Raw genomic sequence first — 118520 nt, forward strand, 5'->3', positions numbered from 1 at the left:
AGAAAACCTGAGTTCAATTAAGAATATTAATTATGGTATGGACAAATTGGGTAAGACTCATCTCCCCTAACTTTGTAGAAACCTACATTTAATCTGGTTGCCTAGCCTTCTTTAAATAGGTCTAAATCCAGGTAAGAGGAAATCCTCACCGTGAACCTGAACTACAGCTGATGTCCAAGCTAAAGCCAATAGTATGCACTCAAAAAGCAGATGGATATTGCCTCAACTGAGGCATATAAAAGTTTTGTGTAGTTGAAACCAGTCCCCTCAAACTTCCCTCATGGGCAAGGGAGTGAAGTAAGAATCTTCAGAGGGTAATTCATCCCATCACTAAAATTTCCTGTTCTTGACTCTGTCAGAGGTTTCCTTCAAGATCTTAGGCAAGTCCTTTTCAACACAGTTCCTAGTCTAGAAAGAAGGGAAAAGTAGAATACTGTCTGCCTCCTAATCTAGTAGGACTTTTGAAAACCTCACTTCACTGAACTTTTAGAAAATGCTGTAAAGTGTCATTTCTATTCTGCATGCCTAAAAGCGTCTGATCTCTTAAGCACTACTTGGTTCAGACTGACCATCCAAGAATTAAAACTAGGGGAAACCTCAAAGATACCCTAATAGATTAGGAGGGATTATTCTCTCCAGCTGCTGCTGATGGCCACCAGCTTGCTTCCACTTTGTCTCTTCCCTTAAAATAATAAGGTTTGGGGGAAATAGTTTAAAATATAAATTAAAAAAAATTGTTTTTCAGCTGTGATACTGATTTTCTGTCACAGCATAGGAAAATGTTTTGTGTCATCAGCTTCAGTGGATTTTCCTCCATATACACAGCACAGCAGACTTAGGTTAATTTGGTTTGAGATTGTGTTGGAAATTATGAGCAAATATTTAAAATATACTTGTAACGGAAATAGGTGCACACAGAAACTGTTGTGTCTTATTACTGTATTAGCAGGGGGAATAGGAACTGTAGAAAAGGGAGCCTCATCAGTGACTATTTAAACCTACTGAGATATTCCCAGCCCTGCCTTGCTGTAGAAATAAAATCTAACACCAGTGTTCCATATCGTTTAAAACAAGGGCCTGGATTTTTTTTCAAACTAGAGCTGCCTGTGTTCAGCACACTTGAAAAATGCAGCTCACAAGATATCTCCCATGAAAAATATCTCCAAATTGTGTTACACCCTCCAAGCCACACAGGGACTGGATATTTTTCCTAGTAAGTGTGCTATGTGATGATCTTATAAACCCAGGAATATATGTGCAAAAGGTAACCTGGCAGAGGTAAGAGAGAAATAAATAAATAAGTAAATAAGGTCTTTTCTTTAGCATTCTCTTGCTGACTTAACACTTGGCTTCGGCTATTTGAAAGGCATTAGTTGCTTTCAAAACATTTTCAAGAAGAGAACAGTGGTTACCTAGAAGCAGACCAGTGTTCTGTGTGCTACAGAGCTTGAATTTTATGGCTGTGATGTGTTTTTGCCAGCAGTTTCTTTTATGGAGGTTTAAATAACAAATGCAATGTCCTGCCTAAGCAAAACAAAAACAACACTGTGATACTCAGTGAAAATTAGTAACTTTCTTTGACAGACGTCAAAGACTCCTGACATTTCCTCGGGAGGCAGACAAAGAGGTTTTGAATGGGGTGTTACCTGATCACTATTGCTTTTAGAGTTATCTGTCCATGTATCAGCATATTAAACTCGCAAGAAGCACATCATCTGCTCTTGGCTTTCCTTTCTGTTCCCTTTCTTTTGCTGCCTTTCTCTCTCCCACTTAGTCTGCAGCCTTAGTTTGTATCTTCTTGGCAAATTCCAAACTGTCCTGCTTACCTGAGATTACTCCCTATTTTCACGTCCACACTTCTATCCTCTGGACTTTTCTTCTCACTGGATGTGGTTCTCTTCCCATGGGAATGGTCAATACATAGGTATAGAAATTAGTACACCTTTGATAGGAGATACTTTACGATTTCCAGAACATTTAACACCTGAAGACCTTCTCTTTTAATATATGGTTTAGAGAAATTACAAAATTACAATTAGAAAACAATTAGAATTACAAAACAAGATCAATGTCCTGCAAACACTTTGATGTTGCTAATAACCCCACTGCACAACTCAGAAGCTGCTTCCCAAAGCCTTTCTTGATGTACCCAGGCCCACAGAAATCCTCCCAGGGTTGCCCTCCGAGTCCTCCTTTTCTGTAGCAGGAAGCTCTTGTGGCTCAGCCTGGAGAAGCAGCAGCAGCACTCGTCGCACAGAGATTTACAGCAACTTCTATAAGCTGCAACTGGTGCAGGTGGTCTCCATGCATAGCCAGGAATACAGCAGCCTTCTTGTGCAGACGACACTGGCCCCTCAGAGCCAGGGTTGCCCAGGAGCACAAGGTGGCAGTGTGCACCACGGCACCTCAGCACTGCTCACCTTGCTGGCAGTTCACCTATGGCAGTGCCAGCTGTTAACAGTTCCAGGTACTTCTCCTACAAAACTCAGGCTTCAGGAAATAAGCAACTGCTTGGGACCCGCTACTTTCACTTACTAAAAGGGGAGTATGTCCATAGCCTGAATGGTATGAAAAGCAGTCTGGAAAGATGACCTTGAATGGGTAAATCTCATCTGCCTGTGAATCTCTGTGAATCTCATCCACCCTCGCAGCGAGGCCTGGCTGAAGCAGCTCCAAGCACACTGCCCACCAGTCCTGCAATGTTTCCACAGAGACAGGGGCGAGATGCAGCGCTGCCAGAGGAGCAGCCTGGCTGGGCTGTCCACATTGCTCTCTATGCTAAGCGGCAGTTCAGGCTCAAGTTTTTAGCTCTGGAGTTCTCCAAAGGTCACATCAAACATGGGCATAGCAACAAAATGAGGGTGTAAGACTGGTCTTAAATGCTCACCCATATATACCTGTGCTTATCCTTTAAACACTTCCAGGATTTGATGGCAGCTAAATATGGGAATGGGTTTTAGAGTTAGGGGCTAAAATGGCTCCAATCTGTTTCTGTGAGTCTAGCCTCAGCTGACAAAGAAAGAAAAAGAGTAGCCTGTAAAAAAAAGAATCCGCTGTCAGATTGCCAGAATAATCGGTATGTTTTATTTCACTTTATAATTCTTTTTACAATTGGTTTTAACTGTAACAGTAGTAATTTACTGAGCTGCCTACTTGCTTTAGGGCTTTTTAAAATATTTTGGGCCTTACTGAGGTTAATGTGGACTCCATTCGTCCGTCAAGACTTTCAGCACAGTTGCTACATAATGGTCATCTGGAGGAGGTTTCCTTGGGCTGCCAGGCTGCAGAAATTTCTTAATTGCAGGCATGTTGCTCATTCTTGTTTTAAAAGCCTGAAAAATAGAAACAGAGTAAAGGATAAGTTCCAACTACTCCAGAAATAAGCACAGCTGCTTGTGCAGAACAATGACTTCCCCTGGCTGACAGAAGAGAGATCCCAACATTGATAACTTGCGTTATCTGTGCACTTTCCTCTGTTCATCAGGAGAAGGACCCAGCTCCTGCATAAAGTCTGCTCGTATCAGTGAAAGCAGTATTGGAGAATAATATCTTAATCTCTTGTTACCTGAAAAAACTGAAGGTGAGAATTCAATATCTGAGAGCGGGCGGGATTATACTTTAATGCTACATGTACACTAACCAAGCTCATGACCTTCTTTTTCCATTGCTGGTTCTAATAGTGCCAGCTACATTGTCGGCAAACCACAAGACATGTTAACAACATCATTTCCATTTTTACCACTCTATGTAAGTATCTGAGCTCTGTTTACATTTAGCATGCCCACTGTCATTGCACTGTCCCAGCACTTCCAGGATTGCATGGGTGAGGGTGGAATGTCTGGAGGCATCCTAGGTTCAAATTTGTTGTCCAGTAGAGGCTTCTAGTGCTATTTGTTATACATTTGGGTAGCCAGTGATCTGCATGGAGTTGGCAGATATAACACAGGACTTCTGTCCCCTCCTGAAGCAGCGGCTGGAGGCCAGAACTAGGACAAGAGCAAGCTTGGTCATCTCAAGTGGCAAGAGATACTTATTTTAAGACAACTGAGTCAAGCTTCCTGAGACCTCTCACTATATGGACAGCGTGAGAGGACACGCTGATGTAGATTTTGGGCAGCTAGAGACCCCATGGGTAGCTAAGCAAACATATACATCAGGACCTCCGCTAACAATGTGACTAAGGGGATGAGCTTCCAAAAATGACAGCCAGTTCTTGGTGGTAGATGTATGAACGTAATTTCCTCTTCCTTACAGGCACTGGAAGGATAAGGGGGAAATACAAGAAGGAGCAAGAAAATTAAAAACTGTGAAATAAGTAAGCACCAATTTCAGAAACTGTTTCTCTACTGGTAGTGAAAGACATCATCCCTAGATCAATGGCTTCATGGCTTCATGGCTTCAGCAGAGGAGTGGCCATGCCTGGTGGTTAACACAGGAGATGGGAGCTGGAGGCTAGAATTCTCTGAGACTTCAAAACTGTAAATGGATTACAGTCTGCCAGCAACTGCTGCCTGCTTTGTGGCTGAAGTACCTAATTTTGTCACATTAAATTCAGGCTTAAACTGTTAGCATTGAGATTAAAAACAAACAAACAAACAAAATGAAACCCAACCATTTTCTCACCAGTTCCAAGTAGAAAATGTAGCTATAATCTAGTGCTGATTTGTTTCTTTTGTTAATGGGATTAAAGCCAAAGTCTCTGAGTGCACCACTCAAGTTAACAGTTTGTAAATACAAAGATGCATGACCTTAAGTCTTGCACCCTCAAACAAAATTTGCATTGCTTGGGCTGCTTTATTACCATGACCACAGGCACAAGGGAGGATTAGTGAACACTATCTATCTGCTTCTTTTCATCAGAGAATATTTGGGTTCACTTTGGCTCTCGACTCTTTATGACCCCTGCAGCTCATGCCTCAGGCCCACCCATGCAGTGCTCCATACCCTGCTGCATATCTGGAGCACTTCTGATTCTTGGCCAAATCTCACAGCAGAAATGCCTCATCTCTGCTTACTCTCAGACTTTGAGCATGGTACAAAGACAGAGAATTCGTCCTTAATTGTATTAAGAATTGATTATCAAAAGAAAATTGTGGGTAAATGCTAGGACTCGATTCTCTAGTCACACTACTTAAGTCAGAAGTGAAGTGAGGTTAATGAGATCCCAAAATTGTAATACCAGGCAGTGGAGAAAAAGACACACTGTAGCTAATTCTAACACTTCAACCTATATCACACACTTAATCTGTTATCTAGCATTGGATAGCGTCCACTGACAGGAAGTAGGAAAACGAGAACAGGGCAGCTTAGATCATTCCCTTGGGATGGATTCATTCCTACTGAGGAAGTATATATCTAATTTGTTTCTACTGAGGAGGTATATACCACTCAGTGGGATGGATATGCCTGAGCAAGATTAGGAGCACAGCGTCTTACATGAAACCAATCGAATCCGGCCCCCATTGTGTTTCATGTTGAACAAACATCTGGATGATGATAGTTCCCCAGAGACCCCACAGTCTTGATTTGTATAGCATGGAGACATGATAATCTCTTCACAATTTCTCTCACATGAAATCCTTGAGGTCTTTGTACTGCATAGTTCCTGGATGTTCAATGACAAAATTACCTGCAACTGGGCAAACCCCAACAGCACAGCAGGGATTTTCTCCTCCACTGCTAAAATGGCTTCTATCAGCTGAACATCTGCCCAGCTGACTCGGTTGCCAACAAGAAAGTCTTGGCCATGCTGTTTCAAAGTCTGTAGAATATAAGGCAAAGTGGGTTACCGATGAGGATGACATTTGGTGACTGGCAACTAAGCCTCACAGCACAGCTTTAGAGCAGAACGTAAATTATGTCTGAAATTTCAGGGAGGAGTTTTTAGCTGGAAGACTGTCAGCCTAAACCACTTCAGAACTGTTAAACTGAACTGAAGGAAAATCTGAACTCCTGTAATAAACAGACTACAAACTTTAGTCACTTGGTAATGATAAATAATGGTAGGCACTGGGAACAGGGACAAAAATGCCTCTTTAAGTAGACAATATATCAACAATTGTAGAATTAGAACTAGGTATAATGGCAAAATTAAAGAGTAACACAAAGAATTTGTAAAATTATCATTTATGTATGTCATTTAAAGTTATGTTCAATATTGAACCAGAAAGCAAACTTAGAAATGCAAAATTATGATAGTTAGCCAAACAGGATCCCTGCATTTGGGAATTATTTTATTGTATTTATAAGAATTTCCAAGATGTTCAACCTTTATTATTGCTTCCCATCAAAACTAGATGAATGTTACGAAAGTGAGAAATGTTGCCAGTTCAGAATTGTAACTGCCTGAATCATATGGGTTTGGTTTGTTATTTTTGAAAGCAAGACACACAGAACTGTTGTTTTACTAAAGCAGCAAATTCAGATTTTATTTCTGATTTATTTTCAAGGGATTTTTGCATTCTGCTAATGAAAATGTCCAAACTAAAATTAAGTATGGCAGAAAAATGTGCTCTGAACAAGAATAAGTGTGGAAATTTTTTCTCAAGGAAAAGAAAATACCAGAGATGCCTGTTTTTACCTCAGTGAAAAGATCTGCAGTATAAGCTGAGAATATGTTATTTTGTTTGCTTTGTAGGTGTTCAAGTACCACAGACCTGACAACACAAGCCAGCAAATAGAGAAAACTTCCTGCAGTATTTCCCCTTCTTTGAGAGAGCTGAGAAAGCTGAGGACTTGGAACTAACCTGCACTATCGACATGTCCTTATTATGGAGAAACGCTTTGATATTTGTAAGAACACGTGTTTATAGGCTCAGCCTCACTTGCACTTACCTTTTCAAAGACTGGGAAATACCTGTGTGTTGCCCTCTCCATAATTAAGGCCAGATTTTTCTCCTTTGCCTCAGGTGGAGAGAAAGGAAACATCATAATCATGTGCATCAGATCTGTTATTCCCTCCACATACATGTCAATGCTATTGGTGGGAGAAGACAAGAGGAAAGAAAAGGTGAGTTATTTCATCTGTTATCCAACAATTGACTAGAGCAACTGTGTAGGACCTGTATACCACCACCGTAGTACTGATTTGCACAGCCAAAACTAAATATAAACTGAAGGTAAATATTTTTTAAAAGGACTAAAGGCTGTTTTCTGTTTAACAGCATTTCAGAAGCAGTGGTTAAAACCTAAGCAAAGGCTAGGGAGCTTGCTCTTTATTGTGTTAGCCTTTCTCACTCATTTTGCTGAATTTACAGGACTGATTTTGTTGCATGTATATTACATGTAATTCAGATGTCAAATAATAGATTGGTTATTAAGTGAAAGGATATGTTACAGTACAAGGCTCTCTCCTTCAAGTCCTTCCCGTAGAGATTGTATTTCCCGGCTATGTAGCTGAGGATGGCTCTGGTCTGCACCATCTTCATCCCATCGATCTCCACCAGTGGCAGTTGCTGAAACATCAGGGATCCATCTAGGATGGAAAGTTGAAGGGTGCTAATTAGTCCCTCCCAGACTTCTGGCTTTACAGGAGAGTAAGTGAATGAGCGCCTTTCTTTTTGCAGCAGAGATTGCTGATGTCATGCCCTAACTCTTAAACTCTATGCAGTAAACTAACATTGTGGGAAAGATCCAGTACTGACTAGTCTGCATCACACTTTTGTAGCTAGGTCGTCACAGTGCAGATGGGTCCCTTACTTTGTAAGCCTGCCCCTATTCCAGACCTCCCCTGGCTGATGGGAATGGGCACTGCCCCCACGCTAGCTGCTCACCGGGCTTCTAGATCCTATCTTGTGCTGGCAGAAGAGGATTAAACAGTAGTTTCAAACCCAATCACCAGATGTGAGTAAGGATCTGGGTTAAAACTGAACCAGAAAAAAACAATTCTAATTACTTTGAATGCAGATCATTTCCCTGGCAGGCACATAAACACATGTGTGGAAATACTAAAAGGGGTAGCACTGGAGCAAGACTGAGCTATTGGGATAAAGGAAGAGATCAGGCCACTTGAAGCAGCTTCTTCATGGAGCTACAGCCCTAGAGGCAGTGAGCATGATAATGGATGTTGTTAAAGTTTCACACAGTCGCTGCAGGGGTAGGCATGTGAGTTACTCCATAGATTTCCATCACAGGCCTCTCCTCAGTGTTACTCCACAACAGCTGAAGCCTATTTAGATTATGCACCCAAGCCCATGCCCTTACAGTCTCATTTTCTCCTGGTGCTGGCAGGAACATTTGTCTGATCCTTCAGTGATGCAGCTCAGGGAGATATGCTGGTATGCAGACTCAGCATAGCAAAGTAAGTCTTTTCTGGACCAGTTTTCTGCTGGGCTATAGTTTGCTACCCTTGGAGATATTCCCACCTCCTTTTACACATTGAGGGCATCCAAGGAACAATCCTGCCCTGTTAAAGTCACAACAAAAACTCTAAATCCAAATAGGCAGCTGCCACTTTGCATTGCTCAAAGGTAATAATTTAACTGCTCAGTTATAATCCATTCATTGCATCCTTTTTCTAGGTATAACAGTTCATTTTAACAGGCACTTTTTCCTGCTCTCTTCTCCACAGAGCTATTAAAATACTTTGCTAACCTAGAATTAACAAAGGTCCTTCAGTCATTCAACATTATTAATTTGCAGCTTTAATTCAAAGATTAATCCACTCTGTGGCAATTAGTAACCTGTGTTTGTTTCTGGTAAATATTTGTAGAAAGGTCATATGTCCTCATGTCTTTCCAAGAAAATATAGCTCTGCAGATTGAGGAAAAAATATCATTTGGTAAAAAGATCCCTGTCTATGAGAAACACTGTGGAATAGGAAGAATAATGGGTATTCAGGGACCAGATATTTTTCAGCAGAAAGATGCACTAAATGAAAAATGGAATTTGACTTCCTAGCTCTTGACAAAAGAATGTAATGCAGCAAACAGAAAACATGGTTTGTTTCTCATCTACAGAAAAGAGGAATTTCACTTATGACTGGTAGTACATAAACAACTGTTCCTCCTGGCTTTGCTATGAGAATCACTTCACAAAACCAGGCATGCTCCATATAACGAAGGCAGACCAGCAGATTTGTATCTGCTAATTTCTCTGCACTGCAAATCATTGTCTTTGGTTCAGAAAAATCTCATTCATTCTGACACAAAAGATGTCTCCGCTAGCGACATGTGGCTGTCACACATGCTGCCTCCCAGAGCACACGAACGCTGGGTGGGAGCCACCAGCCATACCACTTTCACACATGGGCAACCTGTGGATGCACAGGTTGAGTTCGGCTACTTGGCTCTCGGGCTGACGGATGCAGGTCTGGCCATACTGACGCTATGAAACTCTTTTGGCCTCCAGACTAGCTGGCCATATGCAAACTGCCAGCTGGGAACAGTTCCTGGCCCAGGCTTAATCTTGGACAGTGCTGGGGAATTGCTTAGAAGATCACTAGTTGGCATGGGCCAAAATCATGTCTGGGACTATTCTAACAATGCAGTGGTGTCTGAAAATAGGCCATCCTAAACCCAGGCATATAGGCAAGAGGGTGGAGAAAAACAAAGGCGGGGGGGGGAGGGAGAGAGAGAGAGGGAGAGAGAGAAAGAAAGAAAGGTAATATGGGGTTATTCTTGCTCAGTGCTGCTGAACACAGCTGGCAATGTTCCACAGTTCTCTTTGTCATGATGACTAACAAGTTTGTCCTTTTGAAAGCCACTAGATTAAAACCTGCCTTTTCTCTCTGTGTTCTCAGCCTCTTAATCTCTCTCTATGTATGTATTAAAAAAAAATAATAAAAAAAAAAAGCCTTCAATCTTCTTTATAAAACTCTATTACCCTTTTCATCACCATATAATTCTGCTCTCTGGATATGGTTTGGATACAGTATATGGGATTGCACCACTTCGTCCGGATTAATTAGCTCCAAAAAGCAAATTCAGCTTTGAGCTTCCAAAACGTAAGCTATCTTGTGCAGGGCTATATCTGGTGTCTTTAAACTGCACATAACATCCCATGACATGAGATTTTTGTTAATTTAAAATTCACCTTTAGAATTTCCTTAAACACAGCTTTGCCTCTCTGACCAGGCAGCCAAAACACAGCCAAGTCTTTCTTCAAGTGTCCCGGTATGCCTTGTCAAGCCCAGCCTGCTTTCTTTTTGGCCGGCTGAGCAGGTTCTGTTCAGCACCTTGGGTTGCAGGTCAAGCAAGGGGCTGGTGCCCTCAGCAGTGCTCCTGCAGCCTCCTCCTTCCTCACCCAGGCAACAGGGTGATCTCCTACTCGGGAGACTGGGGATGCGTTCACAACTGAGTTTCCTCTGGACAAAAATTAAGAGCAATGGCTGGGGGTATGCAGCCATTGGGAACTGGTCTCATCCCCTTCGTTGAGATGAAGCCTTTGTGGCTTGCTGCTTTGACCATGTCAGACTTTCCACAGGTCTCTCTGCTGGCCACCTCTATCTTTCTATCTGGGAGAAGCTTCATAGCTCAGGCTCATCCTGCTTAGCTAACCTCATACCTTATTGTCATGTCAACCCCTGCCTAAAACTTGCTAAAAATTCCTGGACTTTAGCACCCCCCAGTCATCTCAACCGATACTTTCATGTAGTAAAAACTCCCTTATAACATCTGAGCAAGTACTACCATATCTTCCTTCAAATCTACCTCTGCTATGACTTGGGAATTGAGCAGCTGACTATTCCTCCCACCCTTCCTTCCTTTAGCAGCTGTCTTGTCTCTAATTGCAACTAAAAACATATACTGTATTAGTAACTAAATCTCTGAAAATTCTTTTTTACATGTGTCCACTTTTCTGTCACTTGTGTGTACAGCGCTAGCTTATTACATGTTCCTGTAAGTGTCTGCAACATAAAGAAAAGGCTTGTCACTGGTGTATTCAGACAGCACCTGGCACAATGGAAAACAGACTTTCCTGGGAATTTTGGTGTTATTAGGACACAGGCCATTAATTCAGAGACTTATCTCTGCGAGGCTTAGGATACTCTAGTCACACTGATGACAATGGGGTACGTACATCTGCACTAGGGAACTCAACAGTGCATCCAGGCTACTGGTACCGGCTGGCCTCATTCAGTCTAGTCTACACTCTCTGTCTACAGAGCATGGTGGCCACGTCTAAGTGACATCTTGGAAATGGGCCCTGCCCGGGCCTACTCCCAAATCACACCTAGGAATTGCTTGGAAGAGTGCTATTTGCCCTGGAGCCAAGGTGTGCCAGGGACCATGCTAACCATTCAACGGCACAGATAATGAAGTTTCACTGAACAGGAGTGTTCCCTGGCCCTGTTTAATTTACTCCTATGGACATAGTCATGAAAGCTATGGCTCCTAGCCTATAGGAGTTATTTGGCACCACAGAGAACAGGATGCTCAAGACTAGGATTTAGGTTATTTTTCAAATGAAAACAACTGCTACAAGATGCAAGCTGAGTTAAGTGTATTTGCCTGGAGGTTTGCACTGGCTTAAATCAAATAATTTTAACCACAAATTTAGCTAAACTGCAGCAACTCTGATGGGGAAGGCTTCAGGCCTTAGATCCTTACCTTTGATTAACTTCACATACTGCTCTCTTGTATCCAGAAAAACTTCCTCAAACTGAAAAACAACAAAGAAAAGTGTTGCATGGCTTTATTTCAAACTTTTCTGTCTGTAAGTGACTGCACGTCACCACAAGCAGAACGACCTAGTGAAGTGAAAGATAATGAGCTGATCTCCAACAGCACTATTTGGCTGCAGATGTCTCGAGGATCACAGCTGAGGAGGAGCAGAGGGCTTGACCACTTCTGCCTCAGTGAACTGATTCACAAATAACCTACATGCAGGTAGAAACAGAGTACACATATCTGCAGGAAGACGACAGTGCTAAGGGAAGCACAAGCCAAATCAGCTATTTTCAACACCACCCCTAGAACTCATAAGCCAACAACATCCTTTCCTTTGTACACAGTAACTATAAACTAAATATGAGTTAAGGTGGTTCTGCACAGCTGGCAAACTCAGATTATTTAGGAGCCTTTAAAAAAATTCTCCATTTTGACCTTTATGACTACTGCAGATGGCTGATAATAGCTGTATAAAATTCTTCACTCTGCAGAGCTTGTATCCCAAACATTAGTCATTAAACAGGGTAGTGTCAAACATGCAGGCCAGTTCTACTGTGCAAATGAATCTAGCCAGCATCTTACAGCCATTTAGCCTCTGTGTGCATGTTAAGTTGTTCACTGCTGAGTCCGGTGAGAACATTAGTCTGGAGCAGCATGCTCAATGTTGACTCACCTCCACCCCGGCTGCCACCAGCAGCCATCGGACCGGCTCCATTCGTCCTCTTCCATTGAAGTAGATGAGCTTGGGCTTCCCAGACATGTTTCTAAGTTCCTGGTTCTCTGAAAAATATTAAGCAGAAAAGAGCATCTTATAAAGCTGGTGTAAATACCATTATTTTGAAATAAAACCCCTCTACTCTCACTTTGCCTCACTTCAGCTGGTTTAAAAGATAACATGAGATGGACCAGTGACACCACACAGCCTGTGCTGGGAAAGGAAAGATATGCAGATCTGTAGAGTCTTTCCTAGTTCTAGTAAGAAGCTTTTTTATGGTTATAAGCAAACACACATGTGTTTAAACAAGTAATATGAGTGCAGAGTTACAGGTGGAACCTTGCTGCATTTTAAGACAATTATACAAAGTCACTAAAAAGCCTTCTACATCCTCAGAGAAGTTATTTCAGTTACCCTCATTGCAATCATCCTCACTGCTAGGCTGAAGTTTGTCTAGCTTTGGTTGGCAGATACTGGAGTGTATTGTGCAGCTTCAACCATCATCCAATTCTTTCCCCAAGTAGGAACAAACAAATTGTTAATCTTTCTTTTTATTCCCTGAAACACGCTGAGCTGCTTTGACAGTCCTATTGACTGTCTATAGTGTGTGCTTAAGGGCAGCCCTGAGGCCTCCCTTAAAACCAGACCTGGAAGCTGGCCATATGGTTTCAGGTGGCCCCCACAAGTGTCCCCAGAGCTGTGGATGCCCTGCATGCCCAGGGACATTGGTAGGCACTCTCAGGGAGGCTGTCCAAAGCTTGCCGTCAGAGCATACCTCTCCCTACACCATGTGCAATAGCAGGTGTGCAGCCCTGATTTTAAAAAAATGGGACTAGCATTCCCCCTTCACAAAGATGTTACTATCATACACTCAGGACTGAGAGAAAAAAAACCCTCAAAAACAAGTATCCTAATCATGTCCTAATGGCTCAGAAGCCAATGAGTAGAATACCTAACTGAAAAAAAAATGTATATACTCTTCAAACAATCCCGATTTTCTTAGAGCTAAAAACCAAAGCTGGCAATGCTGAGCCTGTTGCATGGTCATGATTCCATCTACATTGCATTTTCCATTCAAATTAGTTTCAGTGCGCTTTAGTGATGTGTTTTCTTCACGTAACAGTGCTTTTTAAATGTATTTAAAACAAAGAATATATAAAAAGTACTTTGCAAAAACTTGATTTTAAAGAATAATCAGATTGAGAATTCTTCCTTCAGTAATTTCGGCAAGAAGCAAGTTGTGTTACTACAATAACTAAGGATATTTTTGGCAATTTAGACAATATAATCCAAATATACATAAAAGTGAAATTATTACTACCAGTTCTAAAATGCAGATAATTACAGTGTTTTGCCTGTAAGACGGTGGCTGTTTTAGATTCTGTATATGTTATGTGAATAGTCTTCACTGTATGAGTGCAGCTTATCTATGTAGTTTACAACAGCTAAATATTGCCTCTTACATTATCATATTTTTCAAACATGTTACATCCATATCATTTCAACACACATTGCCCGAAATTGTAAAGTGCAGAAACTTTTAGCAAATAAGACTTTGGCTTTCATAGTTGGAGAAAAAAAATCCTGCAATACCAAATATATGAAATGCAATCCATGTATTGTTTACATAACAAAAGCTGAGGGACTGAAAAGCTTTAGGAATCATTTTACACATACAAGAAATTCTATCTAGCATTGAACTACGGGAAAAGAATAATGACAAATAGAGAATCAAAATCTGCCATCAGTTACATTTTTTTCAATTGAAGGATAACTCCATCACCCCTAAGCTTCTGATACAGAGAAAGGCTTAGTTTTGGTAGTCTTCTCAATCTCTAGATCCACTGAATATCTCCATGGGCTATAAAGGGACCTGACAGATATAGCTCCCCTATGGACACCTGTAGGCAGGCGTCCAAGTCTGGAGCTGTGTCTCACCCCTACCGCTCAGTTCAGTTGCTCCCTTCTGCCTGTCTGGTACCGCTTGAGATTCGCAAGGAGGGCAGATCTGGCTCAGGACTTGGTGGAGCCCTACGCCCATCAGCAAAGGCAGCCTCGGGCTCGGTGGCAAACACGAAGGTATTTCACACTGCCTGGCTGCAGTCACACACTCACAGCATCACAGCTCCAAAGCAAAACCACAAATCAGTGTTACTTCCAGTCTGAATGGAAAGAGATGTGCCTATGTACAAGTGTTTTTACTGCTTTTGCCTAAACTCTGTATTTCCATCCTATTTCCTAGTAAGCTTTAATGACATGCTTCTCCTGAATTTCTTTGAAGAAGCTTCTCTGCTATGTAAGAGTCATTTAATAAAGGATGGACTTTCAAGAACAGCATTATCCACATTCAGCGTAAAGAGCCCTTTAATCCTGGAGTTGAGAGCAGAATACAGCATACCGAAAGGACCGTCTTTCACGCTCAGACACAGAAGACAGCACTCTTGCATTTGGGGCTTTCATTCCACTCTCCCACTCACTTTGACTTTCCCACACCTCCCCTTCCCCTGTAAACAGTGGTTTACAGCCACCCTTTTTCAGGTCTGAGTTACACTGCAGGATTCACTTCCTAATTAAAAAAAGGTTATTTCTTCCTCCTCTCTCTCCCCTACAACTTCCAAATAGTAAGTAAAAATCAAGTCATGCTTAACCTACCTTGTACACAAACTAAAGACAACAGAGGATCTACATTACCTCAACAGATGTCTTAATATGTCTGGTATAAACAGTAGCTCCAACATTTTAACAAGAAGGAATTATGAAAAGCTAGTACTTACCTTCTGGCTTGGACTGTGCCTCTGCTAAATAGAGACAGGCTCCCTTGGCTTTTTAAACTTTGGGGCTGCTCCTACAGCCGTGGGAGTTTCCATCCACAGCCAATAAGAGAAAAAAAATGTCCATTGCTAATTAACTGGCACTACCAAACTTAAAGACACACATCTGAGGCTTGCCATCCAAGACAGAGACCATCTCTCTTGTTCAGTTCGTCGATTTGACTATACCATGCTGGTATTCTCGTAGTTTCTGTAGTAGCCATCTATCCAAGTTCTTCTGTTGGAATTACAGGGGCTTTCACCCAACTACAAGGGTGAGATAGTTTAAAACACTGAGAAAATTACAGACTTTTCTGGGTTATATTCAGGGTAATAGCAACTATTTAAAGACTGATCACCAAAATTTCTAGCCCTAACTTTTTAACAGCAACCTAGGTTTTTCTTTCCAGTGCTATGCTGTATATCAAAGATATGCAAAGTATGGAATAGCAGTGCCCTATTACTTTGAAATACAATTCACCTGCAACAAACATATACATACAGTTTGTGATAACTTGGCATAAAAAATAGATGTGCGGTTTATTACACAATTGAACCTGTGTCTTCAGTTAATAGTATTACTTTTGCAAATTGGGTGTACGTAGCTAATGCTCAGAGATGGAAAAAATACATGATTTTTCCTACCCTGTTTTCATGAAATGTAACTGCTTCAGCTTTGATACCTATATTTCAGATGCAATTATCAAAACTGAAAGTGGATGTAAACAGACACAAAAGGGGCTTGCAGATAGGAAATAGGTTTTGGGATGTTAGTAAAGCTAATCTGAAAATCTGTTCACGGAACCCAGACTGTTATCAAAATTGTATTCATCAGTCTCAAGCCATGGATATACTAGCACAGTGTCTCAAGATGGGAATCTCAGGACAAAAGTCTCCAGGAAATGATCTTGAGGAAATTCCAGACGATCTCTCCTTTGCCTCCAACTCTTGCTCCTGAAAGGATAGGGGAAGCTTGGGAGGGGCCCAGCCCTGCAGAAGGCATGCCAGTTTCCTTGTTGGACCTGCGCTGCCTTGCTGTTCCAGGAGTAGTTGCTTTGTTCCTGGCGTGGTCTGTACTAGGAGGCTGAAAATCTCCATGACTCATGCCCAGGAATTAACTGCAAACTGTCCCATCACTGCCTGTTGAACTTCCCTGGAAGAGAGATGGATGTTGTTAGAAAGTCAGCAACGTGAACAAGTCACATCTCACCTTTCGGGGGGGGGGGGGGACACTTAGGTCACCTGAGGCTGACTTTTCTGCCTGCAAACATTTCCTTGTTCTCAAAGCAGGCAATGCCCTCAACTGATAAAGCGAGCACTTTCACAGAGCGCTCTCCACTGCTGTCCCACCACAACTCTTTCAGGCAGCACAGAGGTGCCACATCTAAGCATGTGTACATATATAAAATATATGAATATATATGTATGTGTGTGTGTGCATATTTACGTGTGTATATATATAACAGCAGCAGCAAGCACTTCATGGTTTCCCAGGTGTGCTACTGCAAAGTGAGGAGGAGCTGGTTCACAAACATGTATTTTGGCTTTAACTTTCCCTCAGTTTGGTGGCTGAGTGAGGACAAGCTGAGGTGCTTTGATAGACAGTCTCACCTTGAAGGACATCTAATTTTTCTGTAGTTAAAATAATAACAAAAAAAAGTGCTTTAGCTTTCTGTGGTACACACACAGCTACTGTTCACTAACACAGTGGGTTGCTAAAGTCCTCCGTGCACTACTGCGCAGTACAACCACTTTGAAAGCTGGCAGTAAAGCAGTGCTGCTTTGCAAGGGCTTAGGTTTATGTGCTCTCTACCTGAAACTCTGTAGGGCTTTCTGGGCTACACGTGCTTCTCTGCAGTGATTGTTGGTGTGATGTTTTGCTGTTGTTCCCTTCCCGCACACACAGCTGTGGTTTTGTAATTGTTTGTAGGGCTTGGCAATTGCTGGCAGTCCCTTCCAGAGGATGCAGGTTTACTAAAGGCTTCTTGGAAATTAGTAATTTCTGTGCTTCAAAGATTGATGGTCTTGGCAAAAAACAACAGTGTGATGCTTTTTTAGACTTTGCCTATGCCAAAAATCTCTCTATTCACTGAATGATGAACCTGAAAACACAGCATTAACTATACGCTTCTGCATTCTGTGTCAAATTCAGTTAGTGCCTTCCAGAAAGTTCCCAAGTAGGGGTCAGAAGCTCAGCACAGGCCCAGAACTGTTCCCAAAAGGCAGCGTGGGTATGGCACCCCATTTTGGAAAGTAAGAACAGAGTGTGTGTACATGCCGCTCCATGCCAGTTGGCTGCAGTGCCAGGGAATACTCCCAAGCATGCCTAAACCATTAATGTAGATGTAGCTACAACTGGAGTGTGGTTTATGCAGGTAGGGAGGGCTGAATGAGAAGGGAGTATTTGTTCATACCTGTCCATGACGGCAGCATTCAATCAAGAGGAATTTATTCCGGCTTTTGAGGTTTCCAACATCAGCACATACCTGAGTGCCAGGATTGGTTCAGGAACAGCGACCACAGACAACAGACAAGTAACTGTTGTCCTCCTTGTCCTTCCTGCAGTCTAAATTGCTGTTGAGGGCAGCAAGCAGGCCTGATGGCAAAGGCAGGGGAGAAGTCTCTGATTTGAGGCTCAGGGATGAGTTGTCAGGCAAACTGTTCTGATGCTCTTTGGATCTGCTGAACACGGTCACATCCAACTTGGACTGCTGTTCTCCTTCCACACATTCCTGTTTGCCAGGAAGATTTTTTCCTTTGTTCTACATTTATTGTTTTCCAGCACATGTAATTTATAAGACTATTTGACAACCAAATGCACTGTATCCCTGAGGTTACTTTTATCTATAACTTTACTAGCTGTTCTATAAACCTCTGGAGTAGAAAAGAAAATGAGTTTCTTTTATAAAACATTTGAAAAACCACACCCTTGAGCATTCAGACAGCTGGCATGGAGCCCAGGTACCACATCAGTGATCTTGGGTTGGGCACAGGCAGATTTAAATAATGCATATACCATTTACTACCCCTTTCGACAAGAATCAGGGGGTACAATTCTGGCAAGTCAAGTTCCCACCATGCTTCACAGACACCATTCTCTTTGCTGTATCTTGTAGAAGACCAGAGACATCCCCAAATTTATCTGCCTGTGATGCTCACAAACCACTAAGCAGCTGGCTTGGGAGCTCTGTACCTCATCCCAGCTACCAGTGGTGTCATCTCAGAGCTGGGGACAGCCTATATAACTAAATGCCCCTACAGAATTAAACCAGGGTGGAAAGATTCTCCTCATGCTTCTTATCAAGCTTTTAAACTAAAGTGCAACAGTGCTGTGATAAGAGGTTAAAGTCCACATGAATAGTTAGAACAAATGTGCGTCACTCAAGCCCAGGCTTGTTGCCTTTTCATTCTGTAAATCGCCAGTGATTGCTCTAGTTCTGTCCTGGAAGCTCTCCTGAGCTCCTGAGCACAAAGTTAACCAAGCTTCTATTCACCCTCCTGCATATCTCTACAAGCTGTTTGGCACTTATCCAGACACCAGCAGTCTGAAAACAGTAATCCCAATCCTGATTTACACCCATTGTGCTGCCTCCAAGTAGAAAGGAGCTTAAATGGAGAGCCACAGAAAAATTTATGCTAGTAATCCAAAAAAAAAGCCAGTGTGCACAGATGCTAGCACTGGCACGTGACTCTCTGTGTAGGTAAAGTTTTAGTGGCATTCCTAACAGTTCTGGCCTGTGCCAACTAGCCGTGTCCTAGATGGTGCTCAGACACTGCGTTTGGGGAAGGGATCATTCCCAATAAGTAATTCAGATGTGGCGCCCTGTCTTGGGGAGTAAGTTTGGCTGCTTAGAGCTTCACCATACCAATTGGCTGCCAGGCCAGAGAACAATCCCAGGCCAATTTTACTTCCTAGCACAGACATTGCTGAACGGTCCACAGACTTATTCCTAGAGGGGCTGGAGACAGAACCTCAAATGCCTTTTAGTGATGTGCTCAGGACATGAGAAATACAGTAACAGCCGCCATGTAGGCTACAAGCTAGCCCACAGGCAGGGAAGGATGTCTTACATGACTCATACTAATTCAGAATGATGTCAAGGAAAAACCTAAATATCAGTATGGACATGCCCAAAAGGAGCATAATCTACATAGAGATCTACCCTCCAATCTGCAATACTTTAAAATAAGTATAAGGCACTTGTCAGTATACAGAACCTTATTATTTAGATCCTTTAGCCTTTATTGAACTAAATAGTGCAGCATGGTCAAAAAGATGATTTACATAAGCATGAGATATGCAAGATCAAGTCTTCAAGGCCAACCAAAAAATAGTTTTCATCCATATTATGAAAAATTTATTTTAAGTAACTCATGTATTCTAACAACTTTCTGTATTTTGATAGTAACTTGTACGAGTGTATGTTTCCTCTATTTGGTTTGTGGTGTGTGCTATGGAACCTTCTAAGTTTATGAGCACTGCTACAACTAAGGCTGATGAAGAATCTTTAAATCTGAAGTTAGCTTATTATATTTTCAAAAGGGGATGTAATGAAGGAAAACAGAACTTTCAGTCCTATTTTAATCTGATTTGGACTGACAGTAGTTTGGTAGGGGGCAGTTTGCAATAAAAGAGTAAAATTGATCACTTGAAAAATATTTAAAATAAACATATGTTTAAAAATAAAATCCCATGAGACTTTTTTGTCACTGTTTTTATAATACCAGATCTATCTATACTTCCATATAAGGAGAAGTAGTTTTTTCTGACTATAAGTCCATTTCCTGTCTTATAAAACAGTTCTGTTCTCCCAGAAGTTAGTGTTTCCCTGGAGATCATCAGAATTTTCATAACACGTAGTTTCCTTAATACAGATTTTAACATCAGTTTTAACAAGCAAATATTCTATCCTTCTCTTAAATCATCTTACACACAACTGTCAGTGTAAAAAGATTCAACAAAACAAGGGTAATGTAATATTATTTATACAATCTGGAAATACCACATTTTAAGATACTCTTTTTATTTTGTAGCATGTTCAAAATACTTTACACAATTTATGGTTTCTAATGATATTTACGAGTAAAGGTCTAACTCTTCATTTACCTTCTTTGCCTGTATACATAACAGTTCATGAAACAACTTGGTTTGCACTCTACTGAGGTTTTCTGAATGAGACTGATTTATGCCTATTTTATTTGCAAGACTGTAAAATTCAGAAGGATTAAATTTTTATTTTATCTATCTATATATCAAGGAAAGTTCGGCTGGGAAAAGGAGTTGAAAAAAATCACAGCAGATGGAACCTGGCTTTATCTCCTGTTGAAAATTCTGTTTGTGAATGCTACAGGGGGAAAGCGGGGGGGGGGGGGGGGGGGGGACACCGCGAAAAAACACCGCGAGAAAACAGAAAGAACAAAAAAACCAAAAAACAGAAAGAACAAAAAACCCAAAAAACAGAGAGAGAAAAAAGCACATTTTTATTTTGGCAAGTATTAAAACTTAGACACTAAACAATCACAAACCTGGTATAATTCCCATCTCCCCTTCACATCTCTGTTCTTCTCTGGTTTCTAAATAAAATGAAATGACTCTTCATGCATATGCCCATAGCACGTGGGGTAACAAAAAAACCCTTCATATCAAGCATAAAGTATCCTCTAGGAGAAGTAAAAATAAAGTTTACAAGCTACAACTTCCATTCATAAGCTGAAGTCAACATGACCACATAAGAATATGAAGTTTATTGATTAGAAAGGTCCTCTAAATACAGCAATTACAGCATTACACAGCAATGATATTTGTCAGTCAGATTTTGTACTTTTTTTCTGCTGAATTAAGAATCAACTTAATTTTGAAGGCACAATGCAGATATTTCAGGCAAGTCATTAGTGTCCAAAGAGAAGCATCTCCCTCCTTTCCTTAAAAGCTAGTTGTCTCATTTTCCTACAGTTATATCCAAAAATTCAGTAAAGGCCTGAAACAGAACCCATCTTCTTATTGTAATCTGATCTGGACCTCAGAATAAAGTCCTCATATATATCAGAACGTGCTGAAGCTGTCAGACAGCAACTCACACTTCTTTCTCTTTTGCTTTTCCCCTCGCTTCCAGAAAGTTCCTAGGAAGACAGTATACTTGCTGCCATTTCCGTCTCTTAAAATTACTAGAAAACACTCAAGAAGAATGAAGGAAAAAACAGACTAACAGTAAAGTATTATGAAAAATACTTGCATATTGTATTTTGTGTGAGAGAACATGAGATACTGTTAGTTTAACCTCTTTCTGAATGTCCCTACACCTTCCCTGTGGAGTTTAATTACACACGTACAATCTTGATAGTTTTCTTAAGCCAAGCAGAGTTGTTGTTTTAGACAGCCATACTAATTTTCTTTCAGATCAGTACTTCCGGAGAACTCTTCCCACGGTCTCCACATATTTTTCATCAGGAACAGGTTTTCTCTGGCTTCCTGGTTGTAGAAATTTCTTGATTGTGGGGATGCTGCTTATATTTGCTTTAAATGCCTAAAAAGTAAACAAGTACATGGTATTTAAAGATCAGAATGTAACACAAGAGAAAAAAAAAAAAGACTGATTTGTGTAAGCAGAGGATTTAACTGAAGAGGGCACTATTTAGTTGCAATACAATCCGAGGACTGTCTTATGCTTAAGGCTTGTGCGAGCCAGTTCAAAACTGACATAGTGGTACTTTTCCCCTCAACTTGTGCATCTTTGTGCTTGTGAAATGACTTCCTTAGCTGGCTTCAGATCATGCCAAGCAGAAGGGGACTGCTCTCAAAGTGAACAAAAAGGAAAAAGTCAATATGGTTATACTGGAAGAGACACCATCTATGCACTATTTGCCTTGCTCATGCAGGTAAGTGCTTACTCAAAGCACGATAACTGTGGGGATGCTATGAAGGAACATACTTCAAGTGTTAGCACTGCCGTAAGTGATTGAAGTGATTGCAAAGGAAGAAGTAGGAAATACCAAGGCTTAACCACACTGCTGCAAGTAAAGTTACATGTATTTAAATGCAGTCTAAGTGTTGCATGTTTAAAAAGCATTGCTTGATGGAGTCTGATTGTACCATTTACCCAAATGATTTTGGAGGTGGGTTTTTTTGTTTTTTCTTTTTATACTTCTAGGTAAATAAGACACATTGTGTGGACACTGAATGTTTATGTTAGCATCCTCACCTACGCAGAATGCTTCAGAAAAACTTCAGTTCCACTCCTATGGCAAGAACACTAGGGAAGAAGAATGGGCTGCCAGCTTTCTGTGTTTCATTGTGCTAATATTCTTTCCAAGGATCCATATCCTTAGGGTGGTATCAGTAGTGCCGAATAGGTTAGCAGCAGCAGAATCTCTTCCCCAAAGTGTGATTAATTTGGTTCTGGTCTTAGCACTATTTCCTCTCCTGATCAAGAAGTTCGAGAGGGATATCATTAGTAGTTTCCCCAGTAACAGCAGAGACTCTTAATGATTTCTGTAAATGATGCTTCTATACTCATTTCAGCCTTCCTAACCACCTTTTCATTACACATTCATTAACAAATTGCTTGTTGAAATAAGACACAAAATAGTTTTAGCCATGGAGGAAGTTTACTCCTCTTCACCCCAACCTCATTATTTTAAAAAGTAATAAAACAGCCCTCTTCTCTCTTGTACTGATATTGGATGAAGTGGAAACAGTTATCTGCTGTTTCAGTGTACTTTATACAAATCACATCTTGTGATCTGAAAAATATTTTCTACTGAAAGGCATCACAGAACTAGTGATGGGATAGAAGTCAGCACGGTAGATTTCTTCAGATCTATACAGGAATTATTCTACAAAAGAATGCATTCTCCAGATGAAGCCTATTAGGAAGCTCTTCCTAATGGCGGCAGAACAGTACTAGAAAGAAAGAAGTGACAAACATTTTTGTTTTATGGAATTATTCACACATGACAGACTTTGAAAGACCATTTGTTACGTTTCCAGCCATGTAAGTGTGTTGTTAGCGTAGCTACCTGTAATCGAGGAAATGCTGACAGAACATCCGACTTCTTCTCTTCTACCATTAAAATGGCTTCAAGAAGATGAACATCTGCCCAGCTAAGACGGTTGCCAGCAAGAAAGTCCTGTCCATGATCTTTCAAAACCTACAAGTATTACAAATGAAAGTGTTTAGATGTGGATAGTCTCAGCCCTGGCTGATGTTTTCAGAATGCTCAGGTACACTTTCCTTCACAATACTTCCTATGCCTACTCTTCTTCTGACCTTTTTCTCTCTCATACAACTAGGGATATTAGTCTTGGAGATGTGGGTTCAGTTCCTGCACTCACTGGTCATTTTATAGAATATTTATGAGCAATTCTCATAGCAGTGATCTAGAACCTCAACGTTTCTCTTACCCAGCCTTCCTTCCTCCAACAGCCATAGGTAACCCTAAGTGCTGAACTATGGGGTTAGATACCTCCTTGGTTTTCTCTCCTTTTCAGACTAATAAATCCTGAATTTTCTGTATATAGTTACAACTTCAATGGGAAAATAAATAACGTAAAAAGAGATGTGATCAATCTAAAGCTTTTTGGCTAGGACACAGTGGAATGCAGAGGAGAACTGAACTCCAGCAACCATATTTAGGACTAGTGTTTTAACCAACAAGCTAGCATTTAAGTGGGAAACCGCCCTCCCTTCAATCTTTAAAACAGTGGAACAGTATTTCTGCCAGATCACCCTGTCTGTATATGCTAAGCTTGCACTGAGAGAACCTGTTGGGTCCACTCTCTCAGAGGATCTGTCAGAGAGACACCAAGATCCCAGTATGGCCTATGCAGCAGACAGTTCTGGGTAGAACACTTCAGTGCCAGAAGCTGCTCCTCCAGCTACCTGGGGAACTTAAAACACTGAGAATCTCTGAGACTTGGTAACTTTGCAATGGCAAGTTATCCAGTTTTTCTTAAAAAACAGGAGGTTGCCATTTAGACTTTATACAGACATACTCATATACTTGTTATATCAAACTTTTAAGTCTAAAGGGATATTTGGATCCTTCAGCCTGAACGCTGATATTGCTCAGCCCACAGATTCTTACTCAGGAATTTCTGCATTTAACCTACAACCTCTTCTCTCATACTGCTTTGACCTCCCACTCATCTCTCCAGCCTGGTGACAATATGACATCCTGAGCTAAGGTACTGTACTGATTCTTTTCTGTTTCCTTTGCTTTTGGTAAAATAGCTAGCATTCCCATTGTCATCCTTCCAGCGCAATGGACGGAAATGATGCTCCTACATACCTTTTCATAGGCTGGGAAATATCTGCTTGTGGCCTCTTGAATTACATGGGCATGTTCCTTCTCTTTATCTTCAGCTGATAAGAAGTAAAATCTCATAATAAAGGCCATAAGGTCCTCTGTTCCTCCTACATACATATCAATTCTAAAACAAACAAACACACACCACCAACTTCAATAAGAAGGCACCTTTATAGGCAAAGCACTTTCTTAGTCAGATTTGTGTTGTGGTAGTAAAAGTTGAATTTTTTTTCCCACAGGGAAAGTTATTTTTTTCCAGTTAAAAAGTAAACAACAAAAAAAAAACCACAATCTCAGTCTCACTCATACCTGTAGCATTGCTGATGCTTCACTTGCCCTACTGTCCAGGATTAATTCTCAACAGGATTGTACAGGCTTTAAAAGTCTTTAACTTCACATAGCACATACTGATATAGATCCCTTCAGAATCACTAAAGGGAAGCACATAGCACCATAAGATGATTCATCCTTGTGGCGGACAGATGAGTGAACTTTTACCTTAAACATTTCTTGGTACATAAGGTGCAAGCAAACCATAACCCCGAACAAGCCATCTGTTCCCGGCGGAAACAGGACTGAGCTGCTGCGACCCCCAAAGTGGTCTCCCTGCGACGACCTGGGACACACCGAGCCTGCGCCAAACCAGGGCATGATCGGGCAGAAACTTTGGGACCTGGACTGTAAATTATTGCCGCTTAGCACAACTTTTATAAAACTTGCTTAGCACGAGTAGCTAAATTTGCTGAAGCCTTAGGCCACACTCCCTAGTTCAGTGAGAAAGGGCCCCAGTGCTGGTGCAGACTGGAAAGATAAGGGAGTTACAAGCAGTCTGCATTCCTGTGCTTCACACTCCGGGAGGGAGGATGTGAAGGCTTTGAAGTGAGGCCTGCTTGGGTGCCAGGACCCTGGGAAACAAAGCCTCCCCTCACTGCTGAAACAGTGTTAATTAGGGGAGTCTGGATTATATCCTCTTCTTCAGGACCTTGGAGGATAACACCTACTGTCACTGCTGGGGCAGTGCTAATTGCTGGAACAACACCTCTTTGCGTTTGTGCCTTGAGAGACAAGGGTGGGACCCAAGGAATCAAAACACATCTGTCAGCAGAAACCGCAACAGTAAAGATAAGGGAGAAAAGCAGCCTGCCTAGGAACAACGATGAGACCCAATAGGGAGCAGGAGACCCCAGACCCCAAAATTACTATTGGTCTGAACTACCGCATGAGGGGTGGGAAACTTAATTTGAAAAAGCTATAATTGCCCAGGGATTTCTTTGTTCAGGGTCCCTCTTCGGAGGCACCCAACTCGAGCTGCAATTACTGTAATGACAAGCGTGCAATTTATTTATTTAAATTGCCTTGATTTGGCTCCGAAATTTTCAGCGGGAACCTAGGGTCGGAGCCTGTTTGAGTTGTAATTACTGCACGCGCATCGCTAAAATTTACACCCAGGGTGAAGAGGATCAACGGGACGCCGCTGGATCCACGGGTGGTGATATCTTTCTCTCTCCCCCTTTCTCTCTCTCTCCTCCCTTTCGCCTTTCCCCACCTTTTCTCCCCACTCCGTGGAAAATAAAGTTAAAAGGTTGTACGATATTTGACCGGTTTTAGCGTCTTAATCTCGTCCTTGGGATCATAACGCAACCCCCCCGATACTGGATCGGGACAATCCTGAACTAGTTTAGTCATCTAGATGAATCTCACCTTCAGGGTTTTATCCCACGTCCAAGTGGTGCCAAATAAACTACAGGCTGATGTTTTATTACAGCACTGCAAACCACTCAATCAAATATCTTTACATAAAAATAATCTAATTGGAACAGATCAGTTGGCTTGCCTCCAATGGTAGCCTGTCACTCTCACTAGAAGTTGTGTGTGTCACTGAGGCATACAGGTGATTCCCTGGGTGTGCTAGTTAACAATTAATTCTAGATATATCCAAGCTGCTATAATAAATTCAAGAGTAGTACTGTTACGGTACAGGGTTCTCTCCTTCAGGTCCTTCCCATAGAGGTTGTACTTTGCTGCTATGTAGCTGAGGATGGCTCTAGTCTGCACCATCTTCATCCCATCAATCTCCACCATTGGCACTTGCTGAAAAAGCAGGGCTCCATCTCGAGAAACAGAAAGTCACACATTATTGTGCTGGATCCAATAACTCCATATCAGATTTCCTGTCACTTTCAGGAAAAGGTGTTTACTTTTCTGGTGAATTTGCTGTGAGTAGTCCTTATGCTATACTGGGGAAGAAGCTTTTTTTAAAACAAGCAAACAATAAATTACAATGGTGCAAGACGAATTAAACTGAAGAGCAGAATTACTGTGGATTAACAAGCTCTCTTAGAAAAAGTTCACTAAGTTGCAGTCTGGACTGCGTACAACAGCTTTCATATGGATATTGAAATACTGTGGAGATAATGACTCTAAAACATAAATAAAGAACATCTAATTCTAAATAAATACATAAAAATATATTTCTGTTCTATTATTTGAAACACACTTGAAGTAAATGTCAGATTCACAAATGTCTCCCTTAAAACAATTATCTAAAGATAAATTAGGACATTCAATGAAGTTTTAGGATAAGCTGTTGCAAGTTGCTGAAATCCACGGTAAATGCGTGGGACCAGGTGGGACACACAGAAGGGAACAAAATTCACGTGGTAACTGTATGACACTGCCTTCCTCATCAGTGAGGATCCAATGAATTCTGACAAAAGAATTTCGAATACCGCTTGGTAAATGCTCAGGGACCATGACATTTAACCAGTCATTTTACATCTAAGTCAGAAAAACATATGCTGTGGCCCATTTTTCAGAAGTAATCACATGTTCTTAAATCACCTGAAGTGAATTTTCAACAACAGGAGGGGCATCAGTGGACAAAGCAAGAACAGAACAACTGGAAGGCCTGGGAAACGCATTTAATCTTCAGTTGTGCCTGTCCACACTGGGGAAAACAAAACAAACCACCAGCCCCCTGTTCTGGGCTCTCAGTTTTACTTCCCTCTCTGCTCTGGAAGTCCCGAATACAATAGCAAACACACCTTATCTGAGGCTAGAGTAAAGCCTGCTCACACTTTTCTTGAGGTTTCATCTGGACTCACCTTGCAGGAGCTTCTCGTACTGTTCTCGTGTTTTCAGAAACACTTCTTCAAACTGACAGAAGAGAATAGGGAAGAAAAGGAAATAAGCATCTTGTCACATTTCAAAGAACAGACAAACCTGCTAAGCATTATACAAGGCAGAGAATATACAGCATGGTTCCTTCCATTTCAGGTATTGGCTCTGAAGGAGAGCATACAAGGGGTGGAAGCACTGGCAAAACCTCTTGGTCTGTTGCGTTTGGAAGCTGCTGCTACAGGCAATTCTAGAAAAAAAACTGGCAATAAGAACTGGAGTAAGCATGGTTTAATTGGTATTGGACAGACAATTTAACCCAACGCAGTTGACCAAAAGTAGCAATATTGAATCATATCGCACAGGAGGGCTAGGCAATACTGTTTACTATGCCATTTTGAATAATTTTTCTCTGTTGGCTACTAACCTAAGTGATCTGCCTCAATGACAAGCTTGCAGATTAAAATGAAAAATGCTAAAACAAACCTCAACCCCAGCTGCAGCTAACAACCAGCGAACTGACTCCATTTTGCCTCTTCCATCAAAATAGTAAAGTTTAGGTTTTCCAGCCATGTCTTCAAACTTCTTGTCACCTATAATATTTATATGGAGATAACAATTTAATAATAATTATGAAAATCTGACAGAAGTTGAAGTAGTAGCTCACAGAAATTTAAGTTAATTTTAGACAAAACATTTCAGTAAAGTTTTGGTCCAAACTGATTTTGTTTTATTGTTGCACAGTCGAATCACAGTAATCGTGTTTCATAATTCTTTTCATACCCCCAAAACATAGAAAGAGCAAATATCAAGTTGCTACATAGGAGATAACTGAGAAAATAAAGTCACCACTAAAGAAATCGTTAAAATCCTTCGGGAGGAAAAAAAAAAAAAAGTTCTAGTGCTAGAGTTTCTAAAACAATCACTGCTAAAAGCCATGTTTCAATCAAAGAGGGGAAAAGGGACTAGACAGGTTTTTCAAGTCTGACAGTCTTATATCAAAGAATGCAGAAGTATCTAAAGACTAATACTACACATAATTAGATGAAGTATGGGAACGTGTTTTCAAAAGCTCTCACTTTTGTTTCTAGCTCTGGTGATCCAGGATAAGCAGGTGCTCTGGGATAAGTAAGAATTTCAAAAGAGTGACCAATTTCTTCTGTAAGAATCCTGATTAAAATACAAACATTCAGATTGCTGTACAGTTTACCCTTCTACTGGTCTTATTTCTTTTTATTAATAATCTTTATTGCTAAGCATAACTTTATAGACTTTTAAGTTGCTGAAGTCTACAATACTGCTTTGAGAGAGGAATTATAGTTCTTGAAAGACTTCATAAAGCAGGCTTTCTTTTTTTTTTTTTTTTTTTTTTTTATTTCCTCCATACAGACTAGTGTTTTGGTCTCGGCACGAGTTGGATTCCATTGTAGAGCCATAAGCCAAGGGAACATCAAATTTCATCATACTGGTATGTCATATACAGAACTGCACAACAGTAGCTCCTCACTGCAATTGAGAATGTTTTTCCTCTGCAGGGACATTCTTTGTTCCTCTAATCAAGAATTTAACCCTGGGAAAGGGTCTGTTGGCATTTGAATAATAGCCTCCAGTTCACAACGCTGTAAGAGTTCCTTCATACGCAGAGGGGAAAAAAAAAGTAACCTTTGAAAGACCTTGAACACAGAAGTAGCACTAGGCAATGCATCTGCTTGTTAGTTAATAGGCACAAAAATAAAGACACAAAGACTTCAGTTGACCACAGGAATTCAAAAGAGCAAGGCTGGTCAGCCCTTCTAGCCAGCTTAGAGGCCTCCTCTTCTCAGGTAAGTCTTTGGGAACACGAGCATTGCCAAGTAGCATCTGCACCACTAAAAAATAAAAAATTGCTTGGGGGGGGAGGGGAGGAAGACTGAAAAAAAAGGTATCAGAATGAACTACCTAAGCTGCATGAAAAAACAAAATGAAATAGTAAAAATAAGAAACAATGTAAAATATGTTTTCAAAATGCAAGTTGCATGTAATACAGGCAAATTCACAAAGGGAGGGGGAAGCCCACTGTGGTTTTTAACTTAAAGTTAAAAAAAAGGAATGAGACAGAAGAGTCGCAGTACTTCACTCCACCTTTCTGAGATGCACACAAGGCAGACCAACATGCACTTCACAGATGATAGGCAACTCACTGTTTGCCAGGCCCACAATTAAGACAGCAATACAGCAAAGAGCAAACAGAAGGTAAAGACCTGATGGATGCTTATCCTTTAAATATGTGGGGATCAACAGGCTTTGAAGCAAGCTGTGGCCCTTTGGTTCCTAAGGGTGCATCTGCCGTGCAGCACTGGAAGAGGAAGGAAGTCCAAGTGTGCACTGAAACCTGATGGAAGGCAGCACCCTGGGGGTAGAGAAGACAGAGCTTCCCCCCCCCCGCCCCCCGCCCCCCGCACAGTGGATGGAAAGTCCCCTGCTGAACATGGGCGTGGTAACAGCCTCCCGGGCCACCGGCTCCAACCGCTTCCACTGGCGACGACTCCTCCACAGGTACAATATAAACAGTAACTGTGTAATCAAGCAAACCATCACGTTGATTGTCTATGGTGGAGCAAAAAGCAGGACAAGAGACGCCGCCACACGAGAGAGCAGGAACGCTGGCGCAGGCAGGGCTTTTCCAGAGCCGAAATAAGGAGCCCTCGCCTCGAGTCGGCAACGCCGCTTCCAGGCAAGATGCTCTGTCAGCGAGCAAAACGCAGCGCGGCCTTCAACTTACTCCTCCGGGCGACGAAGGGAAACGAGAACCCGCCGCCGCCCGCCCGAAGGCGTCGCAGCCGCAGGCCTGGCCGGGCCGCGGCGGCCGCCCGAGGCGCCACCCGCTTCCCGCCGCCGCGGCCGGGCCGGGCCGCGCCCACCCGCCCGCCGCGCGCGAGGGCCCCGGAGCGCGACGCGCGCGCACCCACCGGCCTCACTGCCAGCACGCATCACCGCGCCCTCACCACCCACTTCCTCACTTACAGCGGGGGGGGCGGTGACGAGTCGGCAGCCGCCAATAGGGAGCCTGAAATTTGCATGTTCCGCAGAGGCTTCTGGAAGAAAAACATAACTAAAAAGATAGATAATATTTTTCGTAGATTTGATATACTTTTCAAAAGATCATGTTTTTTGGGCAGAGAAAGAAGATCTTATTGTAAATTTAATCGCGTTTCTAGGTAGGGAGGAATAACCCTAACAAAAAGGTAAACAATATTATGATCCTTATATACCGCTGCGACCGATGAGTTTCTCGGATGTGAGGGCGATCTGGCTGCGACATCTGTCACCCCATTGATCGCCAGGGTTGATTCGGCTGATCTGGCTGGCTAGGCGGGTGTCCCCTTCCTCCCTCACCGCTCCATGTGCGTCCCTCCCGAAGCTGCGCGCTCGGTCGAAGAGGACGACCTTCCCCGATAGAGGCGTACCGTTCATCGGTCAAGGGTATACGGTAGCTGCGCTCCCCTGCTAGAACCTCCAAACAAGCTCAAGGTCCATTTGTAGGAGAACGTAGGGTAGTCAAGCTTCCAAGACTGCAGACACATCCAAGTGAGGCGCTGCACGTGGCAGTCTGCCATTCTTTTCAGGCTCTGCCCCGGCAAGGATTAAGCCATGTAAGCCTGCACAATGCTGGTTATCGAAGGAAAGTTAATCGTAAACTAATAATAAAAATCTTATTTTTATCATTCATTATTTTATTAATTAAATTTACATTGATTGAAAGTACAAGAGGGACATTAAATAAGAACTTCTTGATTATCAGAAATCCCTCCTTGCATAGTACTTGTTTACACTGTTTATTTTGCATTATATCATTTTTTTTGGAGGTGGGGGTGTAACATTCTAATTAATTTTAATTAACATTCTTCCAGTCACTGCCAGTCTGTTTACCCCTTCTCCCTTCTTCCATCTGTGAATGCTTGAGTCCCCCACTGTACAGACAAGACAGTTATAATCTAGAATACTTACATTTTTAATGTATTTTTTCATATAGTACTCTTGTCTTAAATTAACTAACACCTAGTTCTTCCCCTGCACAATTCATTTCAAGGCTGCTTAAACAGATAGTGAAAGGGCGGGATGTGTTGGTTACCAGCTGTCTTCAGCTTCTACTGTGTTGAAAGCAGGAGGAGAACGTTGAGGAGAGATGACACTTGCAAGACATTATGGACAATTATGTCCTTCTTCCGAGGTGTTACACATCTTCTATTTTAATTCAGTGTTTCTCTTAACTTCAGAGAAGTTACCATCCAAGGACTAATCTACTAGCAGTATAGAAAGTTCACAACGCACTGCATAAGTTACATGTTAGATTCAAACCACATGGCCAACGACCTTGCAAAAAGGCAAGTCTCGAGCACAGCTTACAAAGAGGTACTAAACATCTGAGAAGGCACCAAATGTCCAAACTACAGTACTGTTTTTAAAACACGAATAAAAGTTCAACACTCTAGTCAGTATTTCTTCAAGAGTAACTTTATTCTGGGCAGGAGACTTGACACAGAAGTACTGAAACAAACATTTATAACATTTTTGAACAAAAACAGTGAATAAACAAGAACTGTCATTTCTTTAAGATCTTTTTTGCCATGATAATTTCATCCTCTCTTTCCACATAAGCTCAGAGATGTTCTTTCAATAAATATTTTCCTCCGCACTTTACGGATCATCCTTTTCACAACAGCCTTACTAGATATGGAAATACCACGGAAATGGGCTTTCTAGGGTTTTTTCTTGGCTAACATCATGGCACTTACAAAAGACTTAAGAAAACCTGGGTTATAGAGGTGCATGAGTCCCCTATCAGGCTCCTTCATTTCCAACAGTCATTATTAAATGCTATGCATAAGCCTGAGAAAATGTGAACAACAGATTTCTAAAAACATTCTGCATAAAGATGCTGCTGAACCTTAAGACAAAGTAGTACCTTACATACAATAAATTCTCAGATATGCTGCTTTTGTCCACATTTCAGTAAAGACTAACGCCTTTTCCACCTATATTGCACACTGAGAAAGCACATTAAAATGTGTAGTCAAATTAGTCCTTATTCAAACAGAACTTTCTCCAATTTCATCAGGAATTTGCTTGAGCAAAAAGAGTACAGAGAGTATTGTCATTGCACTTCCTACTTAGCAATTTTTCCCTCCCACCAAATCCAAGTTAAAACTAGAATAGGTGATTTTGAATGTCAAGGTTATTAGCTTTTTTCCCAAAATAAAGGTTTTAATTTGGGAAAGGAGCAGATATATTAGACAACTTTACTACTATTGTTTTTCTTTGTTTAAATCCTTTTGCTGAACTAACTCAAAACCTGAATGCTATATGCAAGGAAATCACTGCAAGGTTGATCAAGGCTCAGAAAGCTCAGGTCAGGTCCAGATTCATCCTCTATGGCTTTAATGGGAACTATTCCACATATTTAGGAGAAATAAGAAAAATTTAAATAAAAAAAATTAGCAGAAATAATAGCCCTCTGGAGGTGCCTGGGTAAGTTCTCAGGTAAGCTGTACCTCTCATGGGGTGATTCTCACTCACCCTGCCCAGACAGACAGCTCACAACAAACAGGCTTGTGCCTACTAGGATGCAATGCAGTTTTATGACAACTCCTACTAATGGAAGTGGGAGACAAGTGCATGAAACAGACTGACCTAAGCAGGTAATTTAAGCAATGACACGGTCAGGGTTTTCCCTCTTGGGACCAATTCTCCAGTGAGGAAATAAATTAAATGCTATCTAGACATAAATGCAGATATCTCTTTCCAGCCAGGTTCTAACACAAATATACATATTTCCCTTTCCACTTGCCCAAATACACCATTAGCGTGTGCTTTAGAATTCAAAATTGCTGCTTTAGTTTATTGCTACACAGTGGCATCACTGCTTTGGAGGCAGTTACGTGTAGTTTGGAATTAGTATGCGTTATAAACAAATAATTGGAGAAGGTGGACACACAACATATCCTTGGTATGTACAAGTCCTATATGCATGTTCCTTTTAACACAGACCCTTCTGCTCCTTTTCCACCATGTACAGGAGATCACTGTCTTACTGTGGAGTCCATGCAAGCAACCTGCCCCTCATGTTTCCTCCTAGCACTGAGCCAGCAGCCGACTCTGAAGTACAGTCTCCTCTGGACCCACACGTTCTCCATGGAAAGCACCGAAAAGGTCAGGGCACATTACAGGTCTCCAGTCCACAGCAGCTGCCGCTTGCAGATGCGGGCAGATCCCACCAGGAGGACCTCACCAACAGATGTGCCACTTAGCCCCTTCAGAAGAGCCAGATGCAGAGAACCATATCTGCCCAGTCGCATGGATTTTTATTTGTCTGATCTGTTCACAGATAGGAACTCAGACAAGGTTTCCAAAGAGGTGAGCATTTCTGAACGCTTCTGCAGGAAGATGTGTTTTCACAATGCACTTCAGCTTTGCTGTGCTGTTTCAAAACGCAGCTGTACTAGAAGAGGCTCCCCCACAGCACTGTGTCAGTTTTACCCACAGGCTTAATTTTCTGTGGAAGGAGGTGGAAGAACACCCAAACGCTGACTGTGATCTAAATTTACCTTTTGCCAATGGCTGAACTCTGGCACTCCTTTCCAGTGCAGAACTAACTCAGGCTGCAGGACCATTTCCCTTTGTCTATTACCTACTAATTCCTTTTCTCTTTGAAACACAGTCACTTACTTCTTCCTTCAAAGAACTGTATCAGTTTCAGTGAAATCAACTAAACGCAATTTTAGAATGGTTTTTAGTAGGACCAGGGTAAGGTCTCATTTTTTTCCCCAGTAGAAACTGGGGCCTAATTTATGGGAACTGGCATATTCATCTATTGCAAGCAAAGTATTGAAGCAAAAAAATAACTTAAAGTAAGCTTAAGCTTACTCATTTGCAGAGGCAGGGGGTAGGGAGGGGGGATGTTGTGAAAATTAAGTCAACTGCATAGATACTGTTTCCTTAAACTCTGCTGCTGGCTGTCACTAATACTCTGTTACTTTATCTGTGAAACCAGCTTTGTCATAGCCAATACTGTCTTAAATGTGTCTTCAGATCCTATATTCCCTACCAACAAAAAAGCAAGCAAAAAAAAAGCAGAATCTGTTTTTTTTCCTTAGAAATCATTAGGAAATGTTAAAATAAATTTCACTGAAGTAGATCCACATTCTATTTCATGGTGAACAATGCCAAGAAACAACTTTGAAACAGGACAAATAAACACTATGTCAGAAAACAGATCTATTGAATACCCATCACCAAACAGAAGATTTCCCCCAAATCTGACAAAAGCAAAACGCAGGCTGAATGCAGCCAATCTAACAGTCGAGTCTGTTTCTGCTGCTCTCTTTCAGGCCAAATTCCCATTAGCCCTCAATGGGAACTGAGAATGGGGCTGGAAAGCTAAACAGCAGCCCAACAAAAGCCTTGTAAAGGCAAAAATAAATACCAAAAAAAGTCTCCCATTGACTTGGGACTTTCACCAGTCCCCCACTGACTGCAAAGGAAAGTACCTTCAGTCATTCCTTTGATGTCAATATGAAGCAAATGAGTAGATGACAACAGCAGCATGGCATCAAGATGAGGCTGTAATAATTTCAGTAATACCACACTCAGCACATAATCTTCAGAAAATGTCTGATGAATGCCCCTTCCTCAACACTGTTCTTTCACTGCAGTATTGCACCGCTTTGCTTTTTCTACCCACTTTCATTAAAAAAAGTTGAATCTAATAAAGGAAACAGTTAAAATTTTAAAAAGTTCATTATAAAAGTTTATCATATAAAAATGCCAACCCCCTTAAGCCATATATACAAAATGTATCAGATTTATGAAAATAATTGGACCCAATTATATAACAATTTTATACAAAAAGGTACAAGACTGCATTCAAATTACTACAAATAAAAATAAAAAACTTCAAAGTGTTTCACTCATAGAGGATCTGTTTCTTTTAAATTTACAGGTTTACAAAATGATATCAAATTATTTTACGTTAGTCACCATTTCATGGGAAACGCACTGGTTCAAAGAGTATTTCCATGTGTCACCGGTGAGCACCATACTTTGAAGACCAGTCAATACGCCCATGGATTGGCTGAGCTGGTGGTGGAAGAGGCATTAACCTTGGTGTGCTTTTAGAAGGTGAATTAAATGATGGTCGTCCAAGATGGGGTCCTACTGACTTCAAAGAACCATAATCTACAAGACAAACAAAAATATCAGGATATAAAGGTTCAGAGTAAGTATCTATCCACATGAAAAAAAAAAAATGGATGCAGGTCTACAACCTCATTTCTTCATAGAAGAAGCCTCCTTTTTGAGTGAATTTGCTGATGTGAAACAATAGTGGATCCAACCTCTAAAACCTTCTCAGACTAAGTGGCAACAGACAAGTTAGTGTACATCCTTTGACATCTGCTGTGAATTCGGTGCCAGCTCTCACACCAGCCTCCAGGTTCCATTGAAATATACTCATCAGATTAGAGCTGTGTATAAATTTACACAATTCATTAATCAAAGTAAAACTAAACCTACTCCTTCTCCATAACAGTTCTGAAAGGTCACAATGCGCAGCCCTAGTCACTCAAGTATTTACAGATAATATAAATCAAAGGTATGTAGTTTAGTGCTGCATATATACAACATTATTAGAGAAATGAGGAAGAGACCAAGATGACTTTAGTACAATACTTACTAGAAGATGGATCCACAATTGGTGCTAACTGAACCCTCTGCCCAGCAGAGCCTACTTCCTTCTTCAGAAACGAAGGGACATAACCACTAGTTAGACCACTTGATCCTAGGGGCCCTGAAAGGAACAGCAAGGAACACTTGAGGTCAACACAATGGATCTCTCACACTATCAAAGCTTGTTATAGGTCTACTGACAAGAGCTGACAAATGCGTGCATTGGTGGGTCATATTCAAGACCAAGCCAGATTATACATTTACAGAAACAAGAACTCCACTGAAGTCACTAGAAATCTGTTGATCCTTTATGCCAGTGTTCAGGAGACTGGCAATATCAGACTATCATAAAGACGAATGGAAAACAGGTATAAATTGCACTCGTAGAAGGGTCATTTCTGCTTCTCCCCAACATCTTAACCTTAGAAATACACTAGCACCTTTTTTCAGGTTTCTTAGAACTTTCAAGACTTGGCATTCAGCTGGAATTTTTTTGTCTGACTTTCAGCAACTGGGTTCTGTGAGTGCAGTCACCCTTGGTGTCTAAGCTGGATGCAGTGGGACCGGGGCTCTGATGTTAGACGAAGCTCTTACCGAAGCCAGAATCTATTTACTTCAAATCAAATAATAGGCATTAAATACCTGAAATACCAAATGCCAAAAAAAGAAGAAAAACTGAAAAGTTTTGTTTCTGTCTGAAATTTTTAAAGCTACAGTTATTCCGCTGTTGTAAACAGTAACTAATTAAAAGACATCTGATAATAGTTTCTATTTTTTCAAATGGCAAGAGTCACGCGCACAGCTAGTTTGGTTCTTTTTCAATCCAGACCAGCTTTCCCCTTTTGTGACAGTAATTTATGCAGCAGCTGGGTTAAAATAATTTGGAAACCTGAAAATATGACTTACAAAAACTGACAAAGGAAGTTAGAGGCTACTGGAAGTATTTCAAGTTGAACAGACTTAAGCTGTCCATCCTTCTATGCATGTGGTACTTCAGACTTTTTGGAAGTCATTAGACAAAATGACTGTATGTCAATTTAAGTTAATCCCCAAATCCAAGGAACATTGCTCTTTACTGGTTTTGATGGAAAGAACAGATACAGTAGCAAATATGTTCGGACATATCAATGTGTTAGAAATGGGTGACCCAAAATACAGCTGACTGGAATTACACAGTCACCACCTATTAGCTTTTCTCAGTGTTAAGCACAGCTTCATACCTGAATTCATCCTGTTGATACTTCCTCCCAAACCTGAAGCTTTCCCAGGCAAACCAGAACTAGGCCAGGGATTAGATGGAACAGACTCTTTGCTCGAAGTGGAGATTACGCTATTCCTTGTGCTTATTCCTACGGGAAAAATGAAGAAGTGAGTTTATCATCTGAAATCTGTTGTTACACAGGCTTGCATGCATTCAATCTGATGCACAATCTTAGAGCAGTTGCTCAGTTCAGTGAACCTACCTAAAAATTTTTCACTCTATCATGCTGCCTCTGCATTACTACCTATTCTCTCATACATACTGCTGCGACTATCCATAAGCCCTGTTCCTGCAAGGATACTAGTGCAAAGAGTTCCACTAGCCTCAATAGCTGTTTGTGTCAAGAGCAGGATCCTTACATCAGGACATCTACACTCAGAAATACTCTGAAGTCACAGAAGGTGAAGCTTGCTACATAAGTGAAAATTATGTTTCCTGTTAAGCTCACTGTGTCACAAATTTTAACCTAACAGTGACAAAATATGCTGAGATTAAATAACGGTAACTACGTTTCTCGTAATTTTCATATTTTTCTTTGGTACCTCTACTGAAGCCAAGGAAAGTTTTTCACAGATTTTGCAAGCAGTTTGCAGGAGAGTTCGTATGTCACATATTATCTGTATTTAATATATATATACACTATACTTAAGTAGAGTATCTAGCATGGAAGAACGTGCTCACAGTTAGTGGTAAAGCAAAAGCAGACTTGGGATCATTGGGTTTTACAACCTTCTTCAGTGACACAAGTATTAGCTACCAAAACTCTACTTCAATGGTCCACTTTTGAAAGTGTCTGAAATGGTAAATGTTATAGCTACACACCACCCGCGTTTCAGGAAAAAAGACTAAGACTCAGTCCGTCATCATATTCCCTTCCCATTAACTTAATTTCAGAGTATTTACACAGCAAGTTAATGAATGGCAAACAGTGGCTTTACGAACAAAAATTATGAAAGAGGATACATTTTTAGACAGCTCATCTTCAATACACAGAACTATGCTCCCCACCTCCTGTACTAGATTCTGCCCCAGTGCTGGTGTCAGTACAGCAGAGGTTAACAGGAGGACAGGCGTGTGATTCCTCTACAGAGGGACAGAGTTCTGTTTAATTCCAAGCCACAGCAAAGTGTATTCCCACTAGCTACCACATAACATTGGCTGTTCACAGTATTATATAATCTATGAGGTAAACTGAGGGCATTTTTTTCCTTTTCCAGTATAGAAGACCAGCAAATAACTTGGCTCATTAATGGACGTTTTCTAACACACTTTAAGTATAAAACAGCATCTGGCAGAAGGAAGAAATGCCAACAATCCTATCTTTTTCTTGTAAGTGGGATTTACTTCAGTTTCTAGCCTGCTAAAGTGTACTTTGTATTATGGCCATTTACACTAGCAGGAAAGTTCTTGCTTCCCTCATTTTCCTTAAGCAGTAGTCCTCCTCTACAAGTTCAAACGATAAAGCTTAACGTATTAATGACCATTTCATTCTACTATTGGAATTACAGGAAGAAAAAGAAATATATTTTTACTAACCAGGTAGATACCTAGAATGTCTCAAGTAGTGCTGCTTTGCTGCAGAAACTCGCAATGTGGGAGTGTCCTGCCTTGGAAAGGTAGCATGCGAAGGTGCACTGTTGCCAGAACCTACAGCATCCGAAGGCTTCAGGTCCAAAATGCTTTCAAATCTATAACCCAAAAATTGCTACGCTTAGTCCAACACTTATAGCATATGTTTATCCACAGTCGGCCTTCTCTCCTCCATCCCATCTCCAGGAATCATTTCCTCATATTGTTTGCTACAGCATAAACACAGACAACAGGAAATATTTTCAGGACTGAAGCCATTTGAGTGCTCCTGAAAACCAGATTTGAGTCTCTAGTCCCTCTATAAATTACTTTGTAAGTTTTTAATCTACTATGTCTGATCCAGTGAAAGTGCAGCCTAGTCTAATCCAAAACAGTTTAAATGTGTGGAATAGGTTAAACTAGTTCATACATGAACTAGAAAATTTATATTCAGACATTAATTTGGGAAGACTTAAGCTAAGCATGATTTTCAGAGGGGAAAATGAATACGAAATTGTATAGAAAGATGCTTAGGCTATGAAAAAATACGTTGCTATCAGAAGGGTCAGCATGAAAGCAACAAGAAACCAAAAAAAAAAGTAGAAGAGAGAAAAGCTGTGTGTCCATTACTAGGCTGGATATATGTTTCTAGATATGTAGAGATCATAAAGAGCAAGAACTATGAAAAATAGAGGTGAAGCTTAAAGAAATGAGACCAAACAGCATGCCAGCATATAAGACGACTTACCTACAAAGAGTTTCATCACTCTGCCTCTTCTTGTTTTTCAAGTCAGCTCTTGTGAGGGAAGAGCTGAAATCAAGATCTTCCAAGTCATCCCAGGCTTCGGAACTCTTCACTGTTCTAGCAAAATGCCCCCATCTTCGCCTAGTTTTTGGCTGAAGTTCACTATTTATGTTTTCAGCTCCACCAGATATTTTCTGTTGTAATGATTAAAAAGAAACAAACCCACACACTTACACCACAGACATAAGGATATATGATAGGAGTAAAGAAAGGGCTTTCTTTATCTCAAAGAATAAGAGTGATAGAGTTGTAATGACAGAAATCTAACCTTTGACTTCACATACTAAGAACACGATCTATAGCCGGTAGATTATCTTCTGCATTTCATCCTATATTGAAGTAGCTTGCATCGACAGGAGGATAAGTTTCTTATGTCTTATTTCCAATTCTATTTGTCTTTCACTATAGCACTTCCAAAAAATTACCTCATACTTGATTTTTATTTCTTGACCCATCTTGTGAGTGCACAACTGCATGCATGCTCACATTTCCACAAACCTGAGCCTAGGCATTTTTAAAATGCTTTTTTTCCTATAGGACATTGCAGGTGCAAATATGGGTCTCTTTAGCCATTTAAGTGCATTTGTACACTTCAACTTTGTGCAATTTGGTACATGTCCAGCACACACCCTACTTAAAACCTGTCTCTTAGCAGAAGCATTTACACTATGTATTTTATTCATCTATTTTAGGAATCCAGTCTCCTTGCATAGTCAACAGAAACAGTAAGTTCTTATTCTGAAGGAAAAATCTATTGCTCTCCATTCCTGTAGAAGAGCCCAAACAGACTAGTCTTCTTAGTCAATCATTTAAACTAGATACCTTAAATGGACTAAGGGAATAGCCTTCACATTTCAAAACTATTTAGCATAATACTTCTCTCCCTGGAAACAATCTCATTAACATTCTGTCCACTTAGCATCATTCTACTCATGTAAAGATCAGTGTCATCCTTTAAGTCTGCTTTACAGTAAAAGGACATGTAAAATGGCTTTGAAATGAGAAATTGTTTTATAGCAATCAGACTGAGATTTCAACAGAATAATTTCCAGTTTGTAGCTATTCTTTATTCCCATTTTCTGTTTATTTCGTAAAGCACAATGACTTATGCAAGAGAACAGGAAAAAAAGAATGCAATTAATGACAGATAGGCAATACTTTCAGAAGTATACCTTATGCTAAATTGACCTTTACCTGCTGAGGGACCTTATCGTGAATTGCAGGCAGCAGCACCTGGTTAGATTTGTCTTCCCGTAAGTGGCTACTGTGATCAGCTCCAGAGATGTCCATCTTATATGGATACACCAAATGCTGAGAAGGCTGGCTGTGCTGAAATGGCCTTGAAGACACGCGCGTGTGGGGTTTCGGAGGGGGTTGCGCTGGAGGGACAGGTTTAATATGATGCAAAGCTGATTTATCATGCAGTTCCTTCTGTTTTCCCAGTTCCTGAATGCCCAGGGAATGTCCAACTTGGAAGTACGGGTATCGAAGCGCCTAAAACATAACGAGGACATCAGGATTCAACTTAGGAAATAAAAGTTTCTACCTTACCCTAGCCCTACGGAACAGTACAATGTAATTTTCCTTTTTCAAGGATAGGAAACAGAGATAACACCAGATTCTAGTGAGCATAATCCACTTCAGAATTAGTCAATAGTGCTGTAATAGTACAAAATTCCCAACAGATACCAAGTTATTGGATTCCCTGATGACTTACAGAAAAGGAAAATGTTCCCCAGAATTGAAGAAACTTAACTATAGGTATGCATCAACTAAAGACACATTTCACTATATGAGATGGGTGAGGGGGGATAGGTGGTATATAAACACATGCACACCTGTCATCACAGCATCAGAAATCAAGACTGGAATGACCCCAGAGATCTCACCTCTTCCATTCTCCAGTCCCAAGACAGTATGAAGTGAAGTGGTCTCTCTCTTTTTTGGAAGACAAGTTGGTAAAAATATCTTTGCCCTGCTTCACAAGTAATTACAAGTAAAGGCAATTCATCTTTGCTTCAGGTGTACTCACTTTGCCTTCCCACAGAGCTTTCATTGTAAAAAGTTCCTTAAAACTCAGATTCACGTCTGTATTTGGACCTTATTGCAAAACAGATGTTAAGTACTGTTTACTAATGGCTCTTAATATTAAGGTAGTTTCACTATTTTTGTTCTTTCTTACCTTTGAAGGTTCTTCTTCTATTTTACCTTTTACCTGCTTTAGTTTTAAAGCTTTTACTACAATTTGTGCTAAAGCTCGGATACAACCACAGAGGTTCAAATGAAGTCAAGTACTGGTACTGTCACAGGTCAGAAGTCAGAGGTACTGAAGTGAAGTCACACTTGAACCCAGTCACAGCTGTTTGCAAAGGGTGCCCTACTTACTTCATTAGTTGGGTACTATTTCTATAGTCCTGATATCTGAAATCGGTAGCTACTGCCACCAACACCAACCAGACCATTATACAGCTGCAATACTGATGACCTGGGATATGTTTATGTATGCGATGTTAGGATACATTTACAGCACAACCAAGTTGAGACTGCCCTACATAAGCTAGCTTTATCCAGGCAACGTATGTATCAATAGCAACGAAAGAACGACATCACAGCATCAACGTGGGCTATTCTCCGCACATTATACCTTTACTCTGTTATTATTCACAAAGACTGGGTTATATGTAATTCAGATGTACTTATACACACTGCAGTCATGCCTTTGATCATTTGATCATTGAGGACACACCCCACACAATTGATGTTGCAGGCAATGGATTGATTATTCCCCTGTAATTACTCCCCTTATCTTGCTAAGTGTTCTTGGCTTCTGCTCATTTCCTAAATTGGCACCTTCTCCTAAGAACTGGGTCCCTGAGCAACCATGAAATGACAGCCTATAAGAAGTGAGTTGTGGTGAAAGGAAGAGTCATATGCAGAAATGAGGAAACAACAACAAAAAAATCTCCAAACCTGACTAGCTGTTGGACGCTTTTTGGGGTCCCATTGCAGCATGTCTCTCATGAGCTGCACTGCTTCACTGCTGGCATTAGGTATGAGGGTTTTTAGGTTGTTAGGTACACACTGAGGCCAGCGAAAATTCATGGAGGATGCAAGTTGGTAGCCTTCAGGCCAGTCATTCTGGAAGAAAGAGGTTACTGATCACAAACCTCAAGTGTAAAACATCATAGCTCCTAAGTACATTGGCATATATTGTCCTATCAATAGTAGATTTCATCTAGCTATCCCAGACTATTTTACAGATTTCACCAAACCTCAAGTCTCTAGTGGGAGGTAACAGTCTTGCTTTACATCTGACCAAGTAAAAGTCACAAATGAGATCAGGAGATAGAAGTCTTGTCACGCTTCTGATTTCTAGCCACTTAAAGCAAAACAAACATCAATTCCAAGAGAAAAAATGAAATTTCACTCTCAAAGCAAATCACACTAATTACTTTTTTTTTTAAAAAACACTGTTCAGGGCTATATTTCTCCTCTCCTTCTCTAACCTTCAGTTTTTAAAGCATAATTGTATAATGCTCATTTCACTGAAAAATAAGTTTTAATATATTTTATCAGATCTGAGATCAGTGCCATACAATAATAGTAAGTGTGAAAATTGATAATCAAAGTGCCATGCTGTATTGTAGAACGGCTCTGCTGTGGCTGCAGTGTGGAATGGGCACTGTAGCTACCTTCTTTGGTGTCCCCAAGACTTGGCAGATCTTGAATACGGTATCAATTTCACTGGCGCCTGGGAAGAGAGGCCTCAATGTGTAAACTTCTGCCATTATACAACCAACAGCCCAGATATCTATTGGAGAACTATAGCTGGTGGATCTCAGAAGGACTTCAGGAGCCCTATACCTGTTAAAAAAAAAAAAAAAACACAAAAAACCCACTACAGTAGAGACAAATCCCAACAACACAATTCAAACAGAGTCCCCTCATACATGAAACCATTCGGATCTTCATTCTTTGCTAAGGAAAAACATCCCTTAAGATGCTCTTCTCTTCTCGTACCCAACATGTAAGACTTTTTTTTTTTTAATTAAGAATTAAAAACTACATAAGCTCTTATAAGCTCTCTTATGAGAGCGCTGACATGCAGCATTCCCAGCCTGTCCCACCTGCCTTGTCAGGTCCCCTCTTCGTTCCTATGCTGCTGCCATTTGTAATCTGTCTTGCACTAACTGAAGCTTTTCAAATTAGCTAAGCTTAAATAAAAGTTTCATAAAAAGGATGTGTCAAAAGTGATAATACACTCAGCACAAACTTAACACATCACTTCTTTAAAGGCTTGATTATGAGACATGCAGTTTCATACAATGTAGCCGAATACCTGCACTTACCATCTTGTGGATACATAATCAGTGTAAGGAGGTCTAGATCGGATTTCTCGGGCTAAGCCAAAGTCTGCTATTTTCACAAGTTCTGGTCCCATGCAAAGGAGGTTTTCAGGTTTCAAGTCTCTGTGAAAGAACCCTAAAATTCAAATAAAATATTGATGCCCATTGCAACATCACATGCAGCTGTAGCCTTAGTTTTCTACCTGGATTCTTTTGCTTTATTTCTTATTGCTAATGTTTGAATAGCATAACACAGAAGTTCGAAGTCTTACATAATCAACAGAGCTAGTCAGTATAACAATTGTTTTGTCAGATCGAAGAAGAGCATACACAAGTTGACCGTTTTATAACAATTCAGAGCATTCGGTCAGGTAGCTTTTTTCTTAAAGGAAAGTTAGATCTACACCATTTTAATGCTAGTCTTATTCTAATTGTGTTGGAAACTGTGCAATAAATCAAAAAAATGTGCCTCAAAGTTCTTTTAAACAAAATAGAAATAAAAATAATTGAGGTAGGGTTTTTTTTTTTTTTGCACTTTAAAGTTTTTTTTTTTTTTTTTTACTAGCTGGAATGCAATGAAAGCTGTTTGTCACTCAGATGTACTATTTTAAATGCATCTTAAAAAGAATGTGCATTTTATACATGTATCTGTGTGTACCTTGAGGGAAAAGAAGAGAATAATTTATTCTTTATTCCTAATCTCTGGGGAGACTAACTCTATCAAGAAATGTGCCCATTAACATCAGACAAGTTTTAGGAAGTGGCCAGCAGCCAGTTTTAGAAAGTAAAAATCTACTGAGTAGGAACTAAGCAAGCATCCAAACTAAAATATCAGGCAGCTAAAAAATGCAGACACTTGCTCTTTAATGACCTGCTCAGTATTTTCCGTAATGTGAATCTCTACTGTAGTACCATTCTTTTGATCCCTCCTTTTAATAAAGGTACTAAAGTACTTGTTAATGCAATCATTTAAAAACTTACACAGATACTACCTTGTTCAAACTGAAAATGTTTACAACCAGAACACCCTACCATGCTTATGAATAAATGCAAGTCCTTGCAGGATCTGATACATAATATTCCTCACTGTAGATTCTGGAAACAGTTTGTTTCTGCAGGAAGAAAAAAAAAGGGGGGGAAATAAATGTTAATGATTAAGTTAACATATCAGCTTATGCAAACTAATTAAGTTAAAGCTAATAATGGTTAAAGCTAATAATGACAATAAAATGGTGACATACATTTTTTATATGCTCTGATACAGTTTATTTCTCCAGCAAAACTTATGTAGTTTGTAGAACTGCCATATTATGTTACATTAGACTATGAGTCACAGTGAGTTAAAAGAAAAAGAAAAAACACACACGTGCGCGCGCGCGCGCACACACACACACACACACACACACACACAACCCCACACAACCACCACCAAGAAAACTGGTGAAACTGAACAAACTTTAAAACGAAACGGGCATCAGGCACATTCCTCAAGACAGCAAGGGATCATGTTAATTGAGTATTTTTCTTGCTGTTTCTTCTGTGCATTTCTTCCTTTCTTCTAAAGACACTTACAGACCACATATTTGACTTTCCTGTGTTATTATCTAACAGCTCTTTCCTCTTCTGCTTTCCGAAAAACAATTTTCCTTGCCCTCAATGACAAGAGGCTCTTCTCCTTGTAATACTTAAACAAGAAGTTCAGTGACAGCAGGAGGTTTTATGACAGCCCCTTTTTCTGGGTTAAACAACCCTGTACCAGATGCCTCTGCACATTCCAGAACACAGCAGAGAGGATTTGGGGGAGATCAGTGACAATTTTAATCAGAAAGAGCCTAATAGTGAATGAAGGAGGAGGCCTGAGCCTTCTTCAATTTCCTGAACTTGATTCCACTCAAAAAACATGATCATCACATATTTTACAAGTGAGATCAGAGACTAGAGTCAGATTTTTGTACTTGCTTTCTTGTTTTTTAAGCTACAGCAGACAAAGAATGAAATTTCCTCTCAGTGCCTTCTAACAAGACAGGCAATTTTAACTATGACTTAAACAAATAAATCACATTTTTAAAGGTTTAAGTTCAAACTAATTAGACATTCTGTAAGTTATCCAAACTGTAACAAATATGATACATAGCATACTTTTACAGGCATCTGCCTTTCTAATTTTTATAAGGAAGTAGAATACATCAAGCATTTCTAAGAAATTTTGTGATAAATCCTAAATATAAACTGGCTCGTATGTTATAAACCGGAATAATTTTCTCAAGTTCATCATTTCATATATTTAACAACAGGCATCTAAATCTATGTGCAGAATTTAGTGAAAGCTGTTCTATACCTGTGTATGTATAGTAAGTATGTATGCCTAAAAAGGCATTTTACAAAGTATTCACAGAGATATACTGTAATAAATCTCGGCTAAACAAAGTAAGATTATTCTCCTCTCCTAGGATTCTGTGGTCCAGAGAAACTAAGTCTTCTTCAGAGAACTCAAAGCAGGGACCTATTTCACCCTTGATAATACATTTGAGGATTCTGTCACAATCCAAAGGCTAAAATTAAGGCTTAAGTAAAATTAAGACTCTATTAATACTCAAGTTAATATCAAAGACCTAGATTTTACTGAGAACGTTGACAAATAAAATAGACTGTCTTTGGACACCTCAGTTCAAATTGCAAGGCAAAAGATAGCCTAGAAACAATTCAGAAATAGGCTCCTCACAAACAGTATTTCAACTTTTTATTTTTCTTTTAAGGCAACAATATAGGAATAGGTAGGGATACCTGCCTCTAGTACAAAAAAGTGCTGGTGGTTTGAGCACTTACCTAGAAATCGAAAGGTCCAATTCCAATGCCTCTGCAGCCTGAGAAGTGTTAAAGCCCAACTCCCAAAAGTGTACCCTGCCTATCTGTCAGGCTAATATGGGAAGAGATACTGGAAACTCTTCTCTAGCATGGTTTTAGTATGGAAGTGGGGAAGATAAGCTCAGAGGAGACAGCCACAGCTCTTACTGTAGCACACAGCTTTAAGCTGTAGCGATCTTAGCCTAAACAGATGACTCAAAGACCTTTGAAAAGTAACATGTATATTAAAAATAAGGAGAATGAATACATTACACAAGTATTAATTTACTGCAGAAATGGGTGATGCTCTTACATACCTTTCTTTCATTAACTGATAAAGGTTTTCCTTCATGTATTCAAACACAAAATAGAGATGATCATTTTCCCTGATTACTTCTTTCAGTTTTACTACATTGGCATGGTTTAATTTCTTCAAAGACTAGAAGTAGAGAATACAAACAGGATTTTACAAGGGTCTTACTCTAACAAAAAAGAAAATACTATTTCACTAATGCAGAAGACTTGCCTTCAAAAATTATTTAATTTTTAAAATAATCAGAAAGCTCTGAGAACAAAGACCAGATTTCCAAATATTTGTAATTATATATACAGTATACATGTAAAATGCGCTGACGGTCTTTCAAAGGCCAACTATCTGGCACCGTAGTAGGAATGGAAACAACTATTTTCTCTCTGTGTAACTTCCCACCAGCAGACTTCACATTCCTCTTGTACTCGCACCGGTGATAGTCAGGTTAGACTTGGGACAAAATACAGCCCTGAAAACTCTTTCCCAGGTCTTCATTCCCCTCCTCTTTTTAGACTTTCAGTGGGTTCTTCGTTCATTCTTGCTGTAGCAATAGAGTAGAAATACATGGCGCTGGAAGAAAAGTGACCTGGACTTTCTGCATCTATTTGCAACAGTAATAGCAAAGACTGGAAATCACGGGAGATCCTTAAAACACATACCTAAAGCTTTTGTGGTGGCAGAACTTCATGCTAAATGTGTTTCCAAACTAACTATCCAGAAACAAAAACAACTGCATATGCAGGGGTTATTGCTGAGCAAAGGGTATGTGTTCTCATGCCCTAAAAAGTGCACACCACAGCAACTCCAGGCTTTGTGATAAGAAAGGCATCATATTTTGTAGTCTGCCAGGAGATACTCTCTCACTACCTACTGCAAGAAGGAAGCAGTTCTCTAAAAACAAATGATTTTTTTTTAAAAAATACAACTACAGAATAGTATCCAATTCAAATGCAAAGCCAGGAAACAACTATTAGTGACATATTCCACAGCTCATTCTGGGGGCACTTCTTGATACAAGGGGTAGAAATGCAGAGTAGGCTTTTTAAATTTATTTTTAAGCCAAACATTGAATGAAACAAGTACCTTAACCTCTCGAAGGTTCATGCATTCCTCCCAGGAGTAAAACTTTCTCTTCATTCTACAATAGCAGAGAGGAGAACAATAATACATGGTCAACACTAGCTACAGTCTGAGATCCACAAGTCTCATTACAGCTTAGTGATTCAGTTTCACCACCCAAACAGGAGTGACGGTACTTCTCTTGTCAGAAAAACTGTACAACTCTAGACAAGGTACATTCTACTAGAATTAAGCAGCATTACTATTATACAGGATTGTATTATTTTGCACATTTTGTAAAAAAGTCAGAACCTTTAACCAGCCAGGATATGCTGTTTTTCATTCCAGTATACAACCTGGTAGGCTAGAGTCTAATCATAAAAAGAACAAGGGTGAAAACAGTTATGAACAAATAAGATTAAGTTTTGAAACACATCTACAGAAGACTAAAGTCAAATTAAACTACTTTAAGTGGTCTCTAATTTCATCATATTCTTCCTGCTCTTCTCCTCTAGATCTTGAATTCTTTGTAATTTCCATAGCTTTCTCCTGTACAGTTGCATTTCTTCAGTTTTCAGTGCTCCCTACACTTCTCTCTCTGTCTTGCTAGTTACACCTATTATGCCTATCGTTTTTCAAATTTTGCCTCTCCTTTCAAGTTATTAAGAAACACTGCTCTAACAGGAACAAACTGTTTGGTGGACAGGGCATCTGTTCTGTTTTTTTTTTTCCCCTAAGCCAGAATGCAACTGTGAACATAGTATTTGCGCATAAAGTGTGGTCATATTTGTTCAAAGACGATTTATTCTGATAGTTCACACACCTCAGTTCTTTCACACACAGTTCTGTGGCTTAGGACAGACAGAACCAGAGCTTGTGTACGTACACACACACGGCAGAAGAGCATTGGCTAGACTTACAAACATACCTGATTACTTAGAGTCTGGATTTCAGTGCGAATTAGGCAACTTCTGAAGATCTGAGTCTTTGCCTAACTTTAGTAAGAAATCAGTGTTACTTTTTATTGCAGGAATTTTCCAATTTGAAATCTGCTCTGACTGAGTAGCTTAAGATGACTGATACTGTCTTTTATTTCATGTAGGGTTTTGGATTTTTTTTGGTTTAAGTTGGCTTCTTTGCAATTACTGTCTTGTGCTTCCAGCCACCATGCCATGTTTGTTCTTAACAATGCATTGACATTGAAATGTAAACTAACCAAGTATCATCTTCCACTGCACTGGTTTGTTCTGAAAGTTTGAGTTTCCACCATGATGCAAAACAAAAATCAAGTGTCTCTAGTAAGGTTTGGAACAAGAAAAATATCCTCAACACAGAGAATTTAGAAAGTCGCTGAAGCCAGCTATTCACTGCTCATACAAAACAACATTGCACTGAACATTCTTTCGACAAGTATGTCCCTGGGTCATAGCCGGTATTTCAGGAAAGTGCCTGCAATACTTTATGGCTGTCTCTTACCATAACAAGGACAAGTTTGCCATGTATAAATTGAGGTCATTGCTGAAGTGGCAGAGAAGGAATGAGAAAATTAAATGGATTTCTCAAGGAATTTAAAGAAAAATTTAACCTGAAGAGAGCAATATGTGTTAGAATATGAAGACGCAGATAATGGACAATAATATCCACCGTGTTATTTATTGCTGCAGTACTGACATCAGATAGGAAATTAGACCATGAAATAAAGTTCCATTTAAGTAGCAGGGAAGGGGTTGTAGATTCCATCACTGCAAAATACAGTATATAATATAGATAATGCACCTTTGACTGCATGTATTAGCTGAATGCTATTATGCCAAGTCTATATACTGCACCTTCTATTTTCTGTGTGGCTTTGGAGGACACAAGAAACTCCTACAGGGGTAGCACAGACAGCTCAACCCCAAACGTGTATGCTGCATGGAATCTGAAGTACACAAACCAGCATGACCAAGAAATGCAGACCACAGAACGGAAAAGTCTGGACTATACCCTGTTGAGCAATTAATGAAGATACTTACTTTTTAATGGCTATTAGCTCCCCAGATTCAATGCTTCTCCCTAGGAGGACAGAGCCGTAGGTCCCATCACCAAGCTGTCTGATAGTTGTGTACCTATTCATGATGAGGAAACTTTAGCTGCAAGCGCATTTCAGTCCTTAGTGTTTCTTGTGTTTCTTCTCCGAGTGTAACCAGTTCTTTCTGTGGCAGCATAAATACAGAGCACTCAGGACAGTGTGAATAGTTGCAGGAATCATGTTTTCAAGACTTAGCCTTTGGTCTGAAAGCACAGAACATAATCCATTTGATTTCTGTATCCTTTTGAGATTGGTGGTTTGCAGTCTCCATTCTCCTTCGAGAGAGAGTTCTTTTAAGCTACACACAAACACTTGTCTCGACTTCCTATCGGAAAGGGACAGCTTATATCTGGATGTAACTGGGCATGTTCCCCACATTTCCCTCTTACACCAAAGGCACTTTACAGGAAGTATATAGGCAGCTCTAATGGGAGATATTGTTACTGGAAGCAGAGGATAAAATCTCACAGCTTAGAAAAAATAGTCTATTATCAGAAAAATGAAGCATTTTAGTAAGATGGCAAAGCATCTGCTCTAGCCAAATTATCAGGCAAAATAAACCAATTTTCCTGACTCTCAAGAGGCCTCTATGCCAGAGACATAGCCATATGTATCCCCTTAAGCGAAAACTCTATATTATATATAAGAATATCATACTCATGTCAGATAAGACAAAAAGTATTTCAGGACAGTATCCTGAAGCTCTCTAGGAATAAGAGATATATCACATTATCTATCAGACCCTTTGTCCTGACACTGCATGAACAACAGAATACTAGACATAAAGCTAGAAAGTTCTTATTCACTCAATCTAATTGCTGCTAATATTTCCTATGCTTTACATTAGTTCTGTTACAAGGAACAAATGTGATCTATGCTGTGTAAATTAATCACACACTTGGAATAAAGCAGAATTCCCCTGTAATTTGGGTTTGGTTCTTGCTTTCTTCTCCAGTACTGCAAGGACAACAATATTCACGGCTAGCGACTTTTTGTCTTTTGTAAATGGTATTTCAGCTACACTTCAACATTTTTCTATAGTAGCCTTAAACCTTTGCCTTTATCATGCCTTATTTGGCAAAGCCAAATTATAATTTTGAAAGTAATGGGACATTACTTGAACATTTTAGTTTACATCAATGCAGAGCCACAATTCTGCTGATGGAAATATCACTGCCAAATGTACTATACCATTAACTGAAGGTACTAGGAGTGCAAGATGTTGCCAAGATCCCTCTTTTTCAGTTTTCTAAGCCTCTTAGTCCCACTAACACTGATACAGGAACAAATAAACAAAAATCTGGAAATACGATGTCAAAACACCATTTGTAAATTTTATACATCATGTATGAAAAAGAATCAGCAAGTCTCTCACATTTAAACACTGGGAAGCATCCTCTAGCAGTATCGATTTCTCTCCACACGCTACAAAGAACCACGGCTGAGTACCTTGAATCAGAGGCCTAATCCTACCTTCTGCACCACTTGCCAAGGAACACCAAGCCTGTCCATACGAATGACACTTTATAGGGCTTTTCATTATCTGTTTCTTTTTGGCTAGTTTTCCAGTTGTGCACTGGCACAGCACAAAGCTATGTTTAGGCAATGATCGTATCCAAGTTAAAATGCTTACTGAATTCTCCTCAGTCTCTGCACAATGACTGGATAGTAACTCAGAAGCCTGCGCTTCCAGACCTTTAGCCAGTCTGAAAATGTAGTATTTATTAATACCCAAAAAGATTATTATATACAGTAATTTTGAATTGAAACAGATGGGGCTTGTGCATATTTCAGCAAATACTCTCCTAATGAAAGTGTTCTGAGATTGTAATCCCAGCAGATACAATGGCTCACAATTCACAGAGCATTGCACTGCTGCTGGCTTACCATTCACATAACCCTTCCCAAGGGACTGTGATTCCGAAATGAAACAGCATCTTTGCCTTAATTTGGGTAACACCACAGCAAACCAAAATATGCATAACACTGTCAGCAGATGACATCGCTAGCTACAGCCAGCAGTGACTATCATGGATAGATCATTTGGCTGATGTCTCTTAAATAGATAAAGGTGTGAACATATAACTGCCTATCACTCACCAGGGATACTAACAGAAGCCCCCCTCCTTTCCCTAGCCACTGATTTTCACAAAACTTGTAAGTTATCTTTTGAGATCCCAGCTCAGCTATCAAATATGACTGGAACAAATTCAAATATTGCTGAGGGATGAAAGAAAAGCAAGGAAACTAGAGAGGAAAAAATAACCTAAAATAATGACAAAAGATACACTCCAGGATGCACAGAAGTTAACAGGACTCCTATGGAAGCACAAACCCACTTGTACAAAAATCCACTGGAGAAAAGCTAAATAACATTTTTTGTTTTGGTTAACTAAATCTGCATCACAAAGCTTAGCTTACCAGTGGAACTGTTCTTAACTAGTAGTTACCTTTGCAACACTTACGCTCTGTCTTTATCATCTTCAGTTATCTCACCGTAAACTATTGAAATAAGCTAAACCTTAATCCTTCAGACTGTTTCACAGCAGTAAAGTCCCCCTGCAGCCACCGAAAAGAGCACATGGGTCTATGACTGGCAGTTTCACACTGTCACGGTCAGCTTCACATTGCTAGATTCACTTTCTGGCTTCCATGATGTAAACACTAACTGAAAAACTGTCTTGGACTGGAAGAAAAGAACACATTAACACTAAATAGAATGAAAAAAAAAAGCGCCTTATTTCCACAATGTTGTAAAACTATTCCCCAAACCCTTCTATCTCACCTGTAAACCGTTTATTCCACACAAGTCAACTAGCAAAGCCCCTTTAAAAGCAAGCCTTTCTTTGTTATCTTAAGGACACCTTCTGAATGTAAGTGCAATTCAGAATCACTATTCTAATTTCTGCGCGCACATGGGCAACCTCTCCAGTGTCCGAAGGGCTGCAGGGCTGAGAACTGAAAGTGAAGCAGCCCCTATCACTGACAAACCTGAGAAACGGAACAGCCAACACCCACGAAGCAGCCTCTGACACCTGTGCTGCGTCCTGGCAGTAACCGGAAGATATTGGCAGCAGCTTGCATAAAGAAAGGTGCGGGTTAAGGAGCTGCTTCAAACTGACCTCTGCCTGGCTGCTGCTGTTTGTCAGTAAAGGGTTTTGAGGTTCCGCATAGCAGGAAGCACCGCGTACGCGCAGCTGCAAGAACCACTCCGCAATGAGGATCCGGAGCGTTTATGAAATTGCGCAGACGTGACTCACAGCTCGGGATGCCTCCCGCGCCCCTCACCCGGCTAGCAACAGCGCAAACACACCTGGGCATGACAGGCTGCCCTTTTAGGTGAAGGCACAGCGACTGATCCGCGGCCTCGGCGCTTACACACGCCAGTAATCCCGCCGACATAATTTACTTAAACCCAAAAAAGCAAAACAACTCCTCTTATGTCTAAATGCCTCCACCCCGCGCAATCACGCACACGGGCAGGCCCTTACAGAGAGCGAGGGAGTTTCACGACGGACCCTCACCGCCCCGAGCTGTACTTACCGCACACGGGTCGCTTTTCCCCCTCAACCACCGCGGTGCGCAGGCAGCGCGCGAGGGGCCTCCAACGGATCCGCGCCGCCGGCAGCCGCCCCGCCGGCCCCGCAGAGCCGCGCAACGGCAACGGCGCCGGCCCGGCCCGCGGGACGCCCAACTCGGCGCGGGGCGAGCCGCCGCCCGGCGCCGCTAGCCCGGCGCCATTGCCCGGCGCCCTCTCCTCACAGGCGGCAGCAGGTCGCGCGAGGCGGGGGGAAAATAGCGCCCCGGCCCCGCGGGCAGCGCAGGCCCCGCCGGCGGGCTTTCCGTCAGGGCGCGGGCCTAAACGCCCCCCCCCCCCCCCAAGAAAACAACAAGAAAAGAAAAACAAGAAGGGAAGGGCGGAAATGGGGGAGGAAAAACAAGAGGCCGGGACGCAGCACGGAGTCACCCCCCCCCCTCCCCGCCCCGCGCGGCCTGGCCTCCCGCTGCAGCAGGGATTAAGGCTGAACGGGATTTCATTGTAATTTAAAAAAAAAAGAAAATCCCCGCATAACTGGCCTCTCTCCCATCTCCGAGAGGGGTTTAAACAACCAAACAATACAGGAATACAGAAATATTATTGTAAATCGTTAACAAGTGGCAAAAGAAAAATAGATGTTTATTGTTACCGCTCAAGCCTCGGTCCTCCAGGAGCTGCAGCCACATAGCTCTGCTTGCGGGCGCTAAGCTTCCTACCGCTGTGAGGAAGGCCTGATCCTTCGCCTCCCGAGGACCACGGCTCTCACTGGCTCTAACAACGTCAAATTAAGTAATGGGGGATGGAAGGGGGAGAGAAAGGCAAAAAGAAAGAAATGAGGAAAAAATTCGGCCCCAAGTAATTAATCATCACATCCCACTGTAATAACAATTCCAGAAGTCTTAGCTTCTTTTTACACTTCCTTTTCATCTAGGTTTTAATGGTAAAACAAAAAGATATTTCCCAGGGCTCTACAAGGCAGAGTGAGTTGGCCTTATAATTCAGGAGCATGCCACAGCTCCTCCTCTTGGGCAATACTTTATGTCAGGGAAAACATACACTTATTTAAAAAGACAGTCCTTCATTTCAAAAGGTTTGATGGAGCTCCAAAAAGGTCTGGGATGTCTGGATCCTCCAGATTGAAATAGAGCCTCATCTTTGGACCATTTACATTTGTTAAATAAAAAAAGAGAATCCATAAAATTAAGAGTTAAATTCCCCACTACAGACAGGTGTGCCTAACTCCCAGTGAAACCAGCTGGAGCAGTGCATATTAACCCAATGGAGAATTCAGCTGTAAGTCATCCCTATAACATCTTATGTGCATATACATGTATTTACACCCAGCCTGATGGCTGTTATAGTACCCTTTTTTTCTGTTTTTAAAGGCAGTGCTTCTTCATTTCCAAAAGAAGAGAGAAACACCAAGGCCTAACAGCTTTGAGTCCGACCCCAGACCAGAAGAACCCTTAGATGTGTCCGGCTGTAGAAGCGCTCATGGTTGCCTCATCTCAAAACTTCTGCCACATACTGTCCTCTCCGCTGTTCGCCCCTGTTGCTCCAGAGCACAAACTGCGTGAGCCTGCCCGGACCCGGGCGCTTCCCAGCCCTGTGGTCCTGGTCACCCCAGAGCAGCCCCCTCCCTCACATCCAGCAGCTCAGCAAGGAGCTCACAGCCTACCCCAGCCCCCTCCTTTTGCTCCTGAAAATATTTAGGGTTGTAGCCATAGATAAGGGGGTTAACAGGAGAGCTGTGTATACACACTGTCTCTTTTTTCCCCCCCAAAATAAGATTGTAATTCAGATTAAGGAAATAATTATTGTAGCCCTCTTTATAAAACCTTATACAGCATTCAGACAGCATGTAATAAATCTTTTCGGTCATTGCTGAACTGGATGGGCAGGACACAGCACCATCAGATTCATTTGACTTTTGCAATGCTACTGCCTGCACAGCCCCAGTACTACGCCCTCCTTTGTGTAGCCAGCTTCTCGTTTATCTGCAGTAACAGCCCCGGCGTGACTGTAATTACATGGGGAACTTCTACACTAACACTAAGCCGCAGCTCCTGCTAACACCGGGCTGAGGGAGTATTCAACATTTTAGAGAAAGGGCCTCTGAGTATTTGTGCTGAGCAAGCGGGGACGTTTCAAGGCACCTGCCCGCACCACAGCTGTGCACGCACTCGCCGGCAACCTGCCGGCAGCGCGCCCCGGAGCCAGGCCTACAGCAGCCCCGCCGCTGCCCTTGGGAACAGCGCTGCCGCGGCGCAGCCAGCGTCGTTACTCCTCGGTTCGTGCCCGGCGGCCTTTAAAGGCCTCTACCACGTGCCCAGGCGCACGAATGGCGGCGGGCGGTAAGGGACAGCTCACGGCCCTGGAGGGACTACACTTCCCAGTAGCCACTGCTCCTTCGCCGGGTTTGATTGGCCTGGAAAAGTGCTGCTGCCCCGCAGGCACCGCTTCAGCCCGGGGCGGAGTGTCGCATGAAGACTACATTCCCCAGCAGGCAATGCGCCGGACTGCTTCCAGCGGGAGACCCGCAGGGACAGCGTGGTGTGTGCTGGGAGGAGTAGTCCGCACGGCCGGCGCTCTGCGCCTCAGAGCGGCCCGTGCGTCAGGCGGCGCTCTGACCTTGCCGGGTTTGTCTGGTCGCGTGTCTCCGCTGCTCCCGGTCCGCCTGCCCCTCACTCGCCGGGAAGATGGCTGCCGTACGCCGGGCCCGCAGTTTCTCCCGCTGCGTGGTGCGCTTCTCCGACCGAGAACTCTGCTAATTCCCCCCCGCGGGGAGGACGCACGGACCGAGCGGGGGGCAGAGGCCCCTGGGACGGCGCAGCGCCGCCCGAGCGTTGGCAGCATGGTGAGCACCGCCCGGCCCGGCGCCGCCGCCGCGGGGAGCGGGGGCGAGGCAGGGGGCGCCCCGCGGGCGGGGCGGCGGCGGCGGACCGGGCGGAGGTGCGGCGGCGGCGAGGAACGGCGGGCTGCCCTGCCCCGCCCCGCCGCCGCGCTCCCGGCAGCGGGGTGGGGGGGGGGGTGGTACGGGGTACGCGCCCGGGGCGGGAGGCGGCGGCCCCGGTGTCAGGCCGTACCGTGTGACAGGCGCTGCGCATCAGGGGCTGCGGTCCTGGCAGTGCCGCCCGACACACTGCGCCGCAAGGAGAGGCCCCCCCCCCCCCCCCCGAAGGATGTTTTGGCTGATGAATTTTGGTCTTTCCATTCGGGACCCATCTGGCTGTCCTCAGAAACACAAATCGTTGCATCTTTGCAGATGCGTGTGTCCAGCCTATCTCTCCCCCCCCCCCCCCCCCCCCGCAAAAAGTGGATGTCATAGTGTTACTGGGTAATTGAAAGGGCTCTGTGGGCCAGGCACTCAGGTTAGATCAGAAACTCTAACAAACAGGGGTATTGTTTGGTTCAGTAGTGCTTTGCTGCCTGTATTTCCAAAAGAAATGTAAGTATCCGTGATGAGAACGGGAATGTTCAAAGTTAAGCCTCTTATATCATTCAGGAGCTCTTAAAACTCCTTACCACAGTGATTAAAACTTTTGTTGGACAGAATATTGCTTCTACCACACTGACAGAAAGCGGAGTTATTTTCTCTTTTCTTACAAATCCGAGAAGAATATTAGCCATCCGTCACTGTTCTGCAACGCTGTCCTTGCTTATCCTTGAGTTCTCTACAGCTCATGTATAGTCCTGTTCAGCTAGCGACAGTCACCTTTGAGCTGTTTCTGATCTTAGCTTTGTTCTGTTGAAACAAAGATCTGAAATTAAACTCAAGTGGCAAGTTCTTTAGTAACTCGTTTGCTGTACTGTGAGGAAAGCAGCATGCTTACCGATTGCCGAATGGCTAAAACTGATCTGTGAAAACAAACTAGGCTTGCTTTTGGCAAATGATCTCTAAAGCTTTGCAAACCAATCAGAATCAAAATGGCTCAGCTGACTTCTTTTGCAGGTCAGAGTCCAACTCAGATGTTTGCTGTTTCCATTTTGCCATCTTGCAGCTGGATTTCCTGCCTCTTTTTTCACAGAAGAATTATTTGCACTGATTGGTATATACTGTAAACGTCTTGTAATTTCAAGCAGAATTAAGTCACTGATGTGTATAATAGCTGTCTTGGGGAAGGCCAGTAGCATAAAGATGAACAGGTTATAGCAGTTACAATGCAATATTCTCTAAATGTTCAGAAACTTTAACTACAGTTTAAATTTTGTCTGAATGTGGGGAAGAAATCAGTTTTTATGAGTTACAATCCACTTTGGATGTAGTCTCTCGAGCTGTCTGCTGGTGGGGATGGGTAGTATAAGTACTACCCCTGTGCTTATTCAGTTGTCCAAACAAGTTGTCAACAGTTTTCCAGTCCAGTTAGTTGTGCAACACCAATGTGAAAGAACTGCTTTACTGGTAAATATAGAGGGATAGATAGTCACTTATGCTGCCACTGGTGCCAGAAGAAAAGCTTTTGATATGAGTGACTTCAGATCACACACGCAGTCAGTATAGAGGAGGCAACGATGAAAATGAAAACTTTGGTTATAATCAACTTTGTGATGTTTTTTGACAGCTTGTAGACTTAGGACTACGTCTTCATAGGTGTAATTTTTGCTTGGATTGAGGGGACAATTAAGTTTTTAACACCACTGAATGACATTTTGGGAGCAGTTGCTCCAGACCATGACCATTTGTGACTCAGGAATGAAGAAGTAGGGCAGTCGACACAGAGACGTGGGGAAGAAATCAAGGCTCTGGAAAAGGTTACTGAAACTGTAAGGTTTTAAACACTAGGGTTCAGGCAGCTTCATAAGCGTCTAAATAATTTTCAGTTTTACCACTGTTTTGCTCTAAAATAGTTTATTCACAAACTTAATGGATTAAGGGTTTTAATGGGTGTGCCCTTATGTCCAGGAAGATAGTGTTTTGAGTTGTTCTGGAATTGACTTTACTAGTCCCTGCATTTTGCAGATAGAACTAGGCTTTCTCTGCCCAGATGAGAGCCCACTGAACATGAACCAGCTGCAAACCAGAAACTTTGTATCTCTGTACCCTGCTCAGGCAGAGGTAGGCCTTATTTGCCGGAGCAGGGTGTTGCAGTAATGCACTTAAAAGGCATGCGTTTCAGAGCTAGCTTGTTCCTCTGCTGTCTCTTTCCAGCATAGACGCAGTCTCTAGATGCTGAAGTATTGTGGTGATAGGACTGCTGCAACACAGAGCATTAATTGCCTGTAATCAAATTCTGGAATCAAAAACTCTGTGAGGCTTTTCATGAAAAGAAATTTCTAAGTTTTTTACTTCTAGTTCAGACTTAACTCTTGGTGCTTTGGAATGTTTCACCTTACCTGGTTCATTCACTGAGAAATTTTAAATGTACAGCCTTAAAAATGGAGTCAGTATCTGTTTACTGTAACCAACCTACACTGTCTGCATTATGAATTGCGGAAGATAATATGCTTAGACATCAATGAAAAGACATTTACAGATGACAGGCCAGTCCAATGAGGTTGTGGTAGCTTGGGAGCCAGAAATAAGGGCTACAGCTGGACTCCAGGGAGATGTTTGTCAGCGAGACAAACAGATTAGGCATTGCCTTCCCATCAGGTTTGCCAGTGTTCTGTAGTTTGATCGTGAACTTCCAGATGTTATAAAATGCTATAAATTTTCTGAATACAAGTGCAAGAATGCTCTGATTTTTGCACTTCCATTGTGCCGGAGACTAGAGCCTTATTTAGGAGAACTTGGAAGGCTCTCCCTGGTAAGTGTGTGCAATGTGACTTGAAGTCATTGATTGCTATCTACAATAGGAAAGAGTGGGAAACAAGTTCTGTAAGTTCTGGTAATCTTCCTAATGACACGTTTGCCTTCTCAATCTCACGTCGCATTATGTTTTTGCAGAACTATAAATGTGAATTTAACATGGAATGGTATAAAAGCTGGGATGCTTCAGCTACAAGAAGAAGTTCTAAACAAGTGTCTTAGTCATTGTTGAGCTTTTTGTTTTCCTTCTGGTTTCTTGCCACTGTTCTCATTGTCCCTTGTCACTGATACTCAAAATTAATTTTCCTCTATTTTCATATATATTTCATACAACGTTAGTATACTTTACAATGAGAAGCAGGATAAAGGGGCTTGGATTTTTCTTTTTTGTTATTGTTGTTTTTAAAAGTTCTGTTCTTAAACTAGCTGTCTTAATTTCCATGAAGGGCCCTGCTAAGTTTAGTTTAAGGTCTTGCTGTTGAACTAGTCTCACAGCAGTATTGTAAATAAAACCAGCTGTCAAGCTCTCATGGTAGCTTTCTTTTATTTTTTTTTTTACACTAAGGTTTCTTCATTACAGTTTCATGTGTATTTTTTTAAGTTTGCCCATATTTGCCCATAATTTTCATACAGTAGCTATTTTTACTCAAAGTAATAATATTTCTTAAATATTAAATGAATCAGAACTACAGATTATCTTTCCAGTGAGAAGACAGTGATTCTTTTTTAATATCTAATATGGAGCACACTATGGCTTAATACTGAAATTTTGGTTCTGTGCTTTGACTTAGGCACTGAGGGTTTTTATTTAGATACTGTGTCAATGTACTGATGCACGTAAGTGCGCAAGTGACAGACAACTAGTCAGTGTTGCAATGACATGAGTGAAATGCAGAAAACAACTTCACTGGGTTAAAAAGATAGTGTAAGTAATAGCAGTTATTTTAATATTAATTTTTATCATTAATTAAGATTGATCAGTGGAGTAGATGGGTAGTCTGGGGAAAAGGGGGAGTGTGCTTAAATTTTTATACTGAGTTTCTGTGAGACTTGGGCTTTGGGGAAGTGCTGTAGGGACATATGAAGACTCTGTAATCATGTCTGACTGCTCTCTTCTAGGCAGAAGCTGAAGAAGATTGTCACTCTGATCTGGTAAGAACCGATGACAATGAAAGACCTGGTGAAGCAAATCTTCAGGTATATCTCATATGCTAGTTTTTTATTACAAACATAGTACTGTTGTGATTTATGCTGTACTACTTATGCTCATTTAGTTATTGTATGTTCGTTGAATTGACAAATACTTATTTTGTTTGCCCCTCCAAAAGTGAAAGAGATAAATTTTGGATTGTGCTCCAGGCGTCAAATTCAATGTTCTGTTATGTGTACAGATAAGAAGAAAGTCAGTGGCAGATTTGGAATTTCTTTGAAGAACTGTAGAAGTCAGACAGCAGTTTCTGTATGGATCAAACTCAAGTTTAAATTGTCACTTTCTTCTGGAGCAGAAAACTGATAAAAGCAGTCTGATACAACAGCATGTTTTTTTTGATGATACTGGTTTTCTATGTAGTTGCTCTCCAGAAGTCTTGATTGCAAGAAACATTTAAAATGTAACTTCAGAGATGCTCAAAAAATGCCTGGCAAAAACTATGGGTTGTCTTGTTTCACAGAGCATAGTACTTTCTTTTTAAAAGAGGAAGGAGTGTAAGACTTAATTTATATAGAATATAAATGACAACCTTGATTATGATAAAGCTTAGTATGCTTATATACAAAAAGGTAGTTTTTCTAAATTTGAATTTCAGCAGCTAGATGACTTCTTGCTTAAGATAGCTCCAAGTAAACAAGAAGTGCAAAAGCCATTTCCAGAAAGAATGATTTTCTAGGGAATCTTAGCTGATACCATAGTATGAACAACCTTTTCTTGGAACATTCCAGTTTTTTTTCTGTGGTTAACAGCCCAGATAAAGCATTTATCTTATTCAGTGACATTGGACAAATACTTATGCATAATTTCTTTCTTTTTTAATTTACTATAAAACAATTGCTGATTGTCTGGGTCTAAACTCACTGAAGCCATCTAAGACTTGAAAGCAAAAAGCATAATTTCAAACTCTTTGAAACCCTGTTTTTTTTTCTTTATAATCTCTACTTAGAAAATGCACTGTCTGAATGTGACATTAAGTCAGAATTAATTGGATTTTTTAGGCAGAGCTCCAGATGTTCAGAGCTCAGTGGATGTTTGAGCTTGCCCCAGGTATGAGTTCTAGTGGGTTGGAAACTCTGCCATGCAGATCATCGTCAAGAGGACCTGGAGTAAAGTCTGTAGATACCAAAGGGAAACAGGAGCTAGCAAAAGAGGAAAAGGTATGAAAAATTAATTTGTAGATTTTTTTTTTCCTTTTAATATTGCAGGCTACACCAAAAGTTAATGCTGGATTAAATCCAAAGAAACTAGAGTGGCAATTAAGCCATTGTCCCCACATTAATGTCTTCTTGATAAGTTTCTGTGCTTGGCTTTGCCTCATGTTCCTGGTCTGTTTTCTGAAAGGCTTTAGGTAAGGGGCGAGCAGCCTTTCCGAGCAGTTTTGCCAGTTTGTGTAAATCACCGATTTCAACTTGTTAGTAGAAGATCAGGCAGCAGGAGGAGGAGGAGCCTATTGCATAGGTTGAAAATCAGTGGGATGCAGGAGCTGAAACTTCCTGCCTCAAGGTAGCTTGGTTTATAGCTTGGGTAGTGATTACAGTGTGTGCCATATGAGCTATAGTTTGCTGAACTGTGCTGAAGGCCTTTACTACAGAGCAGTGAGACAACACTGCCATTCATTAAGTGAGCATTACACATTACGAGGTCAAATTAGGTCAGCTGATCAGACATCCACATACTTCTGTGTGTGGATTAGAGACAGCTGAAACTGAGAGTGGGTGGATTAATAACCTGTCCCTTCTAGTCAAGTAATAGAAAAAAATCATGACATCAGTTTGAAAGATGTGAATACCTCTCTGCTGTTCCTCTTTTTGTTTTTGTGCTTTCTCACATCAATGTGGGGAGGGAGAGGATGAAGAAGAATTTTACCAAGTTTTGTAGAATAGTATAGTCCCCTTTTCCTTCAGTGAACTAGGCTGAAGATAGCACAAATGCTGAAGTTGTGCTTTTCTTCTGCTTAGGGTACTTGCTTTGGCTTGGCGTTTACCTGTGACATGCTTTCTGAAAGTTTCTCCGATGAGCGAAGTGCATTTCCTCCTCCTGAAATTTTCAGTATTACTCTGAACATCAATGTCTTTCGTAAAATTTCCAAAGAGAAGGCTTAGGATAGACCTCTTTTCTTTTTCTTTTTTGTTTTTTTGCTCCTTTCCATCTCCCCAGTTCTTTCTGGAGTGGATATGCTACGTTTTTGCAAAGCTGCAAGGCTTTAGAAAGCATTGTCATACCTGCAAGTCCAACTACTGTTAAATTTTGAAGGGATCAAACTCCTGAAGGGATTTAATTTATATAATGCTGTAAAAGAGATTCATAATGGGAGTACTGTCATCCAGTATTAGAATTTTGGTAACTCTTTACAACTCCAGCTTAATTCTGTGATTCAGTTTGGTGGAACTTCTTAAAATTGCTGAAAAGAAGATGCACTGTTTGATGATTAGGAAATTCAGTTATGGCTTGTAGCACACGAATTTGTCTTCTCATTTTATTTACGGAGTTATTTTACTCTTTTGTAGAACTATTTGTCATTTGCTTATCATATTCTACGCTAACCGACTTTGCATAGGTATTTGTAAGGAATGTAAAAAGTTTTCTGTGTAATTTATTGCGCAGGCAAAAGAACTTTTCCTGAAGGCAGTGGAGCAAGAACAAAATGGGGCACTTTATGAAGGTAATACAGAAGTCTGCAAATGAGCACGCTTATTACAGAGGAATCTAACACTCTTTCATTTATGTACAAGATGTTATAAATAGTTTTTCCTTGCTGTGCTGGGAAAAATAGTGCTGTGTGGTGCCAGTGAACTTAAACTGAAGGCTAATAGTAATTTGAGACCTAGACTATGTGAATAAGAAAACAAACCTGCTGTAAAAGTAACCATCACATCACAGTTCTAAGGTTGAGGTGAAGCAAACTTAATTCAAGGAAAGTATTTCTAGCTTCCAGACAAAAAATTATGAGGATATTTTGAAATTTAGCAGCATTTACGCTAGCTTCAATTTACTGAAGCACTGGATTGCTTCTACTTAACTAGCTAATACTAGTTTTTGTTGTTTGACTTCGAATAGAGCTATTTAACCCAAATTCTTTAAGATTTCCTACAATGAAAGTTTAAATCTGGTAGTCTCACTTTGTCAGGTTTGCCATAAATATTTAAGATGCTTAGTTTGCTTATCATCTTATATCCACCAGCAAAAATAGATATTCAAAGTCTTCCTCCTCATACTTTGCTTTCAGAATATGTAGAGGAAGATACCCATCTGACTCGAAGTCCTGTAGGTCAGTAGTGGAGGTATGAGGTAATAACTGGGGAACCAATTATTACATTGTTTACCATTTCTTTGATTTAAAAAAGTGGGACAGAGAATGTAACCTTCAGTGGATAAGCAAATGGTATATATGGCCACCTTGATTAAAGTGCAAGTACAAAGTATGGTGAGACAAAGAGATGGAAGTGGAAAACTGGGAGTACTCAAGAAGTTTCTGAATTCAGCCCCCTGTTGGACAGAATATTTCCGCTCCACCATGGGAACTTTCTTCCCCTTCTTATGGAATTTTGCTTGTTGTTCCAGATCTCAAATCAGCTGAGAGAGTTTTGAGTCCCCAGTAGGTAATAAAGCTAGTTAGTTCTTCAGTTTTCAATTTATTATGTTTTTACAGGGCAAAATTACTTCAGGCAAAAGTATTTTGTGTGTTAGATGTATAGTTAAAAAACCTAGTTTAAAAAAAGAAAAAGAAAGACCTTAGAATTAAATACAGCCTACCATTTAGGAAATTATGCAGTACATTGTGAAAGTTTGTTCATACCAATGGCATACAAGTACATTTTTACAAAAAAGCCAGGAAAAGCAAACTGGAAAGCAGACTATTTAAGTGTCGTGTTTTTAAAGTGAAACGCATCACTTCATCTGCCTGAATGTAGTCCTTGTACACTACACGCAGCAGCAGAGAAATAGTAACACCCATCAGAGGTTTGCATTCACAAGGGCGTCCTAGGCATCTGGACTGCATGGTGAATCCATTCTTTCTGAGCTGAATTTGGTTTGAGGATTAAAAAAACAAAAATAAACTGCTCCTACTCATACATCCATATGAGTCCTTAGAGACAACATCCTACACCAGGCACAGATAAATTGCTGAGTATGTGTTGGGCTATCTGTTTTTAGACCGTGCTTTTATCTGCTGACCTGGCCCAGTTCACCAGAATCCAAGTGACATTTCAGCCTGCTTCTGCAATCTGCTGATACCCGAAGTTTGTGAGACAGTTATGTGAAGCAGCCTGTTCATGCTGAAGTACAGTACAGGCGTAGCTGCTAGATCAGCTGCTAAAATTGAGACTGATCTCTTCAACTGAGGTTGCTGGTATTCCTCATCCTCACCAGCCAAAGAATACTACTAGTCAGCTGCCAGCACTGACGTGTACTCAAGGAGATAGGAATACTTACCCTGCACTCCTGCTTCTCAGATTAGTTAGTAGATCAAATTCTGACCTCAAACTCACCGTGATATTTGCTTTGTTTTGTTTTTGAGGGCTGAAACTGAGGGTGAATTGCCCTCTGCTCTTGGTACCCTCACAGGAGAATATAGAGAGGCACATGAATACGCACACATATGATACAAGTATTTAAAAAGACTGAATTCATGTACGGTGAATCTGTTTACCTTGAACAGGATCCACAGAGTTAACTCAGAAGAAAGATATTCTGCACCTTAAGTGACAGTTGTTTTGCAGAGGGTGTGTTTCCTTCCCCCCCCCCCCTCTTTTCACTACTCTGTTCATAGCATCTTTGGAGTATTAAAGGTAGAAGTACTTTCTCTGACTGCTGGAAGAAGAAACCCTAGCTGTCAGCTTATCCTCACAGTTGTTTGCCATACAGCTTTTTGAAAAGTCTGCTTTCCTCCACTCAGGTTTTTCATACTCAGTGTCTGAGCAGCTTGCTGCTGTGCTTTCTGTAGCTTCCATGGTTTTGCCACAGCAAAATTTATTCACTTTGTATCTGTTGTTGATGTTTAAAAGAATAGCAATAGTTTTTCTTCTCTCTTGCAGTTTTATAATGTGACATGTGTTTGAATGATTGTCTGTATTGTGTACTGGAGATTTAAGGTATACCTACATTATCTTTCAAACTCTTTTTCACATTCCTTGTAGTTATTTATGACTACAGTGCCTAAAATCTTTTTACTTTTTTGGAAAAGCTTTGTAAGTATTGAGCAACAAACAAAATCAGGACTTTCTAACTTTTTACTGTAAACCTTTCTACTCCATAATTGAATTTTTAGTGATTGAGTTAAATCTGTAAAAGCTGATACATATCTGAGGGAGGTTTTAATTTTGAAAATGTATTTAATTTGCCTCTCGTCTGTACTGAATTTAAACCTTTATTCTAATCAGTAAAGTTTGTTAGCAAGATTTACTAGGCAAAGGTATTTTCCACCTTTTTAGTGCTTTTAGCAAGCCAGAATGCTATAGCTGGTCATCTCTCTTTAAGAAGCTTTGATTTGATAAGCTAGTATGGAAAATCAGGCATGTTTAAATATTAAACCTTTGTTTTCAGCCATCAAGTTTTATCGTCTAGCCATGCAACTTGTACCTGACATAGAATTTAAGATCACCTATACACGTTCCCCAGATGGTGATGGAGTTGGAAAGAGGTGGTAAGTAAGAAAAGATTTACTAATTAAGAACACAGAAGTAGTGAAACATGAAATCTTGTTTCTAATGCACATGAATTCTATATTGTGATACACAGTTGTAAGTCTCTGAGCATTTGGAAAATTTCTCTAATTTCTTTTGGAAAGAATGCTTCATAGAAAGTTACACAGATGCGCTAATGGTCCAGGGAAGACATTTCTACACTGTAGTTTAAAGGAGGTAAAAGATCTGTTTGGAGCCAGTTAAATTTAAGTAGAAAAATTAAAATAGTTATGTGGTTATTTAATAAAATGCATTAGTCACGTTATTACTTTCAACTTCTGATTTTCAGATTTAGGAATTGTACATTATAGGAACATCTACATAACTGTATTAGTTAAAAAAATCAGTTACTGAAAGTTTTGTAGCCTGAAATAGGCATAGTATTTAAGCAAGGCAATATGCTGCAATTCTTGTGCTGACTAACACAGACAAACAGGAACATTCACAATAAGTAGAACAATAAATTTAGAACTTTATAATCTGAGTAGTCTAGTCCTTCATCATTACAAGCATTGGAATACCTGTAGCCTCAACACACCAAGTAAGTAGCAGCTTAAAGCTGACCTGACTTGAGCCAAAGACTTGTGGTTTGAGGGCAGGATTCAGGTTCGGGCCAAAGCTTCTGATACAGCTCAGACAGTGTTGTGAAGACAAGCTCATGAAACAGAATTCCAAATCTGCCGCTCACTGGTAGCATCCATAGATGCAGATAGCTACAAGAAATTAAGAATTTAAAAACTGAAAATAAAAATGGAGAGGAAAGCACAACATCGCTCATGTGATATTACTAACTCAGTCTTATTGCCCCAAGGCAGTACAGCTTCAGTGTGGTGCTGGTTCAATATAAAAGAGAGTGAGATGAACTGAGTGCTTAATTTACATCTGTTACTTTAGTATTTGAATGCATTGCTGGCATGATATTTTTACTGTACATTTATGCTCTAGGCAAAATACTGGGTTGCAGAGTACAGTCACGTAAAATTCTTGATATTCTTAGCATTATTTTCTTACTTGGTGATCTTTAAGCCACTCTTTCCATCTGTCACTTCACGTATGAATTTTTGTGCAGTTGTTTTAAAAATGTTGCTGCCCCATCCCCAGCACCATGCGACAGTGAGGGGAAATCAGCCAGTACTCTTAATTGTTGATTAAAAGCAGTATTTGTAGTGTCTTTTCAAGAGACGCTTGTGGTAGTGTTTTTGCTTTCTGAATTAGCGTTGTAAGTCTTTCTCATGCTGTCTTTGTGAGAAAAAATAAATTACACAGAAGTTACAATATATCCTGTAGGTATTGGCCATCTCATTGATTGGAATGAGGAAAGTCATGTTCTGTGTAATATCTTATAATGGTTTTAGTTTTGACAGGCCCAAACATAATTGTGTGCGCTATATAATATTTTAAAACCTGCTGGTAGGTCTATTAGCTGCTTATGGGGCTCTATATTATCACCTTCTCCTATTAAGCTTGTTTAGAGTAAAATTGAATAATACAAAGATTTACTGGAAGATCTGGTAGCAAGTTTATGGCTCAAAACAGTTAAGGAAAGTGTTTTGTGAAGAAATTAAGGAGAGTTGTGTAGTTTTTGGTTATTGCATGCACTTGTGAAGTTGTATGCTGTAATGTGATCCCATAAATTGAGATTTTTTTGAATGCAGTAATATTCTCTTACCACCTAGTAAGTCTTCAGGTGTACTGAGCAGTAGTAGATGGCTTTTGTTTTGTCATCTAGTTCACTATCCTAAATTTTTTTAGATCTGCTGATTTACAGAATTTATATGTATTTTTTTTTTTGTAAAAGACAAAATGTTTCATGAAGAAAAACAATAAAGATGTTGCCTGAATTCCCTGAAGAAAGCAGGAGTTGAAAAAAAACAGAAATCTCTGGTTGTTTTCAATATCTTAAGCTGTGACAGGAATTACAAAAATATTATGTCACTAAAAGCAGCGAACCTCTAAATCCAGAAAGAAACTGCTTAGATTGGAATTAAATTGAGAAATATATATTGCCAGATGTTTTCCAGCAAAATCTAAATGATCTGGATAGAATTGCTCAAGTTGTTTTATTGTGTGATAAAGTGAGATTGCTTTCAAAACAAACACGGAAAGTATATTGAATGAAGAGAGCAGATTGAAGCCTACATATATCAAGGTGTTGACATTCCCCCTTTATATAGTGTTGAGGATAATGAAGATGATGGCAAGATGGCTGATCTTTTGACAGATTTCCAGCAGCAGCTAACTCTTCAGGAATCTTCAGTCAAACTTTGTCAGCCTGAACTTGATGTCAGCCAGACCCATATCTCAGGTAGGAGTTAAGGTCGGAAGAGGAATTTTTAGAGATGTTAAAACATTCATCTTCTTCATTCTAAAACTATCTTTGAAGAATCTGTACACAGTATCTCTTTATAGTACATATAGTATACATCTGACTCTTCAAAGTTAGATGTAGAGAAAAGATCACCAGCTAGCTAAACAGATCTTTTGTTTCATACAAAAAGTGTGGAAAAAAAAGATTTTGGCTAAGTGTCACAAGCTCCTCTGTGCCCTACTACTAATGAGTAGCATCTTTCAGGATTAGAGTCACATTTAAAAATAGCAACTTCTAGAAACAGACCTACTGAAGTAAGTATGTTCTAGTTTTTCTTCCACTAAGTGTTTGAAAAAGTGAAATGTTGTGGGTTTTTTTTGTTTGTTTTGCACATATTTATTACAACTTTTAAGTGTGAATAAGAGGCAATTGGTCTGTGAGGAGAATGCATTTTTGTATTTCCCTTTTTTTTTTATGTGATTCTATATCAGGGTAGTGTTACAAATCAGGTTGGTTTGAACAAAATGTTACCTTATAGATACTGTGTATGCGCAGTGTACATCTGGAATTTTTGATGTGACTTCTAGGTCAGCTGGGAAAACTGGAGTCCCTACATAGTTCGAACTCTTGATTTTTGTTCTTTCCTTATGTGACTTTTTTGTAATATATAGTAATTTTTTAATTAAAAATAATTTTTTTTGGTATGTTTCCCGGTATCTCACTAAGATATACAAAAGTAGGATTTCCTGCGGAAATGTAAGTTACTGATCTATATGTTACTGTCTAACACGGAATTCTTTTCTATTTGCAGTGTTGCCTATGGAAGTACTAATGTACATTTTCCGATGGGTGGTTTCCAGTGACTTGGACTTAAGATCATTAGAGCAATTATCTCTTGTTTGTCGAGGATTCTACATTTGTGCCAGGTATTATAGAAAAGTTATCTAGAGTGAAGTTTCTTTCTGCTCTAAGGAAAGAAAAAAGAGCTTTTTTCAGCTGAATCCATGTTTTATAGTAAACAATATATAGAGGTTGAGAGTAAATCCATGGTGCAAAATTACCTGTACTGGAAAGATTTTCTTTTGCTTTTAGGCTGCTAAATCTTACATGTGGTACTACATCCTGCTTTCTCTTCCCATGACAATTTGTGTGTTATGTTCCTCCAGTGCTGACCAGCTTTTGAATGTGCCACTAATTGGTATATTAGATAGAGGACTTAACCATAAGAAAAAATGCTTCTGGACCTTGTTTGCAGGGTCTCCAAAATAGTACATCTGCTGTGTTGTCATCATCATACGGTCAAGTAGTGCAGTGCCAAGCTGTTGCCGCGTTCTTGTACTGTACTTACCTGAAATTGCATTGCATCTTGCATTTCACTGGGAGGAGGAAATAGCTTTCAGATTCTCAAGCATTAAGTAAACTAATTAGTGATTTAAATTATGAGTTACTATTGTTCAAGAAAACTTCTTCCAGTTGCATCCAACACAATTATTGGAGTGTGTTACTTTGATACAAATACTGAGAAAGCTTTGCAGGAAAGTTATGGGTTTTGCTTTTTTTCTTGTTTTCATTAGAGATCCTGAAATCTGGCATCAAGTCTGTTTGAAAGTATGGGGCAGGAGCTGCAATAAACTTGTTCCATATGCCTCTTGGAGGGAAATGTTTTTGGAGAGGCCTCGTGTTCGATTTGATGGTAAGCTGCACTCTTGGAAACAGATTTTTCATACTAGAAACAATTAGTCAGGTTTAATATTTATGATGTTGTTATACCTAATCTGAATTTATTTGGGCTTTTGAAGCTGTAGAATATCTGGAAAGGCCAGAGGAGGATGTAAGGGACAAAATCAAAAACTTTCTTGTATTCAAGTTATAAAAGTAAATTAAAAAGTTTGGGATTTTTTTTTTTACGTACTTGATTTTTCTTCATATACTTATTTCTTCCTTTCCTGTAGGTGTATATATCAGCAAGACAACGTATATACGTCAAGGAGAACAATCTCTTGATGGTTTCTATAGGGCGTGGCACCAAGTGGAATATTACAGGTAGAACTGTAGTACAATGAGTGAGTGACATGTTTCTCTCTTTAAGTACTATTCATTGAAATCTGGCCCTTGATATCACAAATATCAATTATACTGTAATAATCAGTGGAAAGATTATTGTGTGTAAAGCTATATATACTTTTTTGAGAGTAGGTCTTAAGGAATAGAATGTGTTATAATCTCTAGAGATGGGCTCAGAAACACATTTCCTCATCAGTTATACTTTTCCTTGTGGATGAAACTTAAATGGTAATAGTAGTAACACTCATCCACAGATTTCTTCTCCTTCCCCAAGTCACTTTACATTTCTGATATAATAATTGTTTTCAGGAAAGAAGAAAAAAGTGATTACACAGGAACTGTCTTTTAACTTATTTGTAACCATCTGTAATTAATTTAAAGGCTGGGATCTCTCGAATTGCTTTAAATGTTTTGCCATTTGTTACTGCAGCCTGTTTTTTTTGCTGTTCTTCATCCTGCTATTTGAAGTGCGTTGTTTCTTTCTGCTGTCCCTTCTGTGGCTGGAGACTGTTAATAGAAACCATTGAATCTTACGGCTATATATATAGTCTTACAAGCATTAAGACAGTATATGAGTATTGTAAAAATTGATTGAATTTGAGAAGCTGAATGAAGTCCATATGGCATTGTCCATTCTGTATTGATACTGTAATTAAGATCTTATTACGTTTGTCTCAGTTGATGCTGGGAATGGAGAAACTTACTTGAGGTCAGTTTTGATTCCTGGTAGCATTCTTGCTTTGATTAAAGTTGACAGAACTCCTGAATTTCTGCCCTATTGCATAAGCCTGCATAGCTTAATCTTTTAATCCCTAAAACTCCTTTGATTTCTGATTGCTTTACTATGTGTGAGGAAATCTGTTTTCAAATTATGAACTTTATTACCTGTGATGATTCCAAAAAAAGACACTTTTTCTGCATATATATTGTGTAATTATATTTCTGCAGGTATTTGAGATTCTTTCCAGATGGCCAAGTTATGATGCTAACTACTCCTGAAGATCCTCAATCTATTGTTCCTCGCTTACGGACTAAAAATACAAGGTTACTGAAATAAAATATTTTATTATACAGTTGTTTATCTTGCTTTTACTTAGCAATTTCTATTTACGTTTGTCTGGGCTTCTGTATCTGACCCTAGCAAAAACAAGAGTAAAAATATAACGTTCTTTTTATTTAAGGTTCTGCTGTTGTGATTAGATTTCTTTTACAGGTTCTGTAAAAGAATGCAATTGGCTATTACGGTTTTAGAATGCTTTGAAAGATATTTCAGTATTGACTACCTTCTTGCACTTCCTTGTCCACACGAAGGAAAGTGAAGTTTTCAGTGGGACCTAATTAAACAGTTGCTTGATTTCTTTGGTGTTTGCACAGCTTGTTAAAAATCTTGTAGAATATTGTTTGCAGCTTCTGAACAGGTTTGAGCTGTTCATTAGGAATCTGAAAATATTTAGCAGTAAGCTAGAGAGAACCGACTAATTCATCTTTATTGTGCTATGTAGGACAATTATAAAAGCAACCTTTCCAGAAGTTTTCATCATTTCTTGCCTTCAGTCAGCCCGGTACTCTACCAAATGCAAATAAAAATTAGTTTCCTTGAGTAAGAGATGTAGTCTTCCTTTCATTACTCTTATTTCAACTGCAAGGGCATGACTCATTTGGAACAGAGAGGTTTTTTGTTTGTTTGTTTGTTTGTTTTTTTTATGTCCTTGACACTGTCCTCTTAACCTTCCAGAACTGATGCAATCTTACTTGGCCATTATCGCCTTTCCCAGGAAACAGACAATCAAACCAAAGTATTTGCTGTAATAATGAAGAAAAAGGAAGAGGTAGGTACCAAAATAGAATAGAGAAAAATAGTTGAAGGAGAAAGGGCTTTTTAATTAGGATTTTTCTCAGACTTTATATTTTAAGGCACCTGGAGATCTGCATTACATGAGAGGATTAAAAATAAATTTCATGTTTAAAATATAATATTCACAACAGGAACAGTTCTTTCCCTTAGGCTAAATTGTTGCACATGGTGATAGGCATTAGGTCATTCGTTTAACTTTTTAGTCCTCTAAATATGAAAAGGCAATACATATTCCCTCCTGGGATGATAATGGGAACACTAGAATTAAACAAAATAAGACAGGACTGGGAAGGGACAGGTGAAGAGGTCTTTATATGAGATCACCTTTTGACTATGTGCAGTTATGTTATGCAGTGTTAAATAAAACTTAAATAAGCCATATTCATGAATTGAACTCTGAATAATCTGGTCAACTTATTTTCCTCAAGAAATGTTTTGATTAACCAGTTGTCTGTCAAGAGAAAATAGTTACAAGTGTTCTGTTACTTTGCAGTGAGTTTGCATGGTTTAGGTAGTGTCCTCTACCCACATTTTTCTGTGAAAACTTCTTCCCTGATTAACATCTAAATTAACGTGTTTTCAAGCAATACCCATACTTACTTTTAAAGATTCTGCTGTATGAGACTTTAACCCTCTGTCCTCACAGTTTTATTTAAGCCTCATGATAAATAGTTGAATGATGCGTTCTTTGTAGGTCACAAAAATTCTATTTTCTGTGTACAGAAACCAATTGACTACCACAAATACAGGTACTTCCGCCGTGTTCCTGCACAAGAAACAGATCACAGTTTTCATGTAGGACTACAGTTGTGCTCCAGTGGGCGCCAGAGATTCAACAAACTTGTTTGGATACATCATTCTTGTCACATAACTTACAAGTAAGTAAATAAACAGAGAATTAAATCGAAGAAGGATATTTGATAGTAGAAACATGGGAGGCATTAATTTGTCCAGTTTTAAGTTGAGAAAAATGTAAAAAGTGCAAAACTTCTGAAGCTTTAAAAAGTACCTTGAAAAAATAGCTGGTTCTGATTTGATATATTGTAATCAACTTTTTTCCCAAGATTTCAGTAATTTTCGCTAATGGTATGGAAATTGTCATTAGTAGAATTGCAGTATTTAGGTATTTAAGGGATTTATGGACAGTGTTTAAATGTTTTCAGGACTGAATCAGGACTGAATGACTTAACTGTGGTGCTAGTAAAGAGGTGTGGAAAACATTTATTCATTAAGGTCTGTTTCTTTTCCTCTGTAAAAAGTGAAAGCTAGAAATGCTGTAGAAAGAGACCATTTATTATGTGAGGGTCTCTGCACCCATTTTGTGTAGAGCTGTAGAACTTACAAGCTATATGGCCCAGCAGTGCAAAATACTGTGACCAACTGTTCTCATCACGGACCCAGGAAGAGCCATGACCCTTGTTCTTATTCCTGGTGTTCCAGACTACTAGCAGACTGGCTAGCCAGATGTGTGTCATGGCATTTAGGGTGGATTTAGACCTTGTCTTCCAGTCCTCTTAACCTTCATATTCAGTCTTTTTATAGGGTCAAAGCTCAGATATTGAGCTGTAAGTACATAAAAATATATGAATCTAACCTACTGGCAGTTTAGAGTATAGGTAGCTTTCATAAGCAGAAGACTAACTTTTATAAAAACAAGTATTTTCATACCTAATTTATGAAGAAGTTGTGGCAATATCAAAGATTCTTTTCAGCATGAAGTTTCTGTACCAGTCAGGTTCTACTTAACCCCTCAGTACGGCGTGTCCTTTAGAAATTAGAGTAAAGGTGAGCAAAAAACATATCTGGGAGGATGGATGCTTTTTGTCACTGATGTCCAGAAATGCTTGGGGGCGGTGTTAGTCTTGTAAACATGCAGACAACTTATAGCTATCATTCTGTATTCTGAAGTCCATGATTCTAACTGAAACAAATGATAGGAGATTTTTTACTTTAATATTATTAATATGGTGACTTGAGCGATATTCTGCATTGTTCCAGGTCTTGGAGCTAATAATAGGAATTGAAGGCAGAAAGTGGTTTCTTTGTTATTAAAATACAAGTGTATGTAGCCAACATTCAAATGCATTCGGAATGAAGTGGTGTGAAAGATGCTTATTTAGCCTATGTTCCAACTGTAGTTTAGTGTACACATTTTACTGTGGAATGTGATTACATAATTGAATAATTTAAACAGCAACTTATATCCGATTTAACTTTTATTTGATTATCTAATCTTTGTAGATCGACCGGTGAAACAGCGGTTACTACTTTTGACATTGACAAGATGTACACACCTTTGTTCTTTGCACGAGTGAAGAGTTTTACTGCATTTTCAGAAAAGCCACTCTAAGAAACACCTTTTCCTCTCACAACTCTTGCATGAATAAAAGGTTGTAGCAAATGAGCACTTAAGTTATAAATGTGTATATATTTGGAACATTTTAAAATTTGGGGGATTTTTGGGGAAGGCCATATGTTCTATTTGATTAGGGATGGCTGGAGATCAAGCTTATGAGTATTAAACATCTTTACTTTGTGACAAGACTTTGATAACAAAGTTTTTATTTTTTTTTTAACAGATTTTATAAATCAGTCTGCCTAAAATGTGAGTCTTCATCTGCCTGGGCACCTTAATGGTTTGTCCAGAAGGAGCTGTTATAGGAAAATCTCATTGTCCATGGGACAGTGTGTGCATGCTCTCTGGTGAAGGCTTGAAATGTGAAGGGGAAAAAATTGTCTTATTTCTGTTAAACTGTGTGACATATGAGAACTTCAAATAAATGTTTTATTTAAATTAAACTTATTTTCTTTGCCTTTAAGATCTGGCATTCTGTCAACATCAACGTTAAGAAAAAGCAGTTGAGGGCAAACAAAGGTGAAGTATAAATTTAACCACAAAGGTACATCACCACCACCACAGTGATGTCAGTTGGTCATTAATGTAATTTGATCTTGATATAAGTTCAGTGGAGCCTGCCACCTTGACGGGATGGGCCTGAAGGTGAGCAGGATTTGGGGAGTGAGTTGTTCTCTTGTACTGTAGGAGGAATTGGCAGAGTACATGGCTCTGCTTGGGAAGTGTCACAGTGGTCATGGTGAAATGCTGGAGTGTGCACCAGTTGTGCATTGGCCAGGCCTAATTGCACAAGTAAGAGCAGGGCTCACTTGAACTTGTTTGTAATGTGTTATAACCCTTCATCTAACCTTGCTACAGATGCTGTAAATCCATTGGGCATTTGTTATACTAAGATACATTTTGAGGCTGCTGTAGATGTTCAGGTGCTGTGTACTGCTAAACATGAAGTGTACCTTGAGGTTAATTGCAGGTACTGTACGCTGCTTCTCCTTCATATATCGCTTGGGGGTGTAGTACAGACACTGTAATGCCGCTTATTATATATGTATCTTGGATTCTGAAAGAGCTGAAGCTTTCTAGTGTAATGTTTTTTTTACAGCTATTTTGCATAATTTTCCTTTGAACATCTCATTTCAAAATACTGACCTGGACTTGAGAACTAAAGTGTGAAAGAAATGTTGGAAGAACTATACTTGTTCCATAATTTATAAAGTGTATCTTGCAAGGAGCTACACAACTAAAAACATCAATAAATCATGATTCTGAACACACAATCCCTTGCAATTTCTTATTTTGCCAAGAAATCATTACTTTCGTGCAGTAAAACATAATTACTTAAGAGTTATGATACATAAACTATTGGCAAGGTTGATAGGTAGAGTTAGTATCATAATGACTTTTTATTATATTATCTACAGGATATCCAGGAAAAGTAGAGATGCTTTCAGGCACATAAGTTCTGGATACAAATGCACATGCCTGGAACTTCCTGCTGCTTCTAGCTAGTCTAGTAGGACTCTGCCGACAACCCTCTCTGTTCTGTGTCCTTAAGACTGCAGCTGCAGTTGCACTGTTACTGCACACAACAGAGCATTTAATAAGGAGGATATTGTATGGTCATGATTGAAGGGGAAAACAATTGCTTAGACTATCAACTTCATGTTTTTGAAGATAACTAATGAAATATTGCCAAGTGTGTAAATGGAAAAAGATGTTAGTTACCTGCACTTATGTTGAGGGTGATGATTAAAGATCTGATTCTGCTTGGTGAGAAATGTCAAAAGTTGATTTCTGTGACAATAATCAAAAAATGATACTGATTATGTATTTAGATGCATCCTTCAGTAACCAAGTTGGATATAGTAAAAATATCTTTTCAATTCAAAGCCCTTTTCATACCAAGAAATACCTGCATTATTTGAGCTTTTGTTTTTTTCCTGCCCTGGCCCTGTTTGAAGTATACTCTGGGAACAGTGGGAAAGCTAGCTGTAGATTCAAGAAAAGTTTCAGGCAATGTTTAAGATTATACTAAAGATTCCTTCACCAACAGAACTGTGTGAGTCTTCTGTCTGTCAGACTGAGCTGTGATTAATATGCCTTGTCCCCAACATTTAGCAACATGAGAAAGCCAAGCTAGTTTGCCTTTTAAAATGGCTTCTCATCAGCAAAGATGATTACTGTGTGTTCACACGCATCTATTAAAATACCTGTTTAAGCAAAGAAAGGGGTGACTTTTCCTTCATTCTGTCTAGCAGTTTTAATGGTCCAGGGCTTTAATGGCTAAAGGCTGTATGTTCTTATCATTTAGTTTTATTGTCCTTTTAATTAGCATATAAAGACACTCGTCAGTATAACCAGTCTACTGCTGGGAAATTGTCCTTTACTAATTATATCAGTAACTTGAACAAAAGAATCAGGTATACACCCACTCACTCCTTTTCCCAAGAGTTTGTGTGAATTATGACAAGGTGTGAGAAAGTCAATCATAAATGGAAGGAGGGCTACAATGGGTGATAAACTAGTAGTTCACGTCCCTGTTTTTATGCACTAGATTAAAGTCAGCTGCCTTTTGTACTCTTTGAGGAGGTCTTTGCTTCCTGGCATTTTTCCCATAGAAATACTCTCTGATCAAAAAATATATATGTATGGCCAGGTGTCTTAATCCAAATGATTTCTGTAACACACCCAAATTTAGAAGCTAAACCTACAATTAGATGCCAGTGCATTTTTTGCCCTTTCTTTAGCAGAGATCAGAGAATAAACCAGAACAGAATACTGTCACAGCACTGGGCCCCGGCCCCCATTTTACAGTCAGCGTTCTTTAAATAATAAGCAAATTCTGTGGAGGGACACATGGTCAGCTGATCAACTGTTATGCTAATTTGAATCAGTCAAATAATATCTCTTCAATAACAAATTAGCACCAGTGAAATGTGGTAATGCTGGCCTGAATGTGGGGGGAGCAGTTAGAGACAGAGTGATTTAATGCAACAAGCAAAGGACCAGCTCTGGGTGTTTTGCGACTGCTGGGTTGAGCTCCTGATTTGCTCAATAACCTTGAGGCAAGTCAGTTAAGAGGTTCCAAAACATGGAGTGTTTTCACAAGGTTTTTGTTTAAAAGAAAGCAAGAAAACAATAGAATCCATTAAATCCATTTTGATTTTTTTCCAGTCTCAACAAAATTTTGTAAAGTATATGCCAGTATATTTGGAAGTTGGTGCCAACGTTAAAATAGCTAGGTTATGGGGTGCTGTTTTGGTTTCATCTTTTCTACTGCTCAAGCTGAGAAAAAAAATACAGAAGTTTATATACTTTTGAAAAACAGGTTGCCTTTTAGAATTTAATGTTATATATGTTACTAAGTATTAATAGTACATGTAGAGAAATCGACATTTTTAATTTGATAGTGTGAGGAACCACTCAGTTTAGATTTAAGTTTCGTCCTTTAGGCTAGGACTAGCTGCTTTCTTGCTAAAATTACTTACATAATGGTTGGCTTAAACAGTGAATGCTTTGCCATGCATCTCTTTTCCAGAATTTAGCTCCTGAGGCCTTAAAATAATTTGTGAAACTGCTAGTCCTAGATAATGTTGGCTAAAGCATGGGAGCTGCAACAAAACTAGTATCTATTATTGCACAGAACCAGCTGAGGTGTTTAAAAGTGGCATTCTCCCTTAGCTAAAACTTCTTTCAGCTCTAGTAGCATAGCCCATTTGAGAGCATCCGGATGCACCCATGCTGACATGTGTGCCTGTCTTTGAAGGCAGTAAGAGATTATAAAAATGCACGATACAATGTGATTTTGAGACATGCATTCTGAATATGAATAGAAAAAATCATGAAATAGGATTGCATTTGAAGACAATACTCCTGCATGTTTCAAGACTGACAGCCTTCCTGCCTTAGCAAGTACAGCTATTTTGACATCTTTTGAAGATGCTGGTAGCACACAGGTTAATTTAGTCTCAGAATGCTCTATGAGAAATAGCTGGGCCTGATGTAGAGCTGAGAAAAGATTAAGACTAGTGAATTCTTTCAAATTAAATTAGTCTTTAACGTAGAAAGCCAAAATCAATAGACTTTTTTTTTAAGCCCATATTTTATTTCTGAATGAACAGATCTTCCCTTGAAAAGATGTATACAAACATGGTGACCCCTACCTGTCTCCAGGCTAAATTTACACCCTGAGTAAATTTATCTTCATTAATTCTGCGTAATGGTACAAGGTTGCTAAAATTGTCAAAACATAAATTATGCTTGGTTTAGTTGGTAATAATTAATTTTATTTTTTGGGTGGGGGGCAAAGGAATTTGCTTGTTTGATTTTTCTTTCAAAATAGTGCTATCCATTCAGTTTGTTGCAGCTTAGTGATAAACAGGAACTTTGGGATGTGGCTTCCTGATTTCCAGGCGTTTAGTGCTACCAGCGCAGAATGCTGCTATTCTGCCACTAGGTGACAGGCCGCAGTCTGAAGTTTTCTTTTGTACTGGGTATGTTTAATACATTTATTTTTCCCCAATGGCTTCTTTAAAAATTGAGAACATTCCAGTGAAAAAGGAGGAAATGCAACAAGTTATAGTTTAGCTTTGTGTGTCACCTGCCAAGCATTCAGCACCTCAGGTTTCTGTGCTAGCAGGGCCTCCATGGTAGCATAGATGAAGGGAGTAAAAAGGAAGGCCAGCTCTCACCGGGATTTTAAGTGCCTGAATTGTAGAATGGAGCATTCACTCCTGATTCAGGTTCCCAAATGCTAGGGGACAGCTTCTGAATGGGACCTAAAGCAGCCAATATGCTAAGCAGGAACATCCTTATTTGGCTAAGTAAGATATGCCAAGAAGAAAGACATGTTAAACACTGCTGTTTGGAAAGCTTATATTCCCAAAGAGGTAATTACAATTTCAGTCCCTGCTGTGCTCTGTACATTTTTGTTCAAAGTCCAAGTTTGTTCTGTTGATGGCCCCAACCACTAGGCCAGGCAGACATGCTCCTTGAGGTTTTTTTTGCTCACATTGTCCCACAGTATATATAATGAACCTATTTATTGTAGAACAGCTTTAATAAGAAAGACAGAACATCTCCCCCAAAATGCAATAAAACTGGTAAATGTAGGTGAGGATGTGACTGGAATCCCTCTCAGGCAGAGGGGAGGGATGAACCTGTGAGCTGAAAATGTATTTATAATTTTTATGAGAATCTTCCCCAAACTCTGATCAGGGTGGTATAGCACCACCTGCTGCTACCTTTGGAGAGCAAGAAAGAATGATCTTTTCTCATTTTTAAAGAAGGTACTGCGAAGGTGCCTCACTCCAAGAGGAGTTCAAAAAGCTCTTTCCTACACTGTTAAGAAACTAAGTTTAGCTCTAGTACTTTACAGTACAGTGTTTATTATCTGTGGTTGGCCAATTAAGGTATGTTTATAGGGATATACTTTTTATGTGCAACTGCTAACTGATCTGAAGAAAAAAAGGTAGCCAAAATATTGGTCCTTTTTCTCCTCTTTTCCCTGATGTCCAGAGTCCCTGCCTCCTCACTTGAATTATGGCCACACCAACAGCTGACTTGGCTCATCTGGAGCAGTGGAGACCTGAGGACTGGTGAGGAATGGGATTCTGGGGCTTAGTGTAGAGGAGAAGGCATAAGCCTCTTAAAACAATAACGTGAAGGTATACAGATTAACATCTGTGAAAGCAATGATCATTTTTCACCAGCAGTATGTAGCAGGGCTTTGGGTTTTTTCTTCCTAGCTGATCTATCCCAATGACTGTGATTTCTCCAATAGGACAATCCTGGACATCAAAACATAGAGCTTAATCTTTTTACCACCATGTCTAATGTGACGAGCAGAATGAACATCTGCACTGGTGCTAGCAGAGCTGACTTGGCACTGGCTGGGGATTGCTGACCTGTGCTCTGTAACTCTCATGTACAGAAAGGCCCAGCTGCACTAGAAGCTACTTAGTGGGAATGGTATTTAAGCTAAATGTAATTGCTCTCTTCCAGCACAGCCAACTTGTTCCCTGCACAGATAAATATATGGACGAGTATCATCAATCTGATTGCTCCTCAAAAGCTTTTCCATTTTCTCTCTGTAGTGAGCAATGTTAGTTCACAAATCTTTCAGCTGAATCCTTTTCCCCCCACTTCACAAGTTTGGGTTTTTTTGTTGGGGGGAACTAAGGCAAAGGCCACTCCTATTATGCAACCTTCAAGAAGACCTTTGAAATTCAGATTACGTTTCATAACTCCTCTACCTAGCTTTCAGTAGAAATCAATGAAGAGATCCTTAATTTGTTTTGGATAATGGGACATCTGCCTTAAATGACAAACGTGAGTACTAGTGGGTCAGTTCAGTACTGCCTTGAAATTTAATCACATGGAAAAGAAAATATTGAATACCCTTAAACTCATCTTGAGTACACATATTAGTAATTGACAGTGTCTAGACAGATGGTGATCTGGAAAGTAAAGTCTGGGAAAAATAAACTTAAAGTTATTAAAGTCAGCTACATTTCCTGGTGGTAATAAAGTAGAAAGATTAGGGGCGTGGGGGGAGAGGGTTTTTTTTTAAAAAAAAAAAAAAAACTTTCTGCAGCATCTGACAGAACAACCGTTGCTGCCAGCAGTTCCATTTAGAACCTGTGCCCCTTTTAAGTCTGTCTTTTTTTAAAGATTTCACATTGTAAAAAGTCTGTAGAAGCTGAAAAACTACGAGAAAAAGAAATCTAATGATAAGATGAATATTTGTCTGGGTATGTGCAAAGCAGTGAATCCAGTTTTTCTTCTTTCTTTTCAAGGGACTCTAGAGAGTTTTTTATGAGATCAAGATCATATACAAGATCATAAGCACGTATGTTTACTGTGGTTCACTAGGATGAAAAGATCATTATGGGGCACACTTGATCAGCTGGTGATCTCTGAGCTTCAGCATAGCATTATTTATGATTATCTTATGCTTAAACTGCTATTCTGCTTCCCTTTGCTATAGAACAAATATGACCTAAACAAAAATTAAATTTATTGCTTGTGAACAGAGAAAAGGTTACTGACACCCCAATTCTACAGTAGACATCTAAGTTAAGTTTTCCAAAGAACCTGAGCAAGCTGGTTACCCTACCCTCCTTAAATTTGGTGCTATTTGCCCCACTGTAGTATTCAAGGACTAGTAAAAATTCTGCTTACAGTGGTATTAAAGAGTAGAGTGAGAAAAGGTTGAAAACATGTGGATGAAAGTAAGTGTCTAATTTTTTGAGGGGTCCTTGTGTTTCAGCAATATTCAGAATCCGCCTGGTTCGGGCCTGGCTTGGGCACTGTCTGTACGGTTAAACAGCAGGCAAGCTGGTGAGCAGTAGAGCCTGTGACGCAGACCACAGCTTTCCACCCACTGGCTGCAGGGCTAACAGCCTGGGAGCAGAGCAGCAGCATGGTTGTAGGGACAACCTGAACCGCAGCTCTCCGTCTCCTGCTGTGTAAGACTGCCCGTTCTTAGGAGGACTGTGGTTGATTAGTGTCTGTAGCATTGGCTGTATGATTTTGGCATGAGGCATTTGGAGACTGCTGATGGAGAACCTGGTGGGACAGTCACAACTGTAGTGATGCCCAGACCATTCACATTTCAGAGACAGGTGATCTTGGCCAGCACTGGGACATTATTTGAACTTGATCTTTCTCTCATTTTACTCTGAAGCTTGCCCAAAAGCCCATGCCTGGGATAAGACTTGATTCCTGTACGGGCAAAAACCAGATACAGAGAAATACTGTTTCTGAATCCTAGATGGACTTAGGCAGGAGAATTATGTTCTGGGCTGTGCAGCTGTGCATAATGCTCTTCATGCGCAAGGATGGTCAGCTCAGTAGAGGTCATTTCAGGCTCCAACAAGTCTGTGCCTACTAAATGAGAGCAACCTGCCCGCACAGTTAGACTAAGGTAGATCAAGACTTTCTGGACCACAATTTTGGCACTTAAAATTCAATTGCTAAATAATTTTTCAAACGGACTCTGTCTTGGCTGGCTGTTGTGCCTAACATCATTTGCTAATTGCAATGGTGTGACTGTAAAATTTCTTGTTGGAGAAATGAGATCCTGAGCAAGGATTTTAATGAGAGCTTCTTTTGCTCGCTTGCTACAGCTGTGCATTTAGCCATCAACAGAACTAAGATGGGATAAATGCTGGTAAAGTTACAGTCATTATGGAGATGAAGAGACTATTTTGATAAAAGAAAGACCATGTTTATCTGGATAATCACAACTACTCACAGCAGCAAATACAGCTGTGCTACACAGTCTTCAGTGCACTATCACCAGAAGATGCTTGGATGCCAAAGCCCGTTATGATTTGCAGATAGATTTTTAGCCAGCTCCCTGAGGAAATGAGGTATGATGCATTCATGCTGTCAGCGTGACAGTTCCCACCAATAACTTTTGAACCTGCTGAGCAGTTTCCAGACAAATTTGCCAGAAGGACCGAAGATTCAATAGTATTGAATTCCTACACATTTGATGAAAGTAAGCAATGAGTAGAAAGAGACACTGCTAGTATTTCCACGGAGAGAAAGACTGCTGTGAGTTCTGGTTTTAGTTTCCATGCTATCATAAATAGTTTTTATCCTACTAAAATAGATTTTACAGTATTATATTGTTAGACATCAAAAAATTCACAAGGGAGAGTGCCGGAAACCAAGAAACCAAGCCCAAGCTCACAACTTCTGCCGTTCAGGATCACATTTATAATCAAATAGAAGTTTTGAACAAGTGGGGCTTGGGGGGGGGGGGTTGTTTTGTTGTAGTGAAAGCAGGCTTCAAGAGGAAGTTTGAAAAATATGTGTCTGTTCAGCGCAACGAGGGGAGTGAGCGGTGCGAGGGAGGATGTTACTCCCCGGATGAGGGAACACTGGAGCTGGGAGAATGGCAGCCGCATGCCAAGGCTGCAGGTGGCCAGAAGAGCTGACTGACAGCGCTTAAACATATCTGCTTAGAAAAGCCTCTGCGCTTGCTGCTGCAATGCTCTTACGGGAATACGGCTTCCAAGAGACCAACCATTTAAAAATACCGAAATGCTCCCTCTTGGCATCTGGGAGGGACCTTTTTGAGAAAGCGTTCATTTTACAGGAAAGAGCAGATCGCAGGCTTTGTGGTGGGGTCGGCGGAGCGCCGGGGAGGCGGCAGGACGTGCCAGGCGGCGGCGGAGCAGGACGCCCACGTGCTGTCCCCTGCCCTGCTTCGCGCCTGCTGGGCGGCAAAAGCCATCTCCTGGCAGGGCCTCAGGGCGTCCCGAGGCAAAGCCACCCCTCTGCCCCTGTGATTTAGTGCTGCGGCTCGCTGTTGGCTTGGCGGGCTCTGCCTCCCTGCTCTGCCCGGGAGCGCAGTCCTCCCCGAAACTGCTGTCTCTGCGGGCACTTAAGCAGGGGAGATCTGGAAGTTGGGCCAGCGGCTTTTCACGACACACAATATTCACACTACCCACAGGCATCAGCCAGGTCATGGCTGCTCACGCAGCGGCTGTTTATCGCTGCTGTAGGCACCCATATTGGCCCAAGCACTGCAGAGTGCGAGCGCAGGATCCTGCCCGCCCGCCTGGTCCCCCAAGCGCAGACGTGGCGCAGGCAGCATGTCCCCACCCCACCCGGTCCTGGGGCAGAGCAGGGGCCCTGCTCGGCAGTCCCTCACCACCGCGTCCCTGCTGGGACACACAGGGCAGCGGGGCCTGACCCTTGTCACTGCCATTTGGTGACTCCTCTAGAAGCGAAGAGGCGCTGGACGCTCGGGTGCCTCGCGGCTCGGGCCTTGGGCCATCAGTTTCCCCCAGGCACAGAGAGTAATGAGCCAAGAGGACATTGCTCGTGCTGTGTTTTGTATTATTTATGGCTATTGGTCTTTAGAAGAGCAAATATATTGAGCAAACCTTAGTAACAGAAGACTTAGAAATATGTCACTGATGATACAGTTACCAAATTATGTGAAGAATTGCAAGTTTGAATCTTGGCATAACTGGTTTTGAGAAATGAGAAACACTCTCCTCTGAAACGAGCCCTCCAAAGCATTTTGCTTCCTCCGTTGCTAACTGGAAGCAGAAGGAGTAAGTTCAGTGCGAAAAGCTGGACAAAGCCCCTTCCTAGTTTGCCCTGTCCTCTGCAGGGACAGTCTTCAAACCATGCTGCAGGAGCTACATGCTGTCCAGGAGGCCATCTCATGTTGTTTTCAGAAAATCAAATAATCTGAGAGGAGAGCGACGGATGCATGTGGAGTCCACACTGCTGATGCTGTTGTCTGCAGGGCCACGAAGGCTGTGCACTGCTGCCCAGGCTGTCCCCAGTAAGTCAGGCCTTCGGATGACTTTCCAGATGTGCAACATGGTACGCAGCTAATTCAAGCAGAAACTGCTGAAACCTGCAACTGTCTGGTCTGAAAACAGCTGCATTTGATCCTACATGTTGGTGAAGTTTATTTTCTGCAAGACAAAAGCCCCACAGCATCTGGGGACGGCAGCATCTGTGGGAGAAGGAGGCTCTGTCAGGGCCAGCACGTACGCAGCTCGCACCAGATCCAGGTCCACACTGCTCAGGTGTTCACATGTGCAGCATTAACATCCTAGTCACGCTCCACTTTGCTCTGATTACCGAGTGCATCTCTTTTTACTTTGACATAAGCAGACTTCCTTTGTTCTTTCCTCTTTAATGAACGGTGCTCCCTTCCCACACTCGTCTGCCTCCCCTGGACTCCCTGCCCCATGAAGACTTCTCCTGGAAGGGGCAGGCAGTATCCCTGATCATGTCCAACATAGGGGACACTTTTGCATTTGCTTGCAATAAAGCAACTATACCAAAGGGCAAAATTCCCAAGGGGGGTTGGACACACAGAATTGATAGACCCCCCAAAGGCCATGCTGCAAGAAGGGACTCCATATAGAGAGTTACTTGACATGTATCCCCTAACGCTGACCCTGTGGGAGGCCCTAACCTCCCCCAACAGTTTGACACACTCATTCCTTTTAAATATAGAGGGAATGCATTTAGGACCACATTTTAGAAAATAGTCCATAATCTTGCAGTTTATGGTCTCAGTCTGCCAAAAGACTTTTTCTTTTTATGTGCTAGTGTTTGGAAGTGAAAACATCTGATTGTAGTCAGTCAAGCTTGCAGTTGTTTTCACATGTGAAGTTAGAGGCCCTGGGGAGAGAAAGGCAGAAGAAACTGCTCAGGGCATCTGCCCAGGGCTTGGGAGACATGGATCAAGTCAGTGTTCTGCCTTCTCATGTCCACATTAGTATAACTGAATACAGAAGCATTTCTCCTTCTTGCAATGCCATTCTGAGGATAAATACATGGAAAAATGGAGGAGTCCAGCTACTGTCTCACATGGTTAACATAGCTCCTTCTGATAATGTGTCTAGATTTCAACTTTAAATGTTTCATGAGACAAAAAAAACAGATACATCTGTGTTTCTGTAAGATACAGTCTGACTACATATATTATTCTGAGTAACCTTGCTGTGGTGCTTCTGATGGCCTCAGAAGAGCCATTATATATATAATTTTTTTTATTTTGAGCAATAACAGACATTAATCCCAAAGAATGCCCCTTTAATATTGAAGCTGGTGCTTTCAGAGTTAAGAAGCTGGGAAAGTAGTAAGTGTAGACTATCCATGCCACGTAGGGATGGTCAAATAAGCTTTGATAGTAGTTACAAGTGTCTGAAGCATAACTTTCTGCTACAGAGAATAAGGTTACAGAGTGCTTGTCAGTAGATCCTCACGTGTAAATTGGTATGTCTTCATGAAGATAACCTGAATAACTTTAGTGCTCAATATATTTTGTTCAAATTGCAGGGGAAAATGCATATAGTGGCATCTTCCATGCCTGATTCTTATCACTGCCCACAATTTTAAATTTAGTTGGGCAAATACCTTAGAGCTGGTAAAAAGAGGCTTGAAGTAGCAACATATATATACATTTCTTTTCATACATCCCAAATATATTAAAGTCATTTTTTGCAAAGGTCATAAGTGGGATGGGTATCTTCATACTTTTAGCCAAATGATTACAAATTTGGCACAATATTGATCCAACGTACTGATTGTACCAAAAATGGAGGGAGTTACTGCCAACACAGAAATCAGTGCAAGAGTATGGAAAGGTCAGACTGACACTGGCAGCCTGTAAATCTGGAAAGCCTTTCTGCGTTTCACCTTAGAAGAAATCACAAAGTCACCCTGCATCTTGGTTTCCTTGTTTTTAAAAGGGAAGAGCAATTCCTCACGTGTGTATCTTGGAAACATGCAGGGTGCAGAGAGCTGGCCGTGAGCAGAGGCCAGAGTCCCCCCGACCTGGGGGCCGTTGTCAGGCCAGGCGCACAGCTGGAGCACAGCTGCAGAAGCCGGGCCCGGAGGCAGCCAGGCATGCCCGAGGGCACAGGACTATAAGCTACAAGAAGTCGCAGGCACTGCGATACCGGGGGGCTGCTGAGTGGGGCTGTGTTCACAGGGGTAGGGTTGATTTTGGAAACCTCTCGGTTCGAACTTAAAGACAAACAGTCAAACTAAAAGCTTCCTGCATATCAGAAATTCTGCCTTTTGACAGATTTGGTAGTAGCAGTCTTACGGGGGCTTGTGAACCAATCATTTTACTATGCCCATCTCCAAGTGCATGGAGAAATGGCTGATCTGCAGGAAGGAAAGTCGGATATCAGGAAAAGAAATGCTAACACTTGGGATGATGAAGCTGTGGAACAGGCTCTGAGATTGGTCATCAAATTTCCTTTGCTAGAAATTTTAAAAAGCAGAGTAAGGCCTCAGCAGGTGTAAAGGGGATTGATATTACCACCGTGTAGGCACAATACCTGAGGTACTTTCTAGCCATACATTTGTATAATATCATTGATGAAAGGCAATACTAGCAGTAGTGCAAAAGAAAGCTGAAGAATTTAGAGGAAAGGCAAGACGAGGAAGAGCAAAGAGGCACCAGGCCATGGTTAGTGTGTTACGTGGGTCCTGCGCTGGTGTAGCCAGTTTGGCGGTCGCAGAAGAATCTCAGTTATGGGAGATGTCGCTCAGGGGCATCTTCTCTCTGTCCCTCCTCCTGCATCACATGTCCTGAAGCATAGGCACTTACAGCTCTTTTTGATTTGTTCAACTTTTTGTCTTTAAAAGATAGAGGTTGTTATTATCCTTGATGAAAATTTTCTTCTCTAAGTTATTGATCTGAACAATCATAATATAACACACAAATTTTGGTATTTGGGTGGGAGTACCCAACAGATTAAATAAAAGTTTGCTGAACTGACCCTCACATAAAACAGTGGTCTACCATGTTGTGATCGACATTTAGATTTTTTTCCACATTAAAAAAAAATCACTACACATCCCTGTTTCATAAATCACAATAAACATTATGAAACACTCTATAAATACAATTTTTCCTTGTCTCATAAATGTCTCTAAACCCCACCCTTCATAATGACAGCAGTTTCCCTAGTAACTAACATATTCCAAAGTTTAAAAAAAGAAGACAGAATCCAAAGAGATGAAAACAAGCGAAAAACAAGACAAGTGATAGGACTGAACCTGTTTGACAGACACCAAATATGTCCCAGTCTGAGGTACTCTGGAGTTTTTATTGCCACCTGTTTTGTAATACTGTCCTCCCAGACTCATCCCAATAAAAAAATTCTTTCAGCTCACACTGTCTAGGCATGGCTTGCTTCGGAGTGAGAGTAGGGGTAGCTCCAGACTGCAAAATCTGTGCCTAACTCCAAAGGCTTGGTAGCATGCAGAGTGGGGGGACACTGACTTCTTTACAGTGGGAGGAACCAGCCATGATATGTGGCTCCAGCTCAGCTGTCCCTCATAGCTGGCCACTAAATTTAGGCAACAAGATTCATATTTGGCACCCTACTCTTTCAAACAAATGTAGGGAACTGATAGCTCCTGCTGAAATACAGCTTACAGAAGTGATGAGAAAGTTGGGTGACATGCAGGAAAGGGCACTGACAGATTTGTCTGCAATGAAAGAACTGAAAAGTGGCTGGAAAAAGCACCCTGAGGCAACCTAAATATCTACATGTCAACTAGGTCAAGCAAAACACTCGTGGGACTGGTGCAATGAAGAGACCTAGCTCACCAGACAAAGATGGTGAAGGAGCATAGGGGGTTACCTGCAGCTGCTGCGGTCTTTGAGGGTATTTATCTATACCTTGCATAATCCTATAGGCTTGAACAAACTGAGTATCGACAGGAGGTGAAAAGCTTCCAGACCAGAGTGGTAGCGAGGCAGTTTGTAGGAAGAGGTGATGCCTTTTATTAGGTCAATGAAATAGTGGGAAAAAATAACAGTAAAAAATAACAGAATAGCAACAAGCTTCCAGGCATAAAAGCCCTTCTTAGGGTCTCACACAGGAGCTGAAGAGGGGATCAGAGTGGTAGCGCTTTGACATCCACTTTGCAGCAGGAATGGAGACTTAGGCCCATTGCCAGAGGGAGGAAACTGAAATACAGTCACCGTAAAGGGTACAGGTTAAAAAACATCTCACTGCTGCAGTAGTCCAGGTTCAGGCCTCGCCGCTCGTCTTCCAAGTCCCGTCCGTTTGCTTTCGGAGGCGCCGAGCGGTGGCGGTGGTGATGGGTGCTGGCTGGGACGAGGTAGGGCTCCTGCTGCGCCAGGAGGTACAGCGAGGAGGGCAGGCAGCCGCCGCTGCCGGCCGGATGGGGCTTTCCCTCGTAGGATGGGTCTCCAGCAGGGCCGGCGTTGGGCCTGAAGGGCTCATAGCTGCCCTTGGGCGCGGGCGGCACGCCGGGAGCAGGCTGGACGCCAGTGCAGAGGGGCTCGCTGGGTAGGTGGGCCGGAGCGAGCGCGGGGCCGCGGCAGCCCCGGGGGGCGCCCAGCAGCCTCCCATCCCAGCGCAGCGGCTCGCTGAAACCGCCAGAGGGGCTGCAAGCTGGGGGCGCAGCCACGGCCCCCGGGCCCTCCAGCTTGTCACAGCATGGGCTCGAACCTGCACCCTCAGCATCCACCCCCAGGTACGGTGGCTGCCCCGAACCGCCGCTGAGTGGGCGCTCCGGAGAGCTCTTGCTGAAATGTTGGCTGAAATAACGGGGTACAACGTAAGCTTCCGGCTTGAGAAGATGTAAAGGCAAAGAGTCGTGGGTCTGCATTTCACCTGCTAGAGACTTAGGAAAGCAAGGTGTAGTTTAGTAAAAACAAAATTGGTGTAGTTTAGTAAAACAAACTAAACACCCTCCTGTAAGAGGCCCTTGTGAATGCGTTTAATTAATACAGATAATAAAGGTGCAGTTGTAGAGGCTTCCCTTAGAGCAGTCTTAGTGGTTTTTAGGAACAAGCTGAACAAGGGTTCCAAGATCACACTTATGGATTTAGTTCACCATTTTTTTTTTTGCCCAAATCCTATTTTAAACTAAATACATTGGTAGATCTATCATTCACAGCTCTCAGAATCAGCTGCCAGCATATACTGAAGTAACGCCTGAAAATGAAATATTCTCATTTAGTCGATTTCACAGAATTTAAATCATTCCTATGGGATCTGGAAAAATGAAATAAGATTTCTTTAACTGACTTTTTTTGAAGTGACCTTTTCACTTCAGTAATATTACTTTTCAGTTTTGCAAGAATCTTTACTTCTATTTTTAACTGATTAATTTTCCTATATTTAAAATTTTTGCTCCATGAATACAAGTTGTGTTCAAAGAAGGAGCAGTCCACTAGAATTATTCTGCTAGGTCTTCTTTCCTGGATATTTTGCAACTTCTTTAAATGCTCTAATTATTGGATTATAATTTTACAAACTTTAATTCCTTGCAAAACACACATTCTGTGCTATCATTTATGATTAGGGTTTGCAGGTCTCTGTTCTTTGTAATTCTGCTTTTGCACCCCTTTAATTATAATGATTTTCTACCTTGTTGACCGCAAGAGTAGCAAAGCTCCTTTCAGCTATTCTCAGCCTATTATAAGGAGAAATTCCAGCGACCTTATGTAGAACCCAGCCCTTCTTCAGTTAAAGAGCTGACGCCACACAGAAAACATCCTATGTATCACTTGATCTATTTTTGGCTCATAAATTTTCTACAGTTCTCCTTTTTGCTCTCTTGTAAGCACATTGATGTAGAATCTTTTTAAAAGACTTCTGCCAGCTTCAGCAACACAAACTTTGCATCTGAAATCAGACTCCTGAGTTTATCCTATCCTAACTGGTCATGGCAAAAACAAGACCATGATGGATTACTCCTGAAACAAACCTGCTTAAGAGAAATGACACGGTACAACTCTGAATTGCTGGAGCGACTATGCAGAGTCAAACCACCTGAAGAGTCAGTTCAAAGATTAAGCATTTATGACATCTTTGGTCCATTCCTTGTCCCACACAATTCGAAGTCAAAACACCAGGAAGATGTTGTAGGAAGGGAAAGGCTGAGACCTGTCTAGAGGGACCTTCACCTCAGTGAGACCAGCAGGCCCAGGTGTAAAAGACACAAAGCCACCTGGCTCAGGAACATTTCCTAGCTGAGGACTATTTCAGTGTTCACAAGGACAGAATTAAACCTGCAATATGAAAATTATTGTTCCTCTATTTGAGGGGGCCCTAGCCCCTCTGTGGCATCTCCTCCATGTCACTGGAGGCTCTTGGGACCTGTATCCATGTGGAGAAGTGTGACCCTGCCTGCAGTACTGCAGGCAGGGAGCTGGTGGCAGGAAGGAAGCGGGTGCTGCCGCAGTCTCTCTGCGTGATCCTGTCCCTCCTGACCATCCTTAATGTTCAGCCTGGGGATCTGCAGGCTGCAGGGGCAATACGCTGCTCTAAGCGCGCTTACCCCATGGGGAACCCCCAGGTTTGTCTCCCTGGTGGGTATCGAGCCTGCCAATAAATCAGCTATTGAAGTAACTCGATTTTCTTAAGTAAAGGTTGGGGACCAGAGGAAAAAGGACTAAGGATTTCTGGATTTGCCTTGTTTATGACAAGTGTGTTCTGTCGAGATGCCACATGCAGTATACAATAGGTATAGCATCTAGGTAATATTATACATTGTATCCTATAGCAAAATAGTGCACAGCATTTGCTGTGTTTATGTGTATGCACATAAAAATCCTCCTCCTGAGCTTAGTTATTGCCAAAAGGATTTCCCGGTTTTCAAGTGTGCATTTGTTGCAATTTTCTTATGGGGTAGAGCAATCAATATGTAAGTTAAACCCAGTTGAAATCTCCTAACTGTTCTCCTTCAATGTCCATACTGATTAGACTAAATATCTGTTTTCTTTATAAATAATATTAGTCCTGGAGCAGAACTAACAAAGAGTTTGTAGTAAAGTTTTCTAAAGGCAGCCCTTGCATATAAACAAGGAAAGAGTTGGGGCACTAAAACTATGTTCATGCTGCTGAATAAAACAAGTCCAAGGGCTATCATCAGGGACTGGACCTAAGGCATGGCCCGCCTGCATCTGCACTACATCCTGGCCTTGGGTGATCTCCGGACCTGAAGTCAAACAAAGTGAGGGCCACATTGCAGCCCACCAAGGGGTATTTTCACAGCATCAGCTTGGGATTCATATTGCCTATCCTGGCTTGTGGTACAACACATGTAGGGGCACAGGAAGGTGCAAGGCCAGCTGTATATGGTGAAGAGACCCAAACCTGGTGCAACATGCCCAGACCCTACCGGGGAATGGTCCCCAGCACATGCTGTCCACCTGACCCGTGCCCGGGTGTTTTGTCCACGAGCACTAGTTTGCATTGGCCAAGATGATGCCAGGGCCCCTGAGAAGGGTGGCATGACTGAGTCTGCTCTCTGACGCTGTCTTGTTCCTCAGTATGGACACAATCTCCTGCTCCCGGCAGGCCTGAAGGAGACGGCTGCTCCAGTCCAGAGAGCTGGTGGGGAATGGCAATGCTGAGCCGAACCAACAGTGAGGTCGGGACAGTCCCACTCGTGCTGAGCCCCCCCTCTGCCTGTCTGAACCTGCGGCAAAATGCAGAGATGCAAAGCCTGGTCATGCCCAGAGCCAAAGCCCAGTTAACCTCCTCAGTGAAGCGCCCTAGACCACGGATCCCTCACCCAGTAATTTAACATATCAGTGATAAAAGTTACCTCTATCTCCCGGATTCTTTTTAATCTTGGACAGGGGGGAGAGAAAGCTGTCTGTGCTTTTTGGATTGATCTTCTTGCTTCTGCTTCTAGTTTTGTTTCTGGTCGTGGATGATCATGAGCCCCTTTAGACTTTAGAAAGGAATTGTGACATGTTAAACTAAAAGTAGAACCTTGTTATTAATCTTAAGGGAGTTGGATTTGTAGCATAGGCCAAGAATAATTATATGGACTAGATTAATACTTTTCATTTAATGAGACATATTTAATGTCAGCTCAAGTCACAAACATATCTGAGGTGAAGTCTGATGGGGCAGAAATCTTCTGAAATCGTGAAAACAGTGCAGCCCATACGCATGCAGAAAAGGGTCCCCACACTAGAACCCCAACTGAAGCCTGAGGTCATTTGAGGCCTAGCTACAGTGTCCCTGCACAATTGGTTCCATTCATTTCGAATGTCAGGCAATGTTTATCAGGATATTAATTTCCATTAGATTCCATGGAGAATTAATTTTATTTAATCTGCGTGTAAGTGAAGGACAATTGTGAATTCTCAGTACTGCCGGCTAGCTCCAAAGGAGGTCTAATCTCCTGGAAAACAGGAGACAATCCAGTGTTTAGGGTACTAACCCAGGACTACACCTTCCAAAAATAGTGCCCATTATTTAAACATCTGAGTACACTGGTTTCCAGGTCAAAGTTGTACATAATGTGTGTATGCTTTTTTCCATAGACGATCCCCTGGGTACAACCATTTCCTGCTCTGAGATATCTTCATACCTATATGTGGTGCCCTGGAGAAGGGGTTAACATAACATGGCATTTCTGATTCTTTGAGAATTTGCTGGTTCCTATGTGTGTATGTCTAGTCATAGAAGCACAGACTGATTCAGGCTGGAAGGGACCTCCTGAGGTCTAGTTCAGCCTCCTGCTCACGTAGGGCTAACTTCAAAGTACTATCAGGTTGTTCAGGACCTTGACCACTCATTGTGAACTTTTTTATCCTTGCAACCAGTTAACTTTGTCATATTCAATGATCCTTATGTGTTGGAACAAACAAATGTCTTCCATTATCCAAAAAGCATAGTCTTTACAGTCTTTAAAATTAACTCAGATAACGTAAGGTAATTTTATACCAACCTGAAAGAATATGAATCGGCCTTCATGCCTCCAAAAGTTGGTAACTGGGTACCCACCGTGGCCTCGGCAGGAAATGAGCCTCAGGGGTCCATTGCAGTTTGGACAACATTTCCCTGGAACACAGGTAGTAATACAGAAATATTTTCTATGCAGCATCAAGTCAGATAAATCCCAGCTGATACAACAATTTGTGGGCAGTGGATTGCTACTCTTTTGTTTCTGGGCTCAGAAACTACCCTGAGAAAAAAATACGCAAAAACCTTTCAAATATACAGAAAATTTAACGTAAGTGAATTAATTATTACCTTTATTCTGCTTCATTTTTAAATATGGCTGGCAAAGATTATTTCTAGTATAACTTTATATTTTAATATCGTCAGTTATGTCCAAGGAAACAGCTTTTACCTTTGAAGTTTTTTTTATTTTTCTTCTGGTTGTTTTTAACTTGGAAGCGTCTGGAATGTCAAGTATGTTCTTGTCAGATTTTTCTAGAGGACCCCTTCCTGACCTTTGTGAGATCTTGATTAAAGTCTTTCTTCATCCAAAATGTTCATCAGTTCCAGAAATTAGCATGAGCTAGCTCTACTCAACAATCAAAAAATTGTTTGGAATAGTCTCATTAAAAATGTTTGTCCATCTCCTTTACTCTGCTTGCATAGTCTTGTCTCTTGCGACATCTCTACTCGGTCTGCTTTCTAGTCATCGTAGTTTATGAGCAATGTCTTTCCTGCAAAACTTTCCTGAGCTACCTGTGGGCCCCTGAAATAATGACATTGACACTCAGGCCAGCAGGAGCAGCACAGCAGAAGGCTGCCTGTATTGCCTCGCTTTCTTGGTAGCCTTGCTCCTGGGTCTGTGAAGGCCAGGAGCCAAAGCCTACCCATCTTCCATCAGAAATGGAGATTAAAATTCTAGGGTGGAAAACAAGATTGAAAACAAAACACCTTTTTTTCTGGGAAAAATATTTCTACAGGGTAAAGAGAAGAGGAAAAGTTCTGAAACAAGTGATTTTCACCTGAAGATCACCTTTAAGTTAAGAAATGTTTTCCTGGGAGCATCCTGCGCACAGAAGCAGGAATTCATCTGCCCCTCTCTGAAAGTCAGTGCTTGGCTGCAGCTGACCAGACACCATGCAGAAGTTTCCATCATTAACCAGGCTGCAAAAGTACGTTCTGACAAGCTGAATTCCAAAAAAGAAAGTAACCAAGCAAGTCCCTCAACAGCAATAAATGTAAAATGAGTTGCTCCAAAATCAAGGGCTGCGTTTGACTATAGGGAATGGCGGAAGGAAGGCTGGTTATTCCTGTGGCTCTCCTCTACCTCAATGTCTTTTATGTTGTGTTCACTTATTAACTGTCACATAATAAAGAGTCCAAGGCTGGCGTTGCTGCCTTCGCATAGTAATACTTACTCTGTTGTTTTTGCCGAGCTTTGTCACATATGGCTGGTCTTAGATAGATCTTCCTCCCATCCAGAGCTGAGCAGTCATTGCCACAGACCACCACCCCAAGGCAGGACTTTTTTAAGATGCGAGAGTTATGGTTGTTGGTGTTTCTCATTGCCCAGCTACTATGGTGCCGCTGGGCGTTTTTATCCTCAGAGCTATAGATATGTTTTACATAGGAGTCTGGCCATTCTTGAAACCAGTCTGTCTGTTTCACGTCCTGTTAAGAGACCAGAGAAAGCCACATTTTAGGCTGGGGGAGAAGAGGGCTTGTGTATGAGCCCAGCAGACCGGATCCTCTGCTGGATCCCAGCTAGCCAGGGCCACTCTCACACTGAGGAGGTGGAGCTGGTTGGTGGCTCCCAGGGGGAGCACCCGAAGGGAGTGTGCAGCTCCCCCTTGATCCTATAAGCCCCAAAATAGCTGGAAAACATGGCCAACAGGCTGCTCTCACTCCCTTTCTGGTCCAGCTACATGCACAACCACCCCAGCAGAGGAAGGTGGGGCTCTTGACGTAAAACAGCACATACTTTCCTTGCATACAGCAGTCACCAGCTGACTAGCTCCTATTAGCTTTCATGGCAGAGATCCTGCTTTGACGTTCTGGTCATTAACAACAACATTATACTGAATCATTTGGCTTGACTCGCTGTGGAAAAAGGACACATACTGCATCAGATTGAGCCTATTCCCAAGTTTGTAGGTCTTCAGTTCTAGGGTTTTGGTTCCTTTGGCCTAAGTGTCATGAAAGATTTCCAAAGCAGTTCTTAGGAAGTCCAAATTAAAAAACATTTTGGTCAGGTTTTATTTTAACTATCCTAGATGAAGCAAAAAAACCTCTCTAATACTTTTATTAAAAATTATTCAAAAGAGCAATAAAAATAAGACTGCATGAAAAAAAGACAAAGGGCTAACTACACATTACCTCAATGGCTACAGTCAACAAGTAAAATGCAGTAAGTCATAAAGTCTGAAACATGCTTTCTGATTGTTTTTGAGGTGCAACAGGGGTTGCAAAAAACTTAGTAGGACTTTCCTTGAAATTGTGGATCCCAGCCACCTCAAGCCATTAGGGCAACAGGACTATGAACTAAGAAGAGAAAAACTGGAAAAACTGTACTGCCTGTGCTCACACAGGAGCCATTCAAGAGCGTAGGGAAAGGTGTGAGGAAGCCACTTGGCTGAAATGCAGGGGAAGGTGACCTTGGGGTAGAGGACAGCAAAGGAGGCAGCCTGGGACAGGGAGGCTTTGGGTGAACAAAAATGATTTGAAGTGACAGGGATCAGGTAAGAAGACAGAGCTGGGTAGTGAAGGGGCCTGCAGGAGCAATCCTCTATAAATATGCTGTGCTGATAGACAGGGACGTGAAGCTGGGGTACGGGATGCCTTGGGTTTTCAGTGGTGCGCATGAATGAGATTTTTAGAGAGAGGACTAGAAAAGGATCGAGGGAGGGAAAGGTCACTATTCTGCCCCTGTCAGCAAATCTCTGTAAACCAGACTTCCACAGCCCACACGAAGCCAGCTTTTCCTCGCAAGAGGAGTGTTACCTCTATGTGGAAATTCAGCCCAGCTTGCCTGGACTCACATTTGTAGCCAGGCTGAGCACCAGAGGTGCAATGCGGCTCATGGGTGCTGTGCTCAGCTCTCGTAAAGCACTGCTCATGTCCTGGACACTTCCAATTGAATTATCTCCAAAGCAAGAGATAATTATTTTGCCTGCTTTCTCTTCATCTCGTCCACCAGTGGGCTAGAAAGGCAATGAATCTGCAGCATCACTATTTTTAATGTATAAACAGTTCTTTGAATAATACACTTAAGGAAAAATGCCCAGGAAGCTCAACATTTTACAGGATGTTGTCCAGCTCTTCAGCAAAACACGGTGCCATAGCTCAAGGTGGCAAAGAGAGTAGAGACAAGGAGGTACAGATCACTGCAAGAGTATTGCAGAGCAGTGGTGAAGTGGAGAAGCCAGGATGGGATGGGATGAATCTCTAAGACACAGACACGTACCTGGGGAAGTTTGATGTCATTGATATCCCAGTTTGCCATTTCACCATTTCGGGAAGCGGAGTCCTCCTGCTCCATAACAACATCGTCTGCACCTTTCAGCATTTTTGAATTCCTTCCCAAACTTAGCAAGAAACTCTCTACTGGCTGTTTTTGAAGTTGACTGGCTGTCAGCACTCTTGAGCAGTTTACAACCAGGAAGCTGGTTCCTGAAGCTAAATGATAGAGAGGCTGCTCATTAAAGATAAAAATCAGTGTTCTTGTGCCAGAAAAACTTGTTCCATTAAAAGTTTTGCAAGCCAACAATGCAGTGGAAAATATAGCTTAGAGACAGAATGGGATCTTACAGAGGCATTGATAATGGCAAGCAAATCGTGCCTTTATCATCTGCCTGCTTTTGCTCATTCTCCTCTCACACTGGGTTTATAGCCTTGCAACTCTGCAGACAGACTCTTTATGTCTGGGATTAGACTCAGGCTCAGCATTTCCAGAGCTGAACTGACTGACTGGCTTAGCAGCTGCTAGGGGCTCTTTTGGTTGTTGCGCACCCACTAGACTTTCCTCATATCGCACCTGGCGAAGGCGAGCAGCATGCAGGCACTCCTGTGTTGTTTCAGGTGAAATGGCTCTCAGCCCTTCCGAAAAGTGCTGGCATCTCTGAGAGCTTACCAGTCCTGTGGCAAGTGTAAAAAAGGAGGTTGGGCTACCATACAGCATTTTCAACAGCACACTGAAGGAAAAAAAAAAGACTGGTATGGTTGTTAAAACTGGCAGTTCTTGTCTGAAGTCTTGTGAAGTGGGCGGTTGCCCCATTCTGAATTTCAGTATCAGCTATGTTCAGGGATCACAGACATAAAAATGTGTTTAGGGAATTGTTTCCTTTGGTGGGAATCACTATTACTGAGAGAAAAGGTGAATCAGAAAATGAACGGGCCGATTTTCTGCTTCTGGAAGGTGGAATAGCTTCAATGGTTTCAGAGAGACCCCTGTAATTTACAGCAATTGAGGATTTGTTAAAGGCAGAGGAGGGAGAGAAGATGTAAAATCTGCTGGATGTAATTCTATTTCATACACTTTATTAATAATAAGAAGGATTTCTTTTATTGTTATTTCTGACTCTGCATATACACAGCCCTTTGAAAGACACTCAGTCTTCATGTCCTTAGCGTACCCAACTGTTAAAATACTCGTGAGCTGAATTTCTCGTGTTATACTACCATCCCTAAAGCAAGAGCTCGTAGGTATTTGCAAAGCACCCTGAGACCTTTGGCTGTGAGGTGCCCCAGCAGCACCCTCGGGCCCCGCTTTGGGCGCAGGCTGTGGCACTGACGGAGCTGCGAGCTGCGGCCGGCGCGCAGCCACGGAGGGACGCCTGGGAGCTAGCGCCAGCGTGCTTAGCAGTTTGAAGTGTGGTTAGTTTGAAGGCAACTAAGTCATGACAGGTTCCAAAAAGATGCCAGAATATAGGAAACAGGAGAATACAGGAGAAGGGAACATCACTGCTTAGCAATACCCACGGCTGTAAAAACATCAGGTCTTCATATATTTTCATATGCAGTTACAGTGAAGACGGAGATAATAAAGTCAGGACAAACAAAATATGAGCTGCATTGGAAAAAGGAGTTGAATTTACGAAACAAATAACCCTTGACTGTTACTCACTCTAAGACATGAAATGATTTGTCATATAATTCAGAATGTAATATATATGATTTCTAATATAATTCAGAATGACAGTCCCATTTGCTTTTAAAATTACTTTTTGAAAGGAGCTGGCTTAGAAATTGTTTTTTAATTTCTCTCTTCTTAGAGAAAAATTTAATAATTTACCATGGAATATTTCCTCTTTTATTTTACATTGATAAAGATGAAAAAAAAATCAAGTATTAGTTTGAAGTTTAATGAAAGATATAGTTAATTTCAGAAAAATACGCCTTAAAAAAGAAGTTACAGTAAATCATATAAATTTAGCTCCTTGCTGCCAAAGGCTGAAATGGCAAAAACTTCAAACTATAATTACATGATGATGTGGCATATTACATTTCTGATTATTATGTGTGTAGCTTTAATTATTACAGAAGTGTAGCAGTTTTACAAATTTTAAGTTTTGAATATTTTTTTCTTTTTCTTCTATTCTTTCTTTTTTTCTTTTCCTCTACTCTGCTCCTCTCCTCTCTTGAAACCTTGGAGGTGCACCCTCCATGGGCTTCGCTCCAGCAATGCGGGGCAGGACCCAGGAGTTCACCCAAAGCCCCTGAGCTGCTTGTCTTCTCCTACAGCCAGCTGATGTGTAGTGAAGGAGTTAGATTAGGTAAGATCAGTAGCTGATTAGTTTAAGGTTGATGGAGACCTGTTCTGCTTTTATCTTTATTTTTCTGCTGTTTGGACCTCCAGCTGGTTTTATCATTTATTTGCAATATAGTTAATGGCCTGGTCTAACTGGAAAGATTTGAGAGTGCGTGGTTGAAAAAAGAGGCACATATAGGAAAATATCATCAAGAAATCAGACATGCCAGAGGAATTACTGTCTCAGATTCTGTGCTTTCTATGTATATATGTATATAAAAGTATATAAAGCAGCTGTGGTAGTTGCTGCTGACTCTGAAACTGAGGAATGACGCAGCTGCTCTGACCTCTTGCTCTGAATAGCATTCCTCCCAGCTAATTATTTCAGTTATCTGAAAGTTAGGTGTCCAATACAAGCAAGCTGTGTAAGCTCCCTTTATACACAGTGCAGATTTATGTACTTGTAGAGGCAAACTATTCCCGTGGTCCTGGCCAGGTCGGGTAGGGCGACTAACTCTTTAGAAGCACATCTTTCTGCACTGACTATGAGAGGAGAAAGATAGCTAATTAAAATTATATGCCTAAGCATTAAACAGTTCAAATCATCTGGAAAATAGCTTAGATTTCTTTCCTTCTTTAAGTCTGACTCTTATGGTATCAAAAAAATAGATGTTCAAAGTGTGACTGGGATATAGAAAGCCACAGTGATAGTTACCTGTTTGCAAAGTGCTTGAAAAAGGTAGATCGAGGACATACAAACTGACAAAAGGTGATAATTCAAATGTCAGTGCTGAATTAACCTGATTTAGGGAAAACATGTAAGAAAAACGAGGATGATTATACTGCAAAGATATGCTTTAAGTAGCACCTCAGTTTGATAATGGAATGTGGTGGAATTGATTGTGCCTGTTAAATAGTGTCACCTGTAATTTCCCGTTGGAGTCCTGCCTACAGCTAACGTGCAGAGAAATGCTGCTTCCAGCTTTGACCGCGAACTGGATGCCTGCCTATTCTGCCCAAAATATTTGAACCATCCGTACAGTAGCTCAAGGTAGGCCCTTAAAGAGCACCAAAACACAATGGCAACACATTGCTTGGAATAGGTCTTTGTTTCCTCAGAAGATGCTGTTTCAATATAAAGAGGATTTTGTGAGATAAATTGTAATAGTGAAAGTAAGCTAGTTCTTTTCCTGCTCTTTCATTTGTTTCTGTGGGTTTTTTTCCTTGTAAATTCTCATCATCACAGAAAGTGAACAGCAGGATGTAACAAGATTCTGGTTAAGGTCAATGTTTAATGTATCTATCTGCAATGATCTGGAAGGGAAGAAAGCAGAAAGGAAGGAAAAAAAAGTACAGATTACAAAAATGTATCCAAATTAAGCCTTCAGAAGAAGCTAGTTCCATCCAGACAGAGTAATTCATATGTAGAACAGTAATATTTAAGGTACTTATTTCTCTTACAGAGCTCTAAATTACTCATGGCAGTGACCTAGGGATCACTATGGACAGGTATGTAAATAGAAAGTGTTAGACAAAGGCAAACAGGCTGTTAGAACACAGGAAGATTGAAGAAATTATGATATTGCCAATTCATAGACCACCACGGCTTTCTTACTTATTGTAATACTGTGCAAAAGGATGAGTCCTTCCTAGAGCCCTTCGAAGAGCTCAAAGCACAGGAAATACATAAAAGTTGGGACTGTTTGCTCTAGAAAATACAAATAAGCAAGAACACACTAAAATGACCTGAAATAAAGGTCTAGAAGAGGCGGAGGGGAGCATCTCTTGGTTTAAGGGGGAGGGGCCCTGGTGGCGAATGATACAGAGAAGGCAGAGATACTAAAGGCCTTCTTTGCTTCAGTCTTTACTGCTAAGACCAGCCCTAGGGAATCCCAGACCCTAGAGACCAGGGAGAAAGTCTGGAGAGAGGAAAACTTTCCCTTGGTTGAGGAGGATTGGGTTAGAGATCATTTAGGCAAACTCGACATCCACAAGTCCATGGGCCCTGAGGGGATGCACCCACAAGTGCTGAGGGAGCTGGTGGACATCATTGCTAGGCCACTCTCCATCATCTTTGAAAGGACAGGGAGAACAGGAGAGGTGCCTGAGGACTGGAAGAAAGCCAATGTCACTCCAGTCTCCAGAAAGGGCAAGGAGGAGGACCCAGGGAACTACAGGCCAGTCAGCCTCACCTGCATCCCTGGAAAAGTGATGGAACAGCTCATCCTGGATGCCATTGCTAAGCATGTGGAGGAAAAGAAGGTGATCAGGAGCAGTCAGCATGGATTCACAGAGGGGAAATCATGCTTAACCAACCTGATAGCCTTCTACTATGGGATGACTAGCTGGGTAGATGAGGGGAGAGCAGTGGATATTATCTACCTTGACTTCAGTAAGGCTTTCAGCACTGTCTTGCATAACATCCTCATAGGTGAGCTCAGGAAATGCAGGCTAGATGAGTGGACAGGGAGATGGATTGAGAACTGGCTGAATGGCAGAGCTCAGAGGGTTGTGATCAGTGGTGCAGAGTCTAGCTGGAGGCCTGTAGCTAGCAGTGTCTCTCAAGAGTCAATATTGGGTCCAGTATTGTTCAACTTATTCATCAATGACCTGGATGAAGGGAAAGAGTGCACCCTCAGCAAGTTTGCTGATGACACAGAACTGGGAGGAGTGGCTGATACACCAGAGGGCTGTGCTGGCATTCAGAGGGACCTCGACAGGCTGGAGAGTTGGGCAGAGAGGAACCTCATGAAGTTCAGCAAAGGGAAGTGCAGGGTCCTGTGCCTAGGGAGGAATAACCCCCTGCACCAGTACAGGCTGGGGGTTGATCTGCTGGAAAGTAGCCTGGAAGAGAAGGACCTGGGAGTCCTGGTGGATACCAAGTTGACCACGAGCCAGCAATGTGCCCTTATGGCCAAGAAGGCCAATGGTATCCTGAGGTGCATTAGGAAGAAGGTTGCCAGAAGGTTGACGAAGGGGATCCTCACCCTACTCAGCCCTTGTGAGGCCGCATCTGGGGTACTGTGTCCAGTTCTGGGCTCCTCAATAAAACAGAGACATGGAGCTACTGGACTGAGTCCAGTGTAGGGCTACTAAGATAATTAAGGGACTGGAGCAGCTCTCGTATCAGGAAAAGCGGAGAGAGCTGGGCCTGTTCAGCCTGGAGAAGAGAAGGCTGAGGGGGATCTTATCAGTGTGTATATGTATCTGAAGGGAGGGTGTCAAGAGGATGGGGCCAGACTCTTCTCAGTGGTGCCCAGCGACAGGATGAGAGGCAGTGGGCACAAACTGAAACACAGGCAGTTCCATCTGAACAGGAGGAAAAACTTCTTTACTGTGAGGGTGACAGAGCACTGGCACAGGTTGCCCAGGGAGGTTGTTGAGTCTCTTTCTCTGGAGATGTTCAAAAGCCGTCTGGACATGATTCTGTGCAACCTGCTCTAGGTGACCCTGCTTGAGCAGGAGGGTGGGGCTAGATGATCTCCAGAGGTACCTTCCAACCTCAACCCTTCTGTGATTTTGTGAACAGCACAAAAGCCTGGAGGCATGAAGTGACAACTTGCAAATTCAAAACTGAGGCAGAGGAATACATTTATCACTCAATATATAGTTAATATTGATTGGTCTAATGAAAGCTTTTTCCTCTCCCTACAAGCCTTGCACCACTTGCTTCCTCAGATCCTTGTGTTATAACATTACTGCTAGTATTGCTGTACTATGTAATGAAGACTGAAAATTAGGTGAGACTCAAAAACAAAAGTATTTGAAGATCTGATATTTAATACTTGTATCTGTGTAATGTTTAAAATATATTAAATCACAGTTAGAAAGAGATACTAAGCCTCATATTTATGGCTTACGGCAATTTTTAACCAGCAAGAATTGGGAAGGTTTCTGTTGTCTTCCTTACAAGTACCTGGTGTTGGCCACTGTTAGAAATAAGCTTATGGGTTATAAAAGAGATTGTGCATTACTAATTTTTGTGATCGTTCAGATTAAATTAATTCAATGTAGTCTGCAAACTCTTATTTGGAAGGTCTTTGAAACCATAACCACAGACAAAACTCATGAGTTCTTCAGTAGTCATCTATTACAAGAGATCTTGGGCCAGCGAAAAAAGAAGTCTGGAGCCCTAACAAGGTTCTTGCTTTCAGATTCATGTTTCAGAGAACAGTGTGTAACATCGCAAAACAGAGCCTTGCGAAAGTGGTTCCCTCTCCACAGAAGCTGACTGCTGCTGCCCGTTGTTCAGGTGCCAGGCTGTGATGAAATGCTAGTATGCATGGATGTAGGCTATTATATAGGGGGTTCACAGGATCAGGCTCCTTACTTGTATTGTTTGACTGCTCCGCAAAGTGGATACTTTTGTCAGTGCTATCATCAGTCTTCCTTTTTCCCTCTTTGGTGTCATCTTTCAGTTGATGACAACCTTTACTTGATTTCTGACGCAGTCAGTGGCCCTTTACATGGCGTGAGTTACCTATTCCAGCGTTTCTGCCAAGTGGACAAAGCCCGGTGCCAGCCATTAACTATTTGTCTTTGGCTAGTACACAAGTCTGCATGTGGATGCTGGTATCTTGAGTCAACACAATGTAACATCAAAGCTAGCCAAAGCAATGAGGCGAGACTCCTTCCTGCCATTGGAAAATCCAGTTTGTTTCGGGGGGGTTAGAGCTGGCACACAGCAGCACTTGCCTTCATAGAGCAAAAGCCTCCTGTTTCAGCCCTGGCTCTTCAACCTTTTCTTCTCAAATCACAGCCACATGCATGGCAGTTGCTCACCAATCGCCTTCCGAAAGCAAAGTCCTCCACAACCTGATGTGTACCAATACGAAAGCACCTCTTTATGGAAGTGACTGCCATCGCATGCTTTCACCACTTTTGCTTGACCCAGCAAGATTAAACATAATGGTCACAACCTGCTCAACCTTCTGTGGTAACCCTGTAAAATTGGCATCATCATGTCTGGAATTCTGTACTGGCTCTTTCCTTAACTAACAGCCTCTGCACGAGACCTGATGCTAAGCTGTGTGCTATGGTCTAAGCCATGCCTCTGGGTTTGGGAAGATAATGAGTGTTGTATGAAGTCTTGTGTGTGCCCTGAAGAACAATTGGTGTTGGAGCAAACATGAACACTTTTCATGATGATGACCCACCATGATGCATGGGGTAGCTGTGGGGCCATGCTGTGGGAAGGTGCTCCTCCTGGCCACTTGCTGGCCAATGTATTTTGTGTCCGGCCAACAGCATGTATTTCATTGTCTTCCATGACTTATGTCTTGCTTCTGAGTATATGATTTGCTCTGAGGACATATTTTGATACTGAAAGATGCTCCTAGCTGCATTTCTGGAAGGTCTTGTGCCTGTCAGCTATTGCAGGCCTTGGTCTTTCTGTGTCTCATCTCCTCCTTTGGTACTTCTTTCATTAATGCTGATTTGCATGGTGCTGCACTACAGCTACAAAGCGGCTTGCATGTTTTGATGACAAATACTACTATACCAATATGCTACTGATGCTCTCTGTGGAATATTTCTTTAAATTTGCCTAATGTTTTTTTCTCTGAGTTTTTTTCCAGCTACATTCAATAGACTTAAAAAAACCAATTTTATCTGTCAGGTCAACCTTCCTATTTGATCAACTGTGGCACCAGGATGAAGTAATATGTGATTAAATTCCCAGACACAGAGCATAAACTCACTACAAATAAACATGCCTTTTGTAGTGAGAAGACAGTTTCGGGCTGTGCCAAACTGCACTGGGGATGTTTCTTGTTTTCTGGGGACAAGCTTTTGTTACCAGCTGGCCCTGATGTATTCTCAAATTACCGGGCTCTGTACTCAACATTATTTTAAATGCTTGTGCTGTCTTCACAGTTCAGTGTTCAAAGAGGCAAGCGAAAGCTTCTCCCCCATAGTCTGGCTACTTTGAAAGAAAGATGAATGTAAGTATTTTGATCCTTGTTTGGTTTTGTTTGCTCTTGGATACTCTTTATTTGTTTTGCTCCTCTTTCTTTCCTTTAAACTGGTCTTGTTGATGTCCTTGATGTCTTTCTGTTTTCTGTATACAGAACAGGTTGATGATCTCATATTTTTATTCCATCACCAAATTTCTTAATTCAGGACTGCACTGGCTAAGAAGTCAGCTGTAGATAGTTTAGTCTTTCTGGCTTTGCTGTTTCAGTAGTATTCACTGAACACATTTTTTTTTCATTTAAAAGTTTACTTTTCCATTCCTACCCAGACATCCTCTTTGTAGATGCATGGTCTGAAGCCTGTCCCATGACATGCACTGCTAGGTGAGCATTGCAGGGTTCGCTGGTGGCCACATCACAAGAATTCACTTCAGGGCTCGCTGCTGAATGTTTCAGACTCATCTTTGTCAGACTACAGATATGCAGTTTGCATCACATTTGCATTCGTGGGGTCAGATCACAGCTCGGGGAGGTCAGCAAGGGTCCATATTGTTGAGGATATTTGATATTTGTCCACTGTGGACAAATGGCTAATGCTCCTAAATGATTATTAGCATGGTAGGTGTACGAATTACCATTTACAGAGCAGTATGAACAGTCCATGAAGATTTTTTTCCCCCCTCTAGCACTATTTTGGCATTAAATGCTAAGAATATGATTTTTTTTTTTTTTTGGCCACATGAAGAAACAGCACCAACTGTAGGGTTTTGGGACTGAGCAATTCTCAGTGATGTGTTTGGGGTGCTCAAGTCTACGCAAATAGAAATTTGACTTCATTTCTCAGTAGCTCTTTATTAAACCTGTGACCTCCAAGGCTTTGGCAGTGAAGTCTAGCTTTTCTATTAGCTTTATTGATCTCCTTTTTTTTTTTTTTCCTTAACACATCAGACACTCTGCAAAGTAGGTGATGTATTAGCCATCTTATTTACTTCCGGAGGTCAAATGAATGGCAGCTATTCCACAGCTGCAAAAACACCATGGTAATATTTTAATGATTTTAGTATTAGGATGCTGTGTGGTAATATTTTAATGGTTTTAGTATTGGGATGCTGTGGTGGTTTGCTAGCATTGGATATAATTTTGTTTTTATTCATGCATCTTGCTGACTGCATAAACATTTTCATGGTTTTTCATTAGATCATGAATTCACATGCTTTTGTTGTAATCTGTGCCTTCTATGGATTACCCAAAATTTTAATTGGCACGTGTTTTGTGTGTTATGCATATAATTTACAATATCTTGGTAGTAGTATTATCATGTAATTTTAAAATTACTTTCGTTTATGGCCGTTCTACTTTCTTATTCTGCATACTTATAGGGCAGTCTTCATAGTCTAGCACATTCACTGATGCCCTCTCTTGATTTGACATTCAGTTTCTCATCTCTGCATCTAGTGTAATACCTCTAATTCTGCCGTTCTGCATGGCATGACCATCACATACATGCAAAATCTCATCTTATGCAATTGACGCCTGCTAAATACAGTGCTTTTCTTTTCCTTGCAATTTTGTAATTTTCCTTTTTGTGATCTAAAGACTGTCTAATTGCTAAATGAGTTGTCCTTCATGTCCATCTGCTTCATAACAGGCACTTGGTATGCCACTATGATTATTGTTTACCTTGTTATCTCTCTGTTTTTGCAAAATGCTTTCTAATTTTTGTGTACTTGTAGGGACTGACTAATTTCTGGTATCTCTGATACCAGTTCCCACTTTTCTCCAGAATCAGCTAGAATGTTATTGCTGTTAAACCCAGCCCAGGCTACAAGTAATTCCAAATTAAATTCCTGTCAGTAAATCATGCCCTAACTTCAGACTAGCCACTATACTGTTTTTGGTATAATCAGCTGCCATAGCAATTCCATATGCACATGGTGTTCCAGTTTCTACAGATAACCTCTTCTCACAGATTCAAGTGCTCCTGCAGAAATCATAAAGCCTTAACGAATTTGGCCTGTCATACATCAAGAATGAGGGGAATGTTTCCAAAGCCTGGACAGCTGAAAGAAGCACCTTATGGGAGAAACAGTTTCATTCTGGTTGCTTGCTTTGAAACAGGACATACCTTGCTTGGACTCTGAGAAAGATTAGCTGCTGTTCCAATTGTGCTGGTCTTGATGTCCAAGGGGACAGTGGAAATAGTAACAGCGACACAAGGCCAGGTCTTTTTCAGCTTTGGGTATGTCAGGTAGCACTCTGTTATCCATTTAATCCCAGGTGCCACCTCTGTTGCTCCCAGGAAGGAAGTGTCTACCCCAGTTATACGGCCAGGCTCAGCAGTTTGGCTTGTCCTCCTGAGCTGGTTTCACTGTCATCCTTTGGAAGCACTCAGCTCCCTCCATGCCTTTAGTCTGTCTCCTCCAACCCAAGCAAAGCTGCTCCAATATCCTCTAGTAAAATATTTTCTCCTTGTCCTTCAAAGCAGCCCCAACATCTATTGCTATAGGTCCCCAGCAAAATTTGGCAAAGACTGGCTGCACTTCTGCCTCACACATGAACCGGAAATGAGCCAAAGCCAGACAGATCTGCCCAGGCATGGGCAATGACTGCCTGTACCAATGAGGTAATAAGTTCTTCTTTCCTTGTCAAAGTCATGGCCAATATGCACTTTTCTCATTCTCTGTCCAGTGGCTAGAATTTATCATGTCAGTGCATTTCTAAACTTCTCTCATTTGCAAGTATGGCTTGAAATAGTCTGTCTTCTTATGAGTTCTGTTTGTCCTTACTATCATATCTCATACTGGAGCAGGATGAATGGCTGAGTTGCTCAGGCTTCTGAGCTGGTGACTGATGTCCACAAGATCTTCATGAGCTGAAGGTCACCCACAGGTTGGCTTTCCTCTACAAAAGGCCTACCTTCCCTATTTCCTCATGGCTCTTCCTTGTCATAGCTGTGGTAGCTGCTTTGCATGCTTTGCTTCTTTGGTAATGCAGAGTCATATTAGGACAGCCTGCAGTTCTGACAAACTAATTGAATAGCACAAGGTGACACCTTGTTGTCTAAAAATCCAGTCAACTTTACTGCAGCTAAAGTCCTCACATGGTAATAGATGGTTTTGCTAAAAATCATGACAGCAGCACCACTCTCCATGTTATTTCTCTTTCCCCATCTCTTTTTTCAATCACACCCACCTATCCCCCAGCTAACTGAAGAGGGCACAGTATAGTGTCTACAATATCCAAAGCTTATTTTTTCCTTATACGATGGTAAGAGTGAGAACTGGTAGCCCAGGATGCCTGGTTTGTTCTTTAGCTCTGAGGCTGCCCTCCCCTATTTGACCCCGACTAAGTCATTGCACCACCTGTTTGCAGAGTGAATACCTTCTGAAGCACCCATACAAGTTGGATCCCAACCTCACTGAAGTCCGGGCTGGTCTCTATAAAGCAATGTAGTTGGTTAGGCACTGAAAGCTGTATAGCTGCATTACCAGGTTGCTCTGCCAAGGTTATTTGGCTCAGGCCATACTTTTTCCATTTTGCACTACATCATGACATGGAGAATTTCTTTCTGTCTTTCCACTCACTTTGATTGATGTTAGGCCAGCCTTGCTAAAAGTTCATCCACACATGCTGCCTGATATTGCAGGATATTATGAATCTTCTCCTAACAAACGATTACGCTCTCAGTAGATGGACCCTGTGTTTGAAACTAAATACAGTACAGTTTTCAGCATATCTAATAACACAGTGCGGCAATTTCCTGGTAATCTGATGATACGGTCCAGTGATTGCCTACATATCTGCTCTCATGCTGCAGCACAAACTGCAGTGGGAGTTTAATGTGTATCAGTGGGTTTTCTTACACCTTGTGCTCTTTTCAGCACAGAAGGACAAGTCTGTATTTCATTTTCCCTGTGCTTCAATTATCCATTTGTCCTTCATGAAGATAAGTTCCCCAAGCTTTTCCTGCCCTGACTATCACTGAATTCCAGTATTTCCAGATTTGGAATTGCCTTAGTAATGCTGGTGAGTAAGGGCACAATGTCAGGTAGTCTTGGCCTCACAGATCTAGGAAACTTGCTGTTGACATTGAAACTGAAAAATCAGAGACCAAGAACAAAAGGTACAGCATTGCACGCACTGAATAAATGCAAGTGTCACTGACTGTCCTGAAACCAAACCTTGAAAATGTTAGCATTAGAGTCCCTTACCCTCTGTGGCACAATCAGGTAGAGGGAATACAAGAAGGGAAAGAAGGAGGAGTGGCAGCAGCCAGGAATACTGCTTGTATTTGGGCAGAAAGCTTAATTCTTCTTCCCCTCTGAGAGGGGTTCTGTTTGTAAGACCATTGTTTAAAAGCCAAGAACAAATTAGGGTGACTGGATAAAGAGGAAACATCTATGGTTGTTGTGTGTGAACTGATGCGTAATTGTGAACCCATAAACATGGCAGGTTTGTCTGTTTGCCTTGATACTAAATGCAATCCTTATGCCGTGGTCCACCTTGACTAGCAAAAAGCTCCTCATGCTGTATGAGAAAAAGCCAATCCCATCTCCATTTCTCAGTCATGTCATGTCGAAGATACCAGCTTCTCCCAAGGGGGACTCAAGCTCCCTTTGATTTGCCTTTCGTATAGACTGCAGGGAGATGCATATTGCTCTAGACTGGCTTAATTCTTAATCCAGCATTAGCAGCCACAAGGACTCCCTTGTTAGATCAGCTTAGCTACTTGAAGAATTGCAGTTTCAAGGGCACACTACAAATGTCTTTCCCATCACCCGTGGCTTCTCTCTGCCTCCCTCTGTTTCTGCCAGATGCTTGTTGTCCCCCTCTGCCCAGCCCCAGGCATATGCTCCAGCTCTTCCACTCACTCATCCGTGGGACGGAACTGATTGTAAAAGCAAGACATTTTGGCTGACTCATTTCCCTGAACTGACTGACTGCACCATCAGTGGGATCACAGCACATGGCAGCACAGTCTACAGCAACCCCAGCTCAGATGGTCTTCAACGCCATATATGCACCCACAGAGCTCTTCAAACCACACTGGCAGAGCCCTTTGTTTGGCATCCCAGCACTGAGGCATCTGTCATTGCAGCTTTCTGCGCCAAAGGAAGATTAACATGTACACGCTGAACACAAGGGCAGTGGCCACACTCACAGACTTCCATAGAGTTCGCTTACCATGACATGGTGGTGCCTGAATCAGTTGGCATATCCTGTGAATAAACATTAATGCGTGTGGACAGCGCTGTCATACCAAAATACGATATCCATAGTTCACGGTACCAATATTACCTCAGTGGGGTCACAGTCCTTTCCAAGTTTGACTCCTGTGCTGGGAAACAAGAACTGGAGCTCATCCCAGGGTATCGTAATGTTTTCAGCTCTCACCAGTCCTGTAATGATATGTAAGAGTGCTTTAGCATCATTGTTGTGGAACAGTTCAGCAAAATCGAGGCAATTTAAAGCTTCCCTGGAGCCAAAAAAACCTGTCTGTGAGATACAGACAGACAGGAGGAATTGTGAGGGCCCTGACACAGCCACCTTCCCCCAGAAACGAGAGCAAAGACAGAGATACCACCAACCTCATGTGGTGGTTTTGCTGCAGCAGGGAGCTAAGGACTACAAGGACCAAAGGGCAGTGCCTCTGAAGGACACATTACTGTCACATTGTCTTCAAACTCTGGAGCTTGTCCCACACAGAGACAAACTATTTGAGCTGTTTGCTGGAGATAAGACTTTGGCCCAAACCAACAGAGTATCTTAGGCATCTAAAGAGAGCAGGGATACAATACAAGCACATATATACAAATATAGGCATCCTTTTGAGGATACATAACCACAAATGTACATCTCATATTATACATCTCATTCTGTGAAAATAAGACATACGTGTAGAAGTCATACCTTGCAGGGAGACAAGTTCATTTCTTTGAATCCGTTAGGCCAAGCCTGTAATGGAGTAATCAACTCTAGTAGGTTTGCATGTACCATGGATGTGGTCTCTCTACTTCAAAATGACTCAGCTGATGGTATCATTTCAGGGATGCTTTCTCTGACCAAATCCTGCTTTGAACAAAGCATTCATAACTTTCAGGAGCTGCAGGAGTTCACAGCCTCCTCTTGTTTGCAGAAGAGCACCATAGAGGTTGTGAGTGTTTCAGTGCTCTGCTGGCGTAGCAGAAGGAGCCAGAGACCTTCTTCTGCTACTGCTTTGCAGCAGACACAGACCAGCCTGTCAGGAGCCTCCTGCAGGTGTCAGCTGTATATCAGGACAGCTAAGAAATGTATTTCACAGAGATGTTTTTCATTGAAAATACCACCTGTTGTTTCTAATATTGGTCGTCCTTCTGAAATTCAAGTCCTGCTAGGAGAGTTAGTGTGAAGTTCATGACTGAGATGGGCAACAAATAAACATTCAGTAAGGGCTAGATGCTGAAAACATACGTGCATGCCTGCGAAATTGGTGCATACAGATAAGATCAGTTTCTAATGCTGGCACAGTATGCAGTGATGCTGGAAACTTTGTCCACTTCTGTTTGAATCTCAAGATACTCAAAATAGATTAAGTTTAGGACAACTTAAGCAAACTGGACCCCTGCACTAATCTACAAAGACTAGATGGGCTCCATCCAAGGATGCTGAGAGAGCTGGCTTGTTGCAAGACCACTCTCTCTCATCTTTGAAAGGCTTTGGTGGCTACAGAGGAGTCCTGATGATGGGGAAAAGGCAAATATCACTCCTGTCCTCACAAATGTCAAGAAAGACCATCTGGGGAACTACAAGCTGGTCAGTTAGCCTATTTTCTGCCTTCAGGAAAATCATGGAGTCAGTCCCCTTGGCATACATTTCTGGCACATAAGGGAGAAAAAGGTGACTGAGAACAGCCAGCATGGATTTACCAAGGGACAGTTTTCCTGGCCAACCTGGTTGCCATCTATGGTGAGATGACTGGTTCGACAGAGAGAGGAAGAGCAGTGTGGGTTGTTTCTCTTGGCTTTAGCAAGGCTTCTGACATAGTCATATAAGCCCATAAGTTATACTCTTGTAGCCAAATTGAGGAGGTGTGGATTGGATGGATGGACTACCAGGTGGGTGGAAAATTGGCTGGACTGAGAGGCTCAAAGAGTGGTTGTCAGCAATTTAAAGAGTAAGTGATGGCAGTTTCCAGCAGTTCCTCAGGGGCTGATAGCAAGGTTGGTACTTTTTAATGTTCTCATTAACAACCTGGACAATGAGATGTAACGCATCGGCAGCAAGTTCACAGGCACTACAAAATGAGAGTGAAGGGCAGCTGGCACCCTGGAGGGCAGGGCTGCTACTCACAGGGGCTTTGACAAGATGCAAGAGTGGGCTGAGAGGAACCTCAGGAGTCCTGCAGCGAGGGTGAATAACTCTACGCAATGGTACCAGCTGGGGGCTGATCAGTGGAAAGCAGCTTGGCAGAAAAATACATGGAGGTCCTCACGCAGAGCAAACTGGACGTGACCTGGCTTATGAACCCTTGTGGGGAAGGAGACTCATGCTGGCTGTATTAGCAAGAGTACAACTGGGGGTGGGGGGGGCAGTGAGAGAAGTGGTTATTCAACTCTGACACTGGTGAGAGCACACTTGGAGTACTGTGTGCAGTTTTGGGCTCCCAAGGCAAGACAACATTGACTATCTGGACTGAGTCCAGTGGGGGGCTACCAAGCTGCTTGAGGGGCTGGAGCACTTGACATATGAGGAGGGGCTGGATGTACTTACCTTGCAGACACAAAAAGGTGTGTGTGGGGAATGAGATGACTGATGATTTTCAGCTGACTGATTGGTGGTTATAGAAATCAGATACAGACTCTTCTAGGGGTACAGCAAGAAAATGAGAGGGCAATGGACACAGATTGCAGCACAGAAAATTCAGATTAGATTTTAGGAAAAGGCTGCTCACCATGAGGGAGGCCAACACTGGAGCAGGCTGCCCAGAGAGACTGTGGGATCTCAATTTCTTGGAGATATTCAAAACTCAGGCACAAGGCCCCAAGCAAGCTGCTCTAACACTGAAGTTAGCCCCATGTTGAGCAGGGAGTTGGGCCGGGCAACCTTCAGAGGTCCCTTCCAAATTGCTCTATCATTCTGTGTCCAGTGAAGCCTTTTAATTGCTCAGTCTGTCTTTTGTCTTCATCTAGATTGTACAGTTTTAATCAGTCTGAGCCATTCATGGGAGAGAAATCACAGTCCCCCCAAAGTGTTTTCACCCTTACCTATTAACTAAAGGGTTTTCTGTGTTACTGGTAATATTACCACATAATAAATTCTTAATCATCTGAAGTCTTTCATCAGGTTTATGATTCTTCTTCAAATTTGTGCTTCAGTTCAGCCAGGTTGTTAACTGTAATGAAAAACTGTTTTTGTTAAGCTCTGTCACCTATGTTCTGCAAGAAGTCCTGTTGCCTATGTGATTGTATTTAGCCATCTTAATCTTAAGGAAACAATGCACCTATGATCCCAAATGGCTCACATTGGAGCACTGAGACCAAAATTGCTTTACTGTTCTTCTCTGAATTACTTTTCTTCTAGCTGCATTTTAGCTAGTTGCTTCTTTTGGTAGTTTTGGTAATTTTGACAGTCTTAGTTTTGTGACAAAAATTCCCTTCTATTGTTGTTGATACACATGTTGTGTATCATAACAACATAAATGTTGTTGTTGTTGTTGCTGTTGATGTGTGAAAATTGTTTTTAAAACACCCACCAGCACCTTAAAGGTCCTGTCCGAGTCTCAGCCAGAAGTTTTTCCAAAATGAGAAAGACATTGAAAGTCAGGATGTTCTGTCCTGTTCTTCTCAGGGTATGTGCAGGACTCCAGTTCACCTTGACGAAGGAGGCAAACTGATCCGGAAACCTCTATATGGGGAGTGACATCTTCAATGTCATAGAAGAGCTGCTAAAATACAGTGGTGTCCTTCTGTCTCTAACCAGCAGCAGTTTTCTTACTTTCTTCAAAAACTTCTTGTGCACTCCGGTCTGACAGGTATTCCCTGTTACCCTTTCCTCATCCTTGAGCCCCCTCTCTTTTCTGTATGGACTGGCTGTGATTTAGTCATCTGGACTTGCGAGTGATGACTTACATCTGTAGCTGTTGTTTGACCACTCCATGTTGCTGATCGTCCTTCTCAGGTGAAAGGCAAAATATTTTAAATATCTGAGTTTTAAATCAGTACAGGCAAGAGATTCTCTTGTGAATTCCCTTGTGCATAAAGATGATGTATTTTGATCTTGCTGCTAGTGTGCATGTTTGAGGCACAGAAGGTTTTTAATATGCCTTGTCCCTTGAGGCAGTCAAATCACTAAAAGAATCTCTAGAAGATTTTGTGCAGAAAAACAGAGAAAAGCAAGAGCAAGAAACAGGGCAATACTGACATTAAGAACTAGTCCTGCAGCTTTTCTCAGGGACATGTGAGAACTGTGGATTGCATATCATGCCTTTAGTGAATAGTCACTACAGAAGGGGAGAGGGCTGTTGTCGAACAACAGCTGAGTTTGCTGGAGATTTTTTGTGAACCATAAAACTCAGTCATTTGTGTGTAAAGGATTTGTGCAGAGGGACTTTCACCAGCCATAGCTATAGCAACTTTATTAGTCACAGAACAATGAAAACAAAGCAGAAGCATTAAACTGCCAGGAATTCAAAAGTTTAGGTGGTTACTCATCCAGGGAAAGTTTCTTCTCCTTTCACTTGCATTCAGCAAAGTCTTCAACAGAAAAAACATACAATGTTGATTCAGCAATCTAGTTGGAAACAAACATCTCCTTAGGGAAAATAATCAAATACATGGCTGGATTTTGCAATTTTAGGCAATCTGGAGAAAAAACATGGGATAAAAACCAGAAAGGGCTTCCTGCAGGTGCAGGATGCACAACATGCATCTACACGTTGCTCTGGACTAATTTCTCTTGCTGTCTTCAACAACTTCTGTAGTGGCTTCCCAAGTCAAAATGACTTCCGACCACCTTTGAGCCCCTCTTCTGCTAAATAGGTCTGGTAAGTACCTCAGGTTAAAACGCCGTGGGGCAGTCAGATGCTGGTTTTAGTTTTCTTGCTTTCCTTTTGTCCTCAGTACTAGCTCTTCATTAGGATCTGAACTAGATCTACAGACAGGAGGAGACATGGCCTGACCTTCAGGATCTTGAGAGGTCACCAGTTTCCCCAGAGATCAGAGAAGACCCAACAGAGCATCAGTGCTGCAGATGCACTGACATAATTTCATGTTCAGGAATCGTTATTTCACACCGTAGCTTTGCAAACTCCCGTTTGATTCTGATGAGGTTGGGAAGCAGCAGTTCCTGAGCACAGATCTGAAAGGGAAGTTGGTAAGGTCCTCAGGCTGCTCCTGGACGCAGACGTTATCTTCTTGCTTTGAATTTTACTAGCTCCTCTGTTTCATGTGATGTACCTTCATATTTAGCACCAGAATATGAAAGTTTTAAAATGTTCCAGAATCATAGAAAATGTAAATAGTAAAATTTGAGAGACATCTAAACCCATCACTTAGTAGAATTGCTTCCTCCAGCCTCAAGCTAAATGTAGTTTGCACCCAAATGCCCAATGTTTTTTCAGTTTTGCCTTAGGGTTTTTTTTTTTTTTTTTTTTTTTTTTTTTTTTTTTTAAGGGGAAAGGAGAATGTCTGTTTCTGCTATTTTCTTTATGTGCTCTGTGGAAACCTTTATAAATAAGAAATGATGAAATTCAGGTGGCTCCCTTGGCCCCATAGGCTATGCAGGATCGCAAAGCATGCATTGAAAAACAAATACTACAGCCATGTTTTATATTTTTCAGTGGTAACTGAGTACCAACCCTGAAACTGTTTGAAAATCTCACAGAGGATAGGAGTTGTCAAATCTATTCAGAGAGCTGAAATGAGTTGTGCAAGCTGAGATCAGTAACAAGACCAGTAAAAGATGTATTCTGTGCAGCTTCCCATCCATTAGCTGACTCTGCCAGGATAGCAGTCTCCGGAGTGAGCCTCTGACTGCTTCTTAAGGTCACTGAATCATTTCACTACAACAAATGATCTTGCTAGCTAGAAATGTTGGAAGGGCTCTCGGTGCCACGGCGCTGATGTATCAGTGAGTCACTGTAATCCCTGCTTTCAGGGATAAGACCGCACCACACCCAACCTGCCCCTGTGCAGGGCGGTTTGTTTTCCTTGCCCTCCTTCATCTTCTTTTACTTTGCTAAGAGCATTGAACCGATACAGATCTGTGTTTTTTACAGTCTTTGGACAGAATAAAAATAGAGACCAAAAGAAATCAACAACCATGATGCAGATTCCCTTCTCATGGGACTCACTGGCTTTGCTGCTTGCAGGTGATTACAAGAACTAATTAGCAATGTTCCAGCAGGTCCCTGGCAGAGCAGAAGTACAAGGCATCCTGGGGCAGGAACAAAGCTGTCTTCTGCACAGCGTAGACCTTGGAGACAGCAAGTTTTGACAATCAGGACGTTGAAAGGCTTGCTGGTTTGACAGTAAATGACATACATGGTCTGGCACAGCCTGTAGTCGGAACAGAAGGAAGAGCAGGTCCCCAAAGCCGGGGCTCTATCACAGAGTGAAGCAGCATCCCTGAGCTGCAGTCCAGCAAATCATCATGGATGAAGCAGACCAACGTTTCTTTGCTAAATGCCCTTATTTGTTTCTCGTGATAAGAGGCAGCAGGCAGTTCCCTTTGTGAAGCAAATCCCCAAACATACCTGAAAGCTGTGAATAACATTTTCTCTTCTTACTTCCAGCTCTACAAGTAGTTTCTCTTCCAGTTTCTGTTTTTGCTTTACCTTAATTACTTGCCTTTGTTTAAAACTCAGATCACTCTTTGACTCAAACCCTGCAGGACACAGATAAAAGTAAACAGCACTTTATTGCTAATAGTAATTCAGTGGCACTGATTACAACCAGGCTATTAACTTTTTTCTTACAGCCATTAAAGCACAGGTGAGCTTTGATAAGGTTCTTGGAAGGCTAAGTAGCTTGTAACATTGAAGTCTTTCCTTACTTGTAGCAAGCAGAATGTAGGAAAGAAGGAAATGGCTCATCAAAGAAGCAAACAGAGCAAGTACACTTGACTTTTTGGTAAAATATTAAGGTAGCTAAATAGGGATGGGCCATACTCCAAAAGACTGAGGAAGCGAGGGTGAGTTTTTTTGACAATAAGAATTAACAGGTATGGGACGTAAAACACTCTAAAATGAATATGGGGCTGCTTGTCTGAGTATCAGAGTATTGATTTATTTATTGTTTAATAAGACAGAAGAAAACTATGAAGAGATGTTAATTTTGTAATGACTGCACAAGAAATGTGGAAGCCTGACTGGT

At 41.3% G+C, this 118520-nt stretch overlaps 5 protein-coding genes across 15 annotated transcripts; 1 reads left to right on the forward strand and 4 right to left on the reverse strand.

Moving 5' to 3' along the window:
• Positions 1–3061: 3061 nt before the first annotated feature.
• Positions 3062–15169, reverse strand: LOC112984894 (glutathione S-transferase-like). The gene is made up of 7 exons (XM_026103087.2): positions 15099–15169; positions 12283–12389; positions 11550–11601; positions 7342–7474; positions 6835–6976; positions 5630–5761; positions 3062–3332 (listed from the first exon to the last, which is right to left on the reverse strand). The coding sequence occupies exons 2-7, from the start codon at positions 12367–12369 to the stop codon at positions 3195–3197; spliced, it is 684 nt and encodes a 227-aa protein (XP_025958872.1). The 5' UTR covers positions 12370–12389; positions 15099–15169; the 3' UTR covers positions 3062–3194.
• A 5429-nt stretch (positions 15170–20598) lies between these two features.
• On the reverse strand, positions 20599–30564 carry LOC112984887 (glutathione S-transferase 3-like). 4 transcript variants are annotated; one of them, XM_064508565.1, is made up of 8 exons: positions 30506–30522; positions 28637–28727; positions 28044–28150; positions 27545–27596; positions 26419–26551; positions 24423–24564; positions 23151–23282; positions 20599–21658 (listed from the first exon to the last, which is right to left on the reverse strand). In XM_064508565.1, exons 3-8 carry the CDS (start codon positions 28128–28130, stop codon positions 21533–21535), a joined length of 672 nt encoding a protein of 223 aa, XP_064364635.1. In that variant the 5' UTR covers positions 28131–28150; positions 28637–28727; positions 30506–30522; the 3' UTR covers positions 20599–21532. The 4 variants fall into 4 exon arrangements, with proteins under 4 accessions (XP_064364635.1, XP_025958860.2, XP_025958863.2 ...); XM_026103075.2 differs by lacking the exon at positions 28637–28727 and having other exon boundaries at positions 30506–30564; XM_026103078.2 differs by lacking the exons at positions 28637–28727; positions 30506–30522 and adding an exon at positions 30319–30471.
• A 1469-nt stretch (positions 30565–32033) lies between these two features.
• CILK1 (ciliogenesis associated kinase 1) lies at positions 32034–56795 on the reverse strand. 7 transcript variants are annotated; one of them, XM_026103060.2, is made up of 15 exons: positions 56695–56795; positions 54713–54834; positions 50470–50728; positions 48479–48533; positions 47403–47524; positions 45274–45353; positions 44245–44377; positions 43588–43759; positions 42866–43033; positions 41090–41389; positions 39839–40029; positions 39058–39209; positions 37481–37609; positions 36268–36381; positions 32034–35771 (listed from the first exon to the last, which is right to left on the reverse strand). In XM_026103060.2, the coding sequence occupies exons 3-15, from the start codon at positions 50568–50570 to the stop codon at positions 35617–35619; spliced, it is 1872 nt and encodes a 623-aa protein (XP_025958845.1). In that variant the 5' UTR covers positions 50571–50728; positions 54713–54834; positions 56695–56795; the 3' UTR covers positions 32034–35616. The 7 variants fall into 7 exon arrangements, with proteins under 7 accessions (XP_025958845.1, XP_025958846.1, XP_025958847.1 ...); XM_026103061.2 differs by lacking the exon at positions 56695–56795 and having other exon boundaries at positions 50470–50649; positions 54713–55107; XM_026103062.2 differs by lacking the exons at positions 54713–54834; positions 56695–56795 and adding an exon at positions 54069–54512 and having other exon boundaries at positions 50470–50649.
• Positions 56789–76563, forward strand: FBXO9 (F-box protein 9). 2 transcript variants are annotated; one of them, XM_064508568.1, is made up of 14 exons: positions 56789–56920; positions 60932–61009; positions 62021–62179; positions 63627–63684; positions 66567–66666; positions 68881–69011; positions 69826–69940; positions 70589–70707; positions 70967–71057; positions 72027–72122; positions 72814–72907; positions 73657–73811; positions 75175–75323; positions 75513–76563. In XM_064508568.1, the coding sequence occupies exons 1-13, from the start codon at positions 56918–56920 to the stop codon at positions 75281–75283; spliced, it is 1308 nt and encodes a 435-aa protein (XP_064364638.1). In that variant the 5' UTR covers positions 56789–56917; the 3' UTR covers positions 75284–75323; positions 75513–76563. The 2 variants fall into 2 exon arrangements, with proteins under 2 accessions (XP_064364638.1, XP_025958852.2); XM_026103067.2 differs by having other exon boundaries at positions 75175–76563.
• A 9555-nt stretch (positions 76564–86118) lies between these two features.
• On the reverse strand, positions 86119–98144 carry GCM1 (glial cells missing transcription factor 1). Its single transcript, XM_026103070.2, has 5 exons — positions 97976–98144; positions 95931–96183; positions 94520–94632; positions 93383–93511; positions 86119–90448 (listed from the first exon to the last, which is right to left on the reverse strand). The coding sequence occupies exons 1-5, from the start codon at positions 98075–98077 to the stop codon at positions 89777–89779; spliced, it is 1269 nt and encodes a 422-aa protein (XP_025958855.1). The 5' UTR covers positions 98078–98144; the 3' UTR covers positions 86119–89776.
• Between the last annotated feature and the right edge of the window lie 20376 nt (positions 98145–118520).

This window comes from Dromaius novaehollandiae, chromosome 3 (genome assembly GCF_036370855.1).
Source record: "Dromaius novaehollandiae isolate bDroNov1 chromosome 3, bDroNov1.hap1, whole genome shotgun sequence".
In the NCBI taxonomy this organism is placed as follows: Eukaryota; Metazoa; Chordata; class Aves; order Casuariiformes; family Dromaiidae; genus Dromaius; species Dromaius novaehollandiae.

Bases quoted from the DNA above. Each gene is read 5' to 3' on its own strand.
- FBXO9 (XM_026103067.2), top strand. The intron at 62,180-63,626 runs GTATGAAAAATT...TTTATTGCGCAG, and splicing joins AGCTAGCAAAAGAGGAAAAG to GCAAAAGAACTTTTCCTGAA. The intron at 69,012-69,825 runs GTAGGAGTTAAG...TTCTATTTGCAG, and splicing joins CAGCCAGACCCATATCTCAG to TGTTGCCTATGGAAGTACTA.
- CILK1 (XM_026103060.2), bottom strand. From the start codon at position 50,570: ATGAATAGGTACACAACTATCAGACAGCTTGGTGATGGGACCTACGGC. The intron at 43,760-44,244 runs GTAAGTGCAGGT...TTTTTTTAACAG, and splicing joins GATTATGTATCCACAAGATG to GTATAGGGCTCCTGAAGTCC. The intron at 41,390-42,865 runs GTTTGGAGATTT...GTTATGTTTTAG, and splicing joins AGCGTCCAACAGCTAGTCAG to GCGCTTCGATACCCGTACTT.
- LOC112984894 (XM_026103087.2), bottom strand. From the start codon at position 12,369: ATGTCTGGGAAGCCCAAGCTCATCTACTTCAATGGAAGAGGACGAATG. The intron at 11,602-12,282 runs GTGAGTCAACAT...GTTGTTTTTCAG, and splicing joins TGGTGGCAGCCGGGGTGGAG to TTTGAGGAAGTTTTTCTGGA. The intron at 7,475-11,549 runs GTAAGGATCTAA...TTTCCATCCTAG, and splicing joins GTATGTGAAGTTAATCAAAG to ATGGATCCCTGATGTTTCAG.
- GCM1 (XM_026103070.2), bottom strand. From the start codon at position 98,077: ATGCTGAAAGGTGCAGACGATGTTGTTATGGAGCAGGAGGACTCCGCT. The intron at 96,184-97,975 runs GTACGTGTCTGT...GTCTCTTAACAG, and splicing joins ATGACATCAAACTTCCCCAG to GACGTGAAACAGACAGACTG. The intron at 94,633-95,930 runs GTAAGTATTACT...CCTGTGTTCCAG, and splicing joins AGCTCGGCAAAAACAACAGA to GGAAATGTTGTCCAAACTGC.
- LOC112984887 (XM_026103075.2), bottom strand. From the start codon at position 30,527: ATGCGTGCTGGCAGTGAGGCCG. The intron at 28,151-30,505 runs GTGGGTGCGCGC...TAAATATTATAG, and splicing joins GCGTGCTGGCAGTGAGGCCG to GTGACAAGAAGTTTGAAGAC. The intron at 26,552-27,544 runs GTGAGTCCAGAT...CTGTTTCTCGAG, and splicing joins GTACGAGAAGCTCCTGCAAG to ATGGAGCCCTGCTTTTTCAG.